The sequence below is a fragment of the Scophthalmus maximus genome, chromosome 2 (genome assembly GCF_022379125.1).
Source record: "Scophthalmus maximus strain ysfricsl-2021 chromosome 2, ASM2237912v1, whole genome shotgun sequence".
Classification (NCBI taxonomy): Eukaryota; Metazoa; Chordata; class Actinopteri; order Pleuronectiformes; family Scophthalmidae; genus Scophthalmus; species Scophthalmus maximus.
The window spans coordinates 26277481-26418457 of record NC_061516.1 but is presented as its reverse complement, the minus strand read 5'-3'; the positions used below and the strand labels follow the sequence as shown (position 1 = coordinate 26418457).

At 44.5% G+C, this 140977-nt stretch overlaps 15 protein-coding genes, 2 long non-coding RNA genes and 12 other non-coding genes across 37 annotated transcripts in view; 16 read left to right on the top strand and 13 right to left on the bottom strand.

The window, feature by feature from the left end:
- LOC118300213 (glutamate receptor 1-like) overlaps window positions 1-12201 on the bottom strand; it is a 41519-nt gene extending 29318 nt beyond the window's left edge. For all 4 annotated transcript variants that reach the window (XR_007029881.1, XM_035624431.2, XM_047328148.1 and 1 more), the window contains exons 1-2: window positions 11957-12201; window positions 8478-8612 (exon numbers count right to left, since the gene is read on the bottom strand). Coding sequence is in view for 3 of the 4 variants with exons in the window: in XM_035624431.2 (XP_035480324.2) it covers window positions 8478-8612; window positions 11957-12044 (223 nt within the window). In the remaining variant the exon portion in view is untranslated. The remainder of the gene's footprint in view (window positions 1-8477; window positions 8613-11956) is intronic.
- A 22270-nt stretch (window positions 12202-34471) lies between these two features.
- On the bottom strand, window positions 34472-60833 carry LOC118300333. The gene is made up of 3 exons (XR_007030063.1): window positions 60744-60833; window positions 60578-60653; window positions 34472-35171 (listed from the first exon to the last, which is right to left on the bottom strand). It is a non-coding gene; the product is annotated as an uncharacterized LOC118300333 (long non-coding RNA).
- Window positions 60834-61937: 1104 nt separating this feature from the next.
- Window positions 61938-66194, bottom strand: LOC118300214. Its single transcript, XM_035624432.2, has 3 exons — window positions 66044-66194; window positions 64481-64593; window positions 61938-64398 (listed from the first exon to the last, which is right to left on the bottom strand). The coding sequence occupies exon 3, from the start codon at window positions 64320-64322 to the stop codon at window positions 62520-62522; it is 1803 nt and encodes a 600-aa protein (XP_035480325.2). The 5' UTR covers window positions 64323-64398; window positions 64481-64593; window positions 66044-66194; the 3' UTR covers window positions 61938-62519.
- Window positions 66195-66769: 575 nt separating this feature from the next.
- Window positions 66770-66842, bottom strand: trnav-aac. The gene has a single exon. It is a non-coding gene; the product is annotated as a tRNA-Val (tRNA).
- Window positions 66843-67091: 249 nt separating this feature from the next.
- On the bottom strand, window positions 67092-67164 carry trnav-cac. The gene has a single exon. It is a non-coding gene; the product is annotated as a tRNA-Val (tRNA).
- Window positions 67165-68053: 889 nt separating this feature from the next.
- On the top strand, window positions 68054-73767 carry ncf1 (neutrophil cytosolic factor 1). Of its 4 annotated transcripts, none has more exons than XM_035624520.1 (12): window positions 68094-68215; window positions 68303-68308; window positions 68373-68459; window positions 68601-68676; window positions 70255-70420; window positions 70525-70583; window positions 70757-70879; window positions 71371-71478; window positions 71557-71674; window positions 71850-71969; window positions 72748-72926; window positions 73000-73203. In XM_035624520.1, exons 1-12 carry the CDS (start codon window positions 68144-68146, stop codon window positions 73074-73076), a joined length of 1191 nt encoding a protein of 396 aa, XP_035480413.1. In that variant the 5' UTR covers window positions 68094-68143; the 3' UTR covers window positions 73077-73203. The 4 variants fall into 4 exon arrangements, with proteins under 4 accessions (XP_035480412.1, XP_035480413.1, XP_035480411.1 ...); XM_035624518.2 differs by lacking the exon at window positions 73000-73203 and adding an exon at window positions 73210-73767 and having other exon boundaries at window positions 68098-68215; XM_035624519.2 differs by lacking the exons at window positions 68303-68308; window positions 73000-73203 and adding an exon at window positions 73210-73767 and having other exon boundaries at window positions 68054-68215; window positions 68379-68459.
- A 447-nt stretch (window positions 73768-74214) lies between these two features.
- Window positions 74215-74286, bottom strand: trnaw-cca. The gene has a single exon. It is a non-coding gene; the product is annotated as a tRNA-Trp (tRNA).
- Window positions 74287-74823: 537 nt separating this feature from the next.
- trnae-cuc lies at window positions 74824-74895 on the top strand. Its single transcript has one exon. It is a non-coding gene; the product is annotated as a tRNA-Glu (tRNA).
- Window positions 74896-75836: 941 nt separating this feature from the next.
- Window positions 75837-87131, top strand: st6gal1 (ST6 beta-galactosamide alpha-2,6-sialyltranferase 1). 3 transcript variants are annotated; one of them, XM_035624471.2, is made up of 9 exons: window positions 75837-76082; window positions 77533-77635; window positions 80696-80902; window positions 80996-81355; window positions 81464-81728; window positions 81842-81939; window positions 82590-82691; window positions 82825-82999; window positions 83458-87131. In XM_035624471.2, exons 2-9 carry the CDS (start codon window positions 77624-77626, stop codon window positions 83715-83717), a joined length of 1479 nt encoding a protein of 492 aa, XP_035480364.1. In that variant the 5' UTR covers window positions 75837-76082; window positions 77533-77623; the 3' UTR covers window positions 83718-87131. The 3 variants fall into 3 exon arrangements, with proteins under 3 accessions (XP_035480364.1, XP_035480363.1, XP_035480359.2); XM_035624470.2 differs by lacking the exons at window positions 75837-76082; window positions 77533-77635 and adding an exon at window positions 78403-78551; XM_035624466.2 differs by lacking the exons at window positions 75837-76082; window positions 77533-77635 and adding an exon at window positions 80236-80472.
- LOC118300324 lies at window positions 81629-84593 on the bottom strand. The gene is made up of 4 exons (XR_004790058.2): window positions 84461-84593; window positions 82782-83027; window positions 82567-82702; window positions 81629-81763 (listed from the first exon to the last, which is right to left on the bottom strand). It is a non-coding gene; the product is annotated as an uncharacterized LOC118300324 (long non-coding RNA).
- A 362-nt stretch (window positions 87132-87493) lies between the features above and the next one.
- trnav-cac lies at window positions 87494-87566 on the top strand. Its single transcript has one exon. It is a non-coding gene; the product is annotated as a tRNA-Val (tRNA).
- Window positions 87567-87795: 229 nt separating this feature from the next.
- Window positions 87796-87868, top strand: trnav-aac. Its single transcript has one exon. It is a non-coding gene; the product is annotated as a tRNA-Val (tRNA).
- A 283-nt stretch (window positions 87869-88151) lies between these two features.
- trnad-guc lies at window positions 88152-88223 on the bottom strand. The gene has a single exon. It is a non-coding gene; the product is annotated as a tRNA-Asp (tRNA).
- A 659-nt stretch (window positions 88224-88882) lies between these two features.
- LOC118300300 (late histone H2A.L3) lies at window positions 88883-89791 on the top strand. The gene has a single exon (XM_035624602.2). It carries the CDS (start codon window positions 88923-88925, stop codon window positions 89304-89306), a length of 384 nt encoding a protein of 127 aa, XP_035480495.1. The 5' UTR covers window positions 88883-88922; the 3' UTR covers window positions 89307-89791.
- Window positions 89792-94028: 4237 nt separating this feature from the next.
- LOC118300312 (histone H2B-like) lies at window positions 94029-95384 on the top strand. Its single transcript, XM_035624617.2, has one exon. The coding sequence runs from the start codon at window positions 94044-94046 to the stop codon at window positions 94416-94418; it is 375 nt and encodes a 124-aa protein (XP_035480510.1). The 5' UTR covers window positions 94029-94043; the 3' UTR covers window positions 94419-95384.
- A 1416-nt stretch (window positions 95385-96800) lies between these two features.
- Window positions 96801-97732, top strand: LOC118300320 (histone H1-like). The gene has a single exon (XM_035624626.2). The coding sequence runs from the start codon at window positions 96821-96823 to the stop codon at window positions 97451-97453; it is 633 nt and encodes a 210-aa protein (XP_035480519.1). The 5' UTR covers window positions 96801-96820; the 3' UTR covers window positions 97454-97732.
- A 1120-nt stretch (window positions 97733-98852) lies between these two features.
- Window positions 98853-99305, bottom strand: LOC118300307 (histone H2A-like). The gene has a single exon (XM_035624610.2). It carries the CDS (start codon window positions 99288-99290, stop codon window positions 98907-98909), a length of 384 nt encoding a protein of 127 aa, XP_035480503.2. The 5' UTR covers window positions 99291-99305; the 3' UTR covers window positions 98853-98906.
- Window positions 99306-100685: 1380 nt separating this feature from the next.
- Window positions 100686-100758, top strand: trnav-cac. Its single transcript has one exon. It is a non-coding gene; the product is annotated as a tRNA-Val (tRNA).
- Window positions 100759-101785: 1027 nt separating this feature from the next.
- trnav-aac lies at window positions 101786-101858 on the top strand. Its single transcript has one exon. It is a non-coding gene; the product is annotated as a tRNA-Val (tRNA).
- A 7538-nt stretch (window positions 101859-109396) lies between these two features.
- Window positions 109397-109851, top strand: LOC118300303 (late histone H2A.L3). The gene has a single exon (XM_035624605.2). It carries the CDS (start codon window positions 109417-109419, stop codon window positions 109798-109800), a length of 384 nt encoding a protein of 127 aa, XP_035480498.1. The 5' UTR covers window positions 109397-109416; the 3' UTR covers window positions 109801-109851.
- A 128-nt stretch (window positions 109852-109979) lies between these two features.
- LOC118300297 (histone H3) lies at window positions 109980-110854 on the bottom strand. Its single transcript, XM_035624599.2, has one exon. The coding sequence runs from the start codon at window positions 110841-110843 to the stop codon at window positions 110433-110435; it is 411 nt and encodes a 136-aa protein (XP_035480492.1). The 5' UTR covers window positions 110844-110854; the 3' UTR covers window positions 109980-110432.
- A 461-nt stretch (window positions 110855-111315) lies between these two features.
- On the bottom strand, window positions 111316-112569 carry LOC118300283 (histone H1-like). The gene has a single exon (XM_047328371.1). It carries the CDS (start codon window positions 112541-112543, stop codon window positions 111908-111910), a length of 636 nt encoding a protein of 211 aa, XP_047184327.1. The 5' UTR covers window positions 112544-112569; the 3' UTR covers window positions 111316-111907.
- A 2707-nt stretch (window positions 112570-115276) lies between these two features.
- Window positions 115277-115348, top strand: trnad-guc. Its single transcript has one exon. It is a non-coding gene; the product is annotated as a tRNA-Asp (tRNA).
- A 1091-nt stretch (window positions 115349-116439) lies between these two features.
- On the top strand, window positions 116440-116511 carry trnad-guc. The gene has a single exon. It is a non-coding gene; the product is annotated as a tRNA-Asp (tRNA).
- Window positions 116512-122220: 5709 nt separating this feature from the next.
- LOC118300275 lies at window positions 122221-127707 on the top strand. The gene is made up of 9 exons (XM_047328127.1): window positions 122221-122577; window positions 122680-123278; window positions 123385-123712; window positions 123915-124719; window positions 124814-125023; window positions 125142-125437; window positions 125666-125827; window positions 125921-126091; window positions 126180-127707. The coding sequence occupies exons 1-9, from the start codon at window positions 122359-122361 to the stop codon at window positions 127284-127286; spliced, it is 3897 nt and encodes a 1298-aa protein (XP_047184083.1). The 5' UTR covers window positions 122221-122358; the 3' UTR covers window positions 127287-127707.
- A 1256-nt stretch (window positions 127708-128963) lies between these two features.
- On the bottom strand, window positions 128964-129035 carry trnad-guc. Its single transcript has one exon. It is a non-coding gene; the product is annotated as a tRNA-Asp (tRNA).
- A 2707-nt stretch (window positions 129036-131742) lies between these two features.
- LOC118300282 (histone H1-like) lies at window positions 131743-133184 on the top strand. Its single transcript, XM_047328369.1, has one exon. It carries the CDS (start codon window positions 131769-131771, stop codon window positions 132420-132422), a length of 654 nt encoding a protein of 217 aa, XP_047184325.1. The 5' UTR covers window positions 131743-131768; the 3' UTR covers window positions 132423-133184.
- Window positions 133185-133473: 289 nt separating this feature from the next.
- LOC118300295 (histone H3) lies at window positions 133474-134044 on the top strand. Its single transcript, XM_035624596.2, has one exon. It carries the CDS (start codon window positions 133485-133487, stop codon window positions 133893-133895), a length of 411 nt encoding a protein of 136 aa, XP_035480489.2. The 5' UTR covers window positions 133474-133484; the 3' UTR covers window positions 133896-134044.
- Window positions 134007-134922, bottom strand: LOC124849578 (late histone H2A.L3). The gene has a single exon (XM_047328425.1). The coding sequence runs from the start codon at window positions 134908-134910 to the stop codon at window positions 134527-134529; it is 384 nt and encodes a 127-aa protein (XP_047184381.1). The 5' UTR covers window positions 134911-134922; the 3' UTR covers window positions 134007-134526.
- Window positions 134923-140977: the final 6055 nt, after the last annotated feature.

Here is a 140977-nt window from a genome sequence, read left to right as displayed (position 1 = left end):
AACAGAACTGAGACTGGATGTCGTCGTGATGGTCACATTTCACTGACATCTGTTCACGTGTGTCTTTGGATTTTAGGTTTTTAACAAGTCTTCGTCTCACGACTGGAACCAGCTGAAGCTCAGTCTGTGTTTGGTCGTTGTGCTGAAACTGATCAACAACTCACAGATCAATAAATAAAGTTCAGCCTTTTGTGCACTGACAGTCATCTATTCTCAGTGTGTGTGTGTGTGTGTGTTTCTTTGTCCTTTGGCCAGCGCTAACCCCCCCCCCCCCCCAGCAGGCTAGCACTGGAAATAACCGCTCCCTCTGGGGCCGTGCTATCATGCTAACAATAGACGTTTGCCCTCGGGCGGACGCCATCATGCTAACGAGGTGTCTGTCTCCTAGCATTAGCGCTGCCGTCCCACTGGGACGTCGGGCCGCTCCTTCATCAAAGAGGCGGCCGGGGCGGCAGAGAGTCGACAGATGCTCTGAGCTGTGTTGGGAATCTTTGTAGTTATTTGTGTTTGGAGTTTGACCATGTTGCCATGACGAGGGGGGCAGATGTACGAGACACAGGATGAACCAGTGGTTCTAATCTGTGCTAATAAGACGTGAACCGACGACCTTCTGTATCCAGGGAGATACTTTTTACACTTGAGTCACGTAACTTATCACAGTCCTGCTATCTATCTATCTATCTATCTATCTATCTATCTATCTATCTATCTATCTATCTGTCTATCTATCATCTATCCATCTATCATCTATCTATATATCTATCTATCTATCTATCTATCTATCTATCTATCATCTATCTATCATCTATCATCTATCTATCATCTATCTATCTATCTATCTATCTATCTATCATCTATCTATCATCTATCTATATATCTATCTATCTATCATCTATCATCTATCTATCTATCTATCTATCTATCATCTATCTATCATCTATCATCTATCTATCTATCTATCTATCTATCTATCTATCATCTATCTATCTATCTATCTATCTATCTATCCATCCATCTATCTATCTATCTATCTATCCATCCATCTATCTATCTATCAATCTATCTATCTATCTATCCATCTATCTATCTATCTATCTATCCATCTATCTTTCTTTCTATCTATCTATCTTTCTATCTATCTATCTTTCTATCTATCTATCTATCTATCTATCTATCTATCATCTATCTATCATCTATCTATCTATCTCTCTCTCTATCTATCTATCTATCTATCTATCTATCTATCATCTATCTATCATCTATCTATCTATCTATCTATCTATCATCTATCTATCATCTATCTATCTATCTATCTATCTATCTATCTATCTATCTATCTATCTATCATCTATCTATCATCTATCTATCTATCTATCTATCTATCTATCTATCTATCATCTATCTATCATCTATCTATCTATCTATCTATCTATCTATCAGCTTTGACATCACACAAACACACAGGTGTGCACAGATACAAACCAGGAAACTGTAAAACTCATAGTTCCCACAGTGTGTATGACACTGAAGTTGCGTCTGAATCTGATCAGACAATAACAGTCGATCACTCAACAGTTTTTTTCCCCATAAATCCAAAACGGTGATTTGTGAGGTCACAGTTACTGTGACCATAATCAGCTGTGTCTAATTAATCACTGTCAATCAATAAATACTCAGCACTGAGGTTTGGTGACTGACGGACCCAGCTGACCTCCCCCCTCAGCGTCCTCTGGTCAGACATCTCGCTGCTCGCCACCAGGGGCTTTTAGACAGAGCTTTATTTAAACACAGCCCAGAGACGACGGCGACGACAAGCGCCACGGGGCCCACAGCTGAGACCACGTCGTCCCGCAGAGCGCCTCATCCTCCTGACACATCCGTCCACACTGAGCAGCTCGTCCGTCGGAGGTCTGGAGAGGGAAAGAAATGACGAGGGGGTTGTTGTTCGGCTGAAGGGTATTGTGGGTAAATACCGGGACGTCTGATAATCCCCACGACTCCACTGCTGATGCTCCACTGCCGAGGAGACCGGGCCCGGAGACACGCGTCCAGCGATCAGGTCGCTGTTTCACTCTGTCGCTGCGTGTTCCCGTCACCGAGGCGACACTTCCTCAGCGCGACGCCGCGTCAGAACAGAAAACAGAACGAGCTCGGAACACTTGACAGTGACGGTTCATATTTGCTGCTTGTTTCTGTCTGAAGGGACGAAACGCTGAGTTTTACCAGGTCACAGGTCAAAGGTCATAGACAAAGTGTGTCGAGAACCTGGTTCCTTAAAGTGTGATTAAAAAAAAAAAGAAACCCTCAAGACGCTGAGGACAGGAGTTTGTGAGATTCAGGTTTATCTTCCATGACAACCAATGACAGCCTTAAACAAACAAACAATAAAAGTAACACTCATTATTGTCAGTAATACTCAGAATTTACTGTTTCAGAGAAGCTGTTGACCTCAACTCCACCTCAACCACAACAAGAAGAATCCCTGAACTTTTAAACGCGACTCGGAGTGAAGACATTTCACTTCCTGGTTCACAGGTCGCAGAGGTCGACGCTCCGGCGTTCACTTTCACGTACCAGGAGGAACCCGTCTGTGTTTGAGAAAAAACGATCCCCTCTTCCAGAGAGCTGAGTGGCACCGAGCGCTCAGCTCAACCTCCGGCTCTAATTAATGTGTTTAGTAGAGATGCTGAATAATAGATTAAATGGCTGCCTTCCTCAGGGTGATGCAGCGCACACACACACACACACACACACACACACACACACACACACACACACACACAACCACATGGCAATTCACACATCGAGTATAAAGTCATTTAGGCAACTGCTGCCTCCCAGGCATCGATGCAATAATCTCCTGCTGAGAATTGCAACTCTGACACACACACACACGCACACACACACACACAGGGAGATATGGAAGCTTCAACTAACAGTCGCAGATTCAAATCCCATCTGTCTGAACCTCGTCTCCGTTTCCTCCTTGTCTACATTTACATTTCACTCGTCCACAGAGATTCAGGCACAAACCAGCGTCTTTTTTTCATGCCGTAGAAGAAGAAGAAGGAGAAGGAGATATCTATATATCTATAGATATAGATATATAGATATAAATATATATAGATATCTATATATCTATATATATGTATATAGATATCTATATATCTATATATATGTATATAGATATCTATATATATATACAGATATCTATATAAATATATATAGATATCTATATATCTATATATATGTATATAGATATCTATATCTATATACAGATATCTATATCTGTATATATATGTATACTTGAATCTATTATTACCTGAGCTAAGGAGGGTTTGTTTTACATTAACCGGAGGAAGAAGTCTAACGTGGCGGAGCCACTTGATGAACACACTTGGTTATGGGGTCAGATCAGGGTCGGCGTCTTTGTGGGTCAGTTTTAGTTTCCTCCTCCCGCTGCCTGGACGCTGACACTAAAACCCTGCAGTTCACTTCCTCTCTGTTCTTCTTATCTCCCGCGCTTCGCCCCCGTCTGGCGTCTGACGTCGCTCCTGTTTGTCCGACACAACTCTTTCAGATTAGGACTATTAATTGGAGATAATCCCGTTGTCTGCGCTGCTCTGCTCCTCGTGCCTGAACACAGACTCTTCCTCCTTGTCGTCATTTTGCGAATTGTGTCGCTGAAGATAAAAACGTGTTTCCAGGCGAAAAAAACCCACATTTTTCTTTCTTTACAAAAAAAAAGAAACGCTGCACTTTATCCTCATTTCACATTTGAGGCGTTCAACTGAGCGTGAAACTACAAGTGAGACCTCAAGGGCGAAATGTGACCAGCAGCCCACCAGCTCTCCTCCTCCCTCCCTCCATCATCCCTCCATCATCCCTCCATCACCCCTCCATCATCCCTCCATCACCCCTCCATCATCCCTCCATCACCCCTCCTCCCTCCCTCCATCACCCCTCCATCATCCCTCCATCATCCCTCCTCCCTCCCTCCATCACCCCTCCTCCCTCCCTCCATCACCCCTCCATCACCCCTCCTCCCTCCCTCCATCACCCCTCCATCATCCCTCCTCCCTCCCTCCATCATCCCTCCATCATCCCTCTCTTCTCTCTTTCTACCGGGCTTCCCGCCTCAATCTCCCCAGCACTTTGTTTTTTTGGACCAATAAACAATAAATAAGAGAAACTACGGGGAGGGGGGGGCAGAGTCGAGTCCGCCTCAGTCTGTACGCTCCTGATAAGGGAAGGCCTGGCAGTGAGACAGAGGAGCAACACCATTTAATTTTCCCTCCTCCTCCTCCTCCTCCTCCTCCTTCCTCCTCCTCCTCCTCCTCCTCCTCCCTCCTCCTTCCTCCTCCTCCTCCCTCCTCCTCCCTCCTCCTCCTCCTCCTCCCTCCTCCTCCTCCTCTTCCTCCCTCCTCCTCCTCCTCTTCCTCCTCCTCCCTCCCTCCTCCTCCTCTTCCTCCCTCCTCCTCCTCCTCCTCCTCTTCCTCCTCCTCCTCCTCCTCCTCCTCCTCCCTCCTCCTTCCTCCTTCCTCCTCCTCCTCCTCCTCCCTCCTCCTTCCTCCTCCTCCTCCCTCCTCCTCCTTCCTCCTCCTTCCTCCTCCTCCCTCCTTCAGAACCTCTTGTGAATGTTCGCTAATGTGAGTTCGCTGCCTCTTGTGCAGCTGCTGCTCACTGGTCACAGTTTTATGAAGATGCAGAGGAGGTGGTTAACAAATCTTTCTCATTCGAAGTAAATGTCTTCATTTTTTTATCCTCGGCTGTTTGTGTTTGAGTTTTCTCAACTTTGACAAACAAAGTGGCGGAGGTCAGACGATCACTGACTGTATATGAAGACGATCACTGACTGTATATAAAGACGATCAGTGACTGTATATAAAGACGATCACTGACTGTATATAAAGACGATCACTGACTGTATATAAAGACGATCACTGACTGTATATAAAGATGATCAGTGACTGTATATAAAGACGATCACTGACTGTATATAAAGACGATCACTGACTGTATATAAAGACGATCACTGACTGTATATAAAGATGATCACTGACTGTATATAAAGACGATCACTGACTGTATATAAAGACGATCACTGACTGTATATAAAGACGATCACTGACTGTATATAAAGACGATCACTGACTGTATATAAAGACGATCACTGACTGTATATAAAGATGATCACTGACTGTATATGAAGACGATCAGTGACTGTATATAAAGACGATCACTGACTGTATATAGAGACGATCAGTGACTGTATATAAAGACAATCACTGACTGTATATGAAGACGATCACTGACTGTATATAAAGACGATCACTGACTGTATATAAAGACGATCACTGACTGTATATAAAGACGATCACTGACTGTATATAAAGACGATCACTGACTGTATATAAAGACGATCACTGACTGTATATGAAGACGACGAGACGTCTCTTCTTTCTCTCATTGTACAAACAGCTAAAATATCTCAGATTCAAGCGCCGCCATCTTACGCTGATGACGTCATGTGGAGTCAGAGTCTGTGCAGTAGCGATCATGGAGTGGAGGCGTGGTGCCGAGGCCCCGCCCACACACACGCTCTTGACTAATCACAGGTCCACGTCAGCTGTCAATCATGATGTCTGATCCCCGTTTTATTATATCATCAAATAACTAATGAGAATCAAAGTGATCAGACACACGAACCTGCAGCTGAACAGCCAATAAGAAACGTCCCTTTTCTCGGCTCCGACCAGTTTCCTTCACTTCCACTCGTCTTTGCTGACGTGTTGATTTTCAGCCGCTCGGCCTGAACTCATTATTTCACACTGTCAAAAAAGACCAGGGAGGAAAAATGTGTTTTGTAATGTGCAGCAGAGCCTGAGACTGCGTTAACAGGAGGTGACACTCAGGTTGGAGCTCTATTCAGAAACACTGTTACATGCTCTGTTAGACTGAGATGCTCCCTCTCTCTCTCTCTCCCTCTCTCTCTCTCCCTCTCTCTCCCTCTCTCTCTCTCTCTCTCTCCCTCTCTCTCTCTCTCCCTCTCTCTCTCCCTCTCTCTCTCTCTCTCTCTCTCTCTCTCTCTCTCCCTCTCTCTCTCTCTCTCTCTCCCTCTCTCTCTCTCTCTCTCCCTCTCTCTCTCTCTCCCTCTCTCTCTCTCTCCCTCTCTCTCTCTCTCCCTCTCTCTCTCTCTCTCTCTCTGCCCATTCACTTCACGTCTATTCAGTCACCTCCGTTTGATTCAGGCTGATTCGTTGGCATGAATGCGACATCGTGTCGTTTTGCCAAAGCGCCCGACTCCATTTGGGTTCCTTGATAATAGGATGTTTTTATTATTTGCCGCAACAACAAACTCACTCCCACACACACACACACACACACACTCCTCTGGTGGTCGACAGCAGGCCCGTCACTTTCTTTCACTTCCTATTTAAGATTCAGACAAAGATTCAGTCGAATGTGGGACGAAGGAGTTCACATTCAAACTGTGATGACGTGTTTGAATTTTAAAATGCACCATTTGAAATGGCGATGAAAGTTCACCGTGAGCCTCGACCTATTGACCCTCTGAAGATAGTGACGTTGTGTCGTTGGCGAGTACCAGTGGTGAAAGTGTGCTCACAGAGACGCAGAGTCTGAGCACGTGGCGACAGCAACGGTTAAAATACGCTCCGGATGTGTTGAAGGTTCACCAGCACCGACAGACGGGCCCACGTGTTCGAGGCAGCGAGCGAGAGCGCAAAACACAAAGTAAGAGACTTGTTGGTAACATCGATGTCGTCACGAGTTCATCACCCAGAGGGGAGAGTGTCGTCCCCCGGGGACCAAAGAGACATGAGACAAAATCCAGCAGCATTCGCACTCTTCAGTTAAAGCAGCGAGCAAAGTCTGAGCAGAATGACCCGGAGCGTCTGAGGAGCAGCGTGGCTACTTCGTCATATCCAGCTGATAGATGCTAAACAGGGTAACGTGTCACTGGCCCGGTTTAGTTGTTAACTTCAAGAGGAATTTGATCAAAAGAATTTCTCAATTTCGAAAAGGTATTTTTTCATGAAAAGCAAATTCTGAGAAATCTGAATAAGTCATACATTTCGGAGACTTGAGGAGGTAGCCGGGGACTTTGAGGAATGACCTCAGTATTTCTTTACTCCTGTGTGTGTGCTCAGAGATCATACGTGCTGATGTAGATGCAGGTGCGGCGACAGCGGCTGGTAACTGCAGTGGTTTTGGGGCAGAAGGAAACAAGGTCAGCACGTTGTTCCCTGAACGTCCCCTGGAGCCGGAGTCCATTTACTGCTGCTGTCTGCGCTTCCAAAGCCTCGATCCTCCCTTAATCCCAGCTCCGCTGAGCGGCGTCTGATGGTGGAGGAGCGAGGCGCTGACCCGTGACGCTGAGCAGGCGGCACCTTCACGGACCTGCAGGACGCTCACACCGGCCGAGGTGAGCGGGACGCCGAAGCTAACGTTACTTCACATAAACCACCAGAGCAGAATATACATTCACAACGCAGTGGAAAGACACGATACATGGTCAACATCAAATGTGATGAATCTGATCTCTGTTCATTTGTATCTATACAACATTAAACAACTTTGTGTTGAATGGTTCATCAGGGTGACAATTTGAAACTTCATAAATTACCTGTTAAAGTTCCTGTTGATAAATCACAACTTCCTGATGACAAATTACAACTTCCTGTTGATAAATCACAACTTCCTGATGACAAATGACAACTTCCTGTTGATACATCACAATTTCCTGTTGTTAATTTATTTGTATATTATGTATTTATTTTTGTGCCTCTTTTTCTTCATTTAAACTGACCATAACAAGTGAAAAAAATATGAATTAATTCATTTTAAAATAAAACTGATTCTTGCTCATAATATGACGATGATCTTAGTTACCATAGTTACCTCAGCAGCAGTAGTAGCAGTAGTTTTCCCACTTTTACTTCAGAGGTGCACCTCGTCTCAAAAGACCCAAAATCAGACGCAAGAACATTTTATATCAGCCGATAAGAAAAAAATGTGTGAGACTTTTTGTTTCAAATCTGCAGATGAACCAATTCAACAGAAGGACAAGGAACTTTTTCCTTCACATCTGACGTCACGACAACAATGGCGGCAAATCGTCACTGTGACTCGTGAACCATCAACAAAACAGCAACGTAGACCTCAAGACTATCATGCAGCAAAACGACATCTTGTCACAGTCGGCCATGTTGTTTTTGTGTTGAACGCAGGAAATGAGCAACACTTTCTCAATCAAGTCATTTGATTCGGAATTGAATCAAAACAAAAATATAATTTCATGAAGCGGAATCCAGAGAAATCATCTGAACTGACTGTGGAGGAATATCTGCGACAACAGCTGCAGGAAGTTCTGCGTTGATTCATGGAAAACTCCTGTTCATGTCGAAAAGGCAAAATAAGAAAAGTTGGCGAAGCCCACTGGTCTCTGAACTTACAGGCGTAGGTCATGGCGAAGCTGCTCCCCGTGTCCACCATGTCCACCTGAGGCACCAGCTTCGGGACGTCCTGGTGCTGCGCCAGCGCGAAGCGGAAAACTTCGTACTCGTGGGAGCCGGTGGGGAAAAGGCCTCCTGTCGACAAACACAGATTCACATTGAGCGAGAGTTATTTTCAGTTTGAAACGGAAAAGGATAAAGAATCAGAAGAAACTGTGCACATCAGCTTAAAATAAAGAAAGCAATGTTGCTCAGTAGAGTTTAAACCTCCGCTAAGACCCGACAGATAGAAAGACTTAGAGAGAGATAATGTAGATAGATAGATAATGTAGATATATAAATGGATAATGTAGATAGATAGATGATGTAGATAGATAGATAGATAATCTAGTTAGATGGATAATGTAGTTAGATGGATAATGTAGATAGATGGCTAGCCGTGATTCGTCCCGATACTTTATTTCCTACGATGAAACAGTACGGACGACAAAAAGTGTCAGGTAAAAGTAATAACCCATTGTTTATTAATTTAATTATTAATCTAAATGATACAATAATTCATATAAAGTGCAGATTAAAGGGAAAAATAATTAACTGGATTAACATAAAGATTTTTTACAGGCATTTAAAAGGTTGATTTGCTTTTGTATTCTTATTGATTATTTACTCTACAATCTCCTGATTGTTTTTGTCTGTTAAGTAAAGTGTAACTAAAGATGACAGACACACGTAGTGACGTGAAGTATGAGACTATTAAAACAGTAAAATATTAAGCTGCCTCAAAAGTAAATATTTGAATACTTCAGTTAATGTAAGATATTCAATCATGTGAAGATGAAACAAGTCCAGATTAATTTCTTACAGACACACTGGAATCGAAGGAGAAACGTGGATTTTTCTTTTAAATGGACCATGAGGTGAACAACGCTCATGGTCAAGTGATGTGATTTAATTTGAAGCTAATTTCACTTGGCGCTGTTAAACTGGAGAACGTGGGTGTGTTATGGGGATATTAGTGGAAGAGTATAAGATTTATTCATCAGCGATATGAAGGCTGGAAGCCTCCATCTGCTCTGACAGACGGACTCACTGACTCAGTGAACACATCCGGAGAGAAGTGACGTGTGATGCCGTCGGGTTAGAGACTCGTTAATGTCAGAGGTATGATATATGTCATGACCTACAACGTCCCTCAGCTAGAGCTGCAACAGTTAGTCGATTAAACGATTAGTAATCAAATACTAGATTAATCACCGACTCTTTTGATATCGATTAATCTCCACTGAAACAAAAATCTCCTCGTTGAAAAGGGAAACTGGACATTTTGGAACTGAGGTCACTGTGATGAAACTTAACTTCAGCTCCAACAAGAAGATGAACGTCTGTATTGTACTGAACTAAAGTGTCTCCAAGAATAACAGAACCACAGAGCAGAAACACTGTGTTACAGGTAAAAGTCCAAAAGTAGAAGTACTCAGGCTCATGGATGTTCTTCTCTTGTCTTTCTCCTATAACAATTAATCTGACTTCATTTTGTTGATTATATTTTCTTTTTTAAAGTTCTTCATGTAAAAGTGTATTTACTTAAAAGTACAAAGTAGCATCAAATAAAAATACTCAAATGATAAGTGAAGTACAGTTACTTTCCACCGCCGCTGAATCTTCCTGCAAGAGCATATGTGTGTGTGTGTGTGTCAGTGTTTTTTCAAATCTTTGTGCAAATTGAGGATGAATTTAATTTCCTGTTTTCGTTGCCTGCGTGTGGAGACAACGTGTGGAGACAACGGCAGCGCAGCGAGGTTCAGATAAACAGTGTCGTGAAGCAGCATCAGTCAATCTGGAGAAATATAACTGAAATATTGTAAAGACTATTTGGAGGCTGCCATGTCATCATCATCATCATCATCATCATCATCATCATCATCATCATCTCGAACCTCCTGAACGATCCCACAGTGAATATTACAGGAACCATTAAACACACAACAGGGACTTTTTACCTTTGTAAAACGCAACAATATCACTGGAGCGCCGGTGAAACGTGATCAATCAGTTGGTCAATGAAAAGAAAATCAACCGGCAACAATCCTGAAAAGCGATTGATCACTTTAGTCAATCTTCAAATGAAAAAGGACCAAACTTTTCCTTTCCTCGTATATATGACTGAATAAATGAAATAACGCTTGCTGAAGGAAAAAAAACACCTCGGGCTCTGGAGCAAAACAGTGAATTCATAATGTTCTTAATTAAACATTTCATTTTTTTTTAATTGATAGAAAAAAAATAATTGGCATAACAGCAGATTGTGGAAAATAATTATTGTTCGCAGCCTCTTGTGAAATAAATCATTAGAGGAACATTATTACGGGATTATAGTGAGAGACTGGAGGCTACACACACGCGCGCGCGCGCGCACACACACACACACACGCACACACACACACACACACACACACTACGTACAAGTACAAGTACACACAAACAACGTAACTCAATATGGGAAATCATTTGACAGGATTATTGTCTTCACAGATTAGAAAACATCCAAAGTAGGGATATATGCCTCTGTCCATGGTGCTGATATTTATAATATTTCTATATGCCTCTGTCCATGGTGCTGATATCTATAATATTTCTATATGCCTCTGTCCATGGTGCTGATATCTATAATATTTCTATATGCCTCTGTCCATGGTGCTGATATATAAAATATTATGATATGACTCTGTCCATGGTTCTGATATCTAAAATATTATGATATGACTCTGTCCATGGTTCTGATATCTAAAATATTACGATATGCCTCTGTCCTTGGTGCTGATATATATAATATTTCTATATGCCTCTGTCCTTGGTGCTGATATATATATAATATTTCTATATGCCTCTGTCCATGATTCTGATTCTTATCCTATTGTAGTAAAAAAAAAAACACAATGTTACTGTAGTTTCAAGCACCTGAACAAAGCTACGTCACTGTGGGAATATTCTTCTGTTTCTGTTGTTGTGAGAATATTTAAGTTCAAGAGACACAAGATACTGTAAGTCGCAACATGAATTCATGAATACTAATATACTGTATAGCTCACAGAGGGAATCCCGGCTACAGCCGTTTTTATTACAGGAGCTGACTGGGAATTTATATAAACATAATATATATACTGCAAGTCACAACAGGAACATTCCAGCACTAACATTTCATGATGAATATTTTTTACAGGATATAAAATATCAATAAAATATTAATAATTGGAAGTCAATAAATTATTATTTAAAGAAACAGTACAAACAGGAGTTGATAGAATCTCAACACAGTGCGTCATTATGTGGATGCATATGATAATTGATGGGTGTGATGTGAACGCAAATAACCGCCCAGATCACAACATATGAATATGATGTAGAACGTATTTTGGATTCAGAATACATTCTTAGAGGATCATTGAAAATAAAAATGTCCCGGAGCTCCGCTCACTCACCTATGTTGATATTACTTGGGAAACTTGTGCCGCTGCAGAGTCCGAGCAGCAGCAGCAGGAGAGACACCGGGGGGAGCCGCGGACGCATGGTTCCTCCAGCAGCAGCGACAGGAGACGCGGAACAACCGGCGTTAATCCCATTCACACCGAGAGCAGACACAGATCCGCCTCAGCCCGGACACGGACTCACATCCACCGGCAGCTGCGTCAGTCTGAGTCTCAGAGAGAGAGAGAGGGAGAGGTGGAGAGAGAGAGGGGGGGGGGAGAGAGGTGGAGAGAGAGAGAGAGAGAGAGAGAGAGGGGGGGGGGAGAGAGAGGTGGAGAGAGAGAGAGAGAGAGAGAGAGAGGGGGGGAGAGAGAGGTGGAGAGAGAGAGAGAGAGAGAGAGGGAGAGAGAGAGGGGGGGGGGGAGAGGGGGGAGGTAGAGAGAGAGAGAGAGAGAGAGAGAGAGAGAGAGAGAGAGAGAGAGAGAGAGAGGGGGGGAGGTAGAGAGAGAGAGAGAGTTTACTGGCTCTGTTCTACCTCCCTCTCTCTCTCTCTCCCCTTTCTCTGCCTCCTCTTTGTCCACATCTCTCTCTCCCTCTTTCTCAATCAAAGTCTGATAAACATCAGTAACTAAATTCCCAAAATCAAAAATTGTCTGAGTGTTAGAATTTTTTCCCCATCCAATCGGTGTTGAGGTATATTTCTGTTGGACCGACCAATCGGCTGCCGATCTCTTGAGCCATGATGCTAATGTCGCTAAAGATAACTTCATTTTATTTTGCTCTATATATTCTTCTCACATGAATTAGTGAATATTCCATGGTTTGTTCACACACGTGATCCGGTGTTGATCCTGACAGAAGAACAGGTTTTGGTTCATTTCTTCATCGGGACCAAAGGAAAAGCATTAAACCGAACTCCTACACAATTTGCCCACACAAGGAATAAACGTGACGCTGATAATCTCCTTCTTTTCACTTTCCAAAGAGCCAATTTACTGAGACAACATGGAACCAGAGAGGGAACAATCCCTCTTTCATCCACGTCCCTGACTCATTATTAAATCAAACAGGGAAACGGTAGCGGAGGTGGATGCACTGAAATAAGACAGATGATCCAACTTCTATCACATTTCTTTAAAAACCAAGTAACTCCGCTTCCAAAAGAGACATTAAAAGGTCCAAGATGTCACCACAACCACAAATGATCCTGTCATTGCTGTGAAAACAGGGATTTGCTGTTGTTCAAAGATATTTTCAGAGATTTCTAACAGAAAAAAATACAGACAAAGCCAGCGACAGAAAGAGTGAGACATTTCACTATTTATTGTTTTGTTATCGGTTGTTTCGCAGCACTTGGACAACCAAGTAGAACCCAAGACGACTACTGCACCAGAGTAACAACAGGAGACGACTGAAAACATTGCTGTTGGCTGAACGTGATGCAAGTCAAGGTTCAGTGTGTGAAAGTAAAGACAAACAACACGCACTTTCAATCTCAAACCTGACCTGATGTTTGGAAATAGACAAAACAATCAAGTGCGTTTCTACAAAAAGAGTTGGCTACGTGGTTTCACTAGAGTTGTGGTTGTAGCAAAGGAACAGCAATCTGAAGTAATAGAAGTGGTGTTGGCATTAGCAGTGGTATTAGCAGTGGTAACAGTGATGTTAGCAGATGCGTTAGCTGTGGTAACAGTGGCATTAGCAGTGGTAGCGGTGAAATTAGCAGTGGAAGCAGTGATATTATCAGTGGAATGAGTGATATTATCAGTGGAATGAGTGATATTATCAGTGGAATGAGTGATATTATCAGTGGAATGAGTGATATTAGCAGTGGAATGAGTGATATTAGCAGTGGAAGCAGTGATATTAGCAGTGGAATGAGTGATATTAGCAGTGGAAGCAGTGATATTATCAGTGGAATGAGTGATATTATCAGTGGAATGAGTGATATTATCAGTGGAATGAGTGATATTATCAGTGGAATGAGTGATATTAGCAGTGGAAGCAGTGATATTAGCAGTGGAATGAGTGATATTAGCAGTGGAAGCAGTGATATTATCAGTGGAATGAGTGATATTATCAGTGGAATGAGTGATATTATCAGTGGAATGTGTGATATTAGCAGTGGAATGAGTGATATTAGCAGTGGAATGAGTGATATTAGCAGTGGAAGCAGTGATATTAGCAGTGGAAGCAGTGATATTAGCAGTGGAATGAGTGATATTATCAGTGGAATGAGTGATATTATCAGTGGAATGAGTGATATTAGCAGTGGAAGCAGTGATATTATCAGTGGAATGAGTGATATTATCAGTGGAATGAGTGATATTATCAGTGGAATGAGTGATATTATCAGTGGAATGAGTGATATTAGCAGTGGAATGAGTGATATTATCAGTGGAATGAGTGATATTATCAGTGGAATGAGTGATAATAGCAGTGGTAGCAGTGATATTAGCAGCGGTAACAGTGGAAGCAGTGATATTAGCAGTGATAATAGCAGTGGAAGCAGTGATATTAGCAGTGATAATAGCAGTGGAAGCAATGATATTAGCAGTGATAATAGCAGTGGAAGCAGTGATATTAGCAGTGATATTAGCAGTGGAATGAGTGATATTAGCAGTGATAAAAGCAGTGGAAGCAGTGATATTAGCAGTGATATTAGCGGTGGAATGAGTGATATTAGCAGTGATAATAGCAGTGGAAGCAGTGATATTAGCAGTGGAAGCAGTGATATTAGCAGTGGTAGCAGTGGTGTAAGTAGCATTAGCAATGATATTATCATCAGTAACAGTGGAAGCAGTGATGTTAGCAGTGGTAGAAGTGGCATTAGCAGCATAGCAGTGGTGTTAGCAAATATCATTCATGAACGAATCCTGATTACAGACGTGGATTTGCGGCGACTCACTTCAGTAATTTTCCTTTTGTTACCGTTAAAACCTCGTCACTGTTCCGGGACAGAAACGACTTTAGAGCCGAGCATCAAACTTAAGAACAGCCTTGAATGACGGGTGGTTGAAAATAAATCACAAAGAAAATGTAAACGAGGTCTTTTGCTATGGGACGCAGGCATCATCACATGTTGAGTATATAAGGAAAATATTAAATCCAGTGGTCAAACCTTTAGTGGTTGTCTTCTGCCCAGTCCATGTAGCTGTCATGTGATCTGTAAAGGAACAAAGTCTTCACATGTTCAAATCAAAATTTAATGTTCGTTTCATTGCATTTTGTGTGTGTGTGTGTGTGTGTGTGTGTGTGTGTGTGTGTGTGTCGCTGTGCTGCGAGCGCTTCAGTCGGAGCTGTCTGACATGAATGTGAAACACAGCTGCTGTTTATCGCGGCTGCTGTTGCCTTCAGGTCCGACACACATACAATATTTCTATACATTAAATTATCTCTAAGAGCTCGTGGGCTCATGAAAGAGTGATGCTTTTAATGCTTTTAATTTCCATAAAGGATGATGGAGGAATGAATAAATGATGATGGCATTGTGCCCACACAGCACTGTTTTACCCATGTAGTGTGTGTGTGTGTGTGTGTGTGTGTGTTTGTGTGTGTAAAAGCTGCTCAGTCCTCATATTCACCTCCACTGAGCGTAAATCATAGATGTGGACTGGACGTGTTCATACTGTACGCTGCCACTGTTGTTGTGGTCCCCCCCACCCCCTCAACTGTATATAAAGATGATCACTGACTGTATATAAAGACGATCACTGACTGTATATGAAGACAATAACTGACTGTATATGAAGACAATAACTGACTGTATATGAAGATGATCACTGACTGTATATAAAGACGATCACTGACTGTATATAAAGATGATCACTGACTGTATATAAAGACGATCGGTGAATTTCTTTTTTTTAAATGTGACTGAAACTTCTCATGAACCAGTTTGATCATTAAAACCTTTGAAAACTGGACACAATTGACGATCTCATGTGGAATTGATCAATGATCATTTTCATTTCATGTTGATTTTGTTTTGAAAAAAAACAGAAGGATTTCTGTGATTATCATCTGTGAATAATCCAATAAAAAACAGTTTTCTCTGTTTTGTGTCTGTAAGTTGTGTAAAGCCTTTAATACGTTTTGACAACGTTAGAATTTGAATCTTATACTTTTGTAAAACGTCGGTTTTTAGATTTGACTCCACATGATATCAAATCCTTATGAGAAGCGTGTGTTGTGACTTTCATCCCCAGAGCATTAAACTTACAATTTACTTCCAACGTAACATATTGCTTGTTACTTTTCTTTTTTTGCACTTTAGGAAAAGGTTCTCATCCGTTGCAGCTTTTAAAACTGTATAAACGCCGACTGCTCTGCGAAGCCATTGTTGTTATTGATCGTGTCCGAGCTCCCTCGTGGAAACTAAAGTGCAGACGTTGGGGCTGTTTCACCTCACGTCTCTTTTTCGGGGATGAAGAAAACTTCCTGTGCAGCTATAATGTTGCACGTAGATGCTGCAAACGTGCCATCAAATGTCGAGTTTACGGCATTTTTTTAACGAGATGACGAAGGAGCAGAGAGTCGACGCGAGTCCTGCTGCAGAGATGTGACTGATTTCATCCGACCCAGAATCAGAAGGAGAAATAATTAGTCTTAAGTGTGAGTTCACACAACCTCAGCATGTGAATCCATAACAGGTCACCCATTAATAAAACACACGCACCGTCCTCCGGCTGTATGTGTGTGATCATCACTGTACTGTATAATGTACACGTACTGAAACTAATACGTGGAAACTCACCCGATGTTGCTCTGTCGAACAATTAAAACACAATAATGAACCAACGCTGAAGATTTAATGTTTTCCTCCTGATGAAGTTAATCCCGGAGATCAGCTTTGTTTTGCTCTTACCCTGTTTGAACAGATGGAACATTGGCCAAGAAAGAATCCATTACAGAGGCAACGGACAACGTTGCTGCCCCCTGGTGGTCCCAGGTGGTATCACGGTTTGGCCGCCGTCGTAAGGACGCCGGTGAGGACGCAGGTACTTTTCCTCAGAGCGTCTCCTGGATCTCCATCTCCTTTCCTCAGAGTTGTCAACGTCACTCTGGAAATAACGGAGGAGGAAGAAAGAAAGTTTGTCCACTGAAGCTCCTCCTTCGTTTTCCGGCTCCTAGCATTAACTAGCGGCAGCGTTAGCATCGTGGCTAACTCAACAGCCTGCGGCCTGGCGACTGTCCAGAGCCAAAAACAACCGTAAAAATTCCAGTTAGAACAAATAACCTGGAGTTAAACGTTCTGTCATTTCCATCACTGCGGATGGAAACCAGGAGCACGTCATTCTCTTCCTTGTTTGGGCTACACTACGAATGAAGCAGTTCCTTTGTGCCGTAATAATCAAGTCGTAATTTTTCCTGAAGACCGCGTCCCGGTGGCCGAGAGAAGAACGTGGTGACATGAAGAACCAATATCAGGGTGGAGTCTTTCATGGATCTTTAAACACTTTGTCGCTGTGTTTTAAAAGTATCTGTCATCATTCAATTGATGAGCATTTAAATTCCTGAAGCCGCTGTATTCACAGTGTAGCGGATGAACTGTTCCTTTAACACCTGAGCGAACCAGGAAGTGTTTTGTGTTTTATTCATGGGCCTTTGTGCATTACCGCTGTCACACGGCATCAAGTGAGCCGCCGCCGCCGCGGTCGCAGGTTCAGGTCCTGCTCAGACGGAAACTGTTTAGCGAGGCAGTTTTAACAAAAGCACTTAAGACAAAAAAGCACTTTGTGCAGCGCTGGAGGCCGAACTTCATGTGAGTTAAAGTCGGGAACACGGAGGTGAAGTGAGGAGATTTCTGTGTTTCTGTTTTCCTCTCTGGAAACAAATGAACAAACACATTTCCGCTCATAGCGTCTACGCTAAAGGAACAAGAGATGAAACTCATTCAAAATCGGGGTTTTACACAAACGTAACCCGATCAGTTCCTCCTCCGTCTCCTCGCCTCACAGGAAGTGGAGGAAGGGAAGTCGTCCGTCCACCGGCGCGGCTGTCAGCAGCGCTTACGAGATCCAGGAGACGAGAGGAGGAAGAGTCTTCCTTCATCTTTCAGGGGGGGGGGGGGGTCCCAACTGTGAGACCTGTCAAAATAAAAGAGAGGGAGAGATGGAAAGAGAGAAAGTGAGTGTTTGACTTCATGAAACTTCTCCAGGCGACAGTTTGGCCTCAAAGTTACATAAAACATCAACAGAGGAAGAACAGCGTCGAGGTTTCACGTGGATGTAACAAACAAACTCTTTTTCATTCCTCTTGTCTTTTATTTCTTAAATGTCGAGCGGCTTCGTCTCCGTTCCCTCCGCGGTTCGACGTGTTCGCGGCAGCAGGATGTCGAGGAACTTCTCACCTCCGCCTCCACCTGTGGACCGGACCCAGGGCGGTGTAGGTCCCCGAGCGCCGCTCGCTGACGGCAGGACTTGGTAGTCACGAGGAGGAGGAGGAGTTTAAAGACTCCACAAAGCTTTCTGATTGGACGACAGAATGAGGAAACGCAAGTGTTTTACAGGAAGAGGAAAGAGATTTAGATGTAAAAGTACCCTTGATTGATTGATAAATTGATTGGTTGATTGACAGGCGCGTTTCCTCCTTCGTCTGTCTTAACCAACACTTATTGTCAAAGCATTAGCAGCCAATCAGCTTGAAATCGCTCCGTAATTGCTTTTTATGCCAGTTGTCAAGGCAACCGTGGTACTCTTTGAAGCCATTTGATGGTTTTAGGCTCTTTCAGGGATCTATGACTCTGTGTGTGTGTGTGTGTGTGTGTGTGTGTGTGTGTGTGTGTGTTTCAGTACAGCGTTGATGATTCGCAGATTTACTGGGCCACAAATAAATACATAGAGGGAAGCAGCAACTTAGCCAGTGCACGCACGCACGCACACACACACACACACACACACACACACACACACACCGGGGTGGTGGTTGTACAGAGCTGGCCGCGAGGCAGGCAGCTGCAGGGAGGAGTGTTTTAATCCTCAGATCTGTTCTCAGCGAGCTGGAGGTTTTGCAGCGAGCGGAGAGGAACCAGCAGCCAGATGTCACAGGTTTAATCCCCATCATCATCATCCTCACCGTCCCTGTCAGCGGTTGTGGACCTCCCGCTGCCCATCGGGCCTGCAATCAAAGCTCAGCTAGTGTCATGTTGCCACGGCGCCAGCGGCCCTGTGACTGTTCACATTCTCCGACAAAGTGTCGACTCACCTCATGCGTCCTATGTGTTTGCGTGTTTGTGTTTGTGCTCTTGTGCTTTCGCGTCTCGTCCGGTCACAGTGGCATCTAGTGGTTGAAGTTGCATATTGCAATGCCCCGCGTCTAACTCCTCCCCTTCCAAGCATCTAGGAGAATCCACAGAGGCCTCCAGGTGACGTGATGTCATGAAAGGGACTCTTGTCGGTGTCTGGTTTGTCCTTTCTGGGCTACTGTAGAAACATGGCGGACGAGGCCACGTGAAAGACTTGTTCTACAGTAACACAACAATTCTTCGTTTCAGTTGATTAAACACTTATGAAAGTGTTTCACGCTGGAACGTGGACCAGCGGCGTTTCCACCTGATCTCTAAGTTCAGAGGCTGGAAAACTCCGGACTTGCGTGGACTCCAGGCGTAACCATAGCGACAGTGGACTTCATCAGGTGGAAAAAACACACGAAAAAAGTCCTCATGAAAGTTCATGTTGCTCTGTGGCTGCTGGATCACAAGATCGACATATTACATAAAAAAAAACAAAAAAAACATAACTGTTGGTTGATAGGAACAAAATGTATTACGTCAACGACGGTCCTCACAGGTATACACGTAATAAGTGTGTGTGTTGGTGGAGGAGATCTCCGGACTAACCAACAGTGACAACAACGCAGCTTCAGCACTTTACACACATCAGCCCCCCCCCCCCATTACACATTACACACACCTGATTGTGTGTGTGTGTGTGTGTGTGTGTGTGTGTGTGTGTGTGTGTGTGTCTTCGTCACACACTCTATGTGTGTTGACAGCTCAACAGCGAGATCAGAACACAACATGATGTTGTTCTTTATCAGACGTCATCACAGTGAAGGATGATCCGCTGTGGCACCGTCTCCCGGATGAACGTCGACACGACTCCGCTCTGTTGCTGCCCCGTCTCGGGTCTTTCTGTGTTTCTCCAACAACACTTATCTTACAAGTTATCAGCGAAACCAATGATTGTTCAAGACTGGTGTTTTCAGCACGTGAGCAGGCCAGGACAGTCAGTCGAGAGCAAACCTTCGCCAAGGCCAAACAGTCCGACACGTTCTCCGCTTAGGAGCTTAAACTGAGGTGGTCGAACAAACTCGCAGATATCAACACCATAAATGCGTCTGATCTCTTTCTTTTCTTTTTAACATCAAGAGACAAAACAATATTTCAAGAGAAACTGAATGAGTGAAAATGTCTCGCGCCACAGAAATGATGTGACGGTTTTCTTACCCGGCTCACGTCCCCGTCGCTCCACCAGGTAAACGAACGAGCAAACAGACGAGGGAGAAAAAAAACCCCTGGATGAGGGAAGAATAAAAATGTAGAAGAGGAAACGAACCAGTGGCAACAGGAGACAGGTCATGAAGCTGCTGCTCCACCGAATGAAAACAGTTTGTCCATCGGTAGTTCGGTCTGTGAGTATCAACCCACCGTGACGTCACACATCGGTTTGTGAGCGGCCATTTTGGCCAGCTCGTCCACCTGCACCTGCAACCATGCCCCGATTGCACCGTACCAGCTGTCAATCGCACTGTACCCCCCCCCCCCACACACACACTGTGGTCTATGTGACCGCAAATGGGCCATAATGTACAAAATGACCATCATGTTATTGAAGAAGACTTGAAACTAGAGATTGAACCATAAACTCCTCAGGAAAATGTTTTACTGACGTTATGAATCAAGTGAGAATTAGAGTCAGGCTCTCACAGAGTCGCCCCCTGCTGGTCAGGACACAGAATACGGCCTTCAGACACCTTCCAGACCCGGTGACTACGTCCAATTTATACATTCAGTCTGTCGTCAGAGCACATACCTCCTTCATCCTTCCACCAAAGTTCCCTGGAAATCTGCTCAGCAGTTTTTGCGTAATCCTGCAGACGAACAAACAAACAAACAAGGTGATGAAGGGATGTTTAATCCATCTCCAAGGGAACAAATCATGGATCTTGCTTGAAATGTCTGACGTCCATCAGTTTGTGCAATTTGCTTAGCAGCATTGATTTCATTTGAGGACTGTTTGGTGTAACATTGTAGCATTTCCTCGTTCCTGACATGTGAAATCATTAGTGAATTGGGAAACTCTATAACAGCAGGTAAAAGCCACCTGGAAACAAACCCAATACGTTGACGACACGGAGCCCGAAGCCGCGTCTTTCGCGTTTCCTGCGGTTCTCACGACGTAGACGCGTGATTTGGTCCCATATGTGCGATCAAACCTGATCAAACCTTGAAGTACAAAAGGAGTTTAGAAACCCAGCAAGAGCCTGTTTATACGACACGACTGCCTCGCGACGCGGAAACTCCTCGCAGCGTGGCAGCACGGAAATTGGGCTGGTGGCGGGAGGTGCGGCGCTCCCCTCCGGCACTCAGCGTGGAAATGGAGGTGATCAGTAGGACATCAAATTGGATTGGGGAAAAAAATGCTGGGAGGAATTCACCACTGTGGCTTTGACTGCACTCGGTACAAAAAGCTGCCGCTTGAAAGATTGAATTACAGCCCCGAAATGGGGGGAGGATAAAAGTCATGCAAATCGAGAGGCGGTGGTGCAACACCGGGGAAACTGTCAGACAAAAATATATTCCTCCCACAGAGAGGCAAATCTAACGGCGCCGAAAGCCGAAAGAAGATGAAACGTGAACCTTCACAGATGAAGAAACAAAGTCAGGTGAAAGACAGAACATGACGGTTGACAAGACATGAAGAACTCAGCAGACCTCATTCACAATCAGATCTGAAGGCTTCGATGATCAAGACGTGCACGTTATAGTTCTGTACATATTCTACTCACCATCAACACGTGAGCCGCAACAAACACACGTCTGACGAAACAATCTGAACCCTCTCACTGAGGGACATGAACAGAGATACTTCAAGCTACAGCTCTGAACTTTGATTAAACTAAAATAAAGATGGACGACACGACGGCTCCTCTAAAGTGAAGCCAAATCATCACGATCGCCCCCTGGTGTCCGGCTGCAGTACAGGTCATAAGCCCCGCCCCCTTCACATGACAGATGTTTCTGTCATGTGAAGGGGGACACAAAGTGTCTCTGTTGGGGTTTCTTAAATCACGACGTGCTCTCCAGCCGCTGCCGTGCTGCGATGATTCCTTCCGTCTGCAGCGAGTCGGGTTTATCTCGCCAGGCTGAAGCGGCTCTGCGGTGGGTGGATTATTGCAGTAATAAGCTTTAATGTTCACATTTATTTAGATCTGCCAGGAACAGCTTCTGTTTGACAGTTTGGATCCGGTGAGACGAGATAAGATTCTTCTTCATGGTGTGTTTTTTTTTGGGGGGGGGCACCAGATCAGTGTTTGGCTGAGTGGGTTACACCACTAACTTTGGTACAGAGGGTCGGTGTTTGATTCCAGGTCATCCCAGTGTGGGTCGTGAATGCTACCTGTGTTTCTCCTCGTGTTCGTCTGCCGCCATGTGTCCTCTCTCCTGCAAGCAAAGATTATTTCCCTTGGTTTGATTGTTTATCGTTGTGATTAAAAATCTCTTGAAACACATTTACAGTAAACTTAGTGGAAGGATGGAACATGGAGCAAGAAAGAATCCATGACATGTCGGAGTGGATCTGAACCCTAGATCTGGACAAAGGGGCGGAGCCAGAATCTCCTTCTTCATGAAGACTATCAGACACATTTACTGACTGATTCTGGGAGTGTGAGACAGATTTGCTGACTGATTGGATTCACGTGAGGACAGTTGTTGATCTACTTCTATAAGTATACTTCAATAAGTCTATTGTGAGTAACTGTACAAAAACATCTGATAACAGAATTAATCATCTCTCCACATTCAGTATTTTCCTGCGGAATCTGGGTCACGTCTGTTGATGTGTCTCTTTGACTCTCGTGGCGTTGGATGAGTTGAAGCTGCCTCGTTACCAGATGAGCTCAGTCTTCATGAATCATGACAGGTTGTTTTCTTTCAACCTGGAGCTTCACGCCCTCCGGCAGCACGTCGGGGCGTCGAGCACTGACATCACACCTTTTTCCAGGTTAACCATCTCTCGTGTCAAAGAGCGTCGAGTGACGAGTCGACCACAGCTGCTCCGAACAACAAGACTGACTCTGTGTTCGCTGCACCGACTGACGCGTGAGTCACTACTGTGGACTCCTCCTTTCATCTCCACAGTTAAACCCAGATGAAGTTTTGTTCCTTCTGAACAATGCGCGGAGCGGCTTTGCATATTCATGATATCTGTTGGTGTCCGGTGATGTTTTAATGCGAGGTGAGCAGAGCAGCGGGGGCGAGCGCCTGCTTCACTCCTCTGAGCCTAATGGACGGAGCCCGGAGAGAGCGGCTCGCAAAGATCAATCAACCGTGAGTCCCTGCGTGTCGCGGCCTCCACGCGTTAGGGGAACATTTCCACAGACACACAGATCACCTTGTCCCCAGCATGTCGCCCGCGGTGGCTACAGGGGGACACAGAGCAACTACAAACAGACATGAAGCAACTACCAACAGACATGAAGCAACTACAAACAGACATGAAGCAACTACAAACAGACATGAAGCAACTACAAACAGACATGAAGCAACTACAAACAGACATGAAGCAACTACCAACAGACATGAAGCAACTACAAACAGACATGAAGCAACTACAAACAGACATGAAGCAACTACAAACAGACATGAAGCAACTACAAACAGACATGAAGCAACTAACAACAGACATGAAGCAACTACAAACAGACATGAAGCAACTAACAACAGACATGAAGCAACTACCAACAGACATGAAGCAACTACAAACAGACATGAAGCAACTACAAACAGACATGAAGCAACTACCAACAGACACAAAGCAACTACCAACAGACATGAAGCAACTACCAACAGGCATGAAGCAACTACCAACAGATACAAAGCAACTACCAACAGACACAAAGCAACTACCAACAGACACAAAGCAACTACCAACAGACATGAAGCAACTACCAACAGGCATGAAGCAACTACCAACAGATACAAAGCAACTACCAACAGACACAAAGCAACTACCAACAGACACTGAGCAACTACCAACAGACACAAAGCAACTACCAACAGACACTGAGCAACTACCAACAGACACAAAGCAACTACCAACAGACACTGAGCAACTACCAACAGACATGAAGCAACTACCAACAGACACAAAGCAACTACCAACAGACACAAAGCAACTACCAACAGACACTGAGCAACTACCAATAGACATGAAGCAACTACCAACAGACATGAAGCAACTACCAACAGACACTGAGCAACTACCAACAGACACAAAGCAACTACCAACAGACATGAAGCAACTACCAACAGACACAAAGCAACTACAAAAAGACAGAAAGCAACTACCAACAGATACAAAGCAACTACCAACAGACACAAAGCAACTACCAACAGACACTGAGCAACTACCAACAGACACAAAGCAACTACCAACAGACACAAAGCAACTACCAACAGACACTGAGCAACTACCAATAGACATGAAGCAACTACCAACATGCATGAAGCAACTACAAACAGATACTGAGCAACTACCAACAGACACAAAGCAACTACCAACAGACACAAAGCAACTACCAACAGACACAAAGCAACTACAAAAAGACAGAAAGCAACTACCAACGGACACTGAGCAACTACCAACAGACATGAAGCAACTACCAACAGACACAAAGCAACTACAAAAAGACAGAAAACAACTACCAACGGACACTGAGCAACTACCAACAGACATGAAGCAACTACCAACAGACACAAAGCAACTACAAAAAGACAGAAAGCAACTACAAACAGACACTGAGCAACTACCAACAGACACAAAGCAACTACAAAAAGACAGAAAGCAACTACAAACAGACACTGAGCAACTACCAACAGACATGAAGCAACTACCAACAGACATGATGACAACACAAAGAGACAAAACACAAAACAACTTGAAAAAGAAGCAAGCGGACACTAGAGAGACTACGAAGAGACACAACATGACTCCACCCCGTGGCCACGCCTCTCTGGATCACTTCAGAGTTGTTTGTCGAGTGAGTAAGTGAAGGCATTTTTGTTGAAACCGAATCTTCTTTAAAAACATTATTTCTAAAAACGTGAGCAAACAGTTGTCACTGGTCTGCGGTCGAAACAAAATCGATCATATTTTGTGACCAAACAGAAGAATTAAAAAAACAGTCTGAGTCTGGTTTGGTCTTTTTCACGAGGAACATGCTGCAGGACGACCGTCCCTCCACCTCCACATCAATAAATGATCCAATAATGTGATAAATAATTTCCAACAAGTCGACAAGTACCGCACCGCTTCGCTCTCTCAACCTGAACCTTTCCACATCTTTATTTCATGAGCATCATTTTTCTCTTAGCCAGAGAGCAACGACTTCCGATGGAGTCGAGTTTATGTTTTTGTTTTGTCTGAAGAAAATCCCTGGAAGCACAAACAGTTTTCATTCGTTTGCTGTCACTTCCTCCCTTCGCGTGGCGTTAGCATGCTAACCAGCTAGCTCCCGCCCGTCTCGTCTTTCTGAGGAAGAAGCTCTGGCAGCATCACGCTGCATTCAGGTCGTGTGGGAGTTCCAACCGTCTGATGGACTTGACGGCTCAAAGAGAGTGCGAGAGTCTTTGTGTGTTTGAATGACTCAAGTCGTCTCCAGACTTTGTTTGCTCTGAATAATCATAATTCTTTTCTTTTCACAGTTGACACTCAACACTTGTGAATGCTGTAACTGGTCTGCGAGACGTTAAACGTTCAGCGGGTAGTCATGTCCTCCTGGACTCGCTTCAGCAATTCAAAGCACAACTCACAACACATCTGTTTAGATTAGCTTACCCAACATAACGTCCACCATGTCTACCTTCATTTTATTTATTTATATGTGTTTAACTGTAGTCACCTCAAGTTATTGACTAAAATGTCTTTAACTAGTCGCCTGATTTTACTTCTGATATATTTGCTGTGCTTTTATTAATGTCTTGTTTATGTTCTTCAGGTGTCCTTGGGTGTCTTGAAAGGCGCGACAAATAAAATGTATTATTATTATTATTATTATTATTATCTGAAAATGTTCTCAAACCAAAGAGAACTGGAAACTTCCATGATGTTGTTTTTTTGTCTTTGGGCAACTCGGAGGCAACGCAACAAACTTCAAACACAACATTGACTTATTATCCCTGTATAACGCGGATGTGTGGAACGTGTTAGCAAACACACGATCATTCGTTTGCAGGAATTGTTTGTGTCCCTTGACATTTAATGAAAATTATTCACGCTTCTTTTGGGTCTAATGTGATTTCGGCCTCCTGAGGGACAAAAACCATGGGGCTCGTTCGCCAGGTGCTGGGCAGCGACTGCACTGTGGCGTCACTGGAACCGTTTCATGGAAAACAGCTGTTCGTGCCGGAGCGACGCTGATATAGGTGGTGAGACGTGAGCGCAAAAACATTCAAGGAGCGGGGCTGGGAAAAAAGCCAAACGAGGTGCTGAGAGAAGCTTAAAAAAAAAGCTAAATTAAGCTTCATTTAATTCCCCAAAATGACCAACATAGCAAAAAGCAATGTAACTACAAGGTCAAAGGTCAGAGGTCACAGCGTCCTGACGCTGATGGATGGAGTGAACACATGGTCCCATGACCTTGCACTGATCCAGGACATTGAGAGGAGGACAAAGAGGCTTTTTAATTCAAAATTATAAACGTTTCTCAGCTCACAATTCCATCGTTCACCTACAAATATGCACTGTAAAAAAATGACTTGATTTGTGTGTTTTTTTAATAGTTAAAATCTCACATGTAGCAAGTCAGCTTTAAATTTAAATCTGTACTCAAAATATGAAGCTACAGCAATTTGCCCGTTAGCTTAGCTCAGCACAAAGCCTGGAAACAGCGGCACATGGGACATGATGCTGATCGTATCTTAATCTCTCATCTTCATCACCCCCTCTCTTCGTCTTCCAGTCTCCTCATCTCGTCCCGTATCTCTTCCCGGCCCAGAGCTGAGCTTCGGTCGATCGATTGACGAGTGTCGGTAAAAGTTCATAAGTCTGACATTGGATGAAGGTAGTTAACGTTAGGTAGCTAGTTGTGTTTACTCCACTGAAACCCCAGACTGTATTTAAAGATTTATACGACATTACAGCCCACAAAAGTGAAGCCAAATCATCATGATCGCCCCCTGGTGTCTGGCTGCAGTACAGGCCATAAGCCCCGCCCCCCTCTCCCTCCACGTTAGCAGCATCACTGCCGCACAGTGAGATATTGTGGCTCCGTCTCTATGTACATTCTCAGACTGTCACTTCAATCAGCCGGGTGCAGGAGGTTGTTTACTTTCTCTCTCTTAGAATTTGTTTGTGGCTTCAGGAAAACTTCCACAAATCAGCAGCTATTTCGACAAAAAGCCCAGAAAGAAACACAAGTAGACCTCACGGCTGAACAACAAAGCTCTCATTGTTAGCGGGACGACTTTGAAGTGAACTCTAAATTCTCCACTAATCTGATTCGCCGGCTGCGCGTGTGATGTACCGGCGGTGTCGCCGCTCTCAGGTCAGCCCGTAACGTCGTTAATTACCATCCTCGCTCTGTCATTCCGTTTCATGTCGGCTCATTAACCTGCTTCAAACTGTCTGTTTACCGTCTGCCGTCGTCTTCCACTCTCTCCCCCTCTCGCTCCGCTCTCCTCTCCGTTGCTCTTTCGTTCAACTCGCTCTTTGTTCCTGGAGTTTGTTAGTGTTTCATCCCCCCATCTGTCGGCCTCCTCTCTGTTCTCCCTCTGTCTTATTCAGTCTTCAGCCTTCAAATGTTACATTTAAAATGAAAAATTATTCCTTTTTTTTTTTCTCATTTAAAAACTTCCATCTTCCTCTTTTGTCCTTTGTTTGACACCTCGTCTTCTTCTCTGTCTGGTGAATCGTGCAGCTCCTTCAGCTGGAGTCCTGCCACACGTCTGTCACTCTTTGCTCCTTCAGACGGACAGACTACTGCCAACGAGGATGTAACTTCTGAAGACACACTTGAACTTTCTGCACAGAATCAAATGTTTGCAGCTTCAATACTCGTGATCCTTCCTGCAGAACAGTTTTCTATTTGGGGGTGTGGCCTGACTGAGAGCTCGTCCACCTTCACCTGCAACCAATCATCCTGTGTATCTTTGAACGCAGACACATTTTTGTTTTAATTGGGTATTTAAAAATGTGCTGTATTGCTACTTCCACTTGTAAATACAGGACCTGAGTTATTCTTCCGTCACTGTGGATAACTAAAAAGTGGCGACATTGAAAGTACACCGGTGACTCACACCAGGACTTCAACTGTAGACGGAGGGAAACATTCAAAGAAAGGTCACTACTCCTCTGAAGACATTTCCGTCCACAAAGTCTCAACACCCAAAGTGCTGCTTCGCTTTTTCTTATTTTAGCAGAAAAGTGTCTCTGAAGTTGGGCCTGATTTAGCAATGTAAAGACCTTTAGCTGCTGCGAGCGCGAGGCGACTTGATCATCAGACACCGCGGAGGAGACGAGGGACTGTGTACTGCGTTTGTTCTCACCCTGATTAAAGAGCTGCGCTTCGGTTAGAATAGATCCAGACGTTTTATTTCGGGAGACGACAGTTAAAAACTGCGAAGGGAAACAGGGAAACACAAGTTTACTGAGGGGGTGTGTGTGTGTGTGTGTGTGTGTGTATGTGTGTGGGTGTGCCTCAGGTCCAGTCATTATGAAAACTGTACAGTCAGCAGAATAAACAGCTGATGGACTAATTCCCCATCTGCTCCCTGTCTCTCACACACACACACACACACACACACACACACACACACACACACACACACACACACACACACACACACACACACACACACAGTCCTGCATCTTTTGCCAAAGCACACACCCACACACTGCCAAGAAATACAATAAATTAGAAACACTTACACACCATTTTGGCAAACACAAACATGCTCACAGATGCTTATGGCCCATACACATGTACTGTATCCACACACACACACACACACACACAAACACACACACATAGATGTGCTAAATACTTGTGCAATGTGTATCCAGTGGTACAGGAGGACGGAGTAACTGTCCCATTTACAGCCTGTAACAAACACTCCGGAGACCAGTTAGACCTGCTGCCAAAACAAACACACACACACACACACACACACACGGACACGAGTCACAGATTTATTGGTGTGTAGACAGATGCCTCTTAAACTGTTTTACACCAAGATAAAAGCAAATATGCAGGGCTGTTGTCTTTAAAGCAAAGACACTGAATAAAGGAAACCGACTCCTTCCTCGCTGACTGACGGCCACACGGTGAGTTCAGGACGTAGGAGATGAGGCGTGGCGTCCAACTGGCAACACACCGCGACGTCACCCACTGGTTGGTAAACTGCCGTTTTCAAATCCTCAAGTTTAGTATTTTGTTCGGCGCCATCTTGGTTTGTCTGAACCAGAAGTGGGGTGTGGTCTGAGCGCTCGAGGACACTGCACTTCCACCTCCACCTGCAACCACAATGTACAATATGAACATCATGTATTGAAGAAGACTTGAAACTAGAGATTGAACCATAATCTCCTCAGGAAAATGTTTCCCTCACGTTATAAATCAAGTGAGAATTAGAGTCACGTTCTCACAGAGTCGCCCCCTGCTGGTCAGTACACAGAATACAGGCTTGGCTTCAATTTCTGGCCCCGGAGTGTATTTTTACACAGAGTCGATGGTGACGAAATAACACCAACACTAAATGCTTTTAAACCACTGTGAAACCACCCTCGGGCTTCTTAGTCAGCCGCGCCATCGCGACACTGTCCGTTCTTTCATATCGTGGCTGTAATGAACACAGGAGACACTAGCAGAACTTATTCACCTCTTTATCCTTTCTGTTTTGTGCACTTTGCTGGCTCCGACGATAGTTTGCACAACATGACATTGTGCAGCAAAACTTTAGTCCCCATGCCTAGAAAAGATTTCAATGTCAAGAGGCCCTCCTGGTTAATTAAGGTTTTAAAACACTCATCCGTCTCTGCCTCGCTGTAGCTGAGCTGAGCGTAGGAAACAAAACACCGACGTTCCAAACGCAGCAGCAGCAGCTGGGAGAAGCTGGAGTGAGCCTCACTCTCTCTCTCTGCAGATCTCCGCTTTGCCAAAACCCTCTGCGCTTGAACTGAGTCGTGTTTGTCTGCCAGTCAGACAGTGTTGCTAGCGGCAGAGTCTCCGTGAGAACCTGACTGAAATAATGAACGGATGAAGTGGTCTGGGTGAATCACAAGGTGCAGAGTGCAGAACAGTTCGGCTTTGGGTTCAATGTAAACTGGCAGTTTGTGTCCGATGACGCAGTGAACTGTTTCTGTATTAAACCAGAATTATGCTAAAAGGAAACTAAGTCTTGATCAAGTCTCTGAAATGTGCACATTTGTTGTATATGGCGTCGTCACGATACCGGAACTTTGGAATTCGGTACCAATACCATTGGAATACCAATATTCTCAACACTACACCGGCAAACAATCAAGCTGTTTAGTTTATGTTGCGTACTCAGCTGTCTCACTGTTCGCCTACAAGATACGATTATCCTGAATATGACAATACTATCCTGAACAAATCAGCACAGGACTAAACAAGATAACGTTAGCCTACACAAGTCTTTAACTGAAAAAGATAGCGTTAGCTTGAATATGATCATAATATCCTGAAAAAGATGTTAGCTTGAACAACACAACATTAGCCTAAAAAAAGATAGCGTTAGCTTGAATATAAATAACGTTAGCCTAAACAAGATCATCTGAGCCTCAACAATATGACGTTAGCGTAAACAAGACGACGTTAGCCGTTGTGAGTGGAATGTTGCATTCAAAGGCTTCATATTAGGTGGAGGATTATCTATATACAGAAATGACTCATTTGTTGTTGTATATATGTACATACGTTGGCAGGACTGAGAAGTTTTTATACTTCTCTGTGGCAGAGAAGCTGAACTTGCTGAAAAACTGAAAGACGCCAGTCAACCACCAACCGCCTCCGCAGAGCAGCGATGTGGTTCACGCCTCTCGTTTGTTTGGCATGAATTATAATAATTTGTAATCATAGCGGTCGGGGAGGAGGAAGGTGAAATATATTCTTACTCTTACGTACTTTTTTACTGCACGACCATTTTACCATAATCTTTCAACCGTTTTTAGCCTGTAAATGTTTAATGTAGTCACTCTGAGAACAATCGCCTCAGAGGCGTCTCCGGCATAATATCCAGATAATACACGAGCATTATTATTGTTTTATAGACGATCATTAATGTAATTGCTTCCTGTTTGTGTGAGTCACTCTGCTCCCTGTTGATTCTGCTGAGCTACAGACAAACTGCTTAGTTTGTCAAAGCCAAGAGAATATTAACAACTTCATTTGAAATTAAGGTTTTTCATTTTCCTGTTTAATATGTTTCATATTTTTATTATTACCGAAAACCAGATCGATCAGTGAGCGCACGTCCAACCTTCATCTGACCACTGAGTTTGGTGGTCAAATGTGAGAGGTCCCCGTGACCTCAAAAAATATACGTTGTTGGTCATAGAGCAAGAATTCATACACCAATTATGACACGATTGAATACAAAATGTCTAATAGGATAAAATTATGAAATGATGAGGTCAACTTAAGTCCAAAACCAATTCACAATATTGTCGGGAAGTGTATTTTCCTGCACCTCGACAGGTTGCTGGAGTCGATCAACCCCGAGGTCGTAGTTCCACCTGTGGAGTTCGTTGATACAATAGGTTTTACCAGCTGCTGCTGTTACACTTCGACCCGGGTGAAGTGTCACCTGGTCATCTGCTTGTAGGGCGTTTCCACTTTCACACCTCAGATCACATTATAGAGGTGTGAATGTGCTTTTAGCCTAATTCACACACACACACACGCACGCACACACACACACACACCCACACACACGCACACACACACACACACACACACGGGTCAAATCCATTACCAAAGGCGCAGAGAAGGCAGCTGACAGCAGCACCTTTCATCCCTATGGGACATGGACACACACACACACACACACACTCTCTCAAGGTACTTTCACACGAAAAGCCTTTGCTCTTAATTTTACACCAGTTTCCTGATGATGGATCATGTGCGAAGCTGCAAGTTCATGGTTTTCACTGCAAATTTGTCTTTTTCTGAGGGTTTTTTTAATTATTTTTTTTACTTTAAGTTTTTCGGTGTTGAACAGTACAGTCTCTTCAAGGAAATCAAATATAAACACGTTCGGCATCATCCTCTTTCATATGTTCACCAAATAAGGTGACCTTTATTTATAGAACCAAAGTAGATCAAAATTGACCAGTACAATGAAAAATTGATTTGTCTGTAGTGTCTCGCCTCAACACAAATGTCCTTGTATCTCCTTAAATCTACATACTACTGTGTTAAGAACATAGACTGAATATCAAAATGGGCGTAAAGTGCAAGGTGAAGCCAATGCCGAAGTGTGTGAAGCCTGTATTCTGTGTACTGACCAGCAGAGGGCGACTCTATGAGAAAGTGACTCTACTTCTCACTTGATTTATAACGTCAGTTAAACATTTATTTTAACATTTAGGAATTTATGGTTCAATCTCTAGTTTCAAGTCTTCTTCAACACATGATGTTCATTTTGTACATTATGTTTTCATGTACAGTCAAATAGACCATAAAGTACCAGATGTATTAGGGGCGTGGATACAGCGCGATTGACAGCTGGTACCGTCCAATAGGTGCAGGCCGCAGGTGAAGAAGAAACCCTCGAAATATGTTTGCTTCTGGTTTTGAAAAAAAAAACAGATGGCATCGGCAAAAATGCCAAACTCGGGGCTTCAAAACAGCAGCTCACAAACCAATAAGTGGGTTGATACTTGGTCATTAAGAAGTGACCAAGTGCTCAATATTCTGGTCACGACAACACTCCTGCGCTGTGGTTCCCTGCTGACGGAGACGATGTGTTCAGGTGCGCGTTCCCCGAGCCCCCGTCCTCCGGAGAGTCGTGTTGACTCCGAGGTTAACAGGCGTCGACCTTTGTGTTGAACTCGATGCTCTGAATGTTAAATCTGCTCAGTGGGCAACACTGACCTCAGGCCAGCAGACGCACGGAGCTCAGTGTGGATCCACTGTCAACACACAGCCGCTGCTCGGATCTCCATTTCATTTACTGCTCACGTTCCTGCCGTCATGAGGATGAAGCCTTTTCATTTTAATAGCCTCCTCGACCTTTCATGTTCCTTCACACTCTGGACAAATTAGTCTGCTCTGTCCAACACTTTGAGACTCTGACTGTAATGGACACAACGTCCTCTGGAGGGCGACGTCTTCAGACTACATCCGTCTGTCGCTCACGGTCGCCTACTTCTATCTCAAAAACTACTGGACAGATTCAAAACTCATGGCTCCCAGAGCATGAATCCTGTCGGCGGGCGTTTCCTCTGGCGCCACCATGAGGCTGATGAGCTGATGAATGTGGTTTTGTGTGAAACATCTTTACGACTATTTGAAGAATTGTCATGAAACGTGGTTCAAATGTTCATGTTCCTCTCAGGATGAACTGTGTAGTATCTTTGGTGATCCTCTCACTTTTCATCTAACGCCACCATCAGGCCATATTTTTCATGTTTTATCACAATATCTAACTTTTATCTTGAGGCATTGTTCCCCGTTAGTAGCGCTACATTATTAATTTTATCATCATCATTATTGTCGTAGTACTTTTTCCTGTTAGATAACGTTACGTGAACTCTTCATGTTGGATCTGTACATAAACTGGCAAACCAGATGTGATGTATGCATATTAATGTTTTTTTCAGGTTGTATAGTCTCTGATAACTGTTATGCATCATTGCATTATTTATGTTTCATCCACTATGTAGTTCATTTTGCTGCAGTTTGGGTTCTTTCAGTCATTTCTCTGTACATTACATCAGTTGGTACCTGGAACGAAAAAGCTTTTTCTGGCGGTAATGGAGCGAGCGTTGTCTAATACCACAGGCACACAAACACACACACACGCACACACACACACACACACACACACACACACACACACACACACACACACACACACACACACACAAACACACACACACAAACACACACACACAAACACACACACAAACACACACACAGACACACACACACACACGGACACAGCTAATATGCTTTGTGAACATTTTAACCAAAGTGCCAGTAAAAAGACCAAACGCAGATCTACAGACGGGGGAGCTGCAAATTACATTCATGGTGTGTGTGTGTGTGTGTGTGTGTGTGTGTGTGTGTGTGTGTGTGTGTGTGTGTGTGTGTTGTTGATGGTTATTAATCCATGACTGCATGTGTAGTCGTATGATGGGAGTGTGTGATGTACCGTATGAGCATGTTTCTCCATTAATGCTTCACTGATCCCCGGCATGTTCAGGAATATGTGGAAGGAACAAGGATGATCTCTCTCACACACAAACACACACACTCTCACACACACACACACACACACACACACACACACACACACACACACACACGGACAGACACGTTTTCCGCCTCTCAGCTCCATGACACCGGAGTGTGAACGTGTTCTGCTCTGGTTTCTGTTTCCTCTTCAGCCCGGCCTCCTCTGTGACAGGGTCAGAGGTCAGGGTCCACGAGGACCTGCCGGAGAACAGGGGGCCCCGTCTTGACCGCATGGCGAGCCGGGTGATGATGAGATTTGGTCTCAACCAGATGAACGACAACATCCTCCTTTGCCTCCTTTCCCCGTTCTCCTCTTCGCTTCGTTTCTCTCTCCACGAGGGAGGGAACCGGGAGTCAGGAGGGCGGCGGGCTGCTCCTGTTGTCAGCTGCCCAGCCTGAGGGCCTCACAGCTGGGGGACACGTCTGCACAGCCCTGGGCCCTTCATGGAGCTCCAGCAATGACCCAGTGTCTGTGTCATATTCATCAGCAGTGATGACTTCCAGCACGTGACTCGATGGGTCTATCTGTGTATGTGAAGAAATAAAAGCAATGAACATGTCAACAGTTTGGGATGAGGTAACTCGATGTTGGTTCATGAGGACCACAAAGCGGCTCTATTAAACACAGGTGATGTCTTGGATCAGGGGATAGAGGTTCAAGGTCCCCAGAGTTTTAATCATCACTGGTCCACCGCTTGAACATGCGTATTGGCGGTCAACGCGACATTCTATGTATTTTCTATGATTTAATACTCATTTGAATGCTGCGTGAGGGTTCCTCGTCCCTGGAGACTAATGTGAACCTCAAGCAATGAAGAATATATTTGTTTAAAAAATGAATCATCAATAAACCTTCATAACGTAGGTTCGTTTCTCTTCTTATCACTTTTCCGCTTTTTTTTTTTCGATTCGAACATCTGCCGATGTCGGAGGAAATGGAAATACGAAGCTACTGTCCAACCAATCACGCTGCGATCTCTTGTCCCAACGCCCGCAAACCATCAAACTCCTTTTGTCCAATAACAATCCAGAAATGGCCTCCACAGAAATAAACTGAAACGGACGACACAGCTGCTAGTTTCCATTTCCCGCTGGCAGGCCTCTTTTCATTTATTTTTTTACCGATAAAAGTCAAACCTTATTTAATATAATTTTTTTGCGGTGGCTCATATTCAGCCTTTCTCTCTCGAAGTTCTTCCTTCAGTCTCTTCATCCCTGACCTCCGCTCTCCGCCTGTCGCTCGCCGCACTGAGCGCGCTCAGCAGGAAGTGTTGGTCATGAGATGGCGTCATTAATATCTGAGAGGAACGGCTAATGAGGGTTAATAAGACACCCAGCAGGACTGACAGTCCAGTGTGTGTGTGTGTGTGTTCAGGGGGTTTAAACGTCTCCGGCCACAGATGACTGTGAGTGGAGCTGAAGGGACGAAGGCAGAGGAAGTGAACGTTAATAAAAGCTTGAACGGTAACGATCACATCGCACTGCGTCAGCCATCGGGTCCTGGTTCACTGTGAGTTCACGGTCAGCTGGCCGCCGATAGTTGCCGCGGCGATCAGTTAGAGGAGACGATAGATTTAATAACAGGATTCAAATCCAGATTAGACTATTGGAAAAACTAAATGAAGTGGTGAGAGCCACATAAAGACTCGACTGTTACGAGGTGTGTGTTCTCTTCAGTTTGGGTTGAGTTGACAGCGGGACGTTCATTTGAAAAAGCTTTTCTTCTACATGGTGTGTGTGTGTGTGTGTGTGTGTGTGTGTGTGTGTGTGTGCAACCTCAGAGCCGAGTGATGATCTCAGAGTGAACAGCAGCGTCAGCATTTCTTCAAGCAGTTCAACCCACACACAAAATACACACACACACCTGTCAGGACTGCCTGTACACATCTTACACACACACACACACACACACACACACACACACACACACAAGCAGTCACGCAATGCAACTCGCATTATCTTAAATTCTACATGATATTACGTAAATAATTCTTTATAAATTAAAGTTCTGCTGTCGCCCCCTGGTGTCTGGCTGCAGTACAGGTCATAAGCCCCGCCCCCTCCATGTCATGTGAGGTCGTTCTCATCACACTGATGTTCGTTCACGCGTTCATGTTTCTGATCACTTTGCTTCTCACGCGTTATTTGATGATGATAATAAAAACAGGCCTCATCTCAGACGTCATGATTGACAGCTGACACTGATTTCGGGATTGGTCGAGAGCTTGTGTGTGTGAGTGGACGTTTGAAGTCCAAGAAGTTTGATTAATGGGACAATCCCATTTTTTTTTTATCGTTTCATTTTCCGTCAGATGACAGTGGTTCTGTCACATTCTGGGGATTATCCCTCTGTTCCTCTTCCTCCTCCTCCCTCCTTCCTCCTCCTCCTCCTCCCTCCCTCCCTCCTCCTCCTCCCTCCCTCCTCCTCCCTCCTCCTCCTCCTCCCTCCTCCTCCTCCTCCCTCCCTCCTCCTCCTCTTCCTCCTCCTCCTCCTCCCTCCTCCTCCTCCCTCCTCCTCCTCTTCCTCCTCCTCCCTCCTTCCTCCTCCTCCTCCTCCCTCCCTCCCTCCTCCTCCTCCTCCTCCCTCCCTCCTCCTCCTCTTCCTCCTCCTCCCTCCTCCCTCCTCCTCCTCCCTCCCTCCCTCCTCCTCCCTCCCTCCTCCTCCTCCTCTTCCTCCTCCTCCCTCCTCCTCCCTCCCTCCCTCCTCCTCCTCCCTCCCTCCTCCTCCTCTTCCTCCTCCTCCCTCCTTCCTCCTCCTCCCTCCCTCCCTCCCTCCTCCTCCTCCCTCCCTCCTCCTCCTCCTCCTCCTCCCTCCCTCCCTCCCTCCTCCTCCTCCTCCTCCCTCCCTCCTCCTCCTCTTCCTCCTCCTCCCTCCTTCCTCCTCCTCCCTCCCTCCCTCCCTCCTCCTCCTCCTCCTCCCTCCCTCCTCCTCCTCTTCCTCCTCCTCCCTCCTCCCTCCTTCCTCCTCCTCCTCCTCCTCCCTCCCTCCTCCTCCTCCTCCTCCCTCCCTCCTCCTCCTCCCTCCCTCCCTCCTCCTCCTCCTCCTCCCTCCCTCCTCCTCCCTCCCTCCTCCTCCCTCCCCCCTCCTTCCTCCTCCTCCTCCTCCTCCTCCTCTTCCTCCTCCTCCTCCTCCCTCCTCCTCCTCCCTCCTCCTCCTCCTCCTCCCTCCTCCTCCTCCCTCCCTCCCTCCTCCTCCTCCTCCTCCCTCCCTCCTCCTCCCTCCTCCTCCTCCTCCTCCCTCCCTCCCTCCCTCCTCCTCCTCCCTCCCTCCTCCTCCTCCTCCTCCTCCTCCCTCCCCCCTCCTTCCTCCTCCTCCTCCTCCTCCTCCTCCTCCTCCTCCTCCTCTTCCTCCTCCTCCTCCTCCCTCCTCCTCCTCCCTCCTCCTCCCTCCCTCCCTCCTCCTCCTCCTCCTCCCTCCCTCCCTCCTCCTCCCTCCTCCTCCTCCTCCTCCTCCCTCCCTCCTCCTCCTCCTCCTCCCTCCTCCTGCAGCAGCTATATTAAGCAGCGTTCAGCAGCGCTGACTGTTGTGTTACTGTTCACCAGGTAATAACAGCTGTCATCTGTGAGGACACAGCAGTGGAGGGAAACGTTAAAATTCCTCACACGGCTGTCAGCTCCACCGGTAACCTACGCCGGTGAGGAAGAAACAAAAGAGAGGAAGAAAAGGAAAGAAGTGGAGGAGAGCGGATTTACAGTATTAAGGAGCTAAAGAGGAAGTGTCCGGCCATGAAGCACGTTGTCATGAGTCCTGACAGCGAAGCTCCACTGTGACAATCTGATGACTCTGTGGCACCGACCTGATCCCAGAAGTGTTCACATGATCGAGTGACTAAAAATGGATGGAGAAATTTGACTTCAAACTGACGCAACACTGACACGTGCACAAGTATAACGTAAGAACCGAACTCCACCACAGATACAAACACAAGCGGCTCGTTCTCTGGCATGTCTCCGAGCGTGGCTACGCTTTGACAATTTTGACGCCCACCTTTCCAGAAGTTGACACCAAATGTTCCACGCCTGTCTCCCTCCAAATGTGTGTGTGTGTGTGTGTGTGGGGGGGGGGGGGGGCTGCCGGAGGACACTCGTGGCTCTTCTGTCTGCTCAACGACCCCCTCTCCTTTACTTTTTCGTTTACTCTCCTTTAATCAAATTTCCTTTTCTGTCCTCGCTTTTTCTCGTCTTTCCTTATTTTTCTTTCTTACCCTTCATTTCAAGTTGCGGGCCCTATATTTATCTTCTCTCTATCCCCCGAAGCGAGCTCTAACAAGGCAGTGATGATGCTGACATATTTTGGCCGAAGTCATGTTTACTCTCTCGGCCTCATTAGTACAAAGTCATGGTCGTCCTCCTCCTCCTCCTCCCTCCTCGTCCACCTCGTCCTCCTTGTCCTCCTTGTCCTCCTCCTCCTCGTCCTCCTCCTCCTCGTCCTCCTCCCTCCTCGTCCTCCTCCTCCTCCTCATCCTCCTGGTCCTCCTCCCTCCTCGTCCTCCTCCCTCCTCCTCCTCCTGGTCCTCCTCCCTCCTCCTCCTCCCTCCTCGTCCTCCTCCTCCTCCTCGTCCACCTCGTCCTCCTTGTCCTCATTGTCCTCCTCCTCCTCCTCCCTCCTCGTCCTCCTTCTCGTCCTCCTCGTCCTCCTCCCTCCTCGTCCTCCTCCTCCTCCTCGTCCTCCTTCTCGTCCTCCTCCTCCTCGTCCTCCTCGTCCTCCTCCTCCCTCCTCCTCCTCCTGGTCCTCCTCCCTCCTCCTCGTCCTCCTCCTCCCTCCTCCTCCTCCTGGTCCTCCTCCCTCCTCCTCGTCCTCCTCCTCGTCCTCGTCCTCCTCGTCCTCCTCATCCTCCTCGTCCTCCTCCTCCTCATCCTCATCCTCCTCGTCCTCCCTCCTCCTCGTCCTCCCTCCTCCTCGTCCTCCTCGTCCTCCTCGTCCTCCTCGTCCTCTTCCTCCTCCTCGTCCTCCTCCTCGTCCTCGTCATCCTCCTCCTCCTCGTCCTCCTCCTCCTCCTCATCCTCCTCCCTCCTACTCCTCCTGGTCCTCCTCCCTCCTCCTCCTCCTGGTCCTCCTCCCTCCTCCTCCTCGTCCTCCCTCCTCCTCGTCCTCCTCCTCGTCCTCCTCCTCGTCCTCCTCCCTCCTCCTCCTCCTCCTCGTCCTCCTCCTCGTCCTCGTCCTCCTCGTCCTCCTCATCCTCCTCCTCCTCGTCCTCCTCCTCCTCATCCTCCTCGTCCTCCCTCCTCCTTGTCCTCCCTCCTCCTCGTCCTCCTCGTCCTCCTCGTCCTCCTCGTCCTCCTCCCTCCCTCAGTTCCATCAGCCGTGACAACATCTGTCACTTAGGAACTGTTTGATCGTCATGTCTTTTTCTTGACCACCGAGCGGCTCGGCGGTAAACTTTTACATCGGAAGACTATGAGGAGGAATAAACGTTCTTATAGCTTAGAGTGGATCGGCTTAATTGCTGCAAATCCTCCATCCGCCCTGAGGGAGTTCTCCGACTCGCCCAAACAGAAGAGCCGCTGCCTCGACGCCACGTGAACTGAACTCGCCCGGTAAATTCCCCCCTTGAGTGGCTCCGGATGTGAATGTAAAAGAATTTGCTCCTAAGGGCCTTTCATGCATATGCAGGAGTTGTTTTCTCCTGCTGCTGCTTCAGTGCTTGTTCGCATCCAGAGCCTGTGAAGTTTCCTTTTGGATGTCGTAAATAAAAAAGAAAAATAAACGATCCAGGATTATTCCGTTTTCAAATGTACCGCAGGAAATAAAATGGATTTAAGTTCTGTAAAGAAATGAATTCCTTAAAGGCAGGATAGTCAGAATCCTGGTCTCTAAAAAGATTCTTTACCCGGAGTTCTTAAAACTATCGTTAAAAAACTAAGATGTAAAATATACGTGAACGAGACTTTTCTAATTTCACCTGAGACTTGACGTCTACTGACCTGAGACCCTCTCTGGACGCGTCAGAGGACTTCAGTCATGAATAACTCGTCCGTCTCAAATAATCAACGCTTGACTTGACTTGACTTGAGACATGGACTTGGTTCATATGACTTGAAACTTGGCTTGGAATTATTACTTAAAGAGTAACCTGGGCGTATCATATCAAAATACTTGAGAGTCGATTCTGTCCATGGCAATAAACCTAAGACTCGGTTCCGACTCGTTCTGTCTAAAAGGCTTCAGACTTGTTCAGGACCTGTTTTTTCTAAGACTAAACTTAAGACTTGGACTCATCCCGGATGAATGCAAGACTTTGTTTAGACTTGGTGGAATAATTCCCCTGGACTTGTCTATGATGACTTGTCTAAAACCTTTGCTTCAGACTTGAAGTTGTCTCCAATGACGTGAGACTCCTTTGTGACATTTCCTTGGATGTCTTCCGACTCGTCCTGGCTCGTGACTTGAGACTCAAAGCAACTCTACAAACAACACTGTAAGAGAGAAGCCGAGGAAGAACCGGACGTGTGAGAGAAACAGGATCTGACAACTGGACGTCAGTTAATCAAGAACTTGTCAAGGTCTCAGATCAACCTGATTCCATTGAACAACTTCATCCTGTGACTGAGATGAATGTTGGATCACTGAGGGACTGGCGAGGCCTCAGTCTTTCGTATTCTAATTTATTTTCTTCATAACTTGCAAACTGAGTTAGGTCTAATAAGCAGGTTAAAGCATTATTATTTCCAGGGTAGAGCTCCATCATTGTGACATGATATACCCTGTCTGTGGTTTCTCTGGGAGGGGGAGGAAATTGCCAATAAGCTGGTGAGAGAGGAGCGAGGGAGCGTTCGGTGACTGTGGTCAGAACGGCTGCAAGCTTTTGTAGATGTGACAGGAATTCACAGTGAGACTTCCGCTCGCTTCTTGTCACTCCAGGTCCCATTCGTTCACTCCGTTGACGTTTCATTAGATCCTTATGTAAAGAGTTTTACGTCTGGAAACAAACAAACCTCAAGTTGAATTGTTAACGTAAAAGATTGTATCTGGAGCGACAACAAAAATTCGACCTCCGAGGTATAATGGAACGCAGCATCACAAGCCCACACGAAGTTCTGCGGGGAGGTAAACATCTCCATGGTAACAGCGAGCTGCAACAATGAGAGAGGTCGATGTCACACTTCAGGGTTGAGGGTCGTGTAGAATGTCTCAGTGACATTGCGAATAAAACGATCGATTTATGGATTTTCCCCTGCGGAACCTCACTGTTGAGCTCTATAAGTATAGTGATTCATTGGAACCATCAACGCTCAACTTTGTATGTAATTGCATATATATTTCTTTTCAGGTTCTCCGAGATTCATTGATTCAAATTGGAAAAAAATTCTAATTAACTGGCTGAAAAGAGACGAGGAAAAGAAGGAGAGGAAACAAGGAGGGAGGAAAGGACATTTTTAGATCCCCAAGTCAGCAACAAATCACACACACACACACACACACACACACACACACACACACATTCCCCTCCTCTTTCTCTTTTTCAAAACAATCTGCAAACACCAGCAGAAAACACAACAATAGCCTATTAAAATAAAATGTGTTTCCATCCATCCTCCGTTCAGCCCCCGATCCTCTATCTCTCTATCTATCTCTCTATCTATCTATCTATCTCTCTATCTATCTCTCTATCTCTCTCTCTATCTATCTATCTCTATCTCTCTCTCTATCTATCTATCTCTCTATCTATCTATCTATAATAATCATTCAAACTCAGCAGGTAATAGAAGATGAATGTCTGTCACCACAGTGATCGGTCAGTGATTCATCTCTTGTAGAACCCGTATCCATTTCATGCAAATGAAGTTATTGTTTGCGTTGGAGCAGGGATCCATCGCTTTTGTCCAGAGGATCTATGTTTGCTGCGCCCTCCTCCTCCTCCACCACACAAGCCCCTGCTCTCCTACACACCTCTTTGTGTGTAATTAGATTAGGCTGCACATTCTCCATGTGGCCCACATTATGTCTCCCAGCAGCTCATATTTAATTCTCACTCCTCAGCAGCTTTTTGCTGCGGCTCATTAGAGTCGCGATCACCACTGTTTGGTTTCCAGCTCCGTCTAGATGCTGTGACGGATTCTTTCACCTCCGCCGAGGAGGTGCCCTGTCCGTTTGTTTGTCAGCTGGACGTTGATGAGACGCGTCCATCGACGGACGCCGTCTGTCTGTTATTCAGCCACGTACACACTCATATACATTGACAGGGAGCAGAGCGGCAGCAGACTCGCCGCCCTCCTTGGTCTCCCAATGGCAGGTTTCTATTTAAAGTCCCTGGTGTCAGACCTTCCCAGCGGCACATGAATGTGGCGTAACCGCTGCAGATATTTGTGGCAGCTGTGAAACGTTGTTTGTTTGTGTTTAATGGGGAAATGTTGGCAAACCCGACAAACTGTGAAATGTCTTGTTGACATCCCCTAGAGGCAAAAATGTTCACTACACCTCACAACACGCACAAGAATTACTTTTCTTTTAAATTCTGATTTTATAAAGGGATCATCCTCCGGGGATCAGGATCATTCGCACTACATGATACGATAATCTGGCCAGTAGCTGAGATATTAGGCTTCGGACTGAGCAATCCACCGGTAATGTTTACCAGAGACATATTCTGCTCATATTCAGATTCGTAATTGTGATTTAGGTTTGGGTAGGTAAAAGGCATCATATGTCTCCTTTAACAGTCAAATCATGAGACTTTGATGCAACAAAAACACGCTGACACTGAGCAGGGAGGAGTGAACCAGCGAGTGGTTTCGGGATCCAACTTGCGACGCGAAGAACGGAGGCTGTTTGAGACCGAAGGGAGGAACTGGCCTGTGTTTGTCTGCTGTTCCTAATAAACTGCTCAGGGAGACTAAGTTGAGGGACTGATCAATGGACCACACACGCCTCGAAGCAAATTAAATCAATGAGAGCCTCGTGTTGCAGGCGACAACGGCAATACACCTAGATTAATACAATACATTATCAATAACCTCATCAACATCAGTACAAAGATCAAGACGAGGACGAGTCAACGAGGAAACAAGCAGCTGAATGTTTCTACAAGTCGTTACTCGTAGGAACTAATTCAAGAGAACGTTTTCTTTACGGTGATGGTCCAAGAGACGCCTTCACAGACCTGCAAGGCTCAGTGTGTGTGTGAGAGAGAGAGAGAGACCCACAGGTTATAGTAATCCTCTCTCGCTCTCTCAGCCTGCAGGTCTCACAAAGTGTTGAGCTGGGAGAAAAAGACTGGGATTTCTCTACACCAGCCGGACCCGTAACCATGGCAACAAGCATCAAAGTTGACAATGAGTGGTCCTTCACACACACACACACACACACACACACAGTGTACAGTTAAACTGCACGGCTAATGGACGGCAGAGTTCTGAATCGCTCCTGTTTACTACAGAGTGCGACACATTTTGTCACGACCCGAATCTGAGGTCACGGAAACAGAATGATGAAGAGAGCTCATCGCCCTGCAGCTATACACAAAACAAACCACACACACACACACACACACAAGCAACTACACAAAACCACGAGCAGAGATAAAGCAGCGCACGTGATCAATTAAACACCGTCCGCTTGGATTAATCAACACTGGTGTGTGAGAAGACGAGGGAGAGTGGAAAACTCTTGATATGAACGAGCGGAGACTTCTCTCTTTCCCTCCGTGGAGAAGCTACACATTATGCAGTTTTTATGCCCTCGATTAGCATACATCAGCCTGAAGCAGTGTGTGTGTGTCTGTGTGTGTGTGTGTGTAACAAGGTGTCCAAATATCCCTGTCAGCTGCCATACAGGAGCAAACTCTCAACACTCACCGGTAATTACAAGAGCTGTGTGTGTGTGTGTGTGTGTGTGTGTGTGTGTGTGTGTGTGTGTGTGTCTGTGTGTGTGTGTGTGTGTGTGTGTGTGTGTGTGTGTGTGTGTGTGTGTGTGTGTGTGTGTGTGTGTGTGTGTCTGTGTGTGTGTGTGTGTGTGTGTGTGTGTGTCTGTGTGTGTGTCTGTGTGTGTGTGTGTGTGTGTGTGTGTGTGTGTGTGTCTGTGTGTCTGTGTGTGTGTGTGTGCCCGTGCAGAGCTGCTGCAGACAGTTGGATACAGCAGAATGTGGAGTGTGGTGTTTTATTTTGACTTTCACTACTTTCTTTTTTTCCCTTCTCCCCTCAACATCCGGCCCTGCCTCTCAAATTTGCTCTGCCGCTGCTCGAAACTGTAAATCTCCATTTGAAGTAGGCGTTTGTCTTTTAAAGATCTCAAGTGTTAATTATAATGAAAACACGAGGGCCTCCTGCACAGTTTAACTGTGCCACATGTTCAGGTTATGATCATGTGTTTTAATTATTTCAACAAACACAGAATGACTGATTCGACTCAGGGGCTCCTGCACCGATTATTGGAATCATTGACATTTAGTGGGCAGCCCTGATTATTAACACACACAAATACACACACACACACACACACGCACACGTACACTCGCACGCACACGCACACACACACGCACACGTACACACACGCACACGCACACACACAGACACACACAGACACAGACACAGACACACACAGACACACACAGACACAGACACAGACACACACGTACACACACACACACGCACACGCACGCACACACACACACACACACACACACACACACAGACACACACGCACACGTACACACACACGCGCACGCACACACAGACACAGACAAACACACACACACACACACACACAGCGAGTGACAGCAGTGTCCCTGGGCTGATCCCTGACTTTCATTTCCATTTGACATTGATGCCCCAGCGTTTCTCAGTGATCGCCGCCTGAAGCGTCTCACTCCGGCTGAAACACAACTCCTGCACCGTTACCGTGACAAAAATGAAGAGCTACAGTCTGTTCGGCAGAATCTGAACGGCCAGCCTTTCAGGTGCGTTTAAATTCGACGTTAGCCATCGCGAGGACAGAAGAAAGCACAGTTATGACCCGATGACGGCACCAAGTGAAGAGCCGGAGATTTGTCAACGTGGAAGGAAATTTCATTCAAAACCACGAATGTGAATCTCACGTTGGTGCACAAAGAGGATCACCAAAGACATCAGGCGTCGTCTTTTTGTCTGTACCAAAATTCTTTAAGCAATCTTTGATTTTAAAAGTCGAACCAAGTTTTGGCCCTCACCTGCAGTCCAGAGCTTTCAGGTAGAGACCGAAAGGACGAGATGGCGGAGATGCTTTACCTCCGTAGAGTAAGTGGAGATGATTGGTTGAAGAGTTCAGACATCCAGAGGGAGCCAGAAGGATGAGGTTGAGGTTTCTCAGGCATCTGATGGAGATCCTCCTGGGCCCATTCCATTTGAGGTTTTTCTGGGTTGACCCAGAACTCGCTGAAGGGATTATATATCCCATCTGACCAGGCAACAGGCCTCAGGATTCCCCAGCAGGAGCTGGAAAAGAATAGCTGGGGAGACAAGCATCTGGAACACCCTGCTCGGACAAATAACCTTGAATTAGCGAGATAAAGTGAAAGAATGAATAATTCAATCCAAAATTGTTGAGATATTTCAGTCTGGACCAAAGTGACCAACGGACTCCGTGACGGTGTCATTCTTATATAGATACTGTCAGTCATGTAGGCCCCCGGGAACCTTCTTAACAAGATTCCTTAAGGTGCTTCCTTTGACTTGATAAAGGTTCCTCCACAAATCTCACTAGTAAGAAGGTTCTTTGAATCTTCCCAGAGTTCCTTGAGACCCAACGGGCAGTACGTGAACACAACCTGGGCGACGTCAGGAGGATCTAAACACTAAACGTACTCAAATGATGCCTGTTCACAAACCGTCCACAGACGAAGTGTTTAGAAACCTGTTCAGGATGAGGTGACGAGTCGTGGTTGGGTCACAAACTCTTAAGATTTAAAAAAATAAAATAATTCATTCATAATTTATTCATTCACAAGTAAGTGGTCCTCACTACCAACTGCCAGACAACCGCAGGATGAAAGCAGGAGGAGAGCGTCGAGGCGAGTGGTTTCTCTTGAGTGCTGCTCGGCTTGTTAACCAGACTACTTCCGCCGTCAAACCAGATTCACAAACTGAATCTTTTGTCGAAACTAAGACACCATGTGGTTTACACGAAAATCCACTTGCTGCCCAACTGGCGTCCGCTCGGCGCCGGCGCTCTCACTGCGACGTACTCTGGAGAAATCTCTGCTCTCCGCCTCAGGAGCAGCACTTTAGACCCCACGACAGCGGATTCCTCCGGAGCTTCAAGTCGGATGTTGCCTGAGGGGTTTGTCCCGGCCAGACGGCACAGATCACGTTAGCATCACAACATGCAACAGGCGCCGTCTGTCTTCAGCCGAGATGAAACATGAACCGCCGTGGGGTCTTTTACATTAGGTCCTAACTTTTGCTTATGGGTCTTCTGCCTCTGTTACATGCCACCGTTCGCTTTAAAGATCATTTTTTGCTCCTTCCAGAGTTTGATTTCTCAGTTGTGTCTTATTTACACATTTGCATAATGAGACCCTATCTTAATAATCAGCGTCCGTCTATGACCCAAAACAGAAAGATATTCAAATAGGAACAACTGTGATCAGCTGCATTTAAAAAAACTAAACCTGCGATTACAAAAATATTTTTTGTCACAGTCACGCAACCAACTGATATACTGATATTGATATTTGGATGTTTAAAAATTACATTCATGTGTTCTCAACCAATAGTAATTCCTCAAAATATAATGTTTTTCATACAGATGTTTTTGATCTTGTATGTGACCAACACACAAACCAAGCTGATATTAGTTGTTACCAGGAGCAAAGAGTTCAAACTGTATGAAACCCTGAGTTCAAATCATTTTTCAGAGTTATTGTCTTTTGGTGAATCCGGCACAAATAATAACATGACCACAATAAGTTTCTGTTATTTTCAGCCATCAATCTCCAGAATTTCTAACTCTAACCCTTTTTTTGATGATCAATTTATTGTGCCTGCCGGGCGCTGGTCCCGAGCTTCTCCGGAGAGATCGTCCGAGAGGAGATGCTGCTCCGGACATTGTCTGGAACTTTTCCCGCCAGAGACATTTGCGGTCAAATTGCAGGTGAGCGAGTGGACGTGTTGATGATTTCCAAACAAGAAGCCTGAGTTATCGTCGTGTGCCGCCTCCTGCTGATCTGCACACAGACGACGCAGAATGTTCCGGAAAATGTTCGTCATACTTGAAACTACGGAGAATGACCATGACGCAATTCTGCGGCATTCACACCTCCGGACAATTTAGAGTTGACTCAACCTCAGCCGCATGTTGAGACTGTCGGAGGAAGCTGGAGTATCCCGAGAAAACCGACTCCGGTGGGCTGACGGGTTCGAAACCAGAACCTTCTAGATGTGTGCTAACCACTGCTCCACCGTGCCGCCCACACAATCGCCCATTGGACCGGTTTAAGTAGAAAACGGGAGAGCTTGTAAAGACATTTGAGGATGATTAAGCAGCTAACAGGCGACCTGAGACCTCTGTGTGTTTGAGTGTGTGTGTGTGTGTGTTTGAGTGTGTGTGTGTGTTAAGTACTGCTAATGTATTTGTACAAACATGGTTTCAGGTTTTTGCGTGTATTATTGAGATCTGTGTTCACTGCACTGCATCTCTCAGGTGCTTGTGTGTGTGTGTGTGTGTGTGTGTGTGTGTGTGTCTGTGTGCTTGTGTGTGTGTGTGTGTGTGTGTGTGTGTGTCTGTGTGCTTGTGTGTGTGTGTGTGCTTGTGTGTAGCGTCTTTCCCGCTGCTCCTTAAAGTTTGATAGGTGGGGAGTGGCGGGCGCTGCCTCATCTATTTTTAAAGGAAAAGTTACGCAGGCGCTCTTGTGCTTTGTTCTGCCTGTTCGCTGGCCTACTTTAAACTTTGCTTCGACAGCAGCAGCAGAGAATCACATGTGGAATCCGCTGACTGTCGTAAACAACACGTTCACACCTTTGAAGCACAAGACGAGGAGGTGTACAGTACAGAACAAGTTCTCCCTTCATGAACCAGAACCAAGTGGAACATCACACACAGTAGAAGCTCGAGGCCCAACTTTCCTTAGATTCAATCAATCTGCACCAAATCTCACCCGCTCATAGAATCAGTCACCAAATGTTTCATCAACATCCATGAATTATTCTCTGGGAACTCAAAAAACGTCTCACAATGTTAAAGCTACAGTGTGATATATTTAGAAGAACTTAATCACAACGATTGAGTATATTGTCCATAACCATGTGTTCATCTAAGAGTTAAATATAGTCACATGAGGTGGGCCGACCTCCGTGTGAGTCTCCATGTTTCTACGTCCTGTTGAATACAGTTGTTGAACTAAACGCTCCAAAATACGTCGCGTTCACGTTGAATTTTCAGACGCTGACGGAAACTGGGAATGGAATCAGCGGTGCGCCGCCATAAAGTGTCCCCTGTCAGTCGCTCAGTTGGTTGAGGTTTGCAACTTTGCCACCAGATGGCGCCAGAAAATTACAAAAGCTACACACCGGAGCTTTAAAAATAGTGATGGATCCCCCCTTTGTCTGAGACAACGCCACAAATTCTTTCTTGGCCCATTTTCCATCTTTCCACCGAGTTTCGTGGTCTATTTCGTAGGGTCTCTGTTCAAACAAAGTTTAAAATCTGCACAGACACGACGGGAAGAGGTCGAAATAAAAACACAAGTACTCTCAGTAACAGTCATAATCTCGTCAGCGGGAAGCCGGCGGAGATGTGGCGCTGCGGTTCTGAGAGTGTTTCTTTCACGTGGGTTCGAAGAACGACACGCTTCAACCCGTGTACGACAGCGTGTCGGGCGTCGGTGTGACGGGGTGCTCAGGTTCGGCTATGATACGAGTGCAATCTATAATGTAGAGAAAAAACACGCAGCAGCTTAAATACACACAGGCGACCAAAGACGCTGCTGGGAGTGTGTGTGTGTGTGTGTGTGTGTGTGTGTGAGTGTGTGTGTGTGTGAGTGTGTGCGCGCGTGTGTGAGTGTGTGCGTGTGTGAGTGTGTGTGAGTGTGTGTGTGTGTGTGCGTGTGTGTGTGTGTGAGTGTGTGTGTGTGTGTGTGTGTGTGAGTGTGTGTGTGTGTGTGTGAGTGTGTGTGTGTGTGTGTGAGTGTGTGTGCGTGTGAGTGCGTGTGTGTGTGAGCGTGTGTGAGTGTGTGTGTGTGTGTGTGTGTGTGTGTGTCGAGGTGTTTAATTTTAACTGTGTGTAGACCAATTCATTTATTTGAGTGTTTTTCAAACGTGAGTGTTTGCTTCTGTGTGAAATATGGGAATAAATCATTCAACTGTACATATGTACATCCATTAATATCTGTTATAATGTGTGTGTGTGTGTGTGTGTTCTTCTGAATGTGGTCGGTTAACGTTTCTGTTAATAACATTGTGCGAATTTTTACCCCAAGAATAAATTATTCAAGCAAAAACACATTTAAGTCATTGTGACTCTGTGTGCATGTAGAAGTCAGTGTGTGTGTGTGCGTGTGTGTGTGTGTGTGTGTGCGTGTGTGTCCGTGGCCCTCCCGCTCTCCGATCACTCCCGATTTCCCGCCTCTGCTGAGAACACACGGCCACAGTTTGATTCATATAAAAACTGTTATGGTTTATTGATCAGGGACATGAATTATGAACGTGCTGTTTAAAGATTAACGGAGCCTCTGGGACGTCCTGTGATCATTAAATATTAACCTGAAATACACAATGAAAAAAAAAAAGTAATGTTGTTTGTGTAATGAAGCAGCTTTGAATCCACTGTAAGTTTTTATGGTCACGTGAATCAAATAAAGCGACGCGAGGTCGTCCGCGAGGCCCAGCGGCCTGAGACGGGACCGGCGATGTCCGGGTTTGACGCTTGCCTCTCAGCACTTCTCCTGAGAGAAGGACATACTTTACTCAGCCAATCGCAATGCACAACCGATGCCTAAATCGGACGCAGCGTACGCGAGGCAGCCATGATGCGTACGCGTAGGTAGAGCGAGCCGATCCCAGCTGACATTGGGCAGGAGGCAGGTTTCAAGGTTCATGGTTCACGTCAGCAAATGAGAGCCACGTTAATCTGACGCGCGTCTGTCTCTCTCTCTCAGCTGGACAGTGTCTGTTGGTGTTGGTCTGTGGTTTTCAAACAAGACGAGGTTTAGATAGAAACGACTCTCCACTAATGCAAGACGTAAAGCGACAGATTGTCATTGACTATTGATCAGAATATTGAATTTGTTGGATACACCGGGCGACACGGGTGCACATCACATCAGCTCCTCTGAGGTGGGACAGATCAGACGACGTGCCGGACGAAGCGCAACACATCTTACAAGGTTTTTAATAGGCCTGATCGTCCGCGAGCTAATAAAACAAACTGCTGCTGTTGCTCCTGTGAGTCCAATATTCTGCCATAATAATAATAAAAACCCTCTCACAGGGAGTGTGTGTGTGTGTGTGTGCTAGATCATACCGGCTGCACTGCTTACTGTACATGTTTGAGCTCATTGATTTACTGTCTTAATTATTCGCCTGATAAACACTGTGCCGAAAGTCGCCCACATCATGAAGAGTCCCCCTCAAAACTTTATGACCATCACAAGAAAAACCACACGACCAGCACAGAACGGTTTGTATCGCTATTGCGACATAGCTAACGTTAGCATGAGCAGCTGTTCTCTTACAAATCTATGAGGAACGTCTTCTTCTGAGTCTATCGCCTCTTTGTTTATCATTGCAAGCTAACCAGCTAGCCCCGCCCCGCCCGTCACTGTGAGCAGCAGCCAAATCATCACGGTCGCCCCCTGGTGGCTGGCTGCAGTATAGGTCATAAGCCCCGCCCCCTCCATGTTAGCAGATGGGACAAAATATTAAGGGGAAAAACAGTTCGATGAAGTGGCTCGAGTGTATCAAGCAGTGAACTGAATATTTCATCAGCCATCCCATCATCGTGACAGTTAGCCTGTCACCTGTGTGTGTGTGTGTGTGTGTGTGTGTGTGTGGAGTGCTACGTATGTACATGCATATTTATGTACTTGTCCGTCTGGCAGCAGGATTAGTCAAAAACTACTGAACCGTTTTGAAAATAAGTTAATGACACCGAGACGAACTAAGCAGCGTTGACCTGTTTCGTCCCGTGTGCAGTGTTTCTGTATGTCGTGTAATGCGCCGCTGCCTCTTGATTGGCTGATTGGACGAGCGCATGCAATCGAATGACGAAGGAGTGAAAAGTGAGAGTCAAAGTTGTGAATCAGAGTTAATTAAAAAACAAGGAAACGGGTTTCTGAGTAGACGATGACACAGCAGAGTGTCTCTTTACCTTCTTCTGCCCCTTAATCTTGTTTTCCATCTGACCCCCCCCCCAGACCAATGCCTCTGAGAGATGGCGAGAGGTAGGGAAGGGGGGAAAAGAGGAAGAGAGGGGGCGGGCGGCAGAGATGCCATTTTATAGCAGAGTGACCTGGAAATGTCAGAGATGAGGAGTGAGAGTTTCTACAACACACACAGACACACACTCACACTCACTCTCACACACACACACACACACACACACGCACACAGACACACACACACACACTGCAGGTGGTTCTCTCTCGCTCTCTCACTTGTAAAAGGACTTTGGTCTTTGAAGTAACCGAATCTGTATCAAAACGAAGCGACGCAGGAAACTTGTATTACATCAGCCATGAGACACGATTTTCTCGCCGGCGCCCCCACGTGGCGACGGGAGGTAACTGCTGGACCGACGTCGACCAACCGCAGCTCCGGATCAGTTTGACTCCGACCCGTTGTAACCGAGCACCAAGTGCATTTATTCCAGAAGTCTGTGATTTGTTTTTTGCAACGGATTCCAGGAAACTGCACGAAGTAAAGACAAAGCTTGAATAAACTGCTGCACTTGAACCAACGTAAATATTTTCTCCTTTGCAGATTTTAACGAAGTGAATATGCATCTGCACAGGTGTTTTATGAGTAGACACATTCACATTGTCATACGTTTCAATAAAAGGATCCCTAAGATGAAAGTACAAAATCAGCTCCAATACACACACACACACACGCACACACACACACACACACACACACACACACACACACACACACAGGTTCCCCTACGATTTACTGCGTCGTCTCCCTAAGTGGGTCGAGCGTGGAACCGAGTGACCACAGATCACACACACACAAACGAATTTCCGCGGGAAAACATGAATAAATGCAGAACGAGGTGTTTAATCAACAGAACTGATTTCTTTTGGCCTCTGCTGGAAAAATAATCTCCGAGACACATTAAAAACCGGCCCGAGGGCCGAATGAATAATCATAACACGCTCGGCCGTTTTTTCTCTGGTAATAAACACACTCTCACACATGCTTGTGACAACGCTGCCCACTCCACTCACATCCCTCCACTTTCTATTTATACCGCTCCGCACTTTTCGGCTGCTAATCCCAAAGTCGGAGGAGAGAGAGAGAGAATCGGTGTTTTCTGTTTGTTGGGGAGAGTTTCTCTGTTTTCTCGAGGTGACATATTTAAGGAAACCCCTCAGGACAGGAAGCTGCGCCCCAGCATGAGTAACACAACTCATCCATCCAACATCCATCCATTCTTCTGGCTGTTTATGTATCAATTCTGCTACTCGTGAAGCTTGTCAATGACTCAAACATCCATGTCTTCATCAAGTCATCCATCCGAGCAGCTTTCCATCCAACTATCAAGTGTTTTATTCATCCATCTAACAGGCAATCTGGCTTTTAAAGCTACAGGGTGTAATATTTAGAGGAACTTATTCACAGAAGTTGAACATATTGTCCATAACTCTGTGTTCATATATGAGTTAGATATAGTTCCATGAGGTGGACGGACCACGCTCCAGAATACGTCGCGTTCACGTTGAATTTTTCAGACGCTGACGGAAACAGGAAATGGAATCAGCGGTGCGACACCATAAAGTGTCCCCTGTCGGTCGCTCAGGTGATTGCGGTTTTGCAACTTTGCCACCAGATGGCGCCAGAAAATTTAAAAAAAGTTACACACTGGGAGTTTAAGTCATCCATCTGAGCAGCTTTTCATCCATTCATCATGTCTGTCATTCATCCATCTATCAAGCAATCTGGCTTTGGAACTATCCACCAATCCATCATGTTATACAGATATTTATTTATCAAACTATTCATCTACCAAGCCCATCTCTTATATTATCTCACAGTCCTTCCATCCATCCAGATAGTTCTTATCTTCTTCTTTATCCATCATCTGATGCTCTTTTTGTGGTTAATCCATACAAGACAGTCCTTCCCTTCTTCCGACAACCACTCCCCATCCCTCCATCTTTATTTACTGGACTATACCGTCAATCAGGCCTCCTCTTTTTAAACTCAACTCACCAACTGTCCATTTCAAAATCGCAGATTTTAATCATCAGACGACTGAGATTCATCTTCCCCTGGCGACTGAAGCTTCCCTCAGACGAAGCTGCAGAGTGAGCGCTCCTCACTTTCACACTGTGCTCTGGGGAAAAATCATTCCACCACCTGAAGTCGTCCCGTCTGAACGAGACGGAGACTGCTGCTCCGTCAGGAAACTGTTAATACGACACAGTTTAACATATAGTGTCAACAAAAAATGTCCTTGCACATTTCCGTCTTTAGCGAAATTAGCAAACATTGTTAAAACAAATAATCAAAAGTGAGTATGTCAATATGAAAAAAGGAACAGGTCTATTTCTCCATCCTGTCGTCCATCAATCTATTTATTCATTCGTCCATGTCATGAGTTCATCTATTCACTCCATTCTCTTCCTCTATCTGACATACGTCCCATAACTCATCTATCCGTCTGCCAACTGCCCCCTGATCAGGGGGGGGGGGGGGGGGGGCAGCTAGAGACTCAAGTCTCAGACATTACATCAGATCACATCATCACGCCAAATTACCCACGAGTCTCTGCTCATTTGTCTCCCCGTTGTGTCCAATCTGTCCGTCTGGCTGCAACGCTCCACCGGGGCGGGCGAGCGCTGGGAGACCCGATCCCCCTCGGACTGAAATCAAATAAATAAAAGAAGGAAGTGGATCTGCAGGGGGCAGGAAGCAGGAGACGTTTACAAGGTGGTGAGTACAGTACGGATGGAAGGAGTCGGTCCGCTGCGCTGAACCTCAACGCTCTACCTGGGTCACGTCTGAACTGTCTCCTTCATTCATCACATAGATAATCAGTCTCACACACACACACACACACACACACACACACACACACACACACACACACACACACACACACACACACACACACACACACACACACACACACACACACACACACACACACACACACACACACACACACACACACACACACACACACACACACACACACACACACACACCTTCTATCTGTCCCTGGATTAATGAAGCGAGTATAGTTGGACTGAATCTTCTTCTTCTTTTTTCCATCTCGTCTTTCATCCGTTCTTCTCTTCCCCCGGGGTCATACGTGTTTCTGCAGTTCATTCCGTCCATGACTTTCTGTTTTATAAACCTCCACATCTTCACCCCCCCCCCCCCCCCCCCCCTCGCCGCCTGCGGCCGCGCAGCTGTGGATCTAAGGAGCGTGACGACCTCTGACCTCCAGTCACTGATCATTACAAGGCAAAGAACCAACAAGACACTAAGAACAACTGCGTTTTTAGAAGAAAAAACTACAAATGCACCATTTATGTTTTTTTTTTTTTCATGCAGTGGATTATGGGGGAGTGAAGATCAAACAATATTCTGTTTATGTCCGTCAGATTTGGACTTGAATGGATTCAAGCTCCAGATTCTGATTTGAGAGGAACATGGATATTAGCTTGATCTGAAATGTTCCCATAGTTTATATATCTGTTCAAAACAAGATGGCTGAAAGAAGTTCTCTCCCTCTCTCTCGCTCTCCTCCTGGCAGTCAGTTTGAATTTACTGATTAGCCTTCAGCTAACCTGTGGACGACAGGATCCACCGGCTCACGTCCGTCTGGATTAAGGTCGCCGGTTAATTCGTCCTGTTGCTCTTGGCAAAATACCGAGTCTGGAGGAAAAAGACGTTGAGGGGAAGAAAAAAAACGAACAACTAGAAAATGCATCTGCATGAAGAGAATGACATTCAGGAATAAGGAGTGTGTCTGTGTGTGTGTGTGTGTGTGTGTGTGTGTCTGTGTGTGTGTGTGTGTGTCTGTGTGTGTGTGTGTGTGTGTGTGTGTGTCTGTGTGTGTGTGTGTGTGTGTGTGTGTGTGTGTGTGTGTGTGTGTGTCTGTGTGTGTGTGTGTGTCTGTGTGTGTGTGTGTGTGTGTGTGTGTGTGTGTGTGTCTGTGACTGTGTGTGTGTGTGTGTGTGTGTGTCTGTGTGTGTGTGTGTGTGTGTGTGTGTGTGTGTGTGTGTGTGTGTGTGTGTGTGTGTGTGTGTGGCCTCCACATCTTCCCTCAAGTTCGACACTGAGGTTCATGTGTTTCGTATCAGCGCCGAGTCGTGACACTAAGACACGGATTCGATATGTAAATCGATTCGTAAGATTCTATGATACAATTCAATGCAACTTCATCTACTTTTCAAACACTAGACCATGAATGATACACTATGTCATGCGCACACACACACAAACACCATCCTCACTACTGTACATATGAGTGTGTATTCTGACAAGTGTATTTGTGTGTTCACATATAGAGAGTATGATATAGAGTAGTGTGTTTGTGTGTGTGTGTGTGTGTGTGTGTGTGTGTGTGTGTGTGTGTGTGTGTGTGTGCCAGGTTATCAGGACTGTCCAGCTGCTTCATGGTCAATAAGCTCTTTACCGGAAAACACACACACACACACACACACACACACACACACACACACACACACACACACACACACACACACACACACACACACACACACACACACACACACACACACACACACACACACACACACACACACACACACACACACACACACACACACACACACACAGTCAGTCTGATAACAGCAGCGTCCACTCCTCCTCTCAGGTTCACCACCCGGTACTGTAGTAAATGTATTGTGTGTATATTCAGACTGTCACTGTCTACGACACAAGTCTCTCTCACGTGCATCCCGATGACACATTAATTGAAATACAGTGATCATAATGAAGTTACCCCTAAGATTTGGACCGTTGGCTCCGCCCACTGATGTTTTGTACCGAAAATCAAAATGGCAGACTTCCTACAGGCTCTACACACACACTGATGTTCCCGCTGGTGTGAACTCGTCCGACTCGGTCGATCTCCTGCTGCGTTCTTATACGTGAAAGGTAAAAACTCCAGACAAAGTCTAGAGACAATTTTTTTCCGGATATTTTCCCGCAGCTCAAACAGCTTGAACGAATCATGGGAGTGTTTTGGCTGCAACACGTAATGAACCAATCAGAGAGCTCCTTAAAGTCCAGGTGGTGGGATGATGTAACGGAGGATTTTCCAGGTAGTAAGAGACAAAACTGTGTGTGCGCGTGTGTGTGTGTGTGTGCTGTATTCCCCTGCCTCACATACACACACACACACACACTCTCTCTCTCTCCCTAGTGTGTGTTGTGGTGGGTTTTTGTTCCCTGAGCACATTCGCTTTCTGCATCATTCACCACCCATCCAACCATATAAACACACACACACACACACACACACACACACACACACACACACACACACACACACACACACACACACACACACACACACACACACACACACACACACACACACACACACACACACACACACACACACACACACACACACACACACACACACACACTTGGTGATATCTTCACTTCAGACACACCAAATTCCGACCTGAATAATTGATTGAAGAGGAACCCGTGGGTCTCGGCTGAAAGGAACATTATTTTGTTAATTCCTGCTCACTGTGGTTTCCTGCTGAGACGCACTGACCCGTGGTGACCCCTGACGTAACAGTGGTTCAGTGACTGAACGTGGTTTACATTAAATATATTAAATAAGTCAAAATTAAACTCAAAGGTAGAAAAGTGCGACGGAGTATTAGGGCCATGTTGAGAGAAAATAATTGGAGACTTAGAGAATATGTCATAATTTTACAAGAATAAAGTCGTAACATCGTGGGATTAAATTCGTCAATTAGGTCTCTTGAGTTATTTTATTGGAGCAATGTCAGAATAGCACTTTGTGAAGTTGTGAACTTTTTTCTTCAGTCTGGGTCAACGAGCAAAAAGTGTTTCCTGAACGTTGACCAGTGATGACATGACAGTGACTTCCTGTTGTCAGGGCTCACGCCTGTTTCCTGGGTTGTTGTTTATTTCCGTGATACAATAAAATATAAAATACATTTTTTCTAGTTAATTTACGACGTTTTTCTTGAAGTATTGCGACCACTTTTTTTTTTCCCCCTCAATGTGGCTCTAACACTGTAAATACTCTGCCCTCTGTTGGTCATTCGGGAGAATACAGGTAGGGAACATAAGGGAAAGGAAAGTAAAGGGGTTTGTCGTTGAGGCCGTGGTCTCAATAGAGAGGAATTAAGCCTCAGTGTTTATATAAGACGCCTCCTCAAGACAGGAGGATTTATATAACAGGAAGGAGGAAGGATGAGATGAGGAAGTTTGTAAACCAGGGAGTGAGATCTTCAGTGATCAATATAAATACTCTGCTCCGGCTCTGTGTCTCATTCATAAACACACACACACTCGTTCTTGGTCGGCTGCTCACAGACGCATCAGACTCAGTTAAACTGAGATAACGTGAGATTAACTATCGAGAATCGTCCACAACAAGTTCAACTGGTCCACGCAGGGTTAAAGGTTAAACCCGTTTGGATACGACCAACCAGCTCAACTCTTTTTTCTTTAAAAGCAAATAATTCAGATTGACCACAGACTGACCTCTTGATTATTTTTTTTTTTTTTTCTCTGCCTGAACTTCAACTTCAGTTCAAAACAACAACGAGGCCAATGAACTTCGATTCCTGGCGGGACATCAGCCGACTAACCGTAACCACAGTAACTAGCCGCCCCAGGACACTGACGTACGGATCTTTTAATGAGTTGCACCGTCAGACGAGAAACATTCACCTCCGTCCTCTCGCTGTACGTCGTCCGACCGTCTGTATGAATATCGTCGGGACGCCGTGACACACTCTGACTCCTGACCTCCTTACAGCGCTGCTCTCACCGCGTCGGTGGATGGAGGAGACGAAGACGTTACGCGGCGCTCTGGCGTCAGCACAGAGAACCACGGAGAGGCCGCGTCCCAATCTGCCACGAGTCTGGACTGTGGAGCTGGAAAATACTTTTCACCTCAAGTGCTGAGGAGAATATGCACTTGAAGATTTCTAGCAACAGACAGAGAGGAGATGTCTGTGATGACGATTCCACAACGTGTGTGAACCAGTGTTTCTGTTTTTATGGGGGAAATTTGAAAATATCTGGTAATTTCCGTTCGTTAGCGGCAGCGTCGCGATATAAACGCCGCCCACTATGTCAATCACTATGAGATTGGACCGGCAATCACTTCCCAAAGGAGGACGATCCAGACCGTGATTGTCCGACAGAGCAAATTCAAATGAGCTCGCAGTCTTTCGTCTGGGCCCCGGTCTAACGCTGCTTGTGGTAGAAGTTGAGAAAAAAGCTACATTTTTCAAGCGGCGTGATAGGCGATCAAATGACGTTAATGCAAATACAAATCCTCATCAGAACGCCGGGGGAGGGAGGAGGCGAAGGCGGCGGGTGAACCCGGTGCGTTCATTTGGTTGTGGAGGTTTTCTTTCTCCCTTTAGCGCGGACGGCTAGCATGGCATGTTAGCGCCAACGACGGCGGGAAACTGTGGTTGGTTGTTGTTGAAAGGCATACGTGCGAGAGCACCGCTACAGTTTGTGATTATAGAATCATTGCAACATCTTTCAACAGATCTCATCATCATCATCATCACATCCATCAGTTTTTTTCGGTGCGAGGTTGTGTAGTAAGCTACTTGTGCATGTTGTCATTTTGTCAAGGACGATCGCTGCTGCTTCTGTTATCGATAGCGCATCTTTTGCAATGATTGTAAATAAAGATGGCGGACATGACAGGGTCCCAACACCGAAGTCAATTCACCGGGATCTCCCCCTGGTGGCTGGCTGCAGTATAGGTCATAAACCCCTCCATGTTAGCTGATGGGAACATGGAGCAAGACGTCAAATAAATGTTTCCAAAGAAGTTTTGTCATTTCCCGTAGTTTTTCATCAAGTTACGACTCTGCAACCTGACGTCAGTTCGATTTGAATTTCTCGGGACAACATCTGGGTTTCAGCGTGGAAACGTCTGATCTCTCTGCTGATTGGCTGTTTGTGCAGTAAAGCACGTTAGCGCAGATAATTGTCCAGACTCGGACTGTGAATCTGAATTAAACTATTTCTTTTTGGTGGGGTGAATTGTTGAAGCTCCACATGCAAGTAAAGAGTGAAGACGATGTGAGCTCTGCAGCCTCCGTCCCTGTGCGAATAAAGTTTTATTCAAATATTTGGACGTGCTGCAGTGACAGACATTGGTCCCACTGGATTATGTCAGAGTCCCTGAGCAGATTATTATGAATCACGGTGAAAATGAGCAGTGTGTGTGTGTGTGTGTGTGTGTGTGTGTGTGAGAGAACAGCTGTGGGGAGCTGGAGAGGTGACGAGTGTGTGTGTGTGTGTGTGTGTGTGTGTGTGTTTCCATATGTCAGTGCAGATGAGGCTCTGTGGGGACGGAGTGTGTCGGTGCCTGGGGAGCAGAGTTTCCTGTTTGTCGGTTTGTACAGTAAATCAAATACACAATCCTTCTCAGAACCGACAGAACTCGGCAACGGTGACTGTAGATAAAGACGGGCGACGTGACAGCTCGTCAAAAGTGAAGCCGGAATCTAAATGGATTAGTTCTATGTAAAATATTGCTCTGCGTAGCGACTAGGAAAATATGGAAATACTCAAACCTGAGTAAATGCACTTTGTGATCCAACGTCCACATCATCCTGGACCAACGACGCCTCACGTTCGTTCTGCTCCTCGCTGCACAAACCAAACAATACATACGTACGAATATTACATGTTCCCATTTTAAATACCTCGACATTCGTGGTGTTGAAATATCTGACTTACTTGGATTAGTCCATGTGAAGCTGCACTTGTCTCTTCTCACCAGGCCCTGGACTCCGACGCCCTCTAGTGGCGTCTATCACTTACTCTCACTGAGAAAAAAAATATGAAAATCTGCATTTTCATGTTTCTCAGTTGCTTTGTTCAAGTGTTCAGAAAAAAATGATCATTTTCTTATTGAGTGATACAAATTAGTTTATCTTTTTCTTTGTTTGTTTCAAACGTGATTGTTTTATTTGTCCCGCCGGAAAAATAAATAAGTACATTTACTCGATTTCGAAATGCTTGTACTTTGAGAAATTCCGTTTTCTGATTATTTATAATTCACCAATTCTTAAAAAAGAAATACTGATGGGCTGTTGTTGTTTTTACTCTACCTCATTTATTTGGCAGATAAAGTTACTTTTCAAATTAAGAACTTTTCCTCTCATGACCTCTTCTGTAAAATCAGTGTTGTGTTCACACGTTCATTTCAAACCGTCCCAGCCGCCGCCTGCAGGCGACTAACAGGTTGTGGCCAGAGAGCATGATGGGAAGGAGACCACACTAATTAAAAGCCTGATTAAAAAGGTAATTATCCAGTTAAATATTTGTGTCTTCATCGTTAACAGACAAATTTAATCAAATGGCTCGATCGTTGAACCATTCTTCCATGTTTTTGAATTTAATGATTAAATGGCAAAATTACTCCATTAGTTTCTAAATGTTTGAATGTTAGTTACAGTGGATTTGTAGAGTTGACTTATGACAAATTTTGAATCTTTTGCGTGGAAAAAATAGGATGAAATATTCCTAATAAAGACACTTTTAAGCTTTCTTGTAACAAAATGAAAGTTTCCGACGTCAGGTTGAAAAATAATTTCACACTTTTCTCCGACGCAAGAATCAAGAAGCTTTTCAACTGAAAAGTTTCCGATTACAAAAACTGAAATGACGGCACTCGGACCGCCCGAGGTGGAAAAACACGTTTTCATCCGCGTGAACCGTGTTGGAGTGACACGACCTGCGACCCGAGCTCAGCTGCTCACGTCAACAGAAACATCAGCAGAACAAAGATGCGTGTCGTTCCTCTTCTCACCCTCATCAACTGAGGCAGGAAGGTCAGACTGAGTCTGACTGAGTCGTCTGACTGAGTCGTCTGACGCAGACTTCCATCGATGGGACTTTGGAGACTTTAGTAAACTGCCAGACAAAAACCCATTTATACAAAATTTTAAGATTTACTGTCAAACACGTTGTTTATTGACATTCAATCCGTTTCCGATCCAGGAACAAAACAAAAACATAAACAGGAATTGAAAAAAAACCTTAGCTCTGTATCATAAATAATCTCCGTCCACACAGACACACCTGAAAACATGTCGCGTTGTGACATACAACTGGTCATGTGGTGTCAACAGGAAGTAGATTGTCGAATCTGCAGTCTTTGCTTAGTAACACAAACTCCTCTGAAGGAGGAACAGCGATGGTGAAAATGCAGAGCAGTGACGACGACGAGGTGGAACTGTTCCGGACAGGAAGTGTTAGCGACGCTTTGCCTTCACCGGTGGTCGTCGAGTCGCGACTGATGAGAACCAATCAGAGAAGAGGACGTGGGCGTCGCCTTCGCACTGACACGTGGACCAGCAGTGTTTTATCACAAGCCTCTGATTCAGAGTCGTGTCGGCGCCGGGCGCAACCATGGCAACAGTGATACACTTTGCACGAAAAAACAAATAAGTGTGGACGAAGCCCGAGAGGCTGCGTGTCCGTCGAGACGTTAGCTGTAATCCGAACACACTATTCTACCTCGACCTCGATGTCGACGGGCTCCAGTTTTCGGACGAACACGATGTCGTCGTCGTCGTCGTCGCCGAGGTCCGGTTTGGCAAATCCGTCCGCCGCCGGCTCGTCTTTGCAGACGACCTGCGGCGCCTTGGCCGTCTCCAAGGGCAACTCGAACACCTTGTTCATGTAATCTCCCTTTCCCTGTCGGCCCTTCCTCCCCACCATGGAGATCACCTGGGCGGCGATCGACCAGGCGAACTCCACCTTCCGATGACTCTGAGAGCTCAGGTCAAAGTTGTACTCCAGAATCTCGTACAGAGCCGGAACGTAGCGGTGGCAGTTGTGTTCCACGTGCAAATACCTGTGCACCTCGAAGAGGACTCCCCTCGTCAGCACCCGCAAATCCAGCTTAGTTTTGGCTCCTGAATCCGAGGGAACATCGAGGTCCAATCCTATTTCTTTGCAGATGCGGTAGCTGTCGACCCGTCTCACCGTCCCCTCCGCGTCGGGATGTTTGTCGTCTTCTGAATCCAGATGCTCCAGAGCCTCTTTGCCCAGTGGGACGACCATGTTCAACCACCTGGTTATCTTTGCTGCGACTCTGCTGCAGTTTTTCATCAGGCTTCTCTGCGTCGCGTACCACCTCTGGATCGCCCGCGAGGCCTCGGTCGCGCCGCTCTGCAGCTCCAGATCAAAGTTGTGCTCCAGGATGTCGTTCACGGTCTCGGGCACGTCGCCGCACAGCTCCCTGACGAAGCCGAGTATGTCTAACACGGCGCCCTTGGTCAGCTCGGACAAATCCAGCTTCTGGCTCGGCGGACGTTCTTCTGTCGACCAGAGATCGAGACCTAACTTTTTGCAGAACGGGTGACGCTCCGCCTCCGCCCGCCGGTTTGTAACTGGGAGCGATGACTCGCAGTTGGTCTGCCGCTCGGCTTTGACTTGCCGTGCAGACGGGAACCTGCTGGTCACGTTGTAGATCTCTGGGAAATGAAAGGGACTGCACAGGAACTCCGACCTCCTTCTCGCCGGGTGGCTCTGAAGAACCTTTCCCGTGGTCATGAAGTAGTATACAAAGTTCTGCCGACGCTGTTCGTCTTGGACGAGGTTAAAGTTGCCGTCCAGAATGTGAAATAAAAAACCTTGTAACCTCTTTCTCATGGCAGTTGCAAATCTCAACACCTCACACAGCACAAGGTTGGTGAGCAGTCGCAGATCCAAGCTCTGCTTGTTGCCCGAACCGACGTTGAAGTCCAACCCGATCGCTCTGCAGCGGGCGAACAGGTCGTTCACTCGCCACGACTTCAGGATGTGTTTGGAGCGAGCGGCTCTCTTCATCCACAGCCTCTGCCTCAGCGTTTTTACCTTGACGTTGTCGCCGTCTTCCGAGAACAGACGCGAGATCGCCCCATCGCTCGGATGAGAGTTGAACGAACCCTTAGTCCGCGGTTGCGCTGGGGAGACAACAACTTCTCCCGCCTCTCGCTTCACATCCAGTGAATCGACGGCTGTTCCTGACCAATGACTTTCAAGCTTCATCTTTTCTAGTCCGACCTCCTCATCCATTTCTGTCTCAAACTCAATCGGACACATGTACGACAGGTGAGTGTCCAGGACATCGCCGTCCCTGTGCCTCAGCGTTGTCCGTCTCTTACTAGCCACCGTCAGTCCTTCCGGTTCCTGGAAATCTGCGTCGCGGTTCCGTCTCCTCGCGTACTTCTGTTCCTGCTTCTTGACCTGGAACTTAAAAGGCTTCTTTCTGGTACCTGATCCCGTGGTGGACACGGCGCTGCCAAATGTGGTAGTCATCAACATTGTCCATGTCGCCAAGAACGTAAACAATGAGATTCCACGCGAGTTGTCTCCAGGAGATGGGTTTCAGTTACCACTTCTGAAGAAGAGCAAACAAGACAGTGTCAACACGTGGCGTTGTCCTGAAATGACCGGGTGCAACCGTACGAGCTCATACTCACGTTGTGTCCTGAACAACGTCCCAGCAACGGGTTCCGGAAAGATTACCGCCTGACTTCTTTGCAAGGAAAACCCACATATTGTCTTTGGGAGCAGCGGTAGACATCATCACTGTCTGAGAAGAAACAACACAGAGTTTAAATTACAGAGCAGTGGAGGATTTAAACACCAACAAGATCTTATTTTGTCTGGGGACGGGTTGGTTCCAAAGCTCGACCCTCGGTCGAAGCAAAACAACTTCCCACCATGTTCACCGTGGTGAAACCCAACAAGTTTTTATTCACACTCCATTTAGTATCAACAAAAATGACGACATTTGAGAATGTGTTCAATACTGCAACAGTAAATCCATTAGTTATCGACTACTAAATTAATCGCCAACTGATAATAATCGATGAATCGGTTGAAGTAGTTTTTTATGGGATTTTTTTTTATAAATTCTCTGATTTCAGCTTCTTACATGTGAATATTTTCTGGTTTCTTTGCTCCTCTGTGACAGTGAACTGAAGATCTTCAGTGTGTGGACAAAACAGAACATTTTATGACATTTTACGGACCAGACAACTCATCGATTAATCGAGAAAAAATTATGGTCAGATTAAATCGAGAATGAAAATAATGGTCATTTGCAGCACTGGTGTTCGACGGTGAAGACGTTTACACGCAAAACTGTCAATCACTCTCCAGTTCCAGCTTTCACAATGTCAACATTTACTGTTTTATGTTTTTTATTCGTAGGTCAGACAAAATACGTCACAACTGTGAGAACTGTGACGTCTGTTGTTCAGCATGTTCTGACATTTGTTGACTTAACATTTACTGAAAGTAGCACTGAAATTAAATGAGACCTATTTTGAGGGTGATGAGATTTATTTCGAGGACTAAAATTCATTTTATTGTTTTAAATACTTTAGGATAGGGGCTTGCAACTAACGATTAGTTTCATTATCGATTAATCGATTAGTGGTTTGGTTCATAAAATGGTGAAAAATGTTGATCGTAAACCTCAACATGATGTTTTGTTTTGTCCACACACCAAAGATCTTCAGTTCACTGTCACAGAGGAGCAAAGAAACCAGAGAATATTCACATGTATGAAGCTGAAATCAGAGAATTTTGTCATAAAAACTACTACGATTAATTTAGTAATCGGTTAACTGTTGCAGTTCTACTTTACGAGCATTCCAAGTAACTTAATCCTTCAAAAGAAACACTTCAGGTGTCGTCTTTTTTTAACAACGGGACTTTGAACGCAGCACGTGTTTTGCGCGCTCTTCTATGCGTTTCGGTTCTACAACCAAAATGGCCGCTACGTGACGTGAACGCAACTCCTTTTTTCCCCCTTCAAACTCCGAAACAACTTTGAATTGTGACGTGTAACGCGCGGTGCAGCGCCTGGAAACGTCCCGCCAGTTAGCGACGACGTTCTGCTGATGGAATACGAACCCGCCGACACGGAAACCTACGTCAGCACTGGCAACTGAGGAGGGACGCTAGCGTTAGCTTAGCACAGCGCTAAACCGGAGAGCTGAATACGAGCGGAGGGGAGAAATATGTGCACTTACCGAAGACCGGCCCCCGGTGGTTAACGGGGCCGCTGACGTGCGTGTGACCGTGTGTGTTTTATTATATGACAGTGACGAGATGAAGCTCCGCTGCGACACGGAGCCAAAACAACAACTACACACGTGTGAACACCACGCCCCCGAGGGCCGCGTTCAGGGACCCGTCGGAAAATTCCGCTCCCAGAAATATAGATAGATAAATAGATAGACAGAGATAGAGATAGATGGAGTGATTGATTGATAGAGAGATAGATAGACAGATATATGGATAATAGATAGATGGATGATAGATAGATAGTTACTTTATTTATTCCAAGCTGGGAAATTCCGGTGTAACAGCAGCACGTTTCACACAGCACACATAATATATATACATATAAATACATACACAAACAAATGTAAAAAAAATGTACGAATTGCTTAAATATAAAGAATAAGAATAATATATATATATATAAAGAATTTACATGAATATTAAAAGTTGAAATGGTGCAACAGTAGAATCAGTTACCAGCAGTGTGCGGAGGAACGTGGCAACATGAAAGTGCAAATATCCCGGGATTCATGTTTTAATTTAGATTAAACTTTAAGTTTTAGTAAAGTCATGATACAAAAACGGAAAACAGCAAACGTCCTGTGGAAACATCCAGAAAGTCTCGAGAACACACGTCGTGCGGGGGAAATGTTACAACCTGATATAAAACTGCTCAGATGTGTAAAATCCGATGTTTCCGCCCGGTCTCGAACCGGGGACCTTTCGCGTGTTAGGCGAACGTGATAACCACTACACTACGGAAACTGACGGTAACTTTTCCACTGGACAAATTAATTGCCATAACTTCCTGGATATTATTTGGTCCATGTGTTTAAGTCTCTGTTCCCCCTCTGTTCACTTTTCCAGGCAGCTCAGAAACTATAGACAGCTCAGTGATCAATGTAGAGGTCTCACTCACTCATGTTCCGAGTTACTCATAAAATACTGAAGTTTGTGATTTTGTTGACAGTACAATAAAATACAACACGATCCAAAACCGGAAAATGCAACATATGTTTCCGCCCGGTTTCGAACCGGGGACCTTTCGCGTGTGAGGCGAACGTGATAACCACTACACTACGGAAACTGTGAAGATTAAGTATCCTTTCAAACACTATCATAACAATAATCCTTGTACATTTGGTATTTTTTTTCTACAGAAGTGTCCATAACAATCATCAAATATATCTATTCATTATTTTTATGTTGATGAACTGACTACATGTTTGGTTTGAGCACCATGAAGAGATCTGTGACAAAGTTAAGACTTGTTTTAGTTTGTGGAAGTGTTAAACTCAATAGCATGTATCAAGCATATTTGTTAATTAATGTGATTAATAAAGTTTTCTGTTTGCACGCTGAGCTAAACGTTAATAATCTCTGACTTATTTGAAAATAACTTGGAGTGTACAGAACATCTCTAATGACCAGTTATTTTTGCCAAATTATAAAACTTGTACCAGAAAAGCATCTTTAAAGATGTCAAAGAGAGTTGGGTTTGTTTGTGTTTCTTTTTGGTTTCCTCCTGCAGGCCCAGTGGTGCAGGAGTTTTTTGGAAATTTCCCGCTTACAGGCTAAAAAAAAAAGGCTTTGAAAGAGAGTGAAGCACACACACACACACACACACATGAAGGATGAAGTCATAACGGTGAATTTCCCCTTTTGGACAATCAAGAAACACTTCAGAGGGAAATTCTCAAATACACCTTAACCGTTTACTGCATCAGAGTTAATATATACTATGTATGTCTTTATTCTTTTATGGAGAAGTGCAACACTGGTTATGAATCAATTATAGTATAATAATTGTGAAAAAAAACACACCAACCCATCATCATAAATGTTGCACAGATGTGTAATGTTGGACTTTGTTCCAAAATGTATCTGATGTGCTTCAACACCAAAATACACGTAAAGAGGAACTAACTCTTGTGGTACGTTTGTGGTACGTTCATGGTACTGTACACACACACACACACACACACACACACACACACAGTATATAAAGGCCGTCGTCTGCTGCTCTTCTTCTCAGTTGGACTCCGTCACACCTGCAGGTTCTCACCATGGAGCAGATCTACGTCAGACATGTGGAGCTGCTGGGCTTCGAGAAACGCGACTTCCCCACTCAGCACTACGTAAGGCTCAGAAACTAACTCTCTCTCTGCAAGAAACTGCTCAATAAGCTTCACCTCCTAAAAAACAAAAACCTGTGTAACATGAAGCCTCCGGTTGGGCAGGAGAGACGATGGCGAATGTCGTCGGGTCGTGACCTTCTCGTTGTTGTCTCGCGTGGTGCAGGTTTACATGCTGATGGTGAAGTGGAGCGACCTCGGCGAGAAGCTCGTCTACAGGACGTATCCTGAGATCCACACCTTGCACGTGAGTTCATCTGCACAACAATATGTGTATGCAGTATATCTTTTAAAAAGCTCTGCTGATTCATAATCCACCTCCTTGCAAATGAGTCAAAACCAGAGGCCTGAAAGAAAACACAGCTTTTGTTTTTTTCTCTCATCACAGAAATCGCTGAAGGAGATGTTTCCCATCGAGGCCGGTCGAATAGAAAAGAGGGACAGAGTCATTCCGTCGTTACCAGGTAAGAAAAACTAAAAAACCCAGAAGAATAATCTTCACCGTGTTTGAAACTGTTTATGAATCGTGTCATATTCTGGACTCTACATTTCGTACTCGTGACAACGCCGCATCCAATCTTTGGCTGCGTGGTGTTAAAAGAGCACACGGTGCAGGCGAGTGTGAGGTCGACGAGGACGGAGGTTCAGGGCCTCCACATTGTGATGACATGTTATTTCAGGAAGCACCTGTGGCTGTTTGGCACCGCGTCGGCAGGTCGACTTCTCCTTTCTCTGCCTGTCGAAACTATATGAGCAAACTGCAGCGAGGCTGAAATCACTGTGTTCCAAACCGGACAGAGACAACATGCAACAACAGACGAGAAGGAACCAGGGAACTGAGAAACAGCTCAGGTCTGGCTGCAGTATATAGGTCGTAAGCCCCGCCCCCTGGCGTCTGGCTGATGGCACATGGATAAAAAGTGAGAAAAGAAAAATCAACGTAGACGTTAAATTAATGTTTCCAAAGATGTTTCTGTCCTTTGAGGCGGTTCCTGTTCCATGTTTCTGATCACTTTGCTTTTCACGGGTTATGTGCTGATGGAAGAAAACGGGGCTCAGACGTCACGATTGACAGCTGACGACGCTGACTCGTGATTGGTTCGAGAGCGCGTATATGGGGCGGAACCTCGACGTCAATACGACCACAAGTGCTGCAGACGCCAAATGGCGTGAAATCTGAGGCGGTAACGCAGCGACAAGCTGTTTGCAAAACCGCCATGAAATGAAAATAGAAGAAGACGTATCCGAGATATTGTACTTTAAAAACTTCTGCATCATATCTCATGTGCTGGTTGGTGCTCCTGTCAGTGTCTAGCCGCGAGCAGCTAGTTAGCATGGCTAGCATAGTTAGCCCACAGACTGAACATATAAAATGTTTCTCTCTGTCAGAAGCTGGTTAGAAGTGAAATTAGCGTCAGCGAGCTGCTGATGATAAATGTGAGGATTTGTTTCAATTTCCATTTTCTTTCTTATTTTCACTCCTTTAAAACGCAGCCAGGTGTCCACAGATAATTATGCAACAATGCAGGTGTGTGTGTGTGTGTGTGTGTGTGTGTGTGTGTGTTTTGGACAGATGGCTTTTCTGTTCCTGTTCAGCTGTTCGGTGAGAACAGAACTCAGACTTTACCCTTTTTACTCCGCTTGTGAAACCTTTTGTTACCAAACGTTTTTGCAACGTGGAGAAGGAGAATGATGCAAACGGCGGTCGACCTCTGCAGGTCCGCAAAAGAGAGATCGTCAAAGCCCCCGGCAGAGGGATCGCTGATCCGTCCTAGGAATCAATTACAGTAATAATAATAATTCATGAAGCACGTCTTCTCACTTTGCAATTTTCGGTTCGAAAATTGAGTAATCTGTGAACAAAAATGTACATTTTGTGACTGTGAATTATTAAATTGTGAATTGCTGTTATCTTTATTATCTCACTCTTGTCATCAGGTGTTTATTTATCATGTCAGGAATACCTAATATAATAAATGAGGCTCTGTTATTGTACGGTGTGTGTGTCTGTGTGTGTGTGTGTGTGTGTGTGTGTGTGTCAGCTCCGCGATGGGTGGACTCCCAGAAGTCGACGGAGACCAGGCAGAGCACCTTGGCCGACTACTGCCACTCGCTCATCAACCTGCCGCCTCACATCTCCCGCTGCACACTGCTCACCAACTTCTTCAAGGTCCGACCGGAGGACGAGAACCCACCGGCCCCCAACACGTCGGTATCTCACACACACACACACAAACACACACACACACACACACACACACACACAGAAAGTAAATCTGTGATGTAAAAAGTCATGCTCACTTCCCCCTCAGACAGAAAAGAAACGAGACATTCGTGGTGTCCAGGGAGTTGGATCGAGGAAAAGCATCTGGTGAGACACGTTTTACATTCCTTCACCAAATCCACAGTGTTTTGTTCGTCTCCATTAAGCTTCTAGATGTAACTTGACCTTTAAACTCCACCTTCATTTTGAACTCGCCCACCATCAGTTTTTCCTGTAAATGCTGAACGCTAGAAGAGATTTTCACGCTTTGCCCCTCTCAGAGATTTCCGGCCCCATCATCCTGGACACCTACAGGGTGATTGCAGACTTCAGCCGGACGTCCAAACACGAGATCGAGCTGCGAACCGGCGACCTGGTGGAAATCGTGGAGAAAAATCAGAACGGTGAGAGAAAACTAAAGTTCTCGTGACGACTCGGCCCGCAGCCGAAACCTTCCTCACTCCCACACATCGGAGATCCCAGAGTTCACTGAGACAAAGTTTGCAATTTGGGGGTTGGGGTGCTCAGTGGGTTGCGGCTTGCAACTTTACCACCAGATGCCGCCAGAATTCCTCTGTGTTTAATCCTGCGGACAAGACAACAAGCACACAAACAAAGGGACGGGGTTGAAAAAACAAGACGGTAATAACATGATCCGGAGAGTCTTTACGGATGCTGTTAGCGTAGCAGGTGGCACTGGTCATCCACCAATCACAGCTCCTCCTCTCTGCATGTTGAAGTGCCCTCGAGCAAGAGAATTAACTCTGCGTTTCCAGGAGGGCGTCTTCCTGCTGTTGGCGTTTGAGAGTGTGTACGAAGGAGAGGTGATTCTACAAAGTGTCGTCGTCTGTAGAGATGATTCAAACACATCCGGGTTCCGATCCTCTGTGTTCAGGTTGGTGGTTCTGTGAGTGCGACGGTAAACGCGGCTGGGTTCCTGCGTCGTACCTGGAGCCGCTGGACCAACCGGACGAGACCGAGGACGCTGAACCAAACTACGAGGGCAAGAAACGCTCCCTTCAACCTATTCTTTGTCCTGTTGTGTCTCTCTTATTCACGGCGTTGTGTTGTTTCCCTGCAGGAGAGATGTTCATCACCACCAACGCCTACAAGGCGGAGCAGGAGGACGAGATCTCTCTGGAGATGGGTGAAATCATCGAGGTGATTCACAAGCTGCTGGACGGCTGGTGGGTCGTCAGGTAGGATTCCTTTATTCATCCCTGTAATTTACAACCGGCTCCAAAAGCAGTTCACCAAAGTGCCGGACCAGGAGCTCAACACTGCCACTGGCACCTTTGTATATTCTACACTTGCAGCCATTGGCTCACATGAGGGGATTTATCCATTCTGACTGGTCGATGCTGTCTTGTACAGGAAAGGAGAAGAGACGGGACATTTCCCCTCCATGTACCTGCAGAAGGCCGGAAACCGAGAGACACAGGCGGCGGCGGCGAGGAGGACGAACCCACAGGGACAGAAACCACCGCCGCGCAGGTTCGTCCGGATATATATTATTTTTCTTCACGTAGAAGGAATTCACAGATGTGCAGGTTTGCACGTCGCTCCCTCTGACGACACTCTGGTGTTTTAGTGTTTCTCAACTCAGACGGAAGGGGAAGTGTGTCTTCATCACACTCGCTCACTCTCTTGTTGGACAGTTTGTGATCTCACTCATCTCTGCTGCCGACTGGCGGGACTTTGTCGTATTCTCCCGATATTTAAATGTCACATTTTTCATTCTAACGTCGTCATAAGGGGTTTTCAGTGGCAATATCCAAACCTCACCACTAGACGCCACTAAATCCTGCACACTGAACCTTTAATGTTGTGAAAATCAATAGTTGGAGATGGGAGAACATTCTGGCGTAGCCTCTGTGAAGAAAGATGGACAACGAGGTGGATCGTGGCTTAGCCTGGTTAACGCCGAGCGACTAGTCAACTGTGACTGAGCTCAAAGTATCTGCGCCCCTAATTATGCAAAAAACCTTGATAACATTTGAACATGTGAGTTATATCAAAATTCGTAGAGTTGACATGAAGGGGAAATGGGCCGATGACTCGAAAACCTTTTCTGTATCAGGTTGTTAACAAGTTGGCATTTTAACACAGTGGTCATCCTCAAGTGGCCATTCAGGGAATTGCAGGTGTTTGGCTTCAGTTATCAGCCCCCTGAAGTTGCCGCTTGGTTTTGGAAGCGCCCAAACAGTTCCGAGGGCGACGCCCACCCGCCCCCCGAGAGCAACAACAAGCATGTCCTTCTTGTCTGTCTCAGGTCCACCATCCGCAACGCCAAGAGCATCCACGACAGGTCTCGCCAGCGGCTCAGCCAGGACGCCTACCGCAGGAACAGCCGCCGGTACCTGCAGCAGAAGGGTGGCCGCCGCCTCAACGAGCCGCACAGTAACTCCAAGAGCGCTGCCAAGTCGCCACTGAAGGAGAGGAAGAACCAGGGTAATGGAAACATGCACATACTCTCAGATTCTGCATTTCATCAGCTCACTACATTTTTCTATTTGTAAATCAGATTTCTATGGAGACATTATTCTGAGAGAGATGAATACACCCACAGAGACCGGACACCATGCACTGACCACTTGTTGATCGACTGCATCAATTTAAGAAGTTCCATCAAACAAAACTTGATCTCCACCTGCTTAGGCACAAACATCCGCCATCGAACACACGACGCACACAAACAACCGCCCGATCGTTTTTCTCATTTTCTAACCGCCAGACAACATCCCCGAGCCGTCCGGCTCCAGTTCGGAGAGCGAGGTGAAGCGGGAGACCCCGGTCGTCCCTCCCCGCCCGAGTCCAGAGCTCATCCTGGAGCGCTGCACCGACAACACCCGCAAGAGAGTCAGCATCAACAAGTTGCGCCCTAACAACTAAGCGTGGGAATGAAAACAGCCGCCTGAGAGTTTCTCTTCCCGAGCACGTAAAACAGCAAATCTTAATTTTTATGCTTTGTTGTGTGTGTGTGTGTGTGTGTGTGTGTGTGTGTGTGTGTGCATTAAACAAACAACATGTAACAAATTAATATCTTAGCTTTACAGGAGCTGATAGGTGAATTTTGTTATTTTAGGACCGAGCTTATGCTAAGCTAAGCTAGCCAGCTGCTGCCTGTAGCATTATACTGAACAGATGTCAGAGGTCTCATCTAAAATAACCAACTATTTTGTAGTTCACTTCTATCCGCATATATTTGTTTTCAAACAACTGCGGAGCTTTGTTTGTTTGTTTGTTGTATGCAAAATAAATATACACAATAATAAAAAACAAAAACGTGAAATTTTTCTTTCTGCTTCATTCATGTTACTTTTTCTAAGGCTGTGCCTGTCTATGCTTTCTGATTATCAATTATTGTGATGATTAGTATCTCAATTAACCGAGAACTAAATTGATTTCCAGTTTAGTCTAAATGATAATAATAATAATGAGACACAGCCAAAGCTTAATACCTAAAACTCATAAAATAAAAAATTAAAACATTTTTTTTAAGTCCTGTATGTTATTTAAATGTGATTCAAATCATTTAATCTAAAAGTCACTGCACAGGAAAATGAATCAGTAGTAACTAAGTCATTTCTGGTCTTCCATACTATCCTCCTACCATACTTCCATATTCTAACAGCAGTGTTAATATTTCATTAATATCAGAAATCATGGCTGACAGTGTTGTAATTGTATGTCAATTAACTGAGTTGTTGGTTATTGAAAAAAAGAAAGGGGAAAAATTTGACCCCGACGTGATTTGAACACGCAACCTTCTGATCTGGAGTCAGACGCGCTACCGTTGCGCCACGAGGTCCTGCAAAATGTCCGTCGGTACATGCTAAATTTATAGGATAAACATAACAGATATATATGTATATATTTATACTTTTTTGCATGTTGCCTGCAATGACGCGTTGATCTCTAGCCACAATATCAGTAGAGGTAACAGTAGCACGAGCTAATGCTAACACGAGGGAGGAAGTGGTTCGTTAACTCCTCAGTGTGGAGGAAAAAACAATGACAACCACTTACCTGTAGCGGCGATTCACAGATATCTCAGACACTGGACACGTTGCATCGGTGACCTGCCGGGGCCGACGACTGCACCAGCGGTTACACGGTAAGAGTCACCGGGGAGATGTCGCTTCCGAACGTTAGCCTGTTAGCTCACTGTCCTTCAGGACAAAGTGGCCGGACTACCGTCCCCAGAGACGAGCGGAGGAAGTCGGGGTCGCTTGCTCCACGTGGTGCGCGACATAACCGCTGAGGTAAAACTAAGATAATCCGGTCAAAAAACACTGCAGATGAAGACTAGGTTTAAGTTAAACTCTGTCATCTGATGTGGCATCAGTCCCTGGTGGTCTAGTGGTTAGGATTCGGCGCTCTCACCGCCGCGGCCCGGGTTCGATTCCCGGTCAGGGAACTACTGTTTTATTTCAAAATGTATTTTTTTTTTTTTTTATACATCTCTGTAAAAGACTAAACAAATCATCGAACCCTTTATTATTTACGAAACCGGAAACCAGTTTGATAAGATCCGCAAGAATAAACGTCACAAACAAGGAACAATAAAACTGAGCGAAATTACATAAATATGCGACCATAATAATAATCATAATAATAATAATTATTATGATTATTATTTTATTTATATAGCACCTTTCAGAAGCAGCTTCATAAAGAGCTTTCACAAAAAACATACAAATCACAGACAATTAAAATCAACATTCTAACAATAATACGGTTTCCGGGTCACATATCTGTATAAAAAAAGATTTAATAATATATATGAAGATTTCAAATAAATCATATTAATAAGAGAAAACCAGGAGACAGGCGGTGCAGGTGTGGAGGAGTGGCGGAGTACTGCAGCGAATATTACATGGGTTATGTAATGAGTTACTTTAAATACACAGTAACGTATGATTATTAATGTTTTATTTATTATTTTTCATTGGGGAAAAAACAACCAACCTTCAAATACTACTACGATGATGATGAGGATTATGATGAGGATGAGGACGATGATGATGAAGTCATCCATCTTCCCTCCTCCTCTGCAGAGATTGCGTGTCTTGGCTGCTGCAGAGACGTTGGTCAAGTCAAACCAATTTTGGCAGGAGACAAACGGATGTTTGGACGTTACCCCTTCCCTTCAAAGTAAAATACACATACAAATATATCATTTAATAACGACCTGGAAACATCGCGCGCAGGAAAGATACTTCAACTTGCAGTAAAGTTGTGTTTCTCTACTCAACGTGTATACTATTCCACCACTGTAAAGAAACCAACAGGATGCTTTGATTAAATCTGATATATTTAATTTCATTCAGGCTCTTATTTTGAAAACATTGACGGACACGCTTTCCTCCTCCTGCCGCTGGCTGCTGCTGCTGCAGCCCCGTGCAGACAGAAGAAAGACCCGCAGCTCGTTTTTACAGTTTGCACTTCTCCAAATGTCGACGGACACCGGACCGGCGGCCTCGGACCGGACGGACGGACGCATGCACAGCGGGACGGCGGCGCACCGGGAACATGGCGGCGGGAGCGACGACGAGCTGCTCGGTGTCGTAGCGACCGCGAACCACAGGAACGACGCAGCTGACGGTAACGGAGGAGTATCACTTAGCATCATGCGTAACACACCAGATTGTCTATTTATATAGATCTATATAGATATCTATATAGATCAGATATCCACCAATCTATCTATCTACAATCATAATCATATCTATCTATCTATCTATCTATCTATCTATCTATTTATCTATCTATCTGTCTATCTCTAATCATAATCATATATATCCATCCATCTAAATATATATATATATATATATATATATATATATATATATATAATCATAATTATATCTATCCATTCATCCAAATATCTATATGTCTATCTATAATCATAATCATATCTATCCATCTATCTACATATCTCTATATCTATAATCATAAGCATAATTATCTATCTATATATATTAATCTATAATCATAATCATAACTATCTATCTATAACCATAATCATAACTATCTATCAATCTATCTATCTATAATCATAATCATGGCCTTTCTATAACACATCCACAGCGTCTCACATTATATAATATCTATATGAATATTTTTTGTTTACATCCATTCAATTTGTTCAGTCATAATTATATTTAGTCTATAACATACACGCATGTGTAAAGGTATGGAATTAACTCTCTGGAGAAAAAAAAACGGGTTTTAAAACCGTATAATCAATAGCTTTATTAATGAATTATCCAATGCATTATTCAGAAACACTAAATAGATCAGTTATAAGACATTAATACATAGAACAACTTCTGGGTTGCCAGGTTGCTAGGAAAAAAAAAAACCCCTCCAGCAGTTCAACACCGGTGCGACGCGACGTCTCTGATGTTACCGTTTGAGATTGAAGCAAGAAAATCTGGACCAGAGTCTATTTATAAACTGATTATTGAGGGCAGATTCACGCCAACCAGGTTCGGTTCAGACCTGTGGGATTTTTTTTCAGTTCGGTTCTGATCCAAAATTACGTGTTTTCCCTGGACTATCGGACCGGAATTTAGTCCGGATAAAAGTGAACCTTCTTTTGCAGTCGTGAGGAAACACTTCAGAAAAGGTCTGACATTTGGACCAATTTGTGTAAAGTGAAGCCTGTATTGAGGATTTTATTGTTCAATCTCTAGTTTCAAGTCTTCTTCAACACATGATGTTCTTTTTGTACATTTTGGTCCATTTACAGTCAAACAGACCATAAAGCACTGGACCGGGGGACGGGGGGGGGCATGGCTACAGCGTGAGTGACAGCTGGTACCGTCCAATCGGTGCACGGTTACAGGTGTAGGTGAACGAGCTTTCATTCAGGCCACACCACCAATTCTACATCTTTTTTCAACCAACATGGCGCTGGTCAAAATGCTGAGATGTCATGATTGAAAGCTGACAGCTGATTGGTCGAGAGCGTGTATGGGCAGGGAAGTGTGTGTATATACACATTATACAGTTGATGAGTTTATATCTTGTATATCATCTCCGTCCACAGAGGCGATGAGGGAGAACCTGAAGGCAGCATCCGGTTTCTAAGCAACAACAACAAAAACATCAACAGCAGCGCACAAGACCATACACACACCATGGGCTACAAGGTAACACTGTAGGTGTGTGTGTGTGTGTGTGTGTGTGTGTGTGTGTGTGCGTGCGCGCGTGACGTGCAGCTTCAACAGTTGTAACAGTCGTGTGTCGGCTCACGCGGATCCATGAGCCGAGCGACGACCTCGCTCACGAGCCGAGGGATTATTCATGTTATGATGCAGAGTAAAGATTTAATGAGTCAGCTCAGGATTTTACAGTGACGTCACCGCACGAGTCAGAATCACATCAAATATCTGCTGCGGAGAAAAAGACTTCAGACTTCAGACGCAGAGTTAATGACATCGCTGTTTTTATGTTGATCACTGTTGATATGGGTGTGGAAGCTAAGTTACATTTCTACATTTTCAAGTGTAGCTTTAAGCTACAGTGTGTAATATTTAGAAGAACTTATTCACAGAAATTGAATATGTTGTCCATAACTATGTGTTCTTATATGTATAATCAACTGTGAATGAGTTAAATACAGCTCCATGAGGTGGACCCGACCTCCGTGTGAGTCTCCATGTTTCTAAGTCGTGTTGAATACAGTTGTGCAACTAAACAGTCCAGAAAACCGGAAATGGAATCAGCGGTGCGCCACCATAAAGTGTCCCCTGTCAGTCGCTCAGTTGGCTGCGGTTTGCAACTTTAGCACCAGATGGCGCTGATGATTACAAAAATGACACACTGGGGCTTTAAGTGAGTGCAGTTTATTGGTCGAGGCAAAAAACACGTCACGCTGCAGCCGACCAGACGACGTCATGGCTTCACTGCTGCTGACACACTGTCACTCTGCACGGCCAGATTAACACACACACACACACACACACACCTACCCTTTTAATCTTGAGTAGTTTATGGCTCCATAAATCCATGCAGTGTGTGTGTGAAGGCAGGGGATTGAGGGTGACATCTTTAAGCAGATATCAGGTGACACCACCATCTGTCTGAATCTCTGCAGCGCTGCAGTCGTTTCATTCATTCACTCATTCATTTATTCATTCTTTCAGTCATAAACACTTACACCTGTGAAAAAATCAAAATGGAAATCTTATGATTATGGACTTTATCTTACAGGAAGCACATTCAGCATTTTCCTTCTTCCACTGGGCAAACGCCTAATGGAAGACAAGGTCCATAAATATCAGATTTCCGTTTTGATTTTTTCACAGGTGTAAATGTTCATGACGAAGCATATCCGAGAGAAATCTGGTGATTATTGATTATCGATCTCCGCTTTAGCACATTAAGCGATGTCAGACTGTTTCTGTTGCTGAAGCGGAGCAGAGAAGACGTTAATGTGTGATGAAGTAAATCAAGTGTTCGTTCATGATTGTGAGGAATATTGATCAGTGTGGATCATCGTTCTAATAAAAGAGATAGTTGTTACTATTTATCGCCCCAGTCTCCTCGTGTGGTTCCGAACTGCAGCGATAGACAAAGAAACTACAATGAATCAAATCGTCTTTATTGAATTCAAACAAAGCTCTAATATTAATGTGTCTACGTACAGTATTTGTTCAGTGTGATAATCTCTCCCTCTGTTTATTAGAAGTTCAGAGTGGACACGTGCAGAGTCTGGAACAGAAACATGATTCCAGACATTCGTAAATATCTGCTGCGCTTTATTATTTGTCACGTTACTATAAACTGCGTTGTCCCTGACGGGATCCTGCAGGGACACGGTTCCACTGATCTGATTGGTCGGTAGTGAGGCTGTTGACAGGCTTTGATCTCGTATCTGGGGCCTGTTCCGGGAAGCAGGTTTTGCTAAACCGCTGCGTATTTTAACCCTGAAACGATCCAAACTCTGGGCCTTCCGCTCCAGTAGGTGCTTCTGTACAACAAGTTGAAATGGCCACTGATGTTTTCTTTGTTTAACATGTGGGATCTGATTAAAACCATACGCCATAACCATACCTTACCTTTCAGCTCCATGTTCTTATAATTCATTTTTAGCTGCAGCCACATTATTTTTGTGCCGGTGGGATTGAAACCTAAAATAAAAATTATGAAATAACATGGCACGGTTTTCAGACGTGAGCAACACCAATCGGACCGGCGGCCTCCTGCGCAGCACAGAGTCACTAACCGTTGTACCATCAACTAAAACAAGACGTGTGGAGCAAATATCAGATCTTTTTTAAATCATTTGATTATTTTGCTCAGTCTTACATGTCGACTCGGGCAGTGACTGTCTCTCCTCACCAGCTGCAGCTGAGATGCTCCTCTTTCTCAGAATCATCTGATTTTCTCCATAAACACAAAGTCGTATCTCCAACTCCAACGGCGTGACGTAGGAGGACCTTGTTTCCGCCTCGGTTGCCATGGTGACTCGTAGTATCGGAGCTCCCTTGATGATGGCACACGCGTGACTCCGTGTGAAAATAATCAGAGTTGATCTAACTAACTCAGAACTGCTTGTCTGGAACCGAAAACTCTGAGTTTGCCATCTGAGAGTAGATCAAGTCAGAGTTCGTGTTTAAGTTCAACATTTTTTAAACCTGCTTCATGGAGTGGGCCCCTGTTGTCGTCGTCGTCGTGAAGCTTCAGTGTCACTGCTGCAGAATATTCTGCCTCTGGCTCTAAAACAAACCAGCCGCTCGACATATGAATGTCACAGGAACATATTGATCCTATAAGTTCAGCCAGTGTGTGTGTGTGGTCTCATATGTACATTGGATCCCATCGATTCCTGTCCCCCTCTTCTGGTTTTTCTCATCCTGCCTCGTTGATTGGCTGCAGGGAAAAACCACAGGACCCAGGGTTCATTCCATGGCAGACATTTTCCTCTGACGTCACAGTCATGGTGGGGGGGGTTGCTAGGGAACATGGCCGCCGTGTGACTATGGTGAGGTCATGTACTTCCCTCAAAGAGAGATCAAATAGTCAAATTTTAAAAAACAACAATAAAACGAAGATTGAAAAGGTCAGATATAATATCCGAACGGAGATGAAATAAGAGTTTAATCTCTTAATACTAAAACTTTGTCCCTTTGTCCAGAATCGTAAATCGTGTCCGAGTTTTTCTTTTTACCGGGACTCTTTAACGCGACGGCGTGTTCCCTCTGCAGATCCCCGGGGCGGCGATGGACCGCGTCAGCCTGCTGTGGCGCCTGAGGCGTCGGGCTCGCCGCGGAGCGCTCTGCATGGCCTTCTTCTGCGTCTCCATGGCTCTGCTCTACGCCATCTGCGCCGAGAACAGCGTGCCCGTCACCGACGCCATCTTTGGGGTGCGGGCGCGAACCCGGGCGCAGCCTCGCACGCACTCTGTCGTCAAGGTCGGTTTCTTTCTCTCTTTCATTCCCCGCTGCCAGTTTTTTCTATCACTCCCTTATTCTCCCCCAACACCGTCGTCCCTCCGACTCCCGCAGGTGCTGCGAGGCGGAGCCAAGCCCGTGGTCGACCCTCAGAAGCTCCCGGGCGTCGTCCCGGGTGACCCTCGTCGTCCAATCCCTGTCCTCTCCTCTCCCAACCACACCCACGCGGCCGGGGCCGCGGCGTCGAAGCGGAAGTCGCGGGAGCCCTCTGGCTTTTTCGCCCACCTGCTGCCGCGCCCCTTCACGCGCGCCCTGGAAACCCTGTTCGGAGGCCGGCGCAGGGGGGAGCTGAGCGGCAGAGGTGGGGAGGCGGAGTTCTTCGGGCCCCACGGGCTCCTGGGCGAAGTGTGGGACGACGAGATGTCCAGCAGCATGCTGGGAAGCCGACTGAGGAAGGTGGTGCAGAACTATCAGGTCAGTCTTCACTTCCTGCTCAGCTCCGAACCGCATCTTGTGCAAGGTCTGAGATTTTTCTTTGACAAATGGTTTATTTTTGTTCGTTTGTTTGTTTTGTTTTTCCAGGCGATGAACAAGTATGGCGTGGAGGTTTCGGGCCCCGGCGGCGTCTCCAGCAGACCGAAGCTGCGAGGCCCCGAGCTCCTCTGCCAGCTGAAGAACAAGGCAGAGGTGGCGACCCTGACCTCTGACCTGCTGCCCTTCTCCTCGCTGCCCTGGGCCGCCCAGCTGCCGTCGAAGCCCCTGACCTCGGACCTCGGGCCATACAGGAGCTGCGCCGTGGTTTCGTCGGCGGGGTCACTCCGCTACTCCGGACTCGGCAAAGAGATCGGTGAGACGCGTCGGAAGTCTTCGTTTTACCAAATGCTGAATTTTTAAAAAACAAAAAAACAATGACAGCTGGAAACATAAACACACGAATATTATCGTTTTATCAAATGACAGACTCCCATGATGCCGTGTTGCGCTTCAACGCCGCACCAACCAGCGGCTTCGAGAAAGACGTCGGCTCCAAAACCACCATCCGCCTCATTAACTCACAGGTAGACAAAAAAACATGGCCGTCTTTATATACAGTCAGTAATCGTCTTTATATACAGTCAGTAATCGTCTTTATATACAGTCAGTGATCGTCTTTATATACAGTCAGTAATCGTCTTTATATACAGTCAGTGATCGTCTTCATATACAGTCAGTGATCGTCTTTATATACAGTCAGTAATCGTCTTTATATACAGTCAGTAATCGTCTTTATATACAGTCAGTGATCGTCTTTATATACAGTCAGTGATCGTCTTTATATACAGTCAGTAATCGTCTTTATATACAGTCAGTGATCGTCTTTATATACAGTCTCTGATCGTCTTTATATACAGTCACTGTTCGTCTTTATATACAGTCTCTGATCGTCTTTAATACAGTCACTGATCATCTTTATATACAGTCAGTGATCGTCTTTATATACAGTCAGTGATCGTCTTTATATACAGTCAGTGATCGTCTTTATATACAGTCAGTGATCATCTTTATATACAGTCAGTAATCGTCTTTATATACAGTCAGTGATCGTCTTTATATACAGTCAGTGATCATCTTTATATACAGTCAGTAATCGTCTTTATATACAGTCAGTAATCGTCTTTATATACAGCCTCTGATCGTCTTTATACTCTGATCGTCTTCCTGTCTGCAGGTGATGGCGTCTGACGACCATCGCTTCCTGTCCAGCTCTCTGTACAGCTCAGGAGCTCTGGTGGCCTGGGACCCCGCCCCCTTCTCCGCTGACCTCACTCAGGTGATGTTGACCTGCAGCGAGAGAAACGTGCTGCAATTATACAGATTTATACTCTTATTATTATCAATAATTCTCTGTGTGGGTGGAAACCTCTTTTTTTTTATCAAGTCTTCTCCTCCTCTTCCTCCTGCAGTGGTACAACAGGACAGACTACCCCATCTTCGTCCAGTACCAGAGGTACCGGCGTCTCCATCCTCTGCAGCCGTTCTACATCCTGCATCCTCTGTTCGAGTGGCAACTGTGGCAGAGGATCCAGGACAACATGGCCGAGCCCATCCAGAAGAACCCGCCCTCGTCCGGCTTCCTCGGTACGTCGAGCTTCACGATGAATGAATTCTATGAAACAAATAGAAGTGGTTAAAACAAATGTGGCTCCTGGATCAGATGAGAACCGCTGAGACGATGCACATGGATGGTTGTTAAATGATCAACCAACAATTCTAGTCGTACAAAAGAAGCACACGGCAGTGAGTGTGTGCAAACACACAGGCGCGCACACACACACACACACACACATTAATCTCAGTGAACCGTCTTTAGGCTTAAATACTGTAATACTTCCTCAAATCAGCTCCATCAGTCAGATTAAGAGCCGCTGGATTAATGAAAAGGCAACAAACTGACGAGCTGATGATTTACACTTTAACATTATAAATTAATTTTTCAAATTTAAATGAAACAAAATCTCAGTGTTTAAAATAAGGATTTTTTTCAAAAAGTTGTTAATCGACGCCCTCTCGTGCGTTTGTGTCCGCCCGGCCCCCAGGCACCGTCCTGATGATGTCGCTGTGCGAGGTGGTGCACGTCTACGAGTTCCTGCCGTCGCGCCGGAAGACGGAGCTCTGCCACTACTACCAGCGCTTCTACGACGCCGCCTGCACGCTCGGCGCCTACCACCCGCTGCTGTACGAGAAGAACCTGGTGAAGCGCATGAACCAGGGCTCCGACCGCGACATCTACACGCATGGACGTGTCACGCTGCCGGGCTTCGGCAGGATGAACTGCAGCCGGGCCGCGGACCACTGAGACTGAGAACACACACACACACACACACGCACACACACACGCACACACACACTGTGAAGCAGAACCCTGCATGAAGAACGAGGACAGACGCATGAAAACCTCAAACTCGCTGCAGAACAAAATAAACGTTGTCACTATAAATATCACACACACACATAAACACACACACACACACACACACACACACACACACACACACATTCCCACAACGCTGTTAACCCATGAACCTAAACTCCACCCACTAAAGGACCATACCGCTGTTTTTGAAGGTTTTAGTCAACGAACCACAAACTGCAGCGTTTGGAGCTTTTTGTCTCCCCCCTCTGGCAGAGCGAGGAATAACAACACAAGCAGCAGCTTCCCGACAAGGAGGAGGAAGAAGAAGAAGAAGAAGAAGCCACATCGCTCCGTCGTTTCAGTTTCTTCAGCTCTGACAAACCGGTCATGATGTAAAGAGCATCGCTGCCGTTACGTCACGATCGACATTTGTTTATCTGTTAGAAATAAATGTCCGGCACACGTTTCAATTCTAAAACCAATTTATGGTTTATTGACTGAAACATGCTAAAGGAATAGTATGGTCCTTAATCCTGATTCTAATCTCAACTGAAGTCTGGATCTGAATCCTGAAGAAGTGAGATTTGCACAAAGGAAACTTAATTCATCAAAAACATCTCCGCACTCTTGACCTGTACAGAGAAATGTGAAATGTGTGTATATACGCTGTAACATGTGTATCCGACCTCCCTTCCAAGGTTTCCTCTGGATGTTCAGTTTGAGAAGCTGTGGAGAGATTTTGTTCCGCTCTTCGTTCGACGGTATAGAATCCGACAGAGACGCTGCTGGTGTCGTTTGTTTTTATTGGCTTCTCTCTAACGTCCGATCGCACTGAGGACCAATCAGGTTTGTGTTTTAGTTTGTAAAACGATGACGACGCCCACGTTCCCTGCTCTGATTGGTTGTCATCGGTCACAACTCGACGACCAGCCTGTCTGTAACACACCAGCGCTGTTCCTCCTTCAGAGGGTTTCCCATGTTACTAAGCAACCGACTGCAGAAGGAGACAAGCTACTTCCTGTTTACGCCACGTGACCGGTGTCCGTCAACGGTCATGTGATGTGATGTTTCCAGGTTTTGTCGCGCTGCGTTCCTTCACACCTCCCAACTCTCCGGAAGTCGGCTTTGGGGATTTTCCCCCCGATCCACTCGGAGGTCATGATTCCGAGTTCCGAGGTGTGAAGGAATTTGGAGCTGAAACACTCGTCTGGGCGCAGAAGTCTATTTCGATGCGACGAGCTGGAGTCGGACCAATCAGAGCAAAGTCTCCAACAACTTGACTTTAGTTTTTCTAAAGATTTCAGGGTTGTTTCTTTTCTTTAAACCCGAATTGTTTATTCAGGAGAACGTTTTCTCCCTGTGCAGTTTCACGTCTCTTCCTTTTCATCTCAGCTCGTGACGTTCGATTCCTTTTGTCCTCGGCTGTTAACCGTGGTTCCACGTGGTTCGTGTTTATTCCCTCTCCCAGTGGCGCTGAGCACGTTCACTGGAAACCTATTGATTTTCTTTGTGTTGCTGTTGTTGTTTTTGTTCAGGACGTGAACTCAGCACCTCCTCCTCCTGCGTTAATGCCTGTGTTCAGTTGTCCTTGAATTGAATCTTAAACTGAAGTGTAAGTGCCAAATGTTCATGCTGCCAGTTCCCGAGTATTATATTGAATGTTATTAGGTCACTTAAGTGTAAAACCTGTGTTTGTTTCATACGACCTCGGGGCCAGGATCCCCCGAAGCGAGGGGTGGGGTTAGACATGTCCCCCTCGACTTTTTTAAAATCATCACTTTTAGATTTCTACATTTTAATTTACTACCTAAAAGGTCAAGGTACGTCATCACAAGCTGCAGCGAGGGTTTTGCTGTTTGTTTGTTGTTATTCATTTATTTTTATTCATTTCTTTTGCCCCAGATGTTGCCTCTCAGGCAACAAGCTGCCCTTTCTTCTCATTGGACGAAGCCTGCAGACAAACATCGGGGGTGAAGATTGTCTTACAAGGCTCCTAAGCAGTATGGAAAAGTCTGGAATTCTATTTTTGTTTCCAGACATGAAAGATTTTTAGAATATTACAATTCGTCTCAATCAATCTCTCGTCTATTGAAACATTTTCCCACGGTCAGTGATAAACGTTGCCATAGCAACACACTGTCTGTACCTGCCACCGTCACGACTGTATCTACAGAGTCGTGGTTCACATGACGACAGGCGGAAGAAAAAGTTCCTCTCAACCGGACATTATTTAGATGATCCTGGTGACTTTGTACTGTTGATGATAAAATACACATTTACCCAAAATTACAGATTTTAAATATCAATACTTTCATATGAGATTCAGTCCTGGAACACGTAATGTCAGAATTGGAAGTATCAATATTTCAATATCAATCCACACATGCAACATCACAATCAGCTTTCTGGAGAAACTGTGACTTACGCAGTCAGAATGTTAATATGTAAACTATTTTAAAATGATTTATTTACATAATAATATTTACTTAACAAACATCTAGCTATTTGTACTTGGATGTCAAATACGGTCTGAAAAATCTACAGAGAAGAAGTAAGGTTGAGTCTGGAAAAAGTCTGGAAATGGAAAATGTGTAGGAAGGAACCCTGGTTACACTCTCGGCATTTCTCGGTTAAAAAGAAAAAAACAAGATAACAATTTTCCATCAGTGGAAGATCAATCAGAGATAACGCAGTAAAAGACAGAGATCTTTGTATCATAATAAAAATAACATAGGAACATTTATCCAAAGTCATCAGGTCTCTCAAGGAAATGATGGGCGACAAAATGATGTTATGTATAACACAATTAATGTGGCTGTAATTGGTATTTGGCAGTACAATTACTTTTATATCAATGTACTAATTTTATTTGGTTTTCTTGTGTTTTTATGTGGATGTGATCTGACGGATCACATCCACATCGTAGTGTCAGAGGAAGAATCTTTATTTCACCAGATCAACATCATCGAGTTTCACCGTCACAGGACTCTGTGTGTGTTTAATCCTGCATGTATCAAAGTTCCAAAAAAGGGTTAGGTCACATCAGACACCTGCTTCTGATGGACACGTTATTGTTATAATAATAATAATAATTATTATTATTATTATTATTATTATGAGTATTGTTGTTTCAGTCATTCATTTGTTTTGAAGCAAGACGAAGAGAAACAAGCGTCTGGAAGGAAACATACATGACATTTAAAACTGTCGATCTATAAAGAGCAGACAACGACAAAAAGGCTCCAGAAAAATCATTATCCCCAAAAAATTTGCTGATGCAACGGAAAAGAAGACAAAGTAAAATTCCCTTTTGATCTATGCATGTTGTAATCAAATGAAAAACATTTTTAACAACAATTGTTTTGCTTTTTCTGTCTTCAATAAGTTTTCATTAAAAGGAACTATGTAGACAGCTGTGTTGTGCTGTAGTTAAAAAGAAATCAGACATGTTTTTTCCATCAAATTTGAATAAATAAAGACATGGAACATCGTCATCCAAAAGAAGTATAGAAACATGAACAAAATATTTCTTCACACCGTATGAGTACAGGAAAACCATAACAAGATGACCGCTTCACTTCCACACAGACAAAGTGTCTGAATAAAAAACATTGCAACACTATGAAAATATAATAGTATTTAGTGACGTATTGCTCCACTGTGCGCAATATATCTATGCTCATAATGTTATTTTGTCTTGTACCATCGACGGGACGTCAGTTTCCGTAGTGTAGTGGTTATCACGTTCGCCTCACACGCGAAAGGTCCCCGGTTCGAAACCGGGCGGAAACAGTTTTGCTTTTATTAGTCAATAGTTATTATCACATATTGCCCCGGTCTGTCTCTGTTGATGGAACAGGATAGAACAAAACAAATTGTTTGATTCATATTTAATATTTATAATCGTGGGTATGGTGGCATTTTGCATGGCTTCTCTCATACATGAGAAGAAATATGAAATAAGGATGACACATTCTGTCTGTGAACTATATATAAAGGTCAGTTGGCTGTCATGTCGTCAGTTTCCGTAGTGTAGTGGTTATCACGTTCGCCTAACACGCGAAAGGTCCCCGGTTCGAGACCGGGCGGAAACAGCTTTTTAATCACTTTTTCAAAAAGATTATGAACCCACCGTGACGTCACCCGTCGGTTAACAGAATTGCCGTTCTGAAGCGTCGCAGTTGTCCGCAGTATGACGAGCGCCATGTTTTTAAGCAGCAGAAAAGAAACGGTCGAGGAGACAGAGACGGAGTCAAGGCGGTCAACAGCGCCGAGATGGTCAGTGGCCGCGAGGCGCGTTACATCCGTGGTGGTTTACAACAATGTCGCTCCCGACGTTTAAACGACTCTTCTACTGTGGTAGAAAAAAAAAGGTTTCTCCCCGTCGGGGAATCGAACCCCGGTCTTCCGCGTGACAGGCGGAGATACTGTCCACTATACTAACGAGGAATGCCTGAAAATACAAGTAGAAAAACATGTTTGGTTGTTGTGTTTAGCTAAACGGCACTAAACCGTTTCCCATTCATTCTCTGTCTTGGTGCGGATGTAACGCGCCTCGCGGCCACTGACCGTCTTGGCGCTGTGACTCCAAATAAAAATTTTAAAAACTGATCCGTTGTGTAAAAACCTTAAATATGACGACAGCATGACTTTAGTTTATGGTATTTTGAATAAAGACATTTTAATTTCATAGTGTCTTATTCTGTCGATGCTTTGACTCCTAATCGATAAGAAACAACACGAGGACAAATACAAACTGAAGTCTCTGACGTGTTTTATATGAAAAATTATTCACACTGTTATCAATAACTAACATTTCAGATAGTGTTCATCACACATGAACTATTTTATGATTAATTCAAGTACGTGCTCAGTCCACTTTGTTTAATTTTTTCTCAACACCTTGAATTTTATCAAAGTTAATGCAAAATGTCTGAGCTGAAGAGTTTTATTTTGAAATGTAAATTTCCAATGTAAATGCGGATGTGTCGTCATCAATACCGGAAGCTCTGGTAGACTCTTCCCTGATTGGACGACGACACTTTACGCTCAATCTGACCAATGGATGAGCCGCAGAGGAGAAATATAAACCCGCTGTTCTCCAGCTGAAGGGTATCTTCGAAAATTTGACTTCGACTGAACTGAATCATGTCTGGACGCGGAAAAGGAGCCGGCAAGACCAGAGCGAAGGCCAAGACCCGCTCCTCCAGGGCCGGGCTCCAGTTCCCCGTCGGCCGTGTCCACAGACATCTGAGGAAGGGCAACTACGCCCAGCGTGTCGGTGCCGGAGCTCCGGTCTACCTGGCGGCGGTGCTCGAGTACCTGACCGCTGAGATCCTGGAGCTGGCCGGTAACGCGGCCCGCGACAACAAGAAGACCAGGATCATCCCCCGTCACCTGCAGCTGGCTGTCCGCAACGACGAGGAGCTCAACAAGCTGCTGGGCGGAGTCACCATCGCTCAGGGCGGCGTGCTGCCCAACATCCAGGCGGTGCTGCTGCCCAAGAAGACCGAGAAGCCCGCGAAGAAGTGAAGACCCCCGGGACCGACTGACCAACACAACGGCTCTTTTAAGAGCCACACACCCTGAACCAGAGAGAAGCTGCTTCCTGCACTGATATCCATAATCACATTGACTTCACCTGAAGTTTATTAACATACAATATTGATCATGAGCATAAAAAAGACTCAATTCTCAGACATGATCAAATTAATCTGGGGGAAAAAAAGGCTTTACTCTTTAATAGTTCTTTGTTGTCAAGAACTATTAACAATGAAGTACCTTATCACACAGGAAACACTAAAAAACACTTTGCCTATACAGATGAGAATAAATAAGATGCACAATCCAAGTAATCTAATAAGTGTTTGTTAAACTAAATTTAAATTATTTGTTTCTGATTCAACAGATCAAACATCTAAAAGAAAGTTTAAGTAAAGTAACTTCAAAGTGTCCGTCCGATGATTCAGTCCTTTGAATTCCTGCATGTTTCAAAATATATATATATACAGGTGAAATTACTTGCAGTGATGTTTTTTTGTGGGGATATATGGATCATAATTAATCATTAGTGGAAAAACAAAACATTCTCAAAACTCCAGAAATTTGTAGAAACAAATGTAAAATTGTTATATATCAGTGGGGACAGATTCAAATCCCATCACTGAACCTCTGAGGACACAAAGTGTTTCTTCGTACGGATTCATGGATATTAACAAAAAGGTGATAAATCCCATGACATGTAATGTGTAAAATAACCTCAAGTTGTTTTTCTATCGATGAAAACTATGCGCAGCTTTGCTTTTTAATTAACTTTATAAAGTTGTTCAAGGGGAGAAATTACATTTAAAAAATGGAGTGAAACGTTTAATTATAAAAAACAAACAGTAACAATGAACAGGGCTCGTCAACGCTTACAATGATATAAATATGAGAAATAAGTAAGAATGAAAAAATAATTATATGTATTTATTTAATGTATATATGTTGAGCCATTTCAACCTAACATCTGTAGACCATTAAAAATTCTCTTCTTTTGTTAAAGTAAAAATCATTTCTAAACACTGTTTTTGGCCCCGCCCACTGAAATCCTCACTGCCTGTCCTCTATCACGTCCTCAGATACGATATAAAGTCCGAGCGCCTTTTCGTCAAAGAGTATTTTCGACTTTTCAAACGAAGAAGAGAAGATGAGCGGACGCGGCAAAGGAGGCAAGGGACTCGGGAAAGGAGGCGCCAAGCGTCACCGCAAAGTTCTCCGCGACAACATCCAGGGAATCACTAAACCCGCCATCCGCCGTCTGGCTCGCCGCGGCGGAGTGAAGCGTATCTCCGGCCTGATCTACGAGGAGACCCGCGGCGTGCTCAAGGTTTTCCTGGAGAACGTGATCCGCGACGCCGTCACCTACACCGAGCACGCCAAGAGGAAGACGGTGACCGCCATGGACGTGGTGTACGCGCTCAAGAGGCAGGGCCGCACCCTGTACGGCTTCGGAGGCTAAACCACCAGCACCTGAACGCACCACCAACACAACGGCTCTTTTAAGAGCCAAACACCGAGTCCGTGAAGAGACGCACTTCCTGTTATACTTATAATATATCAATGAATAACATTCATGTTGAGACCAAACAATCTAATGATGCATCGAGAAATCGCCAACAGTGATTGCGAATTATCATTAGTGATCCATTAAATCATTTCTATATATGTCTGGATTGTAGCCAATGTGACTAAATATGAACACTCCTTTTGTGAAGAGTTAAAATCAAAATCTTCAGTTGTTCCAGACTTCTGCAGCAGCTTTGACTAAGACAGTTGCCCACGTAGCGACAAAGGCCTAATTATTAATATATCAAGCAAACCAAGCACGTCAATTTCACTGGTATGAGGTGTCTTTGGAGTTTTTGTTTTAATTATGTAATATCAAACGAGACTTCTTAAGATCCAATTCCTGGATCTTTGTATCATGTAGAAATATAGTTTTACTTATTTGTGAGCGTGAACTTTGATAAACTCTTTGTACAACAAAACTAACTGTGCTTGATATTAAAGTTTGTTTGTCTGTTCTTTTCTTTATATAAATTAATGAATGATATGACATATATGATCAGAGTCTGACATTTTCTTTTCCCAAAACTGTTCCTCCATTTTATTGTTTTTATAACAAGCGAGAGCAGGGAGATAATTAATAATATTACAAACTGAATGTTAGGAATTTGGACTTTGACTTAAAATAAGTTTCCTTAACTAATATTGGATATTTGAAGAGGTCATTATTTATTTTACTGTTAATTTGGTGAAAAAAGGTAAATCAGTACGCAATTTGAAGAGAAATCCAGGATCAGAGTTCATGATAGAGACGTTAAAAGTGGCAAATTTTGAGATGAATCGTCTTTTTCTTCTTCTTCTTCTTCTTCACAGCCCCCCTGTGATCGTATCAGTTATGCTGATGACATAAATGTCTTTGTCCAGGGTCTGGGGGTCTTTCAGGAGCTAGAGGGCAGCTTAGCACTTTATGCGGAAGCGTCGGTCCTGTACCTCCCAGTGGCGGCGGGGGGGGTCAGGGCCTCACAGATGTCGTCTCCAGGACTGCGGCCTTCAGACTTCAGGCAGCTCAGCGGCTGCTGTACAACGTCTCCCTCTGCTGGTCGACTGTGGCCCGGCTGCTGCTCCGGAAGGTCGGGCAGCTCGGCCTCGAGAAGCAACTGTTCCTGGTGAGATCATCTGACTTTGACTTGTCTGGTCTCACTCCGTTCTACTGCTCCGTGATGGATGCCTGGAGGACTCTCAGCTTCACTCGGCCTCCTGACCCTGAACCTGGTACGTGGCCGTTTGAGGAACCATTATTTTCCAACTGGTTTCTCTTCAGCCACCCTGAGAGGTGGGTTTGTGGAGGCCGGCGTAGTGAAGCTGGGCCACCTCACGACTGCGTCAGTGGAGCGGTTGGCCGAAATCACGGGAATCAGGTCAACCAGAGTGTTGCAGAACCTGGTGGAGGAGGTGCTGCAGTCCCTATCGGCTCCTCTCCGGGCTCAAGCTCAGAGTCGAGGTCTGAAGGCCACAAGTATGTTTTCCCCTCCCTGAGTGTGAGTCCGACTGTGGAGGGAAGCAGCTCTACTCCGGCTGCGTGAAGGTCCTGAACCATCGGTCACTGGCAGGAGTCAGAGAGTCGAGGTGGACTGAGGTTTTTGGCTCAGACGTTTCCCCTAAAGGAAGCTGGCGGGTCCTGTATGAGCCTCCTGTTGAGAAGAGGATGGCTGACATCCAGTGGAGGATTATACATGGAGCATTAGCTACAAACAGATACCGAGCTCTCCTGGACCCGAGCACTGGGGAGGGCCGTCCTTTCTGTTCAGTTTCTGAGACCGTAGAACATCTGGTGGTGTCTTGTCCTCGGTCGGCTGCTCTGTTCGGGCTCGTGAAGGAGTGGGTGGAGGGTCTAGGAGTGTTTTTCTTTTCCCCTCCTTGTTTTTGGTCCCAACTATTCACCAAAGAAAAAGAAAAGCCAGGTTTTGATGAATTTCATTTTAGCTAATGCCAAACTAGCGATATGGAAGAGTAGGAAGAACATGATGTTGGGAGCAGGCTGGACCGATGCTCACCAACAACATAGATGGTTTCAGGGTTGTTTGTGGCGTCAGGCAGGTCCTGTGCTCACTGGGGGAGGACGGCTCTCTCGTGCTGAACCTTTAGCAATATTTAGCATATATTTGTATTCATTTCTTTTGAGTTTTTTATTTATTATTTGTATAAATAAAGTTGCGTTAAAAGTCAAAGTCTTCTTCTTCTTCTTGTTCTTCTTGTTCTTCTTCGTCTCCTTCTTTTTCTTCTTCTAATGAGTTTCTGGCAGGCTGTACACTTTAGAGCGTTCTGCTGCCCTCTACAGTCTAAGAATGGGTTTTCAATCCAAACTCTTTCATTCCGCCCTGTTAGGAGAAAAACTTGAACTGTCATATTGAATTTGTTTGGATACCAGGTCATTCAGGGATTGAAGGAAATGAAATAGCTGATCAATCTCTGATAAAGCAAACTATAGATCTGAAAGACCAATTAGGAAAGAGTGAATGCTTCAGTATTCGCAAAGAAATTTAGAGCTTCAGTGGCAAAAAGAATGGAAAGAAGAGCAGAGGTCAGATCTGTTGAGAGAAAGAGACTGATCACGTGGTTCAATCAGTCCAGCATGTGGCATTGAATGTAACAAATAAAGTATTGAAAGACAACAGTTATTCAGGGAGTTGTCAGATCTGGGCCTTTCATCTTTATGTTTCAAGGTTAATATTTTCATCTGAAAATAATTGTCAACTTGCAGGTAGAGTGGTCCTAAGGTTCTCATTTATAGGTAAAGTGCACATAATATCCTGGATGGAGAAATGCAGAATCCAAACAAATTACACTTCTATGGGGTTTTACCTGCTCAATCCAATACATGGTCGACAACATTCCCAGCAACTCAGAGGAAAAAACAGACAAATGATCAGACATGCAAATGCTAAATTTTGAGATTAGCCACATAAATACCACATCCAGCTTTTTGATCCTTGGATCGATCAGTAGAAATCTGCACTTACTTATTCAGGGACGAAACAATTGTCGATGGTGGAAAAAAAAACAACAACATGCAATTGTAGCGAAACACGAGCGCTCAGCTCAGTGATCCTCTCAACCAATCACAAACGGGAGACCGCGCTGCTTAATTTGCATACGGCTTGTACATAAAGAGTCTCCCTCCCGGTCGACATCTATCCACTTCTTTGAGCACTCGGAGAAACGATGCCTGATATAGCGAAATCTGCGCCCAAGAAGGGCTCCAAGAAGGCGGTGGCCAAGACCGCCGGCAAGGGCGGCAAGAAGAGGAGAAAGTCCCGCAAGGAGAGCTACGCCATCTACGTGTATAAGGTGCTGAAGCAGGTGCACCCCGACACCGGCATCTCCTCCAAGGCCATGGGCATCATGAACTCGTTCGTGAGCGACATCTTCGAGCGCATCGCCGGCGAGGCCTCCCGCCTGGCGCACTACAACAAGCGCTCCACCATCACCTCCAGGGAGATCCAGACCGCCGTGCGCCTGCTGCTGCCCGGCGAGCTGGCCAAACACGCCGTGTCCGAGGGCACCAAGGCCGTGACCAAGTACACCAGCTCCAAGTAAACTGCTCCGGAGACTCCAACAGACCAACGGCTCTTTTAAGAGCCACACACTCGATCTACAGAGCAACGTCCTTTATAAATATGTTTCATATCACGTATGAAGTCATCGGTCCATTAAACTACAGGAGCAGTCTGCTGCCCCCTAGCGACCAACAACAAACTATAAACGGTCTGATGTTCGATCTTCACATGCGAAGTAAAGTCAATTGTCGATCTACTGCCTGTGATGACTGAAACATTCACCCTTAAAGATTAGTGGTGATTAATATATTATAGATAATTAAGTTGTACCCTCTATGCAGAAGGGTTGGGATTATATAACTAAACACAACTTTTTGAATATGTAAATTGAATTAATCAAAGTTCATGGTTTTTGTTTTATTTATTTTTTAATCCTCTTGCAACGGTACGATCATTTAGCTTCATTAATATAATTTATTGTTTTTATTTTCTGTTTTAATTTTATTTACATATTCAAAATACACATTTCAACCAATCAATCAAGTGGACCCACATTTTGGTAATGAAGTTGCTAAAATAATATTCTATTCATGTTCCTGTTTTCCTGACAGAACCTGGTCAGTTGGTACAAACATGTCAATGTCGCTTAATGCAGCCAAAGCTCCAACAGGACGTTATTATGAGATTAAGACGTAAACATGTGGACACACAATGACACTAGAATCAGAACTCGTCAACTTTATTCAGGTTCTGATCATCAGAAAAGTTTTCTGTTACTTGTTTGAATGTATTTACGTTTACACAATGTCAGGACCTTTTCGTCACGTGTTTTCCTCTCGTTGCTTCTATTTCCATGTTTATTAAATCAATTCAGTTTTATTCCTCTTGTGCCAAATCACAATATACATCGGTTCAAGACACTTTACATAGTGATTATTAGTGTGAACTTATTTATTGTAAACCCTGTTTTTAAAGGTGCAAGTGAATAAAACTAATCCAATAATTATCATCATATAAGTGTCTGTGTTTTACACATTTTCAACAAGGAAACAACTGTCATCAGTGTTTTGACTGTTTTATTTATCAGGGTCCAACCAGCTCCTTGTTAAATAAATTAATACTCAACACGTAACAACAGAATGAGACGTTGAAGAAACAATGAAGATAACAAGTCTGTAGTAAATGGAAATTTAATACAACCTCAAATATTAATACAACTAGTATTAATATACAAGTAATGTAATCAATTTAGTGTAAAACCTTGTGAGCCAGTGTCACGGTCGTGTGCTTCACATGTTACAGAATAGAACTTTATTCATCCCTAACTTGGAGATTTACTCTTTACAACAGAGTAACACAAACAAATACAATAGAAATACAGTGGTTATCTATTTTACAAAAGGTGTATATGTATATATTAGAGGGTATTGCGTTGTGAAAGAGGCTAAAGTGTGAAGTGGATTGAAGTAAAAACAGAAAAGTGCTCAGGATGACAGAAAGTGCATAGTTGTGGTGGATGTAGATCTTTATACAGTAGAGATGATGATGTGATACAGTATGACGTCACTCTGCAGTCCAAAGTATTTAGCCTTTCACATCAGCTCCATCACTGCTGCTAAAGAATAAACACACATGTCTTTATTAAATATTATATTTCTCACAGACTGAACTGTTGTTGTCAAACATGTTTTTTTATTCATGTTCAGAAATGAAACCGTTTAACTGCTGTTGTGTTTAAGACACAGTGTAGCAGCTCATCAGTTCTGTGTTACTACAGCGTATAATAATAACAATAATAATAATAACAATAATAATAATAACAATAATAATAATAATAATAATACAAAACCATAAATTAAAAACAACAAATAATAATAACAATAATTATAATAATCATCTGTCCTCAGTAGCAGAGTCTGGATCCTCTGCGTCACGAGCCTCCATCATCGTGTGTTTGCTTCCGACGAAACAGCTTCGTTTTTACCGCAGAATGATCGTCGACAGATCGGACTTTCTGCTCCGGGTTCCTGGATGAACATGTGTCCCGCCGGGGAGCGGGTTCTGCGGCAGCTCCGGAGCATTTTAAACCGATTAAGGAGAGAAATGAGTTGGAAAAGCCGCCGAGCAGCGTCGATCGCCGCGGCGAGCAGGCGAGGTTCGGGGGCCGCACGGACCGAACGCCGGGAGCCCCGGAGCTCTGCGCGGCCTCGAGGTGAACACACACACGGTCGCTGTCGGCTCCAGTCGCCGCCGGCCTCCAGCGACGCTCCCACGGGGATTTACTCGTCTTTTCCCGGTGAAGAGAAACACAAGTGTCCGGTGTTCAGACCGCACCGAGCGGCCCCGGCCCGGGGTTGAGTCTCCACGGTTCTCATGGTGTGTTTAAGTCCCGCCTCCTGCTCCGGACGTTCAACACTTCACTCTGACTCCGAAGAGAAAACTATGGCAGAAGAAGAAGCTCCAACTCCCGCCGCCGCTCCGGCGAAGTCCCCGGCGAAGGCCGCCAAGAAGAAGGCGACACCCAAACCGAAGAAGGCCGGACCGAGCCTCCGTGACCTCATCGTCGAGGCCGTGTCCGCGTCCAAGGAGCGCAGCGGCGTGTCTCTGGCCGCCCTGAAGAAGGCTCTGGTCGCCGGAGGCTACGATGTGGAGAAGAACAAGACCCGCGTCAAGGTCGCCATCAAGGCGCTCGTGGCCAAGGAGACCCTGGTCCAGACCAAGGGAACCGGGGCGTCCGGCTCCTTCAAGATGAACAAGAAGGTCGAGCCCAAGGCCAAGAAGCCGGTGAAGAAGGCCGCTCCCAAAGCGAAGAAGCCCGCAGCCGCCAAGAAGCCCAAGGCCGCGGCCAAGAAGCCGGCAGCCGCCAAGAAGTCCCCGAAGAAGGCGAAGAAACCCGCCGCGGCCAAGAAGAGCCCCAAGAAGGTGGCCAAGAGCCCCAAGAAGGCCGCGAAGAGCCCGAAGAAGAGCCCGAAGAAGGCCGCGAAGAAGGCCGCACCTGCCGCCAAGAAAGTCCCCGCGAAGAAGGCGGCGGCGGCCAAACCCAAAGCGAAGAAGACCGCAGCGAAGAAGAAGTGAGCGGCGACCGGTCCGATAACAACGGCTCTTTTCAGAGCCACACACCTTCTCTGAGACAAACATATTCATACATTCAATATTTTGTTTTATGGAATATTCTTATTGTTTTATATAATATGACGCCGTTATCTTAAAACCTTTATTCATATAATAAGATGCGTAGATTTATATGATGGAGGAAGAAACAAACTGATTCAAATTCTAACGAAGTAATTTCTCTATTCAATATATAGTCACAATCTGACAAATGTTACCAGTAATCATCACACTTCAAACCTCTGGTCTGTGTCGAGGTCTGATGACGCTCTCAAGACATAATTGTCTTATGCATATTTTGTAGTGTCTGCCTTTAACAATTCTATAATAAGTGAGTTTCTTTTTAAAATTTGACTCAAAATTTCTCTGTTAAATTAAGTATATGCACATATGCCCACAACTTGAAGCTTCACTTATGGTAAAGATAACGAGAACAAGTCCCACTACTGTTTTTTTTTTTTTTTCATTATTTATATATAAACTTATTGTAAACCATTAATTCTTATAAATACAACTTTGTTTTTAAAATCCTGTCAAACCAATCACTTCATCAGAGTAAAAGTTACAAATCATGAGAAGACCAACTGTAGCTGAAGGACGATGAGAACCTGCAGCTCCACCTACTGGTGAGGGTCTGAAACTACAAGACCAAAAAAACTTAAACTTAGATATAACATGTTGAGGCTAACGGCAGCAGAATGTACATATGAATTAAATTGAATTACAACAAATTGTAATTTAAATTTTTGTGCAGCCTCTGACGCACAAATGTAGAAAGTGAAGTCAGGAGGATCATGGATTTCAGATTAAAGTCTCCAAAGCAGTTTGCTGCTTAATGTGTAAAAGGTTCCAGGAGCGATGAAAACAATCTTTCTGAAAGATGAATGTATTTTTGCATTTAATGACGTCCATGATATAGGCAGAAGTTTTTCTTTCTACTGAACTCTCCTAACTTTATTTTTGATTTGAAATAGCAGAACACTAATACAATTGAGTTTCTTGGTGTCTTTTGGAACTTTTATCTCACAGGAAGATTTTATCGGAAGCTACTCGTCTGTTGAATTAATAATAAGATTTATTTTAACTGAAGTCTGCCTGCAGCAAACTTCCGGAGTTAAACATTTTATGTATCTATGGAATAATATGGGCCGGAATTGGCTGCAGCAGACTTGCAGAGTTGAATATTCAGAGAATTGACAAATCAATTTAGTCTCCTACATTGTTTGAATTCTAAAATAATATTTCTCAGAAATTGTGACTTCTTTTCATCATAAACACTGAGCTGTATTCTGTAACGTTTGTCTTCATCATGTGACACATTAGAGTAAGTTATAGAAGAGGATCGCTGCTCTCTATCGGAGGGTGTGTGGCTCTTAAAAGAGCCGTTGTGGGGCCACTCGCAGCAGGTGAGTCCGGTTTATTTCTTCGCGGGCTTCTCGGTCTTCTTGGGCAGCAGCACCGCCTGGATGTTGGGCAGCACGCCGCCCTGAGCGATGGTGACTCCGCCCAGCAGCTTGTTGAGCTCCTCGTCGTTGCGGACAGCCAGCTGCAGGTGACGGGGGATGATCCTGGTCTTCTTGTTGTCGCGGGCCGCGTTACCGGCCAGCTCCAGGATCTCAGCGGTCAGGTACTCGAGCACCGCCGCCAGGTAGACCGGAGCTCCGGCACCGACACGCTGGGCGTAGTTGCCCTTCCTGAGCAGCCTGTGGACACGACCCACCGGGAACTGGAGCCCGGCCCTGGAGGAGCGGGTCTTGACCTTGGCTCGGGCCTTTCCTCCGGTTTTGCCTCGTCCGCTCATGTTTATTCTCAGATAATGGTTCTGAACAAATGTGAGTCAAACACTTCGAACTTCCCTCTTTATGTCCAGGGGAAAGCGCGGGAAATTTCCTCTGGACCAACCAGAGAGGAGCCCGGTGCAGGGGGGTCGGCCCCGGGCTTTAGTCCAATGAGCAGCGGAGTCTCGGCGGTGTGTCTCCCCCCACCAGGCGGTGCTGAGCTTCTCAACCAATCAGGAGCCGGAGGTCTGAAGACGCGTCACCGGCTCCACAGACGGTCTCACGGTATAAAAGCAACTCGTCGCTTATTTTCCTCTTTACTTTATCTTCGACCGAGTTAAAGAGACGCGATGGCCAGAACTAAACAGACCGCTCGCAAGTCCACCGGAGGAAAAGCTCCCAGGAAGCAGCTCGCCACCAAGGCTGCCCGCAAGAGCGCGCCGGCCACCGGCGGCGTGAAGAAGCCTCACCGTTACAGGCCCGGTACCGTGGCGCTGCGGGAGATCCGCCGCTACCAGAAGTCCACCGAGCTGCTGATCCGCAAGCTGCCTTTCCAGCGCCTGGTGCGAGAGATCGCCCAGGACTTCAAGACCGACCTGCGCTTCCAGAGCTCCGCCGTCATGGCTCTGCAGGAGGCCAGCGAGGCTTACCTGGTCGGCCTGTTCGAGGACACCAACCTGTGCGCCATCCACGCCAAGAGGGTCACCATCATGCCCAAAGACATCCAGCTGGCCCGCCGCATCCGAGGGGAGAGAGCTTAGAGTCTCCCGGCTCCTGATATTTACACAACGGTTCTTTTAAGAGCCACCTCACTGTTCACTGAAGATCACATGTTCCTCAACACAGACAGGTCACGTGTTTATCTTATGGCATAAATATATGAATTTGAAAAAGCGATTATATTATTCACACGTGATAATAACATGGGCATGGTTCAAGCCCTCACATCTGAGCTACGTGTCTACACTAGTCATTACGGTAACAACAGTAGGAAGTGGTTTCACATTGAAATGCCACATGTTAAATTGTAATATGACCAGAATGATATCTGAGGTATTCAAGGGCTTTTATTTTTAAATCCCACATCAGAACATTCTGTATTTGTTTCACTCAACTTTAATTCATTTATTTCATATCTTTCAAAAACGTTTTTATGGTAAAAACACACACGCTTTTACTGAATACTTTTTCTTAATAATATTATACTTAATAATTCATAATTGCTTGTTATGCTCCTGTTAATGATCTTTAGCACATTGGGATTGACTCTAACAATAAATAAGCTCTTATAATATAACTATCAAATTCGGTGCCTGTAGCTCATTGTGTTCCTCACTCTGACTGGTGAGTATCTGCGTATTAATAATTAATTGTTCTCAGAGTCTAGATTCTCTAAACGTCCAAGACGGAGCCTGTAGGTTTCCGTAGTGTAGTGGTTATCACGTTCGCCTCACACGCGAAAGGTCCCCGGTTCGAAACCGGGCGGAAACATTCCTGAATTTTGTCAAATATATTAATGAATAACTCAACACTGAAGGTTGGAGACCGAACAACCGAAACCACCTGATGACGTGTGAAGCTCTTCTGCAGTTGGCAGACAGAGTCCAGTGCCCAGGGACCAACTGCAGTTGTTTTTAAATGATAAAAATCATAAGATTCAGTGGCTTAGTTGACCTGGAATGATGCACAAGCATCAACATGTTATGAGGAGTCAGAGAAATAGACAAGAAGAGTTCAGTTAACAATCATTCCCAGTAGCAGTTATGGAATAACTGTTATTTCTATTGCTATAATACAGATATTTTGTGTGTGTGTGTGCAAAGCGATAGTGAATTCAGAAAACAAATTACAGACGGTGAGTCTGTTGTTCTTCAATGACCAAACACCTCTTAGCTAATATCTTATATTTTTAACTGAGCTCAATTGATAATAATTTAAACACATTTAGCTAAAAGATGGAGACAGTTTGGAAGTTTATGCTATTTTCATAATCATTAAACTTTTTATAAAGTTGCATATGAAGGAGTTGCCTTTGTCACTGTTTTCTTCTAAGTTAAATAGACAATATGATTAAGTTATATGAAATTGGTAATAAATTCATTTTTATTGAAAGAAAATGTATATTTTGATCAGGATTACTAAATACGTAATGACTTGAGATATAAAGACATAGATGAATGATTGTCATGTGAACATGTAAAGTGTTGGACAGTTTATTTTCCTTTGTGCTTTTATTGTTTGTGAATATAACTTTTCTATATCTGTCCACTTGTTTCATTATTTTCTTTTGTTGTTTTGTTCCTTGTTCTTACATGGTTGGAATAAACACATTTTCAATTCAGAAGCAGCAGCAGGTCAGAGACTGAGTGGAGTGATTCTGTAACAGTCAGTGAATCACTTCAATCTATGTCATAACATCTGTCTGTCTTCTACCGGAAGGTTGTGACCCCGTCACTCATCACCGACGGATCACAGACCTGAGAAGTTGTTAATCACGTGTTTTCCAGTCTCGTCATCAGTTTCCGTAGTGTAGTGGTTATCACGTTCGCCTAACACGCGAAAGGTCCCCGGTTCGAGACCGGGCGGAAACATCGCTTTTCCAGCTGGCAACCCACCGTGACGTCACCAGTAGGTTCGTGAAGGTTGGTCAAATGATGCGCTGCTCTTCCTCTACAGGTTAAACTCGTCATAACTCGACTAGTTATTACTTCTGCAGTTATAAATGAGCTACTCGAAAAAATGTAGAACCCCCTCTTCATGGATCATTGGACGAAGCCTGCAGACAAACATCAGGGCTGAAAGATCGAGTTACACTCTCTGCATTTATTGGTTAAAACGGGGAAGATAATAATACGTCATTGTGTTTACCAAATATTGTTACACAATGAAAAATTAAATTAATATTTAGTCACCAATCACAAATTAATTGAGTCTTCGAGAATAAGGTCTTAAATTCACTTGAAAAATTACATTTTATTTCATATTATACTACGGAAATAAACAGTTCCTGTAGTCAGTGTGATGTGGTGTCATATCACACTGACTACAGGAACCTTCATGTCACCTTTTTAAACCTTTATAACATTCTATACTAACGATCTCTCTCTATCAAGTTTGGATGAATTTTACCAAGCTGTTAAATGACTGAACTAAACGTATTAGTTTCTTTATGAAGAACTTTATTGGTAAACAAGATGTAGGAGATGGCAGCCAGTGTAAAAGAAGAATGGCTGTGTCTCATTGTGTACAGTATCTGATCGGTGAGGACCTGTGAGTATTAATAATTGTTTTCAATTATTATTTCAAACAATATAAATATGTTTTTCAGACCGTGGCAACCCGCCGTGACGTCATCCGCCTGTTTGTGCAGTTGCTCCTATGATCTGCTCTTCTAGGAAACACTGAGCTCTTCCACTACAGTTCATAGCTGCTCTGCTATTTATTACCACCGCGGTCATAATAGGATACTGGAGAATGAAGAATTCCGTCTTCCTGGAGCATTGGACGGAGTTTTGAACTTTATTCATTATAGTTCCATATGAGGAATGTTTCTAATTGTTGATAATAGAACTAATTCATAGCTTCCATGTGCAAAGTGAGTGTAAAACTTTACTGCAGCTCATGTGAGACGTGAAACCTCAGCACACTTTATGTTTATACACTACATACAATTGCATTATTAATATACATCCTTAATATTTATATTCCTTATTCTGTATTAACTGTTTTACCTGTTTTTATTACACTTGGAGTGTTGTGTAACTAACACTGGAGTTTCCCAGTTTGAGATCAATGAAGTTTCTTTATCTAAAAAGTTCTGGTGAATTTTCACAAACTGTTAAATAACTACACTTAAGATTTTAGTTTTTTTATAAGAATTAATGGTATACACTAAGTGAATATACATATATATGAAACAGTAGTGGGACTGTTGTTGTCTTGTTCTCGACATCTTTACCATAAGTGAGGCTGCCCCCTGAAAACACCCGGGGTTTTTCACCATGGATGTGAAGCTTCAACGCAGAAATTACTTTTTAATCCGAAGTTGAGCTGCAGCTCCAGCTTAGTTTTATTTATTGTTTCTATTTAAAGTATAATAATCACAGGCTGCTGTATCCAGTGATGCTTAATATTCTATCGACTGACGTCAAGGACTGTAAATAAAGATGGACGACACGTCTCCACGTCCTGTTGTTCAGACGAGGCCCTACAACCCCATACGAGACCAGAGAGGGGTTGGTTGTCCTCTCTTCTTCTTCTTCTTCTTCTTCTTCGTTGTCATCGTTGTGTAACAACAGGAGCATTATCGCCACATTCTGATCATTCTGAGTTTTCCCTTTGTCCTCCGACTGTGGCAGATATTAAAATGTGGCTGAACAGCAAAAGAAGAGCGGAAACCATGTTGACCAATAGAAAGTAATTATCTTGTTGTTGCTTGTTAAGCATCTTCTTGTAAAGTAGAAACAAATGTCTCTGTGCTGAGAGAAATAACTGAGAAGCTTTAACTGTTTTGTCGATGTCCAATATCTCACTACCATGACAGTTTCTGTTCCACACGTCCCAGAAACTCCCAAGTTTAACTTCTTGTCACATGAATCCATCTTCTCTCAATAAGAATCGTCACATTCATGTTTCTCTGCGGGTGAACCATGTTTAGTTCAACTACGTGAAGTCCAGGTTCAGATTCATGTTATTTTATTAGGATTTGGTTTGAAGTGGACACAGACTCCTCATCCTTCATGACACACAATTTACAGACAGAAATATAAGAATATAGATACATAGATGAATGAATGAAATAAAAGTTATAGCGACTCACTAAGGATTATCTGGAATGTTATTCTCTGGCTTGTGATACGTTTTGGGGTTTTTTTGCAGCTCCTGCTCCTTCAAAAAGTAAATTTTTGAAATAATCTCTGTCATCACTAATTTACAACAACAACAACAACAACAACATGTGTTCTTCTAGTTCCGAAATCATTGGTTTCATTTGTGTATTCCTATATAAATTTGATGACTGTTCACATAATGATGTATTCATATTTATTTGTTTCATGTGATCTCTTGATCAATCTACCTACGTCGATCTCGGGGTCCCTCTAGTGGTCAGAGGGGCCTAAAGCAGACGAGTTCCTCGCCTCGGGGGCCCCCTAGAGGTTTGATCTGGAATGACTCAGTCTTCTTTCACGTCCTCAGATATGATATAAAGTCCGAGCGTCTTTCTGACGGATTCACTCTCGACTCTGTTCAAGCAAAGAAGAGAAGATGAGCGGACGCGGCAAAGGAGGCAAGGGACTCGGGAAAGGAGGCGCCAAGCGTCACCGCAAAGTTCTCCGCGACAACATCCAGGGAATCACCAAACCCGCCATCCGCCGTCTGGCTCGCCGCGGCGGAGTGAAGCGTATCTCCGGCCTGATCTACGAGGAGACCCGCGGCGTGCTCAAGGTTTTCCTGGAGAACGTGATCCGCGACGCCGTCACCTACACCGAGCACGCCAAGAGGAAGACGGTGACCGCCATGGACGTGGTGTACGCGCTCAAGAGGCAGGGCCGCACCCTGTACGGCTTCGGAGGCTAAACCACCAGCACCTGAACGCACCACCAGCAACACAACGGCTCTATTAAGAGCCAAACACCGAGTCCGTGAAGAGACGCACTTCCTCTTATACTTATAATATATCAATGAATTACATTCATGTGGATACATGGAGAAATCTCTAAGTGATAGTAGATAATCAGTCGTGATCCATTTAATCATATTTATACATAATGTCTAAGTTCTCAGGTGGAAGTTAGTTGGTGTCATTAAACATGACGTCTTCTAATCACAAACAATTCCTTCCCTCCGTTGTTGCATAAATTGATTTTGTGAAGAGAACCGTCCCATCGTGTGGTGGGAGAAAGATTTAACTCTTGTAAAAAAATTAATGGATAATAATGAAGACCAGCAGATGTTAAAAGGTTTAAACAAGTGTTAAAAATTAGAATAATAATTTTATTGATCAATAAACAAATAATTGGTCAAACAATTATAAATTAGTAATTGTGACTAACGTAAAGAATCAGTTATGCTTTATTATTCTGCCTTTTGATTTAACCTCACTTTATTTATTACTGTCAAACTCTTTAGATTATTAATATTATAATTTTTTTTTTCAAATCTCACCTGTGAAGACTGATCCAAACGTTATCCTGAGACATTCTGAAGAGATTTAAGATTTTAACATAAAATATCGAATTTTTCCAACCAAAATTTGATTTATTTAAACTCTGGTCTTCCCTAGGAGAAACACAGGAAGTATGATCTTGCTTTTTATAAACTGTGTGTGTGTGTTGCACAGTCCACTTATGGATCAGTCATTATTAGATTTGTGATGGGAATTAATTCTACTATGAACTTTATGAAAATTCAATTTCTTTCATGTCAAACATGTTACTCACAGACGACGCAGACATTAGATCAGATATTAAAACACAGAATCTAGACCTTGTTTCTATTGTGCGACAAAATTAATGGTGAAGTTGATGTTTATGAATGTGATGAATTCAGCATCATTATATCAAACGTGAATATTAAAGAGTGTTGTCTTGTATTAACAGCAACATTTTGACCAGCACTGTGGAAATATGATTATATATGAATATAAACTCATAACTGTACAGTTATTATTTCTTTTAGAAAGAACTCAATCATCGAAAATAATCTGTCAAAATTAAAATGTTAAAACAGCCACAACATCACGACTGACAGGTGAGGGGAGTGATATTGATAATGTTGTTACCATGGTTACCTGTCAGACGGTGAATGAAGTCGATGAGTTGGAAACAGATAAAAGAGGAAACCTTATGAATCTGAGCGACTTTGACCAGAGGCTGTTCCATCAGTGTCTCTGTTGCCATGTGCATTTACACTTCTGGGATTCTACTCATATCTGTTGGATTAACTGAGTATATTTACTTTTATGATATTGCCATTGTCTGCTTAACTGTGCTCTATCTGTTGTTTCTGGTTTTCTGTGTTCTTGCAGACCATTTCTAAGCTAAGTTCTGTTGTGGTCAGTATCTTTGAGCTAAATGGACCTATCCTCTAGTTTAAAAGCCTGTTTTACTACACTGTCTTTTACTAACTCATTCTAAACTGTTCTACTGTAATCAGTATCAGTTACCCCGAGTCCCTGATTCCGTCATCTTATAGTTTTCTAGATAGTCTTGTTTTTCATTCAGTTGTCTTCGCTGACTCTCACCTGCTGTGCTCTTCTGCGACTGGGCTTATTTAGTCTCTAAAAACGGACATTTCCCTGCTTAACAGTGATCTGCCTGTCTGTAGATTGAACTATCTGCCCTTGTGGACTTAAATCCAAGTAAAATTATCGTGGCTGAAAAACATTTTAGATATCTACCCTCAGCAGAGGTAGTTTCGGTTTGCTGTGGTACTTCACCAGGTGATTGGAGAACTTCACTGACTGTGGGGGCGGGGCCAGCACCCCTGTAGCCACTTTGGCTTTCAACACAGTCGAAGACGAATCCGACAAAGACAGGAGTCTTTCGTGGGAGGCCGAGTGGGAGCGAGTTTTTACTCTGAATTTTTACTCTTCTTCTCTTCCAAGTATCATGTGTTTATTTTCCATTCCTGTACACTACTCTCCTCGTCAACACTTTACACCACGAACCCACCCACTACGGCACAGAAATCTTCTCAATCTCATCTACCCCTCCCGGCCTACACAGACCCAGCACCTTGTCACAGGAGGCCTGTGGAACTGCCAGTCTGCTACCCGCAAGGCCGAGTTCATTTCTGGTTACACATCCTCTCTGTCCCTCGACTTTCTTGCTCTCACCTCGACCTGGATATCTCCCGACAACACCTCCACCCCTGCGGCCCTCTCCTCGGCCTACTCCTTCACCCACACACCTCGACCTGCTGGCAGAGGGGGAGGCACTTGTCTGCTACTCTCTCCTGAATGGAAATGCTCTCCTTAACCCCTTCCGCATTTTACTCCTACATCATTTGACTTCCATGCTGTTTCTGTAACTCACCCCGTGAAGTTAAACATGATTGTAACCTACCGCCCTCTTGGGAATCTCCTGGAGGAATGGGAGGTCCTCCCACCTTCTTCAGTCTATTGGTCCTGATCTCCTTCCCTTCCTCACCCATCTCATCAACACAACAGGTCACTTCCCAAGCGCTCTCAAAGCAGCAAGAGTGAACCCTCTCAAAGAAACCTACACTCGACCCTTCTGACGTGAGAAACTACAGACCTGTCTCTCCTCTTCCATTTCTTTCCAAAACTCTGGAACGTGCTGTCTTGTTTCAACTTTGTACATATCTCCACCAGAACAACCTTCTTGACCCCCACCAGTCAGGATTCAAGTTAGGACACTCAACAGAGACTGCCCTCCCAGCTGTCACAGAGGAACTCCACACAGCTAGGGCAGCCTCCCTCTCCTCTGTTGTCATCCTGCTCAAACTCTCAGCAGCTTTTGACACTGAACGACCGGATCCTCCTCTCCACCCTCAAACAACTGGGAGTCTCGGGCACGGCACTCTCCCTGTTTGCAACCTACCTCAAGGACGACACTTACAGGGTAACATGGAGAGGATCGATATCAGAACCCTGCAACCTCACCACTGGGGTCCCGCATGGCTCTGTTCTGAGTCCCATCCTCTTCTCTTTGTACACCAGGTCACTAGGCTCTGTCATTCACTCGCATGGCTTTTCTTATCATAGCTACGCAGATGACACCCAACTCACGTGGTCCTTTCCACAATCGGAAACGCAGGTGGCAGCACGAATCACTGCATGTCTGGCCGACATTTCTCAGTAGATGTCCACACACCACCTGAAGCTCAACCTGGACAAGACCGAGATGCTCTTCCTCCCAGGGAAGGCCTCCCCCACAAACGACCTCTCCATCACCATCGAGAACTCGGTGGTGACCCCTACTCAAACCGCGAGGAACTCGGGTGTGACACTGGATGACCAGCTGTCCTTCACTGCCAACATCACAGTGACACACACACACACACACACACACACACACACACACACACACACACACACACACACACACACACACACACACACACACACACACACACACACACACACACACACACACACACACACACACACACACACACACACACACACACACACACACACTCTCTCTAACAAAAAAATAAAAATTATAGCACTTTCTTATCCTTGGTGCTAATAATAGCACTTGAAGCTTTGGACATAAGCTCTGCTAAATGAATGTAATGGTGACAGGAGGCTTCATCCAAATGTATGGTAAGAAGAGAAAAACCTACATTGACGTTATGAAGATGACGCGACGTCTGTAGTTACAAATCACCTCATCACTGAATTTCACTGAATCTGACGTTTTATTACAACTAAATTCTGAAGGTTTTTACTAAGTTTAATTCATTAAATATTTGGATAAGAAAAATATGATTGATTATTTTACCTCAAGGCTGTTGACACTATTTTGTGATTAATGCAAAAAAATAAAAACAGATCCACTTTGTTAAAACATTTAATGTGAAGACAACTTGAGTTCAGATGTAGAATCTGTAATAGACACATTTTAATTACAATTTAATGTCTTATGTGTTTATTTAAACTCAAAATTTGGAACAGGGACAAGAGATCCGATCATTGATCTTTAATTATAGATTATATCTCTCGTGACAGTGGACAAGTACACGAGAAAACAAATACAAAATGAAGCCTCGGACATGTTTTATATGAAAAATGATTCACACACTGATCAATAACTTGAAGATCAATAACTCGATGACTGACTAAATATTTCAGATTGAGAAACTTCCTTATGATGAATTAAAGTACGTGATCAGTCCAGTTCGTCTTCTGTCTTGTCAACACCTTGAATTTAAATTTCACATTAACTTTTATTAATTATATTAAACGTCTGAGCTGAGGTGTTTTATTTTGAAAAATATAGTTCAATGAAAATGCGGAAGTGTCTTTAAATACAGGAAGCTGTAATAGACTCTTCCCTTTGATTGGACGATCACACTTTACGATCAATCTGACCAATGGATGAGCCGCAGAGGAGAAATATAAACCCGCTGTTCTCCTGCTGTACGGTATCTTTGAATATTTGACTTCAACTGAACTGAATCATGTCTGGACGCGGAAAAGGAGCCGGTAAGACCAGGGCGAAGGCCAAGACCCGCTCCTCCAGGGCCGGACTCCAGTTCCCGGTGGGTCGTGTCCACAGACATCTGAGGAAGGGCAACTACGCCCAGCGTGTCGGTGCCGGAGCTCCGGTCTACCTGGCGGCGGTGCTCGAGTACCTGACCGCTGAGATCCTTGAGCTGGCCGGTAACGCGGCCCGCGACAACAAGAAGACCAGGATCATCCCCCGTCACCTGCAGCTGGCTGTCCGCAACGACGAGGAGCTCAACAAGCTGCTGGGCGGAGTCACCATCGCTCAGGGCGGCGTGCTGCCCAACATCCAGGCGGTGCTGCTGCCCAAGAAGACCGAGAAGCCCGCGAAGAAGTGAAGACCCCCGGGACCGACTGACCAACACAACGGCTCTTTTAAGAGCCACACACCCTGAACCAGAGAGAAGCTGCTTCCTGCACTATTATGTTCATTCATTATTACAAGTTCGAAGAATTGATAAATAGTAAAACGTATGTTCGAATAAGAACATTGGAAACTTATAAATTAGCAAAACAAGCATAAATGTATAGTCTTGTTTTCGATTTCTACTTCATACACATTCACCTGGTTTAGAACGAATTAATGACTACCTAGTTTTCACTGATTTGGAATATAATTAAAATGTAATGGTTTTTTATCAGGATTCCAGTTAATATGCATGAACCTCTAAAATTTGATGGAGTGACTTAAGATCAATCTTGAAAAGGACTTCTCAAAGTTAATGTGGTTTGGGTTAAGATTCCCGTGAATGTGAAACCACTTCCTACCGTAATGCCTAGTATAGACACGTGGCTTGAACCAAGTCCGTGTTATCACGTGAATAACAATAAAAATCGCTCTTTCAAATTCATATATTTATGCAGTAAGATAAACACGTGACTTGTCTGTTTAGAGGAACATGTGATCTTCAGTGAACAGTGAGGTGGCTCTTAAAAGAACCGTTGTGTAAATATCAGGAGCCGGGAGACTCTAAGCTCTCTCCCCTCGGATGCGGCGGGCCAGCTGGATGTCTTTGGGCATGATGGTGACCCTCTTGGCGTGGATGGCGCACAGGTTGGTGTCCTCGAACAGGCCGACCAGGTAAGCCTCGCTGGCCTCCTGCAGAGCCATGACGGCGGAGCTCTGGAAGCGCAGGTCGGTCTTGAAGTCCTGGGCGATCTCTCGCACCAGGCGCTGGAAAGGCAGCTTGCGGATCAGCAGCTCGGTGGACTTCTGGTAGCGGCGGATCTCCCGCAGCGCCACGGTACCGGGCCTGTAGCGGTGAGGCTTCTTCACGCCGCCGGTGGCCGGCGCGCTCTTGCGGGCAGCCTTGGTGGCGAGCTGCTTCCTGGGAGCTTTTCCTCCGGTGGACTTACGAGCGGTTTGTTTGGTTCTTGCCATTTTTGTAACTTATTCAGTCAAACAAAGAATGAAGTGAAACGCGGTAAACAGCGGGTTTATAAAGGAACTGCCGGAGATACGTCACAGGTCGTTGGACCAATCCGGGAGGAGCGCGCGCTGGAGACTCATCAGCCATTGGATGAATCAAATTTGAAAAGTCAACCAACCACGTTCAGCGGCTGTTCAACGGCTTCAGGAGAAAAGGGAAACGATTTGATGTCTGCTTTTATCGGTGTGAACAAAGTTCAAACAGTTTTTGCAATATGTTTCTCCATAATTGAACAACATCGACAACATTTACTTCAATCTTCCTCTTTTCAAAAGTCCTGTTTAATATTTTCAAAATATATAATATATTTATTTTTTTAATCTTTCATGGTCTTTGAGGTCTGAAGCTGCAGAGCTTTGATTCATAATTCTGTTGGAATATTGCAATATATGAAAACCTTTGACTGTTATAATAATTATATATATATATTACGGTTCATGTGGGTTTTCTGGACAAGAAAAAAAGCAACTGTGTCGCTATATATATCTATATATATAGATATATAGAATGTATTACCTGTAATCTGCCTCCCAACAGACGCTGATCTGCTAATTTGTTGTCTGTCACAATCAATATTTCATATATATTTTAATCAGACTGATGACATCACACCCTCAGACAATAACTGATCATCTTGATCAATAGCCTCTGATTATTGACACTTTAGCCTCAGACGTTAACAATCATATCGATGACGTGACCTTATTAAACGTGTTTAGTGGCAGATGAATATTTATTTCCTGCTTTGATGAACTAGAGTGAACAGCAGCTGATCGCCGATCAATGTCGGTGTAACGAGGCTGCAGCAGAAATCTGAATGATCATTATCCTAAAATCTGATGCGTTAATTCATCTCACATGTGTTTTCTGGTCGATTGGAGTCTGGTGGGTCAACAGTGGACAGTGAGTGATTGATGACGTCAGTGAGTGACAGGAGAGTCGCGCTCCTCAGTAGAAAGTGTGGTGGCTCTTAAAAGAGCCGTTGAGTGTGTGACGTCAGTGACCGGCAGCCGCTTCACTTCTTCGCCTTCTTAGCTGCGGGCTTCTTTGCCGGAGCTTTCTTGACCACGGGCTTCTTCACGGCGGCCTTGGACTTCTTGACAGCGGCCTTCTTGGGACTCTTCTTCGGGGGGGCGACCGTCTTAGGACTCTTCTTCACCACCGTCTTCTTCGCCGCCGCTTTCTTCGGGGACTTCTTCGCCACCGTCTTCTTCACCACCGTCTTCTTCACGGCCGCTTTCTTGGCCGCGGGTTTCTTGGCTTTGACGGCGGTCGTCGGCTTCTTCTTCACCACCACCACCGCTTTCTTGGCGGCGGGCTTCGCGGCTTTGGCTTCCTTGACGAGCTTGAGGGAGCCGGACGCCCCGATGCCTCTGACGTGGATCAGGACTCCGGAGCTCACCAGCTTCGTGATGGTGGCGTTGATGCGTTTGTTCAACTTGATCACGTCGACGCCTTTAGCCGACAGGTTCTTCTTCAGCGCGGTCACCGAGGTCCCCTTGCGTTCCTTGACCTCTGTCAGACAGTCTGTGATCATCTGCGGCAGGGAGGGTCCGTCCTTCCTGCGCCGGGGAGCGCTCTTCTTCTTCGGGGACTTGGCCACTTTGGCCGGGGCGGCCGCTGCTGCTGCTGCTGGAAGTTCTTCTGCCATGTCGTCGTGTCGTGAGATGTGCGGTGTCTCAGTGACGGTGTCCGCGCTCAGCGCAGGAGGCGGCATTTATCAAGCCCATGAGAACCGTGAAGAGTGAAGGTGCAGCGCCTCCAACGTGGCGACACTTTGTGTTTTCTCCTCCGCGTCTTGTCCAGAAAATCCACACGAACCGAGCGCGACTGGACTCGAGTGTTGTGTCCGCGGCGAGGAGCCTCTGTCCCCGTCACGCCGAGCTCACGTTCGCCCGCCGTCACTCGGTCGTTTCCCTCCAGGAGCCTCCAGACCTCCCGGACACCCGCCGACTCTGCACAACTCGCGTCACTTTTCCTCTGATAAAACGCGTGAAAACGACTCGTGTGGACACTGACCGCGGTTGTCCGGCGAGCCGACGCGTCTGTGGACGAGTCCGAGTGAAAAGTGTGTCTCTGAGTGATCTTCTTCAGCTCAACCCGCGGAGCTTTAGTGAGGAACCAAACACACCGGCCTCCTGCCGCAGCTGACCCCGTGGAAAACTCTCCGTCTCCGGCAGATCGTGACACACAGACACCGCCGGATCCTTCTCTCATTGACGAGGCAGTGATCAGCTTCAGATGTGGATCACGTTGTCACAGCCGAGGGGAAACGTGGAGATGAATCCATGAAACACATCTGTGCCACAACTCTGCTTCAGAACAGAATCAATGTTGGTTGATTTGTAGAAACAGCAGCTACATTAAAACATCAAGTAACATTCAGCTCTGTTTCAGATGCTCTGATGTGTTTTGTCACGTTAATGTAAATACATATATGGAAAAGTTTCTTGTTAATCAGAGTTATAGAAGAACAACAGACTGACTGTTCTTCAGACACAAGACAAGTGTAGCCGAGTGGTTGACTAAGTAAGTTCATCCTATAATTTTCTTCTATGTTTGTACAATACTTCCCTCATATGTTTTACCTGCGTCGTCACTGCGATGTTTGCAGCGAAGGACATCCGCTCGTCCAGTGTCACAGCCGGTTCTTTCACCACAGTTGGTGGGACACGACTTCCCTGGGAGCAGAAGCATTTTTCTTCCTCTCCATATTGCTCCACCATTTTCCTACGGTAGTTAGATTTCTCTTTGGAAATTGCTGCTTTGCCATATTTTCCCACGACAAGTTGATTTCAGTAACAAAGAACATCTGCCTTGTCCGATGTTTCCATTGTCTTTGTAAAGTTGTCTCTCTCTCTGTGGACAGTAAAAAGCCGCAAGAACCAAAGTTACTGTGGCAACTGAGTTCCTGAGCCACTGAAGGAAAAAACCATGTAATGATGATGAAGAACTTTACATAACAAAACTTGTGTTTGGGCTGATTGACTAAAAACTACTGCACAGACACATTTGATGCTCTCACATGTTTCCTGTCTCTCGTTCGACTCACATGTTCAGTGACCTTTAACGTTTAAATTCACCACGTTTGAATCACAATTCAAACAATGTGTTCAGGAATATGATTCTTGGAAAAACACAAATGAGCCTAGAGTCAAATTTATATAGATTTCATATTGTGTTGTCCACGTGTGACGACGTTACAGCAGCACATGAAGAAACAGGCCTCAGACAGAACCAACGCATAGAGCAAGTAAATATGAATATGTGCAAACTTCCCGTCAATCAATCACCTGTTCCAATCGATTTTCTGAACAGAAACAAATAAACAGCTTCATCCACTGTTGTATCGTACATGTAGTCGGGACGTCTGAGGTCCTGACTACACTGCGTTGTGTTCTGGTTCACACTGCGACGCTGGACATTAACATAACTTGTGGAACTCGAATTATTCCTGAAGTGAATTCATGAAGAGCGAAACGTCACTTGCAATTCAGTCTTCACAACAATGTAGTGTCTTTTTCTCCATATATGGAATGAGAGGGGAATAAGTGTTTACATCTCTTTCTTTGGAATGCCAAGATAAGGGTCTCCTGATGAACCCTCACCTCACCTTTTGACCCCTCTAAGTTTTACGACTCACATAGCATATCTTGGATCAACCAGATGTTCCTACTCGAGCCAACAACGGACCTATAAATGTAACCCCCCAAGAAGAGTCGGAAGGGTTGTCATTTTGGCCGGACACTCTCCAAGCTCTGCAGTGCTTGTAATCGATGCTGGTCTTTTTGTAATAAACCTTTATATACAATCAAGACGGTGTCGGCGGACTTCTCTTCAATACATCTTCACATCATCGATACTTAGTATACAACAACAACAACAACAACAACAACACACCTCTCGCAGTCAAGCTCAACACAGGCTGACGAGTAACTGGCGAGCAGTAGAGGGCTCAGTAATTCAAGCTAAAGCAGAGTTGAGGTTGAATTGTCCTTCCTATCTACTATTCCTTGACCTCACAGGAAAACGTCATTAGGTCTACTTCTACTTCTACTTCTGATTGACTCGTTTACATCTGTGCATGGCGCCTCATGTTAAATATCACTGCCGCCATGAATTGTGGGGCGTCTTTATCTCCAGTGTATCCTGTGCTAGGAGATAGGAAAGGAAGCATTGAAGCTCCTTTCCTAAACATTTAGAGGATCTGAACAGCTCTTATCATGGTGTTGATCAAATTCTTCCGGGTCACGTCAAGATTTAGCAAACTTCATAAGACAATCTTCAGACACACCACAGTGACAACTGCTGGTCAACAAGATACTGCACCTGGTATTCACAGTATATCAAGGACACTCAGATGAGTCTTCCATATCTGTATCTTTCCTCGTTAGTATAGTGGACAGTATCTCCGCCTGTCACGCGGAAGACCGGGGTTCGATTCCCCGACGGGGAGAACTATTTGTTTCCTCCGATGTAAAACACTCTTTGAATCAAAAACTTCTATCTGAAGGGAAACGTGGACGTTATCCTCAACTTCTCTGATGAGACAACGCAGATCTCTTCATTTCCTCACTCACAAAATGTCCTTCACAAGTCACCACAACTTTTTTTTCCCCGCCATTGGCCATTATGTGTAGTCTACAGAGTGTAACATTCATAAACTTTTTTTCCTTTGCTTTGGCCCACACTCTAGCAGGTAGGTGGCAGTAATGCGCCACACAGGCTAGGTGCCATCCTCTATAAAACCAGAAGAAGAAGAAACGAAATTACGCTGCTGTTCCAATTGCAGAATGACCATTCTTGAATGACTCAAGAACGTTCTTCCGATTTGAACTGTCAAGAATGTTCTTAAAAGAACGCGAGTACGTACTCTTTGGTATTGAGAAACGGCCTCTGAGGCTGAGAAAATGAAGCCTATGGGAAGTGCTATAAACTGCAGTTCACTAGATGCCCCCGTGAGGCTGCTCCAAAAGCGAGCGAATCCTCATAGAGCCCCATCTTAAAATGTCCAACTTTACAACAGAATTAAACCTGTTTACAGCCTGGTTCAAAAACGGTTTTGGTCCCAATGGCTAATCCCCCCCTTTCGTGACAACTCAGGGGGAGGGGGGTTATAACTCGCCCATTTATAATATATTACTGTTTGAAATTCTATATAATTAGGGGCGTGGTCTATTTGATTGACAGCCGGGGCTCGCTCGTTCGCTGAAAAAAACAAACAACAAACTATAAATCCACTAATACTCACCACATATAACTGCTCGAAAATTATATTCACATTAACTCATTAGAATTAAAATATAATGGTGAAAACTACAACCATTATACATTATAAAAAATGGAGGCCTTTTTAAGATAGTGTAGTATAATTTTAGTAACATAAATCGTATTTTCATGTCTTTTCTACCACTTGTAATGTTGGCTGGGACGACCGACTGTGTGCAGCATCGGAAGGTTAGCATTTAGCCTAGCTTCTGAACCTGGCTCCTTAGCCTCAGCTAACAGGGCAGCTTCGCGGTAGGTGGAAGTGTAGACTTCTACAGTTCCTCGTTAGTATAGTGGACAGTATCTCCGCCTGTCACGCGGAAGACCGGGGTTCGATTCCCCGACGGGGAGAAAAACTTATTGACCTTGATTTAAGTTGAAAGACTTGTATCTGTCACGTGGACATTATCCTCAACTTCTCCAGATGAGAAGTCACAAATCTCTGCAGATGTCTTCTGGACTTTCTCCTCCTTGTTTGAACCTCTGGACACTGGTGGAGTTATTATCATCATGAACTGATGTGAAGTTATTATCATCATGAACTGATGTGGAGTTATTATCATCATGAACTGATGTGGAGAACTGATGTGGAGTTATTATCATCATGAACTGATGTGGAGAACTGATGTGGAGTTATTATCATCATGAACTGATGTGGAGTTATTATCATCATGAACTGATGTAGAGTTATTATCATCATGAACTGATGTGGAGTTATTATCATCATGAACAGATGTGAAGTTATTATCATCATGAACTGATGTGGAGTTATTATCATCATGAACAGATGTGAAGTTATTATCATCATGAACTGATGTGAAGTTATTATCATCATGAACTGATGTGAAGTTATTATCATCATGAACTGATGTGGAGTTATTATCATCATGAACTGATGTGGAGTTATTATCATCATGAACTGATGTGGAGAACTGATGTGGAGTTATTATCATCATGAACTGATGTGGAGAACTGATGTGGAGTTATTATCATCATGAACTGATGTGGAGTTATTATCATCATGAACTGATGTAGAGTTATTATCATCATGAACTGATGTGGAGTTATTATCATCATGAACAGATGTGAAGTTATTATCATCATGAACTGATGTGGAGTTATTATCATCATGAACAGATGTGAAGTTATTATCATCATGAACTGATGTGGAGTTATTATCATCATGAACTGATGTGGAGTTATTATCATCATGAACTGATGTGGAGAACTGATGTGGAGTTATTATCATCATGAACTGATGTGGAGAACTGATGTGGAGTTATTATCATCATGAACTGATGTGGAGTTATTATCATCATGAACTGATGTAGAGTTATTATCATCATGAACTGATGTGGAGTTATTATCATCATGAACTGATGTGGAGTTATTATCATCATGAACTGATGTGGAGTTATTATCATCATGAACTGATGTGGAGTTATTATCATCATGAACTGATGTGGAGTTATTATCATCATGAACTGATGTAGAGTTATTATCATCATGAACTGATGTGGAGTTATTATCATCATGAACTGATGTGGAGTTATTATCATCATGAACTGATGCATGCAGAGATTTTCCCGCTGGTGTGAACGAGTCTGACTCAGACGACGATCTTCTGCTGCTGCGCTCGTCACATGTCGAATACAAACTCTGCTCTGTGGACTTTCATTATGATGATGATACCCAGCTGTATTTATCTATAAAGCCAGATGAAACTAATCAGGTAGACAAACTTCAGGATTGTCTTAAAGACATAAAGGCCTGGATGACTTATCATTTTTTTCTTCTAAATTCACAAAAAACTGAGGTCATTATTCTCGGCCCTAAACACCTCAGAGAAACATTATCTGATCATATAGTTACTTTGGATGGTCGAACCTTGGCCTCCAGCTCTACTGTGAGAAACCTTGGAGGTACCTTTGACCAGGACATGTCCTTTGACTCACACATAAAACAAGTCTCTAGGACAGCCTTCTTTCACCTGCGCAATATCAAGAACATTAGAAACATCTTATCTCAAAAGGATGCTGAAAAACTAGTCCATGCTTTTGTTACTTCTAGACTGGACTACTGTAATTCATTACTGCTAGGATGCCCCAATAAGTCTGTGAAAAGCCTCCAGCTAATCCAAAATGCTGCAGCTCGAGTTCTGACAGGAACTAGAAAAAGAGATCATATTTTTCCAGTGTTAGAATCTCTGCATTGGCTTCCTGTAAAATTCAGAATAGAATTCAAAATACTGCTCCTAACCTACAAAGCCCTTAACAATCAAGCTCCATCATATCTTACAGAGCTCCTAGTTTCATATTATCCCAATAGATCACTTCGCTCTGTAAATGCAGGATTACTTGTGGTTCCCAGAGTCTGTAAAAGTAGAATGGGAGGCAGAGCCTTCAGCCACCAGGCTCCTCTCCTCTGGAACCAGCTCCCAGTTTGTGTCAGGGATGCAGATACCCTCTCTACATTTAAAGTTAAACTTAAAACCTTCCTTTTTGATAAAGCTTATAGTTAGAACTGCTCAGGTGTTTAATAAACCATTTCTTTATTATGCTGTTATAGGCCTAGACTGCTGGGGGAACTTATATCATGAGCATCTTTCTCCTTCTCCCTCTCTCTCTTTATCTCTCTCTCCTTCTCCCACTTTTTTTCAACCTCTCTCTCTCTCTCTGCACTAGTAGATCTGACCCCAGAGCTGCAGGATCCAAACCTGTCATTATTATTGTTATTGTTATTATTATTATTATTGTTATTATTATTATTATCGTTATTATTAATAACATCATTGTATTTATAAGTATCGATTTTCACTAATTATCAGTCTGGTAGAAATTAAAGCAACTGTTATACTACCCCCCCCCGATCCCCCGATATGTTTACAGTACATGTCACTAACCCTGTTTGTGTTTTCTATCTCTCCTAGTGTATCTCTGACCCAAGAGCTGCAGGACACAAACCCTTAATTATTATTGTTATTATTAATATTAATATTAATATCATCACTAATAATAACAACAACATAATTGTATTTTGTAATTATAAGTATCAGTCTGGTAGAGATTACAGCGGCGGTTGTACAACTGTCCTCTCTCTCTCTCTCCTCTCTCTCCTCTCCTCCTCCTCCTCTCTCTCTTCTCTCCTCTCCTCTCTCCTCTCTCTCTCCTCTCTCTATCCTCTCCTCTCTCTCCTCTCTCTCTCTCTCGCCTCTCTCTCCTCTCCTCCTCCTCCTCTCTCTCTTCTCTCCTCTCCTCTCTTCCTCCTCTCTCTCTCCTCTCTTCCTCCTCTCTCTCCTCACCCCAACCGGTCGAGACAGAAGCTCCGCCCACAACAGAGTCTGGTTCTGTCAGAGATTTCTTCCTGTTAAAAGGGAGTTTTTTTCTCTCCACCGTCGCCAAGTGCTTTGCTTATTGTGGGATTTGTTGGGTTTTCCCTGTAATATTGTAATATTGACCTTACTATGTAAAGAGCCTTGAGACAATGTATGTTGTGATATGGCGCTATACAAATACAATTGAATTGAATTGAATTACTCACAGATATACTCACCAATAGAGTTTGATATTTTTTTCTGAACAGAAGAAAGACAAGTGAACCAGGTTCGGATAAATAAAGTTCTTCTTATCGTGTTTTCCTAACCACTTTTACTTTCCTTGACGGAAAGTCATACAACAACATACTGTACATAAATACACTGTATTAAAATTGCAAAAAAATGAATTCAAATTCCCTCCTCTCTGTATCGGTCAATTTTTTTTTCTTCTATCTATTTTTGAACTGTATAATATTTTGGCTTTGTTTGATTTCATTGTGTAGTCCATTCCTGGAGGTCACCCCACAAACTGAGGTACACCACACTCTTGACAGTCGTTCTTACATCTGCTTGTTTTGACATAAATGTACCTCTTAGTTAGACAGAGACAGAAACACAACAGCCAAACATGCTTATGATTATGGATTTTGGTTCCTCGTACACTATACATTCACTCCTCGTTAGCGGTGCCCGACGAGGGATAGTCTGTATAACCCTGCCGAATCACGTCTCGGCATTTATAACTGACGTCTATCTCCATCTTTCCGGAGCGGTCCAATCTCGGCTCGTTATCTCCATTTTTTAGACAGCAAATCGCTGAGGTCTATCTCCATCTTTCCGGAGCGGTCCAATCTCGGCTCGTTATTTCCATTTTTTCGACGGCAAATCGCTGAGGTCTATCTCCATCTTTCGCCGCTGTTGAGCTACGTCACATGTTTTCGTCGGCCAATCGGCGTGTCCGCTCTCCATCTTCTGACAGCCAATCACCGTGGCCCCGCTACGGGAGTCACAGAAGCGCTCGAAATTCGAAGTTGTCGATTACCTCTTCGAATCCGGACGACACGACACTCGAATATCATCGAAAGGTAAGATGTCAGCGAAGTTGTTTCATTTTATCGGGTCGCGAGTGACGTAGCTAGCTAGAACATATGTATTACACACAAAAAACGACTTTAACAGGGGTTTAAAACAAAAGTTTAAATACGTTGTGAATTACGAATTTTTAAATTCACCAATTTATCAATTCATTCATAACTGTAGTGGCCATTACAGTCTTTATCAGCGTCGGTTACAGTTTTGCAGTATTAAGATAAAAGTGACTGTCATTACTTGTTGTCACTGTAATTTGATAGATAAAATCTTGGCGAAAATGGCTCCTATACTGTCTGTGCCCATCCCCCCACCGCCGGAATCGGTTCCCTGTTATTTAAGAGGTTCAGTAAGATAGCTTTCCTCGTACTGCTATAAATCATTTTCTTTTCGTGGTTTTTATCAATTAATGATTGATTATAAAGTTTTCTAAACTTGTATGTTTTGTCATGGCATAATAACATATTATACATGGAGCACAAATGTGTCAAAATTACCCTAATTTACAAAAAAAATATTTTTTTTTATTGTCAGATGGCTTCAAAAGACAAAAAGCACAGGGCTATGGGTGATGAGGAGTGGATGTCACGCCTGCGACGGTTCGCTGCTGTTGGGGTCTGGCCCTCTGATGCAGGAAACAGGCCGGCGCCACGTCAGAAAAAGTGGCATGATCTGTATCTGAAGGTATACTTGAAGAAAGTGATATGTGTACAATAATTAAACTTAAAGCCATGCCATAATCCTGCAGCTCAGCTCACTGTCAAACAATATTACAGATTGAGAAATGCCCGATGCAGCGGAGGGGACAAATGTCTCTGTTTGGAGGGACACAGACATGCAGCTGTGGCTTCCATACAAAGAAGGTATCAGATGACATACAAAACATTATGATGTGTTGGTGTGTGTTGTATTCTGTATAGTAAAATTTCATGGTCATTTCTTGGAACCTGTAGCCCTCCAGCTCGGTACCTGCCTCTCCCTCAGCGACACCACAACCAAGACTCTCAACGCCACCAGTGTCAGGATCCTCCTCTTCAACACCTGGTCTGACAGTGCGTAAGCCCGCTTTGACTTTGGCATCGGTAAGTAATGCGGAAGCACTGATACTGATACTTATATTTGTAATGTATTTGAATATCTTAATTTTAAAAGGATCCACCTCGCGTTATTTTTTCTTCTCATCAGTTTACGAAACCGCGGTTCGGTGGGTCTCACGGGGCCAATTTAACGCCAAACCTCGATTTGGCTAGGAAGCATGTGAACAAGGTAATGTAAGGAGAGTGACAGCTTATGACACAGTGAACAAGGTCTCCTGTGGAGCTCAGCAAAGCAGGAGGCATGACGATCCTGGTTCCATCCCTTAAGGCCTTCCAGAAGGTACAGCTGGAAATTCAGGCCGTTGGCACTCGTTCCTTAAGACAGAAGCAGTATGAGAAATAACTATATGATGTTTTTTGTCACTGTTTACAACATAATAATAATAAATTATATTTGTTTCATACTAACCTGGAATGAACCTGTTGAGATGCAGGTGGAAGGACTCGAGCGATGTGGACCCTCTAGCACACCTGTCATGTGGCAGGACGATGCCCTCCTTGGTGGTGGTGCCAGTCTGAGCATACAGGAGTACACCTGGTTCATCCTGGATGCACTTAACGTGCCTCCTCTGGGTTTGCAAGATGTCCTGCATCCTCTCCTTGTTTTTTGCGTTTTCATTTGTTAAATATATGTTGAAATGATCTTGTTTTAATTACTGTAATAACTATTTTGGTAATAACATTTTTTTATTTATAATGTTGTTAACTGTGCTCTCATTCTCTCAGCCCACAAGTAGCGCTTCGTTGTCCTCGGCCGTGTCCAGCACTGTTTCATGCGCCACAGGGAGGAGGACCCCGTCACCTGGCCACAGTCCCAGGAGATACGTTCAGACTGTTTCCCCTCTGTCTCTTCCTCCTTCTCCTGTGTCTTCGATGGCCTCCACTTCCTCGGTTCCATCAGCCGCTACTAGAGTTGTGAGAAACACTTCAATTAACTTGTTGTCTTCACTCCCACTTTTATTAAACTGGAAACAATGATAATATTTAACCCTTTTTTAATTTTAATTTACAAATCAGGAAGTGTCAGCTACCACCTCCACTGGTTCCTCCTCTGCTCCTCTCCCCCCTGTGACCTCAGCACCTGCCGTTGCTTCTCCATCTATTGCTGGTCCCTCAACCCATCCTGCTCCTGACCCTCTTCCGTTGGCCGGAAATGTGGAGGCTGATGCTGGTTCAGCACCTGGCTGGCTCCCTGCTAAACTCCTGAAGACCATTCCTCTTCAAGATCAGAAATGGATTTCAGCAGCTTTGTGGAAGCACCAGCGGCTGCGCTCTGACCTCAAACTCTGGTATGATCCACCAGAGCCAGCATTGATTTATCACCAGATCCCCACTCCAGAGCGATTTTTCAATCACCGGCTTCTTGTGTGGATGCCATACCACCTTTGGAAGGTCAGGCTTACCTGTCCTGTGTGTGGTAAACATCTCACAGGCTATGGAGCCCACAAGAGAGCCCGCCAGGTTCTGGATATTGACAGGTATTACCTGTTGATAACAGAGACTCTCTGGTGCAGCGCAGTTGGTTGCAAAACCAGCTACATTTCCACCAGCAAAACCATTTTGGACCAGCTGGACTTGGCCCACAGGCTTGAGTTCCGAATAATCCTTACTCAAAGGTGAGTAACTGAGATTATTCATTTTATGTCTCTTTTTTTTTGTCATTGAAACACACTGCAAATGAGCTGATTTTATTGTTTGTCTCTTTCCCTTTGTTTAACGCAGATATGCTTGTGACATGCGTGTCATAAGATTTCTGAGAGAGAGGACCCTTGGTAACAGTTCCTCCCGCTTGGTCAAGCAGCTGAGGGAAAACCACAGCGAGGAGTGGCTTAAGCAACTCTGCCGGTACCTTGGTGCATGCTCGGACTTTGCTGCCCGGCCATGCCTGCTCCCTGTCCAGTTCCAGGAGCCGCCTGAGCCAGTAGCCATACCATCTCACAGGTGGATGCTGGCTGTTTATGGCAGAGACATCCTGAGCAGGCTTGAACACATCAAGGCCAGCATAACATCTACCTTTGGCAGTATCCTGAAAATGGACTCCACGAAAAAAGTACATATTTTTAACTGTGAATGCTGTAGTATTCTACAATGCAGTAGAATACACTGTACATTACAATTATTACATTAGAAGTACATTTGTGAAATATGAATTGAATGCTTTATTTAAAAACAAAGAAACATAGTACTATTATACAAGCATTACACATTTCCGATTTATTTAATCACCAACTGACCTTTATGTGTGATTACAGATCACTAAGAAGCTGTCGGGCCTTGCCAAGGGGACCGCCTTGTGGCTTACATCTGTGAGCAACGAGGTGGGCCAAATCCTCATCAGTGTCCTGACTGCTCAGGAGGGTCCCGCTCTGGACATTATGGTAGCTGACCTCATCCGCAGGTACAGCAATGCTAGTGTGACCCCTCCTCAGCTACTTTATGTAGACTGTGACTGTTGTCTGGAGGGCAGAGGGCAGACTAAATTGCAGCAAAGATTTGGTGGATGGCCAGACCTGGTTGTGAAACTGGATATATACCATTTCATGCGGCGACTGGCATCGGGGTGTACAAAGGATGCACATCCTTTGTACCCCATCTTCATGGCAAAGCTGTCATGCTGCATTTTTGAGTGGGACAGTGAAGATGTTGCCTTGGTGCGGCGAGCAAAGAGGGAACAGTTGAAACGCGAAGGTGTCCCTGGCATCACTGAGAAAATGGTAGACCAGCACATTACCAAGGATGAACTGGCCCGGCACTGCAGAAGGCGGACAAGAGGAGAGCAGCAGACCATTGTTCTGATTGAGTGCCTCTTAAATGAGCTGATGGGGGAAAAGGGCAGAGACCTTCTTGGTGTCCCTCTCTTGGACCAGGAGAGAATGCAGCACATCTGGCAAACCCAGAGGAGGCACGTTAAGTGCATCCAGGATGAACCAGGTGTACTCCTGTATGCTCAGACTGGCACCACCACCAAAGAGGGCATCATCCTGCCAAATTACAGGTGTGCTAGAGGGTCCACATCGCTCGAGTCCTTCCACCTGCATCTCAACAGGTTCATTCCAGGTTAGTATGAAACAAATATAATTTATTATTATTATGTTGTAAACAGTGACAAAAAACATCATATAGTTATTTCTCATACTGCTTCTGTCTTAAGGAACGAGTGCCAACGGCCTGAATTTCCAGCTGTACCTTCTGGAAGGCCTTAAGAGATGGAACCAGGACCGTCATGCCGCATCTCTGGCAGTCAAGCCTCCTGCTTTGCTGACCTACTCAGGAGACCTTGTTCAATGTGTCAACACACACAGTGTCAAGGTGCTTGGAAGGAAGCTCGTCCCCTCTTTTCAGCCACCGGCCGTTTACACTGGTGAGTTTGAGCTTTTCATAGTGATGAGGTTATTTTTCATATGCATAAAAAAGAATAAACTTTTTAATGCATTGTCTGAAAGCCAATTTTCCTATTTCTATTCTCTTGTCTGTCTCAGGGGAGCTAATAGGTATCGATTACCTGTACCGCCAGACAGGCCAGGCCCTGCAGGATGTACATCCTGACTCGGAGGAGACTGATCAGATGCTGGAGGATGTAGGCACTGAAGAAGAGTTGGAAGTTGAGAGCTTTGAGGATTCTGGTTTGAGCCTCAGCCTGGACCCCACCATTGAGCTGCTGGACTTGTCCTCTGGTCCATCACCCGACTCCACCAGCTCAGCCAGCCTTCCAACTCCCTCCTCTCTCCATCCTACTGCATCTTGTAGCGCTGCAGCAGCGACTGAGCAACATGTGGTAATTATTCTTGTCACATGTTTTTTGTCATATGATGTCAGTGAATTTACATTTAGCTCATGGTAATCTGACCTTAAAGTTTCATTGCAATCTTTATTTTTAATAACATTGCAATAACGAAAAAGTAACATAAATAAAGGGCAATGATTTCACATATATTCAATAAATGAATGAATAAATGCATAATCCAAACAGATAAACTCTGATTTAATGCCATTTTATTTCTAGATTGTTCACGAGCCCTCCGGCCCATCAGCCCTCCCTGCCGGCTCCAGACTTCCTGTAGTGCTCCCAACTACTACCAGATTCCAAGCTACTGTCCCTCCTGCTGCAACTGCTGGTCCTTCGGCATCACCTCCCATCACTCATGCTGCACCTCAACAACAGCTTGTAAGTGCTTTTGTATATAATGTGTCATAATCTCTTTTAATTTGTCGTATATTGTGATTTTTTATTTGTTTTCTAATCCTTTTTGTTTCCCAGCCTTTGGATGTTCCAAAAAGAATCAGGTCTGGCCTATCAGCTGTCACCACTGGCTCAGCTTCTGTTCGTCCTCTTCTCCCAACCACACTCGCAACCACTGTCCCTGCTGCTACAGCTACTGCTATGGCTGGATTACGAGCCATCACCCCAGCAGCACCTGAGCAGCAACAGGTGAGTCTATTATGTGACAATTTATACTATGCCACATGTGTTAGGGTTCTGTTATGTTTTTTTTCTCACTATAATGTACTCTTACTAGGCTGTGGATGAGCGTTGTGTCCCAGGGATGGAGCGTGTGGACTGCCTAGCCGAGTACTTGGTTGGGCTGAGGACTGAAACTGGCCAGACGCTCAACAACCAGCAGGCCAGCACTATCATAGCCCTGTGGCAGAACCTCCTGCCATATGATCAGCAGCGGGTGACATACGCTGCACGCCACCAGGTGCGTCTCACATCAGGTCGCTTCAGGTGTTCCAAAAAGAAACCTGAATTTACGCCTGGTGTAGAGAGTATGACCCGCTGTGTCTTAGGATCAACAGGATCCCCTGCTCAGTGGCCAGATTGTTGTCGTTTGGTAGAGTCCATCTTTGTCAAACTATGTAGCATATATAAGAGCCCCAAAAAACAGGGCAAATGTGCTCTGACTAGATGGACTCTGATTCTCAGGGACTACAGCAAAATCAGGCAGCTGGTCCTGGCTAACGGTGCAGTCATGCAGGGCACTACTCTGCAGTTGTTTGATGTTAATCAAACAACTCTCATTCAGTGGCACAATAAGCGACTGAAGAGGCAGGACAGTAACATTCTGCTGCAAGGGGTCAACTTGCCTCCTGCAATTCCAGTAGCTCGTGCCCCTCTCCCACCCGTACAGATACGCCCCGCTGTTGCACCCCTACAGCCAGGCCCTCAACATCAGTACCACTTGCCACCAAGTACAGCAGGACAGGCAGTGGTCAAGAGGAAGTCTGCTGCTCCAGCCCATCACCTCCATGCCCCGAAGGCTCTCTGCCCGAGATTGCCAGCCCCGAGGCAGTTGTTTCCTCAGCCAGCACCTCCGCCTACCTCTGCCCGCTTCCCTTTTGTCATCGACCCCAGCCCTGCTATTGGCCCAATTGTGTTTTTGGCCCCACAAGTACCTGCAGCCAAATCCATTGCCCCTCATGGCCCCCTTCCCACCCCATCACCTGCACGTAGGCCATACAATCGGACAACAGACAAAAATAAATGCAGTCAGTGCCACCAGCCCCGGAACAAAGACAATGGCCATGGTCAATATTATGGGTACATTTACTGTCCCCAAAATGCTAACATGTCCCTTGACCAGTGGATGGAAGAGATGAGGAGGAAGAGGGCACAAAAAAAATAAATCTGTTTCATTCTTTAAGTGTAAAAAGTTTTTAAATGATTGAAAAAAAGTTAGATTTTTATCATATTCCAAGTGACCTTCTAAAGTATGTAGAGTTTTCTTTTGACAGTTTTATATTTGTATTTATTTGTATTTATTTATTTTATTTATTCTATTTATTCTATTTATTTTATTTAAATATTTGATCTAATTTTGTTTGCTATAGTCACGTGTGAGTAGATATTTAAGTTTGTCTGTATGTAGCCTTTTAAAGTATGCAGAGTTTTATTTATGTTTCTCTTTCTTATTTGTATATTCCTTATATTTATTGTATATAGTGATTTCCTGAGTTTTTGGTTCATAAAAGTTAAATGTTTGTTGCATATGTGTGAGAGAGAATAGAGATTTATATTTCGTAATAAATTTGCACTTTATTTCGCCAGCAGTAGTTTTGACATTTATACAAAAATGATCTGTTCTGTTTTCAATACTTTGAGAACGAGCTACGGATCCAAAGGTTGCCGGATCAAACCCCAGTGGTTACAAGCTTTTTTAACCCAACTCTTACCAAGGATTATGAACCTTTCAATTATCACTTAATAACTTATACAAGGACCTCAGCTTTTTGAGAATGCCAGAGAGCCACATTTCCCTTCTTTTTCTCTCTTTTTCTTCCTTTTTCTCTTCCCCCTCTCTTCCCCTTCTTTCCCCTTCTTTCCTCTTTTTCCCCCACCCAAACAGACTATTGTTCCCCAGCTTTAGCGGAGTGGACAGTATCTCCGCCTGTCACGCGGAAGACCGGGGTTCGATTCCCCGACGGGGAGAAAAGTTTATGCTCAAGTTTGCATCATTCCATTCATTCTCTGTCTTGGTGCTAAAAAACTAGAGATGTAACGCGCCTCGTAGCCAAAGACCATCTCGGCGCTGTGACTAAACTTTTCATCCAACTTCAGTGACTGAAGAACAACTGACAACAACTGACAACAACAGACATCGAGCTTAAACCATGAGATCTGTTCATATATCAGCTATGATGTCTCCAGTCATTCTGTTCATTTTGTGTATTTGTGTGTGTGTGTTGGAGGGAAGGGGGCATTTTGTGTTGCATTTTATTTGTAGTTGGTGTTGTATAAATAAAGTCTTAAACAGTTTGAAGAACTGAACTACTAAAAGGGACAGGATAATATGGAACAATGAACTCTGTAAGATACAATGGGGCCTGTTTATTAAGGCCTTTGAAGGTGAGGAGCAGGATTTTTAATTCAATCCTGGATTTTACAGGAAGCCAATGTAGAGACGCTAACTCTGGAGAAAATATGATCCGAACTGTACTATACAATAACATGCGATAATTACATAGTGTAAGTGGAGTCGGCTCTTCCTAAGTCCTATGAAACCTCCTTCCTTCACCTCATGACGATTTCTACTGAGGTCACAGAAAACTGGTCAGTTAAAGACAATAAGAAGAACTTTTTAAATCCAAACCTGGTTCACTTGTCTTTGCCCGACCACAGAAAAACATGATCAAACTATATTGGTGAGTATTTAAGATTACATGTTTTCAGACAATGTCCACAGAACATTCACTGCGTCCAGAGGTTCAACATCTGAAGAGAAGTTGAGGATGACGTCCACGTTTCCCTTCAGATAGAAGTTTATGATCCAAAGAGTGTTTTACATCGGAGGAAACAAATAGTTCTCCCCGTCGGGGAATCGAACCCCGGTCTTCCGCGTGACAGGCGGAGATACTGTCCACTATACTAACGAGGAAGGATACAGATGTAGAAGACTCATCTGAGAGTGGTTGATATACTGTGAATACCAGGTGCAGTATCTTGTTGACCAGCAGTTGTCACTGTGGTGTGTCTGAAGATTGTCTTATGAAGTTTGCTAAATCTTGACGTGACCCGGAAGAATTTGATCAACACCATGATAAGAGCTGTTCAGATCCTCTAAATGTTTAGGAAAGGAGCTTCAATGCTTCCTTTCCTATCTCCTAGCACAGGATACACTGGAGATAAAGACGCCCCACAATTCATGGCGGCAGTGATATTTAACATGAGGCGCCATGCACAGATGTAAACGAGTCAATCAGAAGTAGAAGTAGAAGTAGACCTAATGACGTTTTCCTGTGAGGTCAAGGAATAGTAGATAGGAAGGACAATTCAACCTCAACTCTGCTTTAGCTTGAATTACTGAGCCCTCTACTGCTCGCCAGTTACTCGTCAGCCTGTGTTGAGCTTGACTGCGAGAGGTGTGTTGTTGTTGTTGTTGTTGTTGTTGTATACTAAGTATCGATGATGTGAAGATGTATTGAAGAGAAGTCCGCCGACACCGTCTTGATTGTATATAAAGGTTTATTACAAAAAGACCAGCATCGATTACAAGCACTGCAGAGCTTGGAGAGTGTCCGGCCAAAATGACAACCCTTCCGACTCTTCTTGGGGGGTTACATTTATAGGTCCGTTGTTGGCTTGAGTAGGAACATCTGGTTGATCCAAGATATGCTATGTGAGTCGTAAAACTTAGAGGGGTCAAAAGGTGAGGTGAGGGTTCATCAGGAGACCCTTATCTTGGCATTCCAAAGAAAGAGATGTAAACACTTATTCCCCTCTCATTCCATATATGGAGAAAAAGACACTACATTGTTGTGAAGACTGAATTGCAAGTGACGTTTCGCTCTTCATGAATTCACTTCAGGAATAAGTCGAGTTCCACAAGTTATGTTAATGTCCAGCGTCGGAGTGTGAACCAGAACACAACGCAGTGTAGTCAGGACCTCAGACGTCCCGACTACATACATGATACAACAGTGGATGAAGCTGTTTATTTGTTTCTGTTCAGAAAATCGATTGGAACAGGTGATTGATTGACGGGAAGTTTGCACATATTCATATTTACTTGCTCTATGCGTTGGTTCTGTCTGAGGCCTGTTTCTTCATGTGCTGCTGTAACGTCGTCACACGTGGACAACACAATATGAAATCTATATAAATTTGACTCTAGGCTCATTTGTGTTTTTCCAAGAATCATATTCCTGAACACATTGTTTGAATTGTGATTCAAACGTGGTGAATTTAAACGTTAAAGGTCACTGAACATGTGAGTCGAACGAGAGACAGGAAACATGTGAGAGCATCAAATGTGTCTGTGCAGTAGTTTTTAGTCAATCAGCCCAAACACAAGTTTTGTTATGTAAAGTTCTTCATCATCATTACATGGTTTTTTCCTTCAGTGGCTCAGGAACTCAGTTGCCACAGTAACTTTGGTTCTTGCGGCTTTTTACTGTCCACAGAGAGAGAGACAACTTTACAAAGACAATGGAAACATCGGACAAGGCAGATGTTCTTTGTTACTGAAATCAACTTGTCGTGGGAAAATATGGCAAAGCAGCAATTTCCAAAGAGAAATCTAACTACCGTAGGAAAATGGTGGAGCAATATGGAGAGGAAGAAAAATGCTTCTGCTCCCAGGGAAGTCGTGTCCCACCAACTGTGGTGAAAGAACCGGCTGTGACACTGGACGAGCGGATGTCCTTCGCTGCAAACATCGCAGTGACGACGCAGGTAAAACATATGAGGGAAGTATTGTAAAAACATAAAAGAAAATTATAGGATGAACTTACTTAGTCAACCACTCGGCTACACTTGTCTTGTGTCTGAAGAACAGTCAGTCTGTTGTTCTTCTATAACTCTGATTAACAAGAAACTTTTCCATATATGTATTTACATTAACGTGACAAAACACATCAGAGCATCTGAAACAGAGCTGAATGTTACTTGATGTTTTAACGTAGCTGCTGTTTCTACAAATCAACCAACATTGATTCTGTTCTGAAGCAGAGTTGTGGCACAGATGTGTTTCATGGATTCATCTCCACGTTTCCCCTCGGCTGTGACAACGTGATCCACATCTGAAGCTGATCACTGCCTCGTCAATGAGAGAAGGATCCGGCGGTGTCTGTGTGTCACGATCTGCCGGAGACGGAGAGTTTTCCACGGGGTCAGCTGCGGCAGGAGGCCGGTGTGTTTGGTTCCTCACTAAAGCTCCGCGGGTTGAGCTGAAGAAGATCACTCAGAGTCACACTTTTCACTCGGACTCGTCCACAGACGCGTCGGCTCGCCGGACAACCGCGGTCAGTGTCCACACGAGTCGTTTTCACGCGTTTTATCAGAGGAAAAGTGACGCGAGTTGTGCAGAGTCGGCGGGTGTCCGGGAGGTCTGGAGGCTCCTGGAGGGAAACGACCGAGTGACGGCGGGCGAACGTGAGCTCGGCGTGACGGGGACAGAGGCTCCTCGCCGCGGACACAACACTCGAGTCCAGTCGCGCTCGGTTCGTGTGGATTTTCTGGACAAGACGCGGAGGAGAAAACACAAAGTGTCGCCACGTTGGAGGCGCTGCACCTTCACTCTTCACGGTTCTCATGGGCTTGATAAATCCCGCCTCCTGCGCTGAGCGCGGACACCGTCACTGAGACACCGCACATCTCACGACACGACGACATGGCAGAAGAACTTCCAGCAGCAGCAGCAGCGGCCGCCCCGGCCAAAGTGGCCAAGTCCCCGAAGAAGAAGAGCGCTCCCCGGCGCAGGAAGGACGGACCCTCCCTGCCGCAGATGATCACAGACTGTCTGACAGAGGTCAAGGAACGCAAGGGGACCTCGGTGACCGCGCTGAAGAAGAACCTGTCGGCTAAAGGCGTCGACGTGATCAAGTTGAACAAACGCATCAACGCCACCATCACGAAGCTGGTGAGCTCCGGAGTCCTGATCCACGTCAGAGGCATCGGGGCGTCCGGCTCCCTCAAGCTCGTCAAGGAAGCCAAAGCCGCGAAGCCCGCCGCCAAGAAAGCGGTGGTGGTGGTGGTGAAGAAGAAGCCGACGACCGCCGTCAAAGCCAAGAAACCCGCGGCCAAGAAAGCGGCCGTGAAGAAGACGGTGGTGAAGAAGACGGTGGCGAAGAAGACGGTGGCGAAGAAGTCCCCGAAGAAAGCGGCGGCGAAGAAGACGGTGGTGAAGAAGAGTCCTAAGACGGTCGCCCCCCCGAAGAAGAGTCCCAAGAAGGCCGCTGTCAAGAAGTCCAAGGCCGCCGTGAAGAAGCCCGTGGTCAAGAAAGCTCCGGCAAAGAAGCCCGCAGCTAAGAAGGCGAAGAAGTGAAGCGGCTGCCGGTCACTGACGTCACACACTCAACGGCTCTTTTAAGAGCCACCACACTTTCTACTGAGGAGCGCGACTCTCCTGTCACTCACTGACGTCATCAATCACTCACTGTCCACTGTTGACCCACCAGACTCCAATCGACCAGAAAACACATGTGAGATGAATTAACGCATCAGATTTTAGGATAATGATCATTCAGATTTCTGCTGCAGCCTCGTTACACCGACATTGATCGGCGATCAGCTGCTGTTCACTCTAGTTCATCAAAGCAGGAAATAAATATTCATCTGCCACTAAACACGTTTAATAAGGTCACGTCATCGATATGATTGTTAACGTCTGAGGCTAAAGTGTCAATAATCAGAGGCTATTGATCAAGATGATCAGTTATTGTCTGAGGGTGTGATGTCATCAGTCTGATTAAAATATATATGAAATATTGATTGTGACAGACAACAAATTAGCAGATCAGCGTCTGTTGGGAGGCAGATTACAGGTAATACATTCTATATATCTATATATATAGATATATATAGCGACACAGTTGCTTTTTTTCTTGTCCAGAAAACCCACATGAACCGTAATATATATATAATTATTATAACAGTCAAAGGTTTTCATATATTGCAATATTCCAACAGAATTATGAATCAAAGCTCTGCAGCTTCAGACCTCAAAGACCATGAAAGATTAAAAAAATAAATATATTATATATTTTGAAAATATTAAACAGGACTTTTGAAAAGAGGAAGATTGAAGTAAATGTTGTCGATGTTGTTCAATTATGGAGAAACATATTGCAAAAACTGTTTGAACTTTGTTCACACCGATAAAAGCAGACATCAAATCGTTTCCCTTTTCTCCTGAAGCCGTTAAACAGCCGCTGAACGTGGTTGGTTGACTTTTCAAATTTGATTCATCCAATGGCTGATGAGTCTCCAGCGCGCGCTCCTCCCGGATTGGTCCAACGACCTGTGACGTATCTCCGGCAGTTCCTTTATAAACCCGCTGTTTACCGCGTTTCACTTCATTCTCTGTTTGACTGAATAAGTTACAAAAATGGCAAGAACCAAACAAACCGCTCGTAAGTCCACCGGAGGAAAAGCTCCCAGGAAGCAGCTCGCCACCAAGGCTGCCCGCAAGAGCGCGCCGGCCACCGGCGGCGTGAAGAAGCCTCACCGCTACAGGCCCGGTACCGTGGCGCTGCGGGAGATCCGCCGCTACCAGAAGTCCACCGAGCTGCTGATCCGCAAGCTGCCCTTCCAGCGCCTGGTGCGAGAGATCGCCCAGGACTTCAAGACCGACCTGCGCTTCCAGAGCTCCGCCGTCATGGCTCTGCAGGAGGCCAGCGAGGCTTACCTGGTCGGCCTGTTCGAGGACACCAACCTGTGCGCCATCCACGCCAAGAGGGTCACCATCATGCCCAAAGACATCCAGCTGGCCCGCCGCATCCGAGGGGAGAGAGCTTAGAGTCTCCCGGCTCCTGATATTTACACAACGGTTCTTTTAAGAGCCACCTCACTGTTCACTGAAGATCACATGTTCCTCTAAACAGACAAGTCACGTGTTTATCTTACTGCATAAATATATGAATTTGAAAGAGCGATTTTATCGTTATTCACGTGATAACACGGACTTGGTTCAAGCCACGTGTCTATACTAGGCATTACGGTAGGAAGTGGTTTCACATTCACGGGAATCTTAACCCAAACCACATTAACTTTGAGAAGTCCTTTTCAAGATTGATCTTAAGTCACTCCATCAAATTTTAGAGGTTCATGCATATTAACTGGAATCCTGATAAAAAACCATTACATTTTAATTATATTCCAAATCAGTGAAAACTAGGTAGTCATTAATTCGTTCTAAACCAGGTGAATGTGTATGAAGTAGAAATCGAAAACAAGACTATACATTTATGCTTTTTTTGCTAATTTATAAGTTTCCAATGTTCTTATTCGGACATACGTTTTACTATTTATCAATTCTTCGAACTTATAATCATGAATGAACATAATAGTGCAGGAAGCAGCTTCTCTCTGGTTCAGGGTGTGTGGCTCTTAAAAGAGCCGTTGTGTTGGTCAGTCGGTCCCGGGGGTCTTCACTTCTTTGCGGGCTTCTCGGTCTTCTTGGGCAGCAGCACCGCCTGGATGTTGGGCAGCACGCCGCCCTGAGCGATGGTGACTCCGCCCAGCAGCTTGTTGAGCTCCTCGTCGTTGCGGACAGCCAGCTGCAGGTGACGGGGGATGATCCTGGTCTTCTTGTTGTCGCGGGCCGCGTTACCGGCCAGCTCCAGGATCTCAGCGGTCAGGTACTCGAGCACCGCCGCCAGGTAGACCGGAGCTCCGGCACCGACACGCTGGGCGTAGTTGCCCTTCCTCAGATGTCTGTGGACACGACCCACCGGGAACTGGAGTCCGGCCCTGGAGGAGCGGGTCTTGGCCTTGGCCCTGGTCTTACCGGCTCCTTTTCCGCGTCCAGACATGATTCAGTTCAGTTGAAGTCAAATATTGAAAGATACCGTCCGGCTGGAGAACAGCGGGTTTATATTTCTCCTCTGCGGCTCATCCATTGGTCAGATTGATCGTAACGTGTGATCGTCCAATCAAAGGGAAGAGTCTATTACAGCTTCCTGTATTTAAAGACACTTCCGCATTTTCATTGAACTATATTTTTCAAAATAAAACACCTCAGCTCAGACGTTTAATATAATTAATAAAAGTTAATGTGAAATTTAAATTCAAGGTGTTGACAAGACAGAAGACGAACTGGACTGATCACGTACTTTAATTCATCATAAGGAAGTTTCTCAATCTGAAATATTTAGTCAGTCATCGAGTTATTGATCTTCAAGTTATTGATCAGTGTGTGAATCATTTTTCATATAAAACATGTCCGAGGCTTCATTTTGTATTTGTTTTCTCGTGTACTTGTCCACTGTCACGAGAGATATAATCTATAATCAAAGATCAATGATCGGATCTCTTGTCCCTGTTCCAAATTTTGAGTTTAAATAAACACATAAGACATTAAATTGTAATTAAAATGTGTCTATTACAGATTCTACATCTGAACTCAAGTTGTCTTCACATTAAATGTTTTAACAAAGTGGATCTGTTTTTATTTTTTTGCATTAATCACAAAATAGTGTCAACAGCCTTAAGGTAAAATAATCAATCATATTTTTCTTATCCAAATATTTAATGAATTAAACTTAGTAAAAACCTTCAGAATTTAGTTGTAATAAAACGTCAGATTCAGTGAAATTCAGTGATGAGGTGATTTGTAACTACAGACGTCGCGTCATCTTCATAACGTCAATGTAGGTTTTTCTCTTCTTACCCCACATTTGGATGAAGCCTCCTGTCACCATTACATTCATTTAGCAGAGCTTATGTCCAAAGCTTCAAGTGCTATTATTAGCACCAAGGATAAGAAAGTGCTATAATTTTTATTTTTTTGTTAGAGAGTGTGTGTGTGTGTGTGTGTGTGTGTGTGTGTGTGTGTGTGTGTGTGTGTGTGTGTGTGTGTGTGCGTGCGCGCGCGCGCTTGGGAAGTGACCTGTTGTGTTGATGAGATGGGTGAGGAAGGGACGGAGATCAGGACCAATAGACTGAAGAAGGTGGGAGGACCTCCCATTCCTCCAGGAGATTCCCAAGAGGGCCTGGAGGGCGGTAGGTTACAATGATGTTTAACTTCACGGGGTGAGTTACAGAAACAGCATGGAAGTCAAATGATGTAGGAGTAAAATGCGGAAGGGGTTAAGGAGAGCATTTCCATTCAGGAGAGAGTAGCAGACAAGTGCCTCCCCCTCTGCCAGCAGGTCGAGGTGTGTGGGTGAAGGAGTAGGCCGAGGAGAGGGCCGCAGGGGTGGAGGTGTTGTCGGGAGATATCCAGGTCGAGGTGAGAGCAAGAAAGTCGAGGGACAGAGAGGATGTGTAACCAGAAATGAACTCGGCCTTGCGGGTAGCAGACTGGCAGTTCCACAGGCCTCCTGTGACAAGGTGCTGGGTCTGTGTAGGCCGGGAGGGGTAGATGAGATTGAGAAGATTTCTGTGCCGTAGTGGGTGGGTTCGTGGTGTAAAGTGTTGACGAGGAGAGTAGTGTACAGGAATGGAAAATAAACACATGATACTTGGAAGAGAAGAAGAGTAAAAATTCAGAGTAAAAACTCGCTCCCACTCGGCCTCCCACGAAAGACTCCTGTCTTTGTCGGATTCGTCTTCGACTGTGTTGAAAGCCAAAGTGGCTACAGGGGTGCTGGCCCCGCCCCCACAGTCAGTGAAGTTCTCCAATCACCTGGTGAAGTACCACAGCAAACCGAAACTACCTCTGCTGAGGGTAGATATCTAAAATGTTTTTCAGCCACGATAATTTTACTTGGATTTAAGTCCACAAGGGCAGATAGTTCAATCTACAGACAGGCAGATCACTGTTAAGCAGGGAAATGTCCGTTTTTAGAGACTAAATAAGCCCAGTCGCAGAAGAGCACAGCAGGTGAGAGTCAGCGAAGACAACTGAATGAAAAACAAGACTATCTAGAAAACTATAAGATGACGGAATCAGGGACTCGGGGTAACTGATACTGATTACAGTAGAACAGTTTAGAATGAGTTAGTAAAAGACAGTGTAGTAAAACAGGCTTTTAAACTAGAGGATAGGTCCATTTAGCTCAAAGATACTGACCACAACAGAACTTAGCTTAGAAATGGTCTGCAAGAACACAGAAAACCAGAAACAACAGATAGAGCACAGTTAAGCAGACAATGGCAATATCATAAAAGTAAATATACTCAGTTAATCCAACAGATATGAGTAGAATCCCAGAAGTGTAAATGCACATGGCAACAGAGACACTGATGGAACAGCCTCTGGTCAAAGTCGCTCAGATTCATAAGGTTTCCTCTTTTATCTGTTTCCAACTCATCGACTTCATTCACCGTCTGACAGGTAACCATGGTAACAGCATTATCAATATCACTCCCCTCACCTGTCAGTCGTGATGTTGTGGCTGTTTTAACATTTTAATTTTGACAGATTATTTTCGATGATTGAGTTCTTTCTAAAAGAAATAATAACTGTACAGTTATGAGTTTATATTCATATATAATCATATTTCCACAGTGCTGGTCAAAATGTTGCTGTTAATACAAGACAACACTCTTTAATATTCACGTTTGATATAATGATGCTGAATTCATCACATTCATAAACATCAACTTCACCATTAATTTTGTCGCACAATAGAAACAAGGTCTAGATTCTGTGTTTTAATATCTGATCTAATGTCTGCGTCGTCTGTTAGTAACATGTTTGACATGAAAGAAATTGAATTTTCATAAAGTTCATAGTAGAATTAATTCCCATCACAAATCTAATAATGACTGATCCATAAGTGGACTGTGCAACACACACACACAGTTTATAAAAAGCAAGATCATACTTCCTGTGTTTCTCCTAGGGAAGACAAGAGTTTAAATAAATCAAATTTTGGTTGGAAAATTTCGATATTTTATGTTAAAATCTTAAATCTCTTCAGAATGTCTCAGGATAACGTTTGGATCAGTCTTCACAGGTGAGATTTGAAAAAAAAAATTATAATATTAATAATCTAAAGAGTTTGACAGTAATAAATAAAGTGAGGTTAAATCAAAAGGCAGAATAATAAAGCATAACTGATTCTTTACGTTAGTCACAATTACTAATTTATAATTGTTTGACCAATTATTTGTTTATTGATCAATAAAATTATTATTCTAATTTTTAACACTTGTTTAAACCTTTTAACATCTGCTGGTCTTCATTATTATCCATTAATTTTTTTACAAGAGTTAAATCTTTCTCCCACCACACGATGGGACGGTTCTCTTCACAAAATCAATTTATGCAACAACGGAGGGAAGGAATTGTTTGTGATTAGAAGACGTCATGTTTATTGACACTAACTTCCACCTGAGAACTTAGACATTATGTATAAATATGATTAAATGGATCACGACTGATTATCTACTATCACTTAGAGATTTCTCCATGTATCCACATGAATGTTATTCATTGATATATTATAAGTATAAAAGGAAGTGCGTCTCTTCACGGACTCGGTGTTTGGCTCTTAAAAGAGCCGTTGTGTTGCTGGTGGTGCGTTCAGGTGCTGGTGGTTTAGCCTCCGAAGCCGTACAGGGTGCGGCCCTGCCTCTTGAGCGCGTACACCACGTCCATGGCGGTCACCGTCTTCCTCTTGGCGTGCTCGGTGTAGGTGACGGCGTCGCGGATCACGTTCTCCAGGAAAACCTTGAGCACGCCGCGGGTCTCCTCGTAGATCAGGCCGGAGATACGCTTCACTCCGCCGCGGCGAGCCAGACGGCGGATGGCGGGTTTGGTGATTCCCTGGATGTTGTCGCGGAGAACTTTGCGGTGACGCTTGGCGCCTCCTTTCCCGAGTCCCTTGCCTCCTTTGCCGCGTCCGCTCATCTTCTCTTCTTTGCTTGAACAGAGTCGAGAGTGAATCCGTCAGAAAGACGCTCGGACTTTATATCATATCTGAGGACGTGAAAGAAGACTGAGTCATTCCAGATCAAACCTCTAGGGGGCCCCCGAGGCGAGGAACTCGTCTGCTTTAGGCCCCTCTGACCACTAGAGGGACCCCGAGATCGACGTAGGTAGATTGATCAAGAGATCACATGAAACAAATAAATATGAATACATCATTATGTGAACAGTCATCAAATTTATATAGGAATACACAAATGAAACCAATGATTTCGGAACTAGAAGAACACATGTTGTTGTTGTTGTTGTTGTTGTAAATTAGTGATGACAGAGATTATTTCAAAAATTTACTTTTTGAAGGAGCAGGAGCTGCAAAAAACCCCCAAAACGTATCACAAGCCAGAGAATAACATTCCAGATAATCCTTAGTGAGTCGCTATAACTTTTATTTCATTCATTCATCTATGTATCTATATTCTTATATTTCTGTCTGTAAATTGTGTGTCATGAAGGATGAGGAGTCTGTGTCCACTTCAAACCAAATCCTAATAAAATAACATGAATCTGAACCTGGACTTCACGTAGTTGAACTAAACATGGTTCACCCGCAGAGAAACATGAATGTGACGATTCTTATTGAGAGAAGATGGATTCATGTGACAAGAAGTTAAACTTGGGAGTTTCTGGGACGTGTGGAACAGAAACTGTCATGGTAGTGAGATATTGGACATCGACAAAACAGTTAAAGCTTCTCAGTTATTTCTCTCAGCACAGAGACATTTGTTTCTACTTTACAAGAAGATGCTTAACAAGCAACAACAAGATAATTACTTTCTATTGGTCAACATGGTTTCCGCTCTTCTTTTGCGGTTCAGCCACATTTTAATATCTGCCACAGTCGGAGGACAAAGGGAAAACTCAGAATGATCAGAATGTGGCGATAATGCTCCTGTTGTTACACAACGATGACAACGAAGAAGAAGAAGAAGAAGAAGAAGAGAGGACAACCAACCCCTCTCTGGTCTCGTATGGGGTTGTAGGGCCTCGTCTGAACAACAGGACGTGGAGACGTGTCGTCCATCTTTATTTACAGTCCTTGACGTCAGTCGATAGAATATTAAGCATCACTGGATACAGCAGCCTGTGATTATTATACTTTAAATAGAAACAATAAATAAAACTAAGCTGGAGCTGCAGCTCAACTTCGGATTAAAAAGTAATTTCTGCGTTGAAGCTTCACATCCATGGTGAAAAACCACGGATGTTTTCAGGGGGCAGCCTCACTTATGGTAAAGATGTCGAGAACAAGACAACAACAGTGCCACTACTGTTATATATATATGTATATTCACTTAGTGTATACCATTAATTCTTATAAAAAAACTAAAATCTTAAGTGTAGTTATTTAACAGTTTGTGAAAATTCACCAGAACTTTTTAGATAAAGAAACTTCATTGATCTCAAACTGTGAAACTCCAGTGTTAGTTACACAACACTCCAAGTGTAATAAAAACAGGTAAAACAGTTAATACAGAATAAGGAATATAAATATTAAGGATGTATATTAATAATGCAATTGTATGTAGTGGATAAACATAAAGTGTGCTGAGGTTTCACGTCTCACATGAGCTGCAGTAAAGTTCTACACTCACTTTGCACATGGAAGCTATGAATTAGTTCTATTATCAACAATTAGAAACATTCCTCATATGGAACTATAATGAATAAAGTTTAAAACTCCGTCCAATGCTCCAGGAAGACGGAATTCTTCATTCTCCAGTATCCTATTATGACCGCGGTGGTAATAAATAGCAGAGCAGCTATGAACTGTAGTGGAAGAGCTCAGTGTTTCCTAGAAGAGCAGATCATAGGAGCAACTGCACAAACAGGCGGATGACGTCACGGCGGGTTGCCACGGTCTGAAAAACATATTTATATTGTTTGAAATAATAATTGAAAACAATTATTAATACTCACAGGTCCTCACCGATCAGATACTGTACACAATGAGACACAGCCATTCTTCTTTTACACTGGCTGCCATCTCCTACATCTTGTTTACC

Coding starts and splice junctions, on each gene's coding strand:
- LOC118300282 (XM_047328369.1), top strand. CDS start 131,769: ATGGCAGAAGAACTTCCAGCAGCAGCAGCAGCGGCCGCCCCGGCCAAA.
- st6gal1 (XM_035624466.2), top strand. CDS start 80,236: ATGTCACAGGAACATATTGATCCTATAAGTTCAGCCAGTGTGTGTGTG. Junction 80,473..80,695: donor ATGGCCGCCGTGTGACTATG/GTGAGGTCATGT, acceptor TTCCCTCTGCAG/ATCCCCGGGGCGGCGATGGA. Junction 81,940..82,589: donor TCCGCCTCATTAACTCACAG/GTAGACAAAAAA, acceptor TCCTGTCTGCAG/GTGATGGCGTCTGACGACCA.
- LOC118300303 (XM_035624605.2), top strand. CDS start 109,417: ATGTCTGGACGCGGAAAAGGAGCCGGTAAGACCAGGGCGAAGGCCAAG.
- LOC118300312 (XM_035624617.2), top strand. CDS start 94,044: ATGCCTGATATAGCGAAATCTGCGCCCAAGAAGGGCTCCAAGAAGGCG.
- LOC118300300 (XM_035624602.2), top strand. CDS start 88,923: ATGTCTGGACGCGGAAAAGGAGCCGGCAAGACCAGAGCGAAGGCCAAG.
- LOC124849578 (XM_047328425.1), bottom strand. CDS start 134,910: ATGTCTGGACGCGGAAAAGGAGCCGGTAAGACCAGGGCCAAGGCCAAG.
- LOC118300307 (XM_035624610.2), bottom strand. CDS start 99,290: ATGAGCGGACGAGGCAAAACCGGAGGAAAGGCCCGAGCCAAGGTCAAG.
- LOC118300275 (XM_047328127.1), top strand. CDS start 122,359: ATGTTGTTAACTGTGCTCTCATTCTCTCAGCCCACAAGTAGCGCTTCG. Junction 123,279..123,384: donor CGAATAATCCTTACTCAAAG/GTGAGTAACTGA, acceptor TGTTTAACGCAG/ATATGCTTGTGACATGCGTG. Junction 125,024..125,141: donor GCCACCGGCCGTTTACACTG/GTGAGTTTGAGC, acceptor TGTCTGTCTCAG/GGGAGCTAATAGGTATCGAT.
- LOC118300320 (XM_035624626.2), top strand. CDS start 96,821: ATGGCAGAAGAAGAAGCTCCAACTCCCGCCGCCGCTCCGGCGAAGTCC.
- LOC118300214 (XM_035624432.2), bottom strand. CDS start 64,322: ATGTTGATGACTACCACATTTGGCAGCGCCGTGTCCACCACGGGATCA.
- ncf1 (XM_035624518.2), top strand. CDS start 68,144: ATGGAGCAGATCTACGTCAGACATGTGGAGCTGCTGGGCTTCGAGAAA. Junction 70,421..70,524: donor AACCCACCGGCCCCCAACAC/GTCGGTATCTCA, acceptor CTTCCCCCTCAG/ACAGAAAAGAAACGAGACAT. Junction 72,927..73,209: donor GAAGGAGAGGAAGAACCAGG/GTAATGGAAACA, acceptor TCTAACCGCCAG/ACAACATCCCCGAGCCGTCC.
- LOC118300295 (XM_035624596.2), top strand. CDS start 133,485: ATGGCAAGAACCAAACAAACCGCTCGTAAGTCCACCGGAGGAAAAGCT.
- LOC118300283 (XM_047328371.1), bottom strand. CDS start 112,543: ATGGCAGAAGAACTTCCAGCAGCAGCAGCAGCGGCCGCCCCGGCCAAA.
- LOC118300297 (XM_035624599.2), bottom strand. CDS start 110,843: ATGGCAAGAACCAAACAAACCGCTCGTAAGTCCACCGGAGGAAAAGCT.